We start from the raw sequence: 144,179 nt of genomic DNA on the forward strand, positions 1-144,179 counted from the left end.
CTTGATGTTAGCTTTCAATCACTTGCAAATGCAAAAGGTTTTGAAGACTGAGTATAACATTTTGTTTGGAGGTAAATATGTACTTGTTTTTGGAGATGTATTACAACTCCTGTGAATGGTCAAACAGTTTTAAAAATGCTGCAATCCAAGGATAGTCAAAATAATATATAAAGTATTGGAAATTAGAAGGTTTTGAATTGCTTTGAATTCCAAAATCTTACCATTGATATGAGACAATCTGCAGACTTAGTGTATGCAGAAATGTTTAATGAGATTTGTATTGTTCTTAAGGAGAATGTGAAAGCAGTCTTAAAGTGAAGACTGATTTCTCACATGTTTCATGCAGATTGTAGTCCATCTGATGTTATGTTGACTCTGAAGGAAATAAATATTTCTTGTGTTGGTTTGATATGTATACGTGCAGAATGTAACAAGTTTAACTCCACAATGCTACTGTCAGAGAAGCAGAATATTGTAGAGATAAAACGGTGTGATGTTTTAGATGGTCATGTTATGCCTTTCGAGTTTGTTAAGAGAGCAAAAGTGTGATTAGTTCAACTAGAGAATTCAGTTTCTAAAACAGCAGTTTTAAAACTGTGCATAAATGCATAAGTAATGTTAAACAGGAACTTGAATGTAGGAATTGGTCTAGTCAATGGAGCAATGTGAAGAGTGATTGCATTACACACTTTACCTCACAGTTCAAATATTTAACATGTTGAAGTAAAGTTTGGTCATGTAGAAGGAAGTCATTTGATTTGTCGTGCCACTGCATGTTTCATGTTTTTAAGGATACTTTTGTTAAAATGAGTGCAGTTTCTGTTGTGCTCTGCTTATGAAATAACTATTAATAAATCACAAGGGTTGACTTTAGAAGCAGCACTTATTAACTTTGGTCATACAGTGTTTAAAGAAGGAATGTAACGCTAGGGTGTTAAGTCTCCTCTGCTTTTCTCCCCCTTACTGAGCTAACGGTAAACTCTACAGCAGGGTTGCTGTTGTTATATATTAAATTTTGTTCCTTTTATGGTCCTGTTCTCGGGCCACAGCGTGTGACTGGGCACCTTGTTAATTTATTTAATTTAATTGTTTTTACATTCAAATTGTTTTTTGCTTCATTTCTTTTTTCATTTTCATTTAATTTATTTCCATGTAGCTGTGCCTGCGACAAGAGGTTCAAGTTCCAAAACGCTACCCTTTTAGTTGCACAATTTTGTTGGGGACAATTATTGACACAAAAGGAGTGGTGGTACAATTTTTCTAAACATATATAAAAAGCGGTAATGGTCAGTCAAATCAAATTACAATTTATTTTATTCACACAAAAATAAAAAAGACCACTTGGTCATATACTAATATCAAATAATTAACTTTAAAAAAGTATACACAACATGAATCCTACTCTTTCTTGGGCAATTTCACTTTAACTGTTCGGAATCACTTTTCGCAAAACAAAGGTGGTGTTAGTACCCTATGAGTGACTTTTTACACTTTTACTCTCACATAAGAAGCCCTCAAAGCAAACAGTGTTGACACATAAATATGTTTCTAGCCTTGCTATAATACTTTCAGCCTTTGTGCGATTACTCAAAGGTAAGGCAATAGTTCAAGGCTGTCTTCAGGACACAATGGGCCTCATTACATCCCTGGCGTTAAGGGGTTAACGGCGCCGTAAAATGCTGCGGGGCCGTTAAACCCTTAACGCCAGATTCACACTTTAACACCTGCTAAGGGACCTTGGTGCTAATTACGGCACCGTAATTTACGGTGCCGTAATTAGCGCATTCCCCATTCCCATTGAGCTCTATGGGCCAAAAATGGGAATGGGGAAGGGGCCATGGTGAATGGGGATTTACTGCCCTGCCAATCTTGGAATGGGGCGGTAAATCCGCCATCCACCGTGGCGTAATCCGGCATGGACCATGGTGCTAATAGCACCATGGTCCAACGCCAGGGTTGTAATGAGGCCCAATGGGCCTCATTCCGAGTACGGCGCTAACCAATGGCGCTATTAACGCCTTGGTTGACGCCGTACCTGGACCGGCAGCGCCTTGGTGAATGGCGGAATTACCGCCCCATTCCAAGGTTGGCGGGGCGGTAATTCCCCATTCACCAAGGCTCTTCCCCATTCCCAAATGAGCCCCCATAGGGCTCAATGGGAATGGGGAAGATGCAAATAACGGTGACCGTTCATTACGGTCACCGTTATTGGCTTGGAGGCCCCTTTGTGCCCTCCACTTTAACACCTGCTCAAAGCAGGCGTTAAGGGCGAGGGCGCAAAGGGAACTCGGAGTATGGCGGTAAGGGATCACCGCCACCGGTCTCGTTACCGGTGGCCGCTATCCCTTACCGCCATACTCGGAATGAGGCCCAATGTCTTTTGGTAGAAAAAATGATTTGGGGATTTTTAGATTTTGATGCTGAACACACATAGCTTTATTTGCGTGTTCTTTGGAAACATCAGAGGGCTATTTTTCTCATTCTTGGATGTTCCTAGCTAAACTTACATGCGTTACCACAGAACATCAAGCCTGTCTCTTTGAGGCAAGATTCATACAGGAAAAGCCTTGATATTGTTCCTTTTGCATGCGCACTAACTCGTGGGTGTATATCCTCAGCGTTTTATTGGCTTGCGTTTTCACGTAAAAGACGTTGTTGATACACAAGAACACAAGCGTGAATCAGGGATGCGACCGCTTCACATTCATTCCAAGTGCTGACTCTTCAGGTCACGTGGAAGTTTAGCTAGGAACATTCACAAATGAAAAAATAGCCCTCTGATGTTTCCAAAGAATACACAAATAAAGATGTGTGTGTTCAGGATCAAAATCTAAGAATCCCCAAATAATTTTTTCTACCAAAAGATATTGGGGATCATTACAATCCTGCCGGTAGGGGGTTAATGGGGCCAGTAGAGCTGCCAGCCCCGTTAACCCCCTACCGCCTCATTACGAGGTCCGCTCGCGGGACCTGCTAAGGACGCCTGGTAAACCAGTCGTCCTTAGCGGGTCCCGCGAGCGGTCCAGAATGCTAACAATGGTCCCGTAATTAACAGGCCTGTTGTTAGCCTGCTCCCCATTCCCACTGAGCCATACGGGTGTTTGAATGGGAATGGGGATGCACAGGGTCTGGGTTCCCAGAATGGGGAAATACTGTGCCCTCCAAGGTCGGAATGGCCCGGTATTTCCCCATTCAGGGAACCTGGATCCGGTACCCGAAATGGGGGTAGCCATGCCACAAATAACGACATGGCTACCTCCAATGTTGTAATGACCCCCATTGTGTCCCAAAGACAGCCTTGAACCATCGCCTTACCTTTGAGTAATTTTACGAAGGCCGAAAGTCTCATAGCAAGGCTATAAACATATGTATCTATCAACACTGTTTGTTTTGAGGGCTTCTTATGTGAAAGTAAAAGTATAAAAAGTCACTTGGATACAAACATCACCTTTGTTTTGCAAAAAGTGATTCTGAACAGTAAAATGAAATTGCTCAAGAAAGAGTAGGATTCATGTTGTATAAACTTTTTTAAATTAATTTTTTGTATTACTATATGATCAAGTGGTCATTTTTATGTTTGTATGAATAAAATAAATTGTAATTTGATTTGACTGACCATTACTGTTTTTATATATGTTTAGAAAAATGGTACCATCACTCCTTTTGTGTCAATAATTGTCCCCAACAAAATTGTGCAACTAAAAGGGTAGCTTTCTTCATCCAAACAAGCCCCCATAAAAAAGAGGACTTATTGTGCTCCTTGAGCGTATATGGCCTCTATTCTCTGCAGAGCTCTTCCTGGTCGCTGGCTGAGTATTTGCTTTCTTCTGCCGCACTCACCCGTTGCAGCCTTTATTCCCTGCCAGCCACTTGGACTGCAGGGGATTGGCCATTGTCTGACTCTTAGTTGTCAATGGTGGACTGCTATTTACCCAGCAGGTACAGTGTTGAGTCGCCTCTACTGTTCTCCACCTTACTGAGCTAACGCTACGCTCTACTGCAGTTCTGCTGTTTTTTTTTTGATTGATTGATATTTTATTTCTATCGCGCTCGTACACAAGTGTTTCAGAGCGTGACAAGGCAAGGGAGGGGAACAGTGGAGACCAAAACTGCGATCTTACTAGGCCCAGTGACATTGAGAACGTGCAGATGCATGGGAGAGGGGGGAGGGGAAAAGTGCATGGAAGGGGGGAGAAGTGGAAAGTGCGAAGAGGAGGAGAAACAGATAAATGACAATAAATAAATAATAAAGGCAACAAACAGTGGTAATGCAGCCAGCAATTTGCAAGTGCTAGGTTTAAGGCAGCAGACAGGGTAGGTCTGATAAGTGCAGGAAGAAAAAAGGGGGGCTGTATGGGTACAGATACAGACCCCAGTTCAAGGGGTGGGCCGGAGGCAGTGTGGGAGGGTGGCGAGGGTGAGCAGGTACCTGGACCCGAAGGACAGAGGGTGGCCAGGTGCACAGTGCCAAGAGAGAACAGATCAGCAGGGGAGAGGAGGAGCGAAGGCAGAAGAAAAGAAGAAGGTCTTGAGGTGCTTCCGGAACCGGAGATGGTTCTCCTCAAGTTTTAGAGTGGCAGGGAGACTGTTCCAGAGGGAGGCCCAGCTGAAGACAGAGATCTACCTCCAGCTTGTTTCTTTGAAAAACGACAGACCCTGAGGGAGTTGGAGGTAGAGGAGCGAAAAGCTCGAGAGGGGAGTTATTTTTGGAGGGATAGCTGAAGGTAATTTGGACCCAATCCCCAGAAAGCCTTGTGGACAACGCAGAGGGTTTTGAATTTAATCGTTGCATCCACTGGGAGCCAGTGGTGAGATTTCATAGCTGGAGGGATACGATCCCAGGGCTTGAGGCCAAGGACAATTCTAGCAGTCCTGTTCTGGATGAGTTGCAGAGGGCGGAGAGTAGAGGCAGGTAGATTTAGAAAGAGGCTGTTACAATAGTCCAAGCTAGAGCAAACCAGAGCTTGGGATACCATGAGCTTCTGGGGGAAGGAGAGAAAAGGCAGAATACCTCTGAGGAGGTGCAGTCAGAAATTTGACTTTTTAGAGACCTCAAAGATGTGGGCGGAAAAAGGAAAGGGTGGAGTCAAAGATGACCCCAAGGTTCTTAGCCTCGCAGGTGGGGGTAGGAGGAGGGCCAAGGGAGGCCGGCCAGAGAGTGAGAGGAAAGGATGGTGAAGGTGTGCCGATGAGGAGGATCTCCGTCTTGCTGGCATTCAGACAAAGATCATTGGTGGCACACCAATCTTGAATGACAGTTAGGCAATCAGAAATGAGAGAGGGAGAGGAGGTGGCAGAGGGCAGCCTGAAAATGAGTTAAGTGTCATCAGCGTAGCACTGGAAATTTGAGCAGAAAGTGCCAATGCAGTGGGCGAGAGTTGCCAGGTATTGGTTGAAAAGCCAGGGCGAGAGGTTAGATCCCTGGGGAACACCACAGGTATAGAGGAAGATAGATGAAAGGAAGGACCCAAGTTGGACCTTGGAGGGTCGATCTGAAAGGAAAGAGGTCAGCCAGGCCAGAGCCTGATCAGTGATACCCAGGTTTTCATGGAGACGGTTGAGCAGGATGGTATGGTTGACCTAGTCGAAGGCAGAAGAGAGAACGAGAAGGATGAGGACAGATGGAATGTTAGAGTCAAGGTTGGGGAGCAGATCTTCATGGATGTTCAGGAGAGCATTTTCCATGCTTCTGGCAGCTCTGAAGCCAGACTGGTGGTCATGGAGACAGCCAACAGAATTGGAATGAAGGTTAAGCTGAGAGATGGCCAACTTTTCCAGGAGTTTGCCAAGAAAGGGTGTAATGGAAATTGGGCGATAGTCAGCTGGACAAGAAGGATCAGCTGTGGGTTTCTTGAGAAGAAGATGCACAAAGGAGTGCTTCAGAGGGGAGGGGAAGGATCCAGAGGAAAAGGAGTGGTTGAAAAAATCAGCAAGGGCCGCAGCGAGTATGTCAATGTGGTCCTTGATGGATTTAGAGGAACAGGGATGAACCTGTTTTGAAGAGGCTTTCATAGATCAGACTTGTCTAGCGACCTCGTCAGAGGTGAAAAGAGGAAAGGATGAGAAGGATGGTGCGAGGGTGGCTAAAGGAGGGTCAGCAAGCACAGATGGAGAGGGAAGAGGAGCGGTGTGGGTGGAGAGGGTGGACAGGATGTCCTGGGTTTTTAAAATGAAGTGAGAGGCAAGGGCATTCCAAAGAGCTTGGGAAGCAACAGGAGGGGTAGAGACTGCAGCAGGGTTGGCCAGCTCCTTGCAGATTTTAAAGAGTTCGGACGAGTTGTTAGATGCCGCAGAGAGACGAGCTTGAATGTGGACTCTCTTCTTGGTGAGGACAGAGAGTCGGTATTGCCTTTAATAATAATACTAATTTATATGGCGCTACAAACCATCAGGTATCTGAGCGCTGCTTATTATTACCCACGGTGTGTGGTGCTCATTTATCGACCTCGGAAGGATGAAAGGCTGAGTTTGGCCCTGCCGGGATTCGAACCTGCGTTAGCAGGCTCTGCACGATGCCAAAGCGAGCGCTCTACTCGCTGTGCCACTTGACCGACCTTTGTAGCAGGCGACAGGCCAGTTTGTCAGAGGATGAACAGGAAGTCATCCATTTCCTCTCAGCTGCCCTACACTTATGTTTAAGTGTAGCTAGGTCAGAGTCATTCCAGGAATTGCACTTGGCTTTGGACTTCAAACAGATCCTCATGACAGGGGAAAGGGCATCAAGCGTATCAGAAATTGAAGAGTAGAGCTGAGACAGGGCTGTGTCAGGATGTGAGACAGCCAAAGGTGGAGGGGGAGAGATAGTGGTGGCAAAAGCCTCAACTGACACACGCTTCATGGGCCGGATGTCCGAGAAGGTAGGTGTCAGTATTGGGGTAGGCTTGGCTTGGGGGGAAGAGAGGGAGAGATGAGATGAGAGGAGGGAGTGATCGCTCCAGGAGAGAGGAGTGGTCAGAGGGATGGAGAGGGGGAGGTCAGAGGAGATCAAGACATCGAGTGTGTGCCCTACAGAGTGAGTCGGGCCAGAGGGGAGGATGGACAGGGAGAGGGAGTTGCAGAGGTCACGGAAGAGTACAGAGGAGGAGCAAGGAGAGTCTAAATGTATATTTAGGTCACTGAGGAGAAGGAGTTGAGTGGTAGAGGCCAGGCGGGAGGAGGAGAGGTCAGCCCACTCAGAGAGAAATGAGGTGATTTGACCAGGAGGCTGGTAGATGGTAACCACAGTAAGAGAATGGGTAGGTGAGAGAGAAAGCCTACAGACAAGGCATTCAAAAGAGGAGTAGGTCTGAGTGGGAATGATAGAGGCAGGAATCCACTCAGGAAAGATCAGGGCTGCGCCCCACCGGACCGGGAGGATCTGGGTGCTGAGAGGATCTTGTAGCCATCAGGAAGGAGAGTGTCAAAGCTTGTGACAGAGCTGGCCGTGAACCATGTCTCAGTAAGACCAAGGACATCAAGGTCTAGTTCTTCAAGAAGGTGGCAGACGTCAGGGGGGTGTTTGACGGCAGAGCGAGAGTTGAGAGTGGCAATATGAAGAAGGATGCTAGCCTTAAAGGCCTTCCGGGGAGGGGTACAGATCAGAGGTACGCCCTGCAGAGGAGACAGAGCCCTAGGAGGTGCAGAGGAGGAGGAGGAGAGAGAGGGCAAGATAGCCAAGGGGGGAGAGGAGGGGACAGCAGGAGATGAGAGGAAATTGATGAGGCGAGGAAAGCGCCTATAAAAGAGGAGGAGATTGGCCTGAGGGCCTTGGACCATGACAGTGCCATTTAGGTAAACATTTATGATGACTTTAGAGGAGTCGAAGGAAGCTATGAGAACTTCCCAGCGAGTACAACCATTAATGGGAGAGGAGGAGATAAGGCAGGGCACAGAGACCATATGAGGAGTCCATAGATCTGGTGAAGGCTCGACAAAGAGGATGTCGGTAAGGGTCTGTCTGGCGGAAGCATTGGAGTAGGTGTCGGTGACATGAAAACCAGGGTTAGAGGCCAAGATATCCTTTTTGAACTTCTTCCTAGCAGACTTAGTGAGAAGGGAAGGATAGTCAATGGAGAAGCAGTTGGAGAAGATAGGAGAAACAGAAAGTGCCATTGGGGTGGAAGTGAGGAGATGATTGAGATACTGGGGGGGCTAAGGCAGGTGGGTGTGGGACAAAAGAGAGTGGTGAGGTCACTGGACTGGCAAGTTACAGAGAAGAAACAGTATACAAGCACAATACAGAGAATTTTGCAATGGACAGCAAGTTTTGACTTTTTAGCACAAAGTAAAAACAGCAAGATTTGACTTTTTAGCACAATGCAAAAACAGCAAGATTTGACTTTTTCAATCTTGGAATAGGATGTTAGCAAAGGAGTTTAGGAATCACTGCGCAGCAGGATGACAACATGGGAGTAACAAGCAGAAAGAACAGTGATAGTCAAAGGCGGTAGGAGTGAGTCCATAAGGAGGGAACTAACCCATAGTTCTCGAGGTGGCAAAGTCAAGGCAGTCCAGATTGCTTAGAGGAGTGAGGTGGCAGCATCATTGTGGTTAAGGGGCAGGGAGGACCCCAATTAGCATTCTGGAAGCGGACAGGGAGCAGACAGGGGCCTTGGAAGTGGACCTTTGCTGAGAGGGCTGGTTGAAGCCTGCCGGTCCCTGATTGGATGGAAGAAAACACTCAGCAACCAATGGGAGTGCAGCACAGGGAGAGGTGGTTCAGCACAGCCTGCCTACACAACAAAGAAAACCACGGTCGCCATCTTGGAAGGGCCAAAAACAGTCAAACAATCAGCAATAGTAGGAAAAAACGTGTGCTTTCAAAATAGCAAGGCAGCTCCAGGTATTAAAAAGCTCAAAAAATGACTGCACGATGAAAATGCCAAATAAAACAGTCCTTTCCAACAATATTATGCAAATTTCGTCTTTTTTTCTTTTTCTTCTTTTTTTTCAATTTTGATTTTTCAGGTTCAAAGGTTCAAAAATTCCCCTGGAGGTGCAGTAATGCACAGAAAGTGCACCTACCTAATGGAATGGTCAGCAGCCAGGCACAAACCCCATATGTGCAGGAGAACAACAGATGGCCAGGAGGGTGGAAACAGGACCTCACTCTCAGTGAGAAGCAGATTTCTTTCTTTCTTTCCTTTTACAGTCCTGTTCTCGGGCCGCGGCATGTGACTGCACGCCTTATCAATTTCTTTAATTTAATTCTTTTTACATTCTGATTTAATTTGCTTCATCGCTTGTTTATTTTAATTATTTTTTTCCCATGGTAGCTGCATCTGCGGTGAGAGGTTGCCTGTCCTATGCTTGCTCTGTGGCTCTTCCTGGTCACTGCATATGTCTTTGCTTTCTTCTCCTGCACTCACCCATTGCAATCTTTCTTCCATGCCAGTTGCTCGGACTGTAGGGAATTGGCCTCTGCGATACCATGTTTCGCTTTAGACCAGTGTTTCCCAAGCACACAGGGCACAGATGCTGCCGGCTCATGCTATGCATGCCAAAGTCGTGCCTAAGTCAAAACTGTCTGTGCCCATCCATGACAAGGTTGGCATGGGAAGCTTTGTTCCTTGGGCATGCGTTGTCACAGTACATTCTATTCCCAGAACCAGTTACTTTTGCTTGCCACCCCAGACACAAAACTTCTGATGGGCCTGATGTGCTCAGGTAAGGTTAACTCTCATGGGGCCACTCCTCCTGCCCCTTTTAAGGGCCTGATTTTTAATTCCAGGTCTCTCACATCACACGCAACCCATCGCCATGATCTTCTCTGTGATACTTTGCCTGATTTTGCAGGTGTCAAAGAAACATGGCTGGGGGAAAGCTGCAGTCCTAGGTTGGTCCTGCTGCTCTCACCTAATTATAACATTCTGCAGGTTAACCATCCTCCCCAGAAGATTGGAGGTGGCATTGCTGTTATTTGTAGCTCCATCTTTGTAGGCTTGTTATTGCCAATCAGTCATAAGATTAGTATGAAGCCATGTTAGTCTGCTTCTCCCTTCACTCTAGTGTCTCATTTCATCTACTAATAGTCTATCGTCCTCCGGGTAATGAAACTCTGTTTGCTGCTGCCTTTTTAGATTCTGTGGCCTACATTCAACTTGCGCAATGGCCACCTTATTGTCTTAGGGGATTTTAACCTTAAGGTTAACAATGCTGGCATTGCCAGAGTCTTGAATGTTCTTTCCTCCATGAAAGAAATCACTTTTATCCAACAAGTATCTGCCCCCATGCACAGGTTGGGTAACACGTTACATCTTATCTTCTCTCTGGAGGCCACAGCTTCCGTGTACCCTGGTTTTCCTGTGGCTTGATCCGAACACATTGTTGCTCCTTTTCTTTGTATTTGTATTTGTATTTTATTTATTTGTATAGCGCACCAGGCCCGAAGGCAACCGGGCGCATATCTTATGGCAGGTACATACATGAATGGCAGGGTATAATTACAGTCAATCAATCAATCAATCAATCAATCAATCAATCATTAAGAGAAAACTTTGAGAGTAAAAGGCAGTAACGTAGAGGGCAGTGTCAGATGGCATGAGAAGGCAGTGGGTCTTAGTGGGAACTTAGACCCTGAAGGTGATTCCCCGCCTGCCTGCCTGCCACTCTTGGGAGGGGGTGGCATTCTGCTCAGCCATAGACTATTGCGTCTCAAATCCTAGTCCCCATAAAAAAATGTAAACCATCTACACAGCATCTGCAACCATAATTCACAGAGGATTTGCAGGCACTGCACTTACAGTGCAGACAGCTAGAGCGCAAGTGGAGACTCTCCCATGCTCCCCCCGCTAGGCTTGCAATTACCTTGGCTACTCTGCTGTATCATCGTTCTGTTGTTAATGCCAAGCAGTTGTTGTTTGTCTCATTGATTGGTACCTCCATTAAACAGCCTAAAGGGCTATTTAAGGTTGTCTGCACCCTCTCTTTCCCTTGCTGCTAATCCTGTTCCTCCCTCTCAGGATCTTTGTGACTGCTTATCTTCTTTTTTGTTGATAACATTAACACAATTATGTTCAACATCAGTACTGACCGATCATCAGTATCTGCTCCCCACTTGGCTCCTACAGTTTCCACGGCTGCCCCTATGATCTCTATGGCTGTAGCTAACTGGTCTGCCTTTTTTTCCATTTTCTTCTGTTGTAGTTGCTGATGCCATCTCTAGACTGATGTCTTCTTCACCCCAAGATCTAATCCCACTCACTATTATCAAAAGTATGCCCCCCCCCCCGATCATATTCAACTGCTGGCTAATGCAGTGAATATCCCTTTTATCAACTGGGGTGATTCTGATTCCGCTTAAGCAGGCAACTTGAATCCCACTCCTAAAAAAGCCTTCCCTTGATCATCTGGTACCTGCAAATTTTCAGCCTATTTCTCATCTACTTTTTGCTATGAAACTTTTGGAATCACTGGTCTGCCCGCTGCTCACTCCTTTTCTTGAAGATATTCTTGTATTTCACCTCTTCTTAATCTGTTTTTTTTCCCAGGGTGGTGAACCAAGAGTGTTCTGGTCTCCGTTATGGATGATTTAGCTCGGGTTCATGAAGAGGACGGTGCCAGGGCTCTTTTGCTGCTTGATTTATCCACCACCTTCGATACCATCGACCATGAAGTCCTGCTGGAACATCTGGCAGAGGCTGGCCTCTTGGGCACCGTCCTGGCTTGGATCACATCTTTCTTACTGACCGCTGTAAAGCTCTTTACCAGCCTCCTGTTCTTTCTTCGGTAGTCTCCCTCACTTGTGATGTTCCTGAAGGGTCTTCATTATCCCCAGTCCTTTTTAATGTTTATGTTCAACCGCTGACCAAGCTCATCCTATCCCAAGGCTTCCTCTGCTTTTTCTATGCAGATGACATGCAGATCCTGGTTCACCTGGATCTGTCCATGCCTGAGGCAGCAGCCAGGTTTCATGCATGTCTTGTCACTGTGAGAGATTGGATGCAATACAGCTGGCTTAAGTTGCACGCAGACAAGACCGAGGTGTTGGTAGTAGCCCCCCCTTCTGCTTCTTCATTCTGGACCACTGATTTCAGGGTTTCGTCTCCAGTTTCCTTCCCTACACCTGTCACGATGGTTAAAGACCTGGGGGTGATAATATCCTCATCGCTTTCCATGGAGCCCCAGGTCTGTGCCACTTTCAATTTAAACTGCTCTGTTGGGTTCTTCCCTTTTTTCCTGTTCACCTTCATGTCCCGGTGGTTTCTGCGCTTGTGTCTTTCTCTATTGATTATTGTTACTCACTTTCCTGGCTCAGCCTGCTTACCTACTCCACCTTCTTCAAGTTCTCCAAATGAATCCTGCCCGGCTGGTCACGTCCACCCCCCGGTGCTGCCACAGCCCTCCCATTTTGATGTAAATCAACTGGCTTCCTGTGGTAAAACGCATCCATTTCAAATCTTTGTGCCTGGTTCACTGTACCTTCTATTGTCTGGGAGCTTAGTATCTTCAGGCAACATTTTGACCTAATGTACACAGACGTGCTTTGTCCTCTGCCGATGCTTGCCTTTTGCCTATCCGGATGGGGAAATACAGTCGCATTGGTGGCCATTCCATCTCTGTGGTGGCAGCTAGATTGTGGAATGCTGTAACCTGCTCGATTAGATCGACATTCAATCATCTGGCCTTTCGTAAGGCTTTGGAAACCTTCCTCTTCTTGCTGGTTTTTCTGTTTCATCCTCCTAGTAGAAGCCAAGATGCCCTCGGGCGAATGATGCGCTCTATAAGTGCTATACAAATCATATCAAATCAATGTCAAATGTAGCTTTGTCACGTGTGAAAAATATAGCTTTATTTTTAATAAACTTTGGTGCGAGAAAAGTGACAGCTGACATTTCTTGCATTCAAGACTATAATAGGTTGTGTGTCAGCTATTTTCCTTACCTGCACCTTATACCTGTCCCTGCAAAGCACTTATTCAGGAAATATAAGGAATCAGTGAACAGTGAAAGTACATTCACATTAATCAGTCCTTGTGAGATTAAAAAACAACGGAATCTAACTGAGTTGGAGAGTTGTTCAACGTAACATACTCTCATTGCAGATTTAGTAATGAAGCAGGTGTTGACTGCTATTGTAATGCAACTTTGTGTATGTTGTTTCAAATGACCCCATTGATGCAAGAAACAGCTTCAGCAGCAGAGAATCAGCTGTGTGTGGAACTATAATTTCTTAACAAATCTGTAGATGAAAAACCACAGGGTATTAATTTGGCAATGTTAATCCGAAATATAATAGCTATTGCAAGTAGAAATAAATACATTTCTCAAAATACACATCATGATAGTGAAGAATTTGTAATGGGTGACTTTGATTTATTAGTGCAGGAAACTGTTAGTGTAGATAGGAATGTAGGAATTAGTTATGAGTGTAAACATATGTGTCCACAATGTAGGAAAGATTAGTCTATCCAAGATTTTTGTGAAAGATTTGTATACGTGCGTATCCATGATCAGAAAAGTGTAAATGTTTCTGATCTTGTAACTAAAGCATTCCATGACATGTGTTGCAGTGAGTGTGGTTGTAATTTACAATCAACACTGCAAAATCTACTTTTTAATAATTATGGATTGATTATGTTTCAAAGATACAGTGTAGATGGTAAGAAAAGTAATACGTCAATAACATTTTTTAAAATTGGTCAAGTTTCTATTAGCAAGAAAACATTAAAGACGTGTGCAATTATTTTTCATGAGGGGGCATCCATTGAATGTGGACATTTCACGACATGGGTGCGTAAAGAAGTAGATTGGCTTGTTTGTAATGACTCTATAGTCGCACACCAAGCTAGATTATCAAAGGGTTTAAAGAATGCTTTGTTAATGTTGTTAGAACAAAAGTTTTACAATATATGTTGTAGATTGTGAATCTAAACACGCAAAATAAAAGTTTGAAATGGGAGAACAGGCAAATACGTGTTTTAGGTAAAGTGGATGATGGATTTTTGACTAGGATGTATTTTAAAAAACAGTATGCATTACATGTAAAGGTAATATGTTGAAGATTTCTGCAATCTTCTAATTCTGTTTTTTTATTGTAAAACAATGCATTTTATAAGTGTTCCCTATGAGTAGTAGGTTACATAAATGGTTCCATGTACATTGTTTTAAGTGTGAGGGAGTGTAGAAGGTCATGACTGTTTACACATTAAACAAGTAATAAGTTGGTTATAGATACAAAAATATTTAGTACAATGTAAAATAAATGATACGTAACTTACTAATAAGATTTTTAGGGAAGAATTTAGATATACTGGGCCCGATTCATGGAACAATCTGCTCTGAAAATAGGGAAGTTGTGCTTGACATTGCACGCAAGACCCCATTCATCAATTCATGGAACACAATGCGCGTGACTTACCCGGGACTTGCGAGAAATCCGCACCGGTCGACCACGTCACTGCGACCCAACGAATGCCTTGCACGACACTCCAAGAGAAGGGATGGCCGGGCCTGTGCAGCACCTAAAAAGGGGTCAGAACACATGAATGAGGTAGAACAAGCAAAAACGTCAGCATTAATAGGGACATTCCACCGTCAAACTATCACTCTGCCAATACACAAGCAAAACAAATTTAAAAAGCACACAAGCTCAACAGACGCACGGATACAACCACTGTGAATGCACCATTTTTTGCAGCAATCATCCATGGACACCACAGGAGGAGGAGGATGGCCAGGGCCTGGGTTGTCCACCAAAGGACCAGCCTTTTTGGGATGTCTGATAACCAGGTCTATGACAGGTATAGGTCCCCCATATCATTCTAGACTTGGTCACGGAGTGGGAAGATGACCTCACATCACCCACCATCTGCTGCCAAGCACTAAGACCCTTGCAAAAGATGCTCACTGCTCTGCATTTATTGGCCACTGGAGCATTCCAGTGGACCACCGCCATAGTAGGTGCCATCTCCTAGGCCACACAGTCTCGCTGCTTACACCAGGTGTTGGCAATCATAACTGCATACCCTTCTGTCTGCCGGCATATCTATATGCCCAGAACACCGGCAGAAAGGCAAGCACAGGTCCAGGATTTTTATGGAGTGACGCACTTCCCAAAGTGCTAGGTGCCATTGATTGCATCCATGTTGCTCTATGTCCACCTAGGGAATCATTACCGAAGTGTATGCACACTATCCTGGTAGCACACATGATAGTTACATTTTCAGGATGTCCCCGCTACACTGGGCCCTAGAAGATGGGAAGCATGGCAACACATGGCTCATTGGTGAGTATGAATGCCCATGCACATGCATGCATGTTGCACACCAACCAATAAACACTGTCAACAAATGACGATGACAACCATTCTCACCTCTACAGGGGACAGTGCCTACCCTCTGAGCACATACATGATGACACTCATACACAACCCCAACACACCTGTCAAGGTAAGTTACAGCACTGCCCATATTGCAACTCGGGGCAGAGTGGAGCACACATTTGGAGTGCTCAAGTCACGTTTCCGTTCCCTTGACCACTCTGGTGGTGTGTTGCTATATGCACCAACAGTAGTCTGCAGGATCATGGTGGCAGCATGTGTCCTACAACTCGGCGTGGTGTCCCGGTAGACATGGTGATGGCACACCATCCACTCCCACAGGCACACTGCTTGTGTATGGCTGGTCAAAGGGCACATTAAGAGGCTGCACATACTCAGCTTGCGCAATCTTCTTTCACCTAAAATCATCCCCCTGAGGAGTGCACACAATTGTTACGCTCACCTGACTCCCACAGAGGCGCTGGCCAGGATCGTGCTGCTGTGACCTCTTCTAAGGTGTTGCGCGGGGCTCAGAAGATGGACTGGACCGGACTCCCAACTCCTGCTTGTCCGGCTTGCAAAAGTATCCTTCTGTAGGCGAGAATAAGGGATTAACTGTCTGCGGGGAATGCTACCAGCCTCCCCCTTTCCCCTCTCACCCTCCTCGAAACCCTTCTGTGCTTCCCGTGGCGTCTCACCTTAGGGTCTTGAAGGGCGAGCTCTCCTTCCTGCTTCTGATGCAGGGGCGCGTTGGTATCCAGTTACTTCACTGGATTCTTGGTTTTATGAGAACCAAACTTGCTTGGCCTCCAGGTAAGTTCCTTGAAAGGTTCCCCTTTTGTCCTTGCATCAATATGCTAATGTCAATGTCTTTTTCCCCATAGGGGCCGGGGTACGGAATGCCGGGGAAAAGGCACCACCCGAGATGCGAGGTGCAATCCCTGTAGAAATCAGGTAAGTCTTGATGAGCATTTTTGGGTAATGTCTTTTCATTCGCTCATTGACGCTAATGTCTTTTTCCCCATAGGGGCCGGGGTCCGGAAACACCTGGATGCGGCGCGGACCCGAAATGAAAAGGGAATGACCCAACAGGTAAGTTTTAACATGGAGGTTTAGGTTTCCTCATTCCCTTCTCTCTCTCACCTTTGCTCTTGTCTTTTTCTCCCTAGGCGTGGAAGCGTGGCTGCGAATCCGGGTGATCGCTGCTGAACATGGAGGCGCCCTGTGAAGGTGAGTGGAATGCGGCGCTGCGGCGATCGATGCGGTGTGCTTTTAAATTAAGTGTCTTCCTTTGCAGGATCGTCGGCGAGCTGACTCCGGAATGCGGATCTTGCAGGTAAAGTCTTTTCCTTCTCCTATTCTCTCTTTCTCTTCCTTTGTAGGTGATCAGGATGCTGGCAGGCGTGGCAGAAGTCCGAATGCAGGAGCAAACACGGTGAGCGTCCAGCTGCTAGATGCAGAACAACGCGAAGCATGTGCTGCTCTTCGGGTGTGGTTTAAATAGCCTGTAAAGTAGTTCCAGGTATGTATCCTTCCACTCAGATATGTATTCTTCCTCAGACCACACCCGAGTGATAAAGTAGTCCAAAAGATAAAGTAGTCCCATTCAGTCCTCAAGAGGGCCTGGATGTAGCAGCACGGTCTGATTCAGGTAAGTGCACATTAAAACACTTACACACATGTCTTGCTTTATGAGCCTGGCGCCTAAGGCGCCAGGACTGGGGTCCAGAATGAGCCTGGCGCCAAAGGCGCCAGGACTGCGTCCAAAAGGCCCCAACTTGGGCCTGCTGAGACGTCCTTGGGGAAAATGATGTCTGCCTCTGGGGTTGCTGGGCTGGGCCTGGCTCCTTGGAGGTAGGCATCATGACAGTACCCCCCCACAAGGCCCCTCCCAAGGTTGGTTCCTCCGGGGGTTTTGGCTTGTTCGGGAATCTACGGTGGAACCTTCATATTAATTGAGGTGCATGAATATGGTTACTAGGCTCCCACGATCTCTCATGAGGTCCATAACCCTTCCAGTCAACAAGATAGAAGAGTTTTGACTTTAACATTTTGGAGTCTAAAATGTCTTTCACTTCGAATTCTAATTCCCCATCAATTTGAATAGGATCTGGAGGCTTGGACAGTCGGGTTCCTGGTTGTACCGGTTTCAAAAGTGATGCGTGAAAAACGGGATGAATACGCATGTTGGAAGGCAAATCCAGTTTAAAGGCCACTGGGTTGATTATGGCTTTGATGGGGTAAGGCCCAATGAATCTGGGATTGAAATTCCGTGGGCCCTTGATAGATAAATGTCTAGTTGCTAGCCAAACCTGGTCTCCTACTTGGTAAGGAGGTGTTTTACTTCGGTGCAAATCAGCGTTTTCTTTGTACTTTTTCTTGGCTTGCTGTAAATGAATTGTAGCTTCTTTGAAGGCTCGGGTTATTGTGGAATGCAGATGATTTACTGCGGGCATTTCCAGGGTCAGAGGTGGATCTAGGTCAGAGGTTCGAGGATGGTGACCATACAAAGTATAAAAAGGAGTTTGACCGGTTCCGGAATGCATAGAATTGTTGTATGCATATTCTGCGATCCAAAGAATGTCTTTCCAATTGTACTCGGATTGGTGCAACATGCACCGAAGATATTGCTCGAGAGTCTGATTTGTCCTCTCGGTTTGTCCGTCGGTCTGGGGGTGGTGGCTGGTGGATAATCGCACATCTATTTGTGCTAGTTGGCAACACTTCCTCCAAAAATGGGAAATGAATTGACTTCCACGATCTGAGACTAGTACGGAAGGGAAACCATGTATTCGAACTATATTCTCCAGGAATTCCTTGGCCAGGATGGAAGCTGAAGGCAATCCTTTTAGAGGGATAAAGTGGGCCATTTTGGAGAACAGATCCACGATTACTAGGATAGTGTTGTAACCACCACACGGAGGCAGGTCCGTAATGAAGTCCATAGTCAAGGTGTGCCAAGGTGCCGGTGGAATCTCCAAGGGTTGAAGTAGGCCGGTTGGCCTGTTCCTTTGACCTTTATTTTGGGCGCAAACTCCGCAAGACATCACAAAAGACTTAATGTCTTTTCTCCAAGAAGGCCACCAGAATTGGCGTTTGATCTTTTCTTCCGTTTTAGCGATACCAGGGTGTCCTTCCATTAACGATTCATGATAATGAGCAATAACTAGTTCTTGCAATTCCTTACTTGGCAGAAATAACCGCTCTTGGAAATACGGTAAGTTATCCTTAACGGTGAAGTGGGGACCCTTTTGAGTCCATTCCAGTAAGGCTGAAGGGTCAAAAAGTAGTTTGACTCGAGTTTCAACGTCCTCGATGGTTTGCAATGAAGTCAAACCTAAGATTCTTTGTTCAGGTATTATCGGCACAGGTTCTAAACACAAATTGGGTTCTTCCATGCCAATCCGGGATAAGGCGTCCGCTTTGCCATTCTTGCAGCCAGGGCGGTAGGTAATTATAAAATCAAATTCTGCAAAGAATAAAGCCCATCGGAGTTGTCGTGAAGATTGGGCTTTGGCCGTCTTTAAATACTGCAAATTTCTGTGATCCGTAATTACAGTGATGGTGTGTCTTGCACCGAGGAGGTAATGACGCCAAGCCTTAAAAGCAGATTTAATGGCCAGTAACTCTTTGTTGGTAATTGCGTAATTAATTTCAGGAGCTGAGAATTTCCTGGACCAAAAGGTTACAGGGTGTAGCTGGTTAGTTTTCGGATCCCTTTGCGACAGGACCGCTCCCATGGCTAAACTGGATGCGTCAGTTTCAACAATATACGGGAGATCAGGACGCGGGTGCTTCAACACAGTTGCGGAAGTGAATTTGGTCTTTAGGTCTTGAAAGGCTTGTTCGGCCTCTGGAGTCCATTCAAAATGTTTATTCTTACGTAAAAGAACAGTAATGGGTTGGACTATTCGTGAAAACTCCGGGATGAATCTTCGATAGAAGTTGGCAAAGCCAAGCATACTCTGAACCCCTTTCACTGAACCGGGAGATGGCCATTTGAGGATGGCGTCCACCTTTCGTGAATCCATTCGAATTCCTTTAGGAGTCAGAACAAATCCGAGGAATTCAACCTCAGTGGTATCAAAGACACACTTTTCCAGCTTGGCAAATAGTTTGTGCTGGTGCAATTTCTCTAGAACTGCTCAAACATGTTTTCGATGATCTGACTCAGAAGATGAGTACACCAGGATGTCCATCCTGACTCACAAGTGTCACTTCTGTGGTGGAATGCGTTACCGGCCCAGAGGCTATTTCGGTACCGTCAACCGTAGTAATGACATCCTGGTTTATTTTTGGATGCAGAGGAAGGTTCATCCTGGAGGCCAATTCGCGGTCCACGTAGTTTCCGATAGCTCCGCTGTCGACGTATGCTTTGATGGCATGCAACCGTTGGGGCTTTTTTGGATCCATGAGCACCATTGGCAAGACAAAATGCGAGGTCAGAGAGTTCGTTTTCAAGCTCGGCAAGCGGACCTCTACGCTTGTCGAGCCAGGTCGTTTCCCGAAACAGGTTCCATTAAGTTGTTGTCAGAGGCACCAACCACCTTCCTAGGTGGTTTTACCGGACAATCACGAAGAAAGTGACCGGAAGCCCTGCAATAGAGGCATAGTTGCTTTTGTCGCCTTCTCTCGCGTTCCTTCTGAGTTAACGGCCCCTTAACTCCCCCTATTTGCATAGGTTCCGAAGCTTCGGTATTCCTGGGGTTTACGAGGGTTCTGATCGGTACTCGGGTTTCAAACTTGGACCGATCTGCTTTCCTATTCTGAAGTCTGTGATCCAGTTGTACCACAAAGTCAATGGCCCTCATTACGACCCAGGCGGTAAGGGGTTTACGGCAGCGTAAACAGCGCCGACCCTTACCGCCTGAGTACGAGGTCCCTTAGCGCCATGGAGCTTTTAACAAAAATCCATGGCGCTAAGGGACCATGGAGTTAATTACGCCACCGTAATTTACGGTGGCGTAATTAACGCCTTCCCCACTCCCATTATGCCCTATGGGGCAAAAATGGGAATGGGGAAGGGTAAAATGGGAAATGGGGATTTACCGCCCCGCCGACCTCGGAATGGGGCGGTAAGTCCGCCTACCACCATGGCGGAATTGCAACCTTAGCGGCATGGACCATGGTGCTAATAGCACCATGGTCCTCCGCCAAGGTCGTAATGAGGGCCAATATATTCTGCGCAGCCCTGGGGTGGATTCACTACTTGGGCCAGAATGTCTTTTAGCTCTCCGCGCAGACCCCGGTGAAATAAAGTGATCCTTTTATTTTCAGGCCATCCGGTTTCCACCACCAGTCTGTTAAAGGAGGCTATATAAGACAAAAGATCTTGACTACCTTGTCGTAGAGATAGCAGTTCGTTGTCAAGGGCCTGTCCCTGCGAGTGTCGAGCGAACAACCTTTCCATGCTGGCCTGAAAGCCCTGAAAATCCTGGAGAATTGGATCGTTCTGGTTCACCAAGGGAACAGACCAATCGGCAGCACAGCCACTTAGGTATGATAACACGAAGGCCACTTTGGTCCTATCATCAGGGAAGGCTCCTGGTCTGCATATAAAATGTAAGCGACATTGGTTCATAAAAATGGCATATTTCTTTGGGTCCCTCGCAAAACGTTCAGGCGGTGCTAAAGGCATGGATCCCGGCAGATTGATCTGAACAGGGTTACTCGAACCCAACGAAGTGGAAATTCCCCCGGGACTAGGTAAAGGAATTTGTCCAGCCTGACTCTGTAGCAATCGTTTGGCCAGGTCATCAGTTTGTTCCTTGGAGAGAATGAGTTCTCTTTTGAGGGCATTAGTCTCTTGGCGAGCTGAGTGTACCTCTGCCATTAATTCCCCCAACAGCTGGGCCAGCTGGTCTGTCTCAGAAGTCTCCATAGCGCCTGGGTGGGAAATTGTGGGTAGGCTTCGCGTTCTGTTAAGCTCACCTGACTCCCACGGAGGCGCTGGCCAGGATCGTGCTGTTGTGTAAAGTGTTGCGCGGGGCTCAGAAGATGGACTGGACCGGACTCCCAACTCCTGCTTGTCCGGCTTGCAAAAGTATCCTTCTGTAGGCGAGAATAAGGGATTAACTATCTGCGGGGAATGCTACCAGCCTCCCCCTTTCCCCTCTCACCCTCCTCGAAACCCTTCTGTGCTTCCCGTGGCGTCTCACCTTAGGGTCTTGAAGGGCGAGCTCTCCTTCCTGCTTCTGATGCAGGGGCGCGTTGGTATCCAGTTACTTCACTGGATTCTTGGTTTTATGAGAACCAAACTTGCTTGGCCTCCAGGTAAGTTCCTTGAAAGGTTCCCCTTTTGTCCTTGCATCAATATGCTAATGTCAATGTCTTTTTCCCCATAGGGGCCGGGGTACGGAATGCCGGGGAAAAGGCACCGACCCGAGATGCGAGGTGCAATCCCTGTAGAAATCAGGTAAGTCTTGATGAGCGTTTTTGGGTAATGTCTTTTCATTCGCTCATTGACGCTAATGTCTTTTTCCCCATAGGGGCCGGGGTCCGGAAACGCCTGGATGCGGCGCGGACCCGAATTGAAAAGGGAATGACCCAACAGGTAAGTCTTAACATGGAGGTTTAGGTTTCCTCATTCCCTTCTCTCTCTCACCTTTGCTCTTGTCTTTTTCTCCCTAGGCGTGGAAGCGTGGCTGCGAATCCGGGTGATCGCTGCTGAACATGGAGGCGCCCTGTGAAGGTGAGTGGAATGCGGCGCTGCGGCGGTCGATGCGATGTGCTTTTAAATTAAGTGTCTTCCTTTGCAGGATCGTCGGCGAGCTGACTCCGGAATGCGGATCTTGCAGGTAAAGTCTTTTCCTTCTCCTATTCTCTCTTTCTCTTCCTTTGTAGGTGATCAGGATGCTGGCAGGCGTGGCAGAAGTCCGAATGCAGGAGCAAACACGGTGAGCGTCCAGCTGCTAGATGCAGAACAACGCGAAGCATGTGCTGTTCTTCGGGTGTGGTTTAAATAGCCTGTAAAGTAGTTCCAGGTATGTATCCTTCCACTCAGATATGTATTCTTCCTCAGACCACACCCGAGTGATAAAGTAGTCCAAAAGATAAAGTAGTCCCATTCAGTCCTCAAGAGGGCCTGGATGTAGCAGCACGGTCTGCTTCAGGTAAGTGCACATTAAAACACTTACACACATGTCTTGCTTTATGAGCCTGGCGCCTATGGCGCCAGGACTGGGGTCCAGAATGAGCCTGGCGCCAAAGGCGCCAGGACTGCGTCCAAAAGGCCCCAACTTGGGCCTGCTGAGACGTCCTTGGGGAAAATGATGTCTGCCTCTGGGGTTGCTGGGCTGGGCCTGGCTCCTTGGAGGTAGGCATCATGACAACAATCCTGCCAAATACCAGGTGCCATTCAATGATGACAATGGGCCAATCCACTGTGCTCACAAAACCACCCTGAGAAAGTGCTATTGGATGTGCAAATTTGTGTGCATCCCTTAGAACTAAAAAGACATTTCATTTTTTGTTTCACAAAGAAACACATTGAAGAGGGAGAACACCACTACCACCATGCAGACCATGTAATGAAATCACCCCTCTGATACCCAAAACATCCCATATGACTAACTAACATATCTGTCAAATGTGTAAGCACCGATAAATCCTGAAACATGTATGAGCTACAAGCCATACATTGCCTAAAAAATTCACATGGACACACAATACAAACACAATGGCATATTGCTGCACACATGCCCTAGAATGTGCATGCTGCACACAAACATGCCACTATTATGGGGTGTAGAAAAGCAGTGCAGTATCATTCCACTTGTGACACAGTCTAGCAACATGGCCACACTAAACCCCATCCCAAAACTAAACATTAACAAGAGCTAATAGACAATTGTGACAAAGAGGATGACACTCCAGAATGGCCACATCCAGCCATGCATCAACTAATATAGCCATTCTATAACGATCAAGATAAATGCACATCTTACCTGTCACCTTGGCATGCAGTCAACAGTCAAACTTCATCCCATGAAATAGCCATAATTCCCTGATGGAAGGATCTGCAGACAATTTACAAAATTTAACACAGTGCAGCTAACACATCCATGCACCCAAAAACTCAAGACCCAAGGGCCTCCCTCAGTGACAAACAACACATGCAAACAACAACACACAAGACAACCATAAACATGTGCACCAGCACGCATGGAGCAACTGCATGCAAATCAAACACACAAAACACACACACCGTCAAACAGTGACAACCCCAACACTGCCTGTCCCCCTGAATGACATGCAGCAAATGTGCATGTCACATATTCCCATTCACAAGACAATGGCACATACACAACACTTGCATCAGTCAACATGCTGCATGAAAATGAGAAGACATCACATATGCAGATAATTGAGCCCCCCAAAAAGCAGGGACACCCTTGGAAGACTATTAATTGCATGACAAGGCATGCCATCACCTGCGTAGTATTGGGATAGTGCACTGAACACAGTCATGGGATGCTAAGCACAAGAATGCAAGTACACAGATACTCACCTCTTGCACTGCAGGTAGGATTATGTTTGATGCAGCAATTCATAGAGGCCGATGTCAGACTGGATGGCTTGCCTCCGAGGCAGCTGCCATGGACGACATAAGCAGACAAGACAAAGCTATTTGATACTGCACGCAAGGATACATGCATGATAAACAGAGGATGCAAAGTAAAACTGCAAGGTCAATGCAGACTTCATTTTGACAACATACAATGGGTCCAATTCTCCATTCATTTGGATGCATCAGTACCATGCACCCAGCTGCGGTCAACTTGAAGTTGCAAACACCATGGTGCAGAATGCCTGGGATATGCATGTGAAAACATCAACATCGCACATGATAATGTGCTGGTTAACAACATAGCATCCGAAAAATGTGCATCAATTGTTCAATGGTTGTCGCTCGTAACTGGGGCTGCACACCATAATTGGGGAACCCTAAGCAAGAGAGGCCAAAATGTGCTGTAGAACCATTACCCCAACAACATTGCAAGGGATCTGAGGTCAAAGATGAAGCAAACAAACAAATTTCAACAAAGGACAAGATACAGGATAGTTCATGTTCAGTGGTAACAGACCACGCGAAATTCCGCAAGTAAAGAAAAACAAAACCGGCCAATCTAGCAGGCAGGCAAAACAGAATGCTTTCACCTCATAAAAAAGGAATGTTACAACCTTAATATAAGGCAACATGCTATGATTTGTCTTGTCCTTTGATAAAAAGTGTGCTGAAATATCTGCTCGAAAGAAGGTATATTGTTATTGAATAACGTGTCCAAAACGTGGGGAAGGAAGACCCAGGCTAACACATCCTGACATATTATTTGAAAACACTTCTTTCTTTTCGTGAGAATTATCCAAATACCTTTTTGTATTAGTTATAAAGTTTGGAAATAGGTTTCTTAGTATAGGCCCTTTTTTATTTTGACACAACAGCACTAGGACTGCCTTATTTTTCATTTGATAGTCGATGCTTGCTCCCATCTTAGATTTAGGTTTAGAATAGGTGTTTTTCCAACCTGCCTACATAATTCATTGTTCAATAAACCTTGATCACTTGTGTCTGTCTTCCTTGTGCCACCATAAGTTTCTCATAATGTCCGTGTGTGTGAGTGTGGAGGTTGATGGTTGTTCCCTTCACAAGTCATGTTCATGTGAATGTTGGTGATGCCATGCCGGATTTTGTGCAGTACACTGCTGTTTCTGTTCTGTGTTTCTTTTCCACAGTTGCATCTAATGAAGAGGGCAGAAGCAGTGTTGTGAAGCATGGCTGCAGGGATGCTTCCACCAGGAAGAGGAGCAGGCCCCAACCATGCCCCTATGACACCTCACCTTCGGGGAATGATGTGGCTGTGGCAGCACCTGTGACATTGGGCATGGCTGCTGTGGTTGAGTCCAAGAAGGTGAAGTTGGGAGGGGACTCCTCAGCAGTGGTGGGGGCAGGTGATGCCACACGTGGGCAATCCATGGTGGAAAATGCCCCAGAGTCATCCAGGTTGATGGAGGGGGAGGTGGAGTAGGTGACCGTTGCAGCCCAGCCCATGGGGTGATGTGGGGGTGTTGAGGTGGGGGTGCCTACTGCAGTCCTGTCCCAAGGGCATGAGGCTGTGCAGACCACTGTGGAGGTGCTTGTGCAAAATAGAGTCCCTGGCAAATTGGAAGCAGCTGTGTGTGCCTGCCAGGATGCCTCCACAAAGACCCACCACCCAGTGTCGTCTGATATGTCCACCCAGACCGACACCCCTTTACCATCTGATGTGGCCATCTGGGATTATGTGGCACCCCTGCTAGCCAGGTTGATGAGGTGGAAAGATGTCATTCGTGATCATGGGCAGGCTACTCATATTCTGCTTGCCCATCATCACTGTGAGCTATACCGCCTTGTCGGCTCGCTTCAGCATACCTGTTCCATGGTGTCCTGTATGGGATTTTCACTGCTGTGACCACCTCCTCATCTTCCTCCTCTGTGCACCAGTCATCCTCCAGGGTACCTGCTGGACCAGATACCAGAAGGCCCCCCGTCCACCAGCCCCACCCACAATGCCCCGTCTGGTGGAGATCACATCCTTGCCCGAGTTGGGAGTCCAAGGCACATCAGCTGAGGTGGTCACCGTGCCTACCCAGGCTCCAACAGGGTCACCGGCAATGGAGGGACAGCAGGGACCCATGACCAGTGCAGGTGCCATATGCCCCTGGGTATCGTCATCAGCTCGGAGGGCATACCCACATAGCAGACACCAGGCACTGTGGCAGCAGGTGGCAATGAGGAAGAGGTTATTTGTTGCAGGGCAGACCACCGAAAGGAGGCAGGTTTGAAGTGTGAGGCAGGAGGCACACGTGAACCTGAGGCACAGGATGTCTTCCATGTTACGAGGATATGAAGAGCAGATTGGAGCAGAGAGGCAGCAGGCTCAGGAAGCAAGGGCAGTGATGGCCAGTGCTGATATTGAGCTCCGTCAGGCAAGAAGGCAGGCTGCCAATCTTGAGGCCACTTGCAGGGATGCCCAAGTGATAGAGACACAAATGCTCTAGAACCTGCGAGCCCTCCAAGCAACAACAGAGGGGTTTGCCTGAGGGGTGATGATGTGGCGCTGGACTCAGCCCTGGTGGAAAGGCTCAGTGAGATTGGAGAGGAGGACAAACCCGCTGCCTTTGTACATAGGTATTTATGTGTAGGTTTCCATTTTTATTTATTATTTTCCCCAGACTTTGCAGATTTTCCTTCCAAGTTGTATTGTATATAATTCTTTAGGCATTGGACATTAGTTTTATTTCATATTTCCCCAGGACTATTTTGAGCTTGATTCCCTGTTTATTTTTGTACATATTAAGATCCAATACATTGTTATGTTTGTTAAATTCCACGCTTCATGCAGTTCATTTGTGTGTCGCCTCTTTGATAGTATTTTCCATAAGTGCATCTCTCCATTCCAAGTTTTTTGTCTTGCGGTGTGCATGCTTTTGTGTTGTTCCTGGGATGGCCTGACATGTGGGGGTGGGTCCATCAGACGACTGGGTCTGCACTGTATGTATTCATTTGCCTGTACAGCATCACTGTGTGTTTGGCATTTGGGCAGTTGGGGTGGCGTGAGGTGGGCTTGTTGTGGAAGAGTTCCATGGCTTCTCTCATGTGTCGCTCAACCTCTAAAACTGGAGTGCAGTAGTGGGCCATGTTTGCTCTTCCTGAGTTGCAGCACAATTCTCCAGTCTCTGTTACTTATGCTCTCTCTGATTGCCCTAACATCACCCATGCATGTCCCTGTGATGTGATTGTTCCCTAACAGGTATTTTGCCACCCATTCCACCCAGGTCACTGATGCTCAGGTTGTGACACACCTGGTCATTGTTGGTGGATCTAGTAGGTTTGCTTCTGTCGTGGGCACACATTCAGTTACTGTGCTTGCTTTGATGGCTTGGCAGTGTGCCATGGACAACATACGCATGGATTTGCATTCACTTGTCACATGTGTATGGGGGTCTAATTAAGGCCTGGAAGGGTGTGTGAGCAGATGCTCCACTCATGGATGGACCTCTGGTGCTTCCCGTTGGTCGTATTTTCAGTGTATATGTTGGTGTTGCACTTCATTGTGCTGTCAGACCACGGAAGTTCAAGGTAGCTGCAGACAGACATGCATTGCACTGTTATTGTGGGAGACTGTCAGTGGGCTGCCTGGGGGCGTCAAAGGTGAGGGGACTGGGAAGTGGTGTCCAGTCTGGATGGGGATACCTGGGGGTGTCACAGGTGAGGGGGGCTGGTGGGTGGTGTGCAGTCTGGAGGGGATGCCTGGGATGGATTCACAGGTGAAGGGGGCTGGTGAGTGGTGTCCAGTCTAGAGGGGGCTCCCTGGGGGACGGTCACAGGTGAGGGAGGCAGAGGGTGTTGTTCAGTCTGGAGGAGGCTGCCTGGGGGGTGTCAAAGGTGAGGGGGCTGGTGGGTGGTGTCCAGTCTAGAGGGGGCTGCCTGGGGGTGTCACAGGTGAGGGGGCCTGAGGGTGGTGTTCAGTTTGGAGGGGGATTCCTGGCGGGTGTCCCAGGGGAGGGGGGCTAGTGTCTAGTCTGGAGGGGGCTGCTGGGGGAAACAGATGACAGGGCTGGTGGGTGGTGCCCAGTCTGGAGGGGGCTGCCTGGGGTGGTAACAGGTGAGGAGGGCTGGCTGATGGTGTCCTGTCTGGAGAGGTTACCTGTGGGGGTTACAGGTGAGGGAGACTGTGGGAGTCCAGTCTGGAGGTGGATGCCTGGGGGGGTCACAGGTGAGGAGGACTGGTGGGTTGTGTCCATCTGGAGTGGGGCTGGTGGCTGTTGTCCCATCTGGAGGGGGCTGCCTAGTGGGCTGTCACAGTTGAGGGGTGCTGGGGGGTGATATCCAGTCTGAAGGGGGCTGTCTGGTGGGGTGTCATAGGTGAGGGGGGCTTGTGGGTGGTGTCCAGTCTGGAGGTGGGCTGGTGGGTGTTGTCCAGTCTGGAGGAGGCTGTCTTGTGGGGTGTCAAAGGTGAGGGGGCTAGTGGGTTATGTCCAGTCTGTAGGGGGATGCCTGGGGGGGTGTCACAGGTGAGGGGGCTGGGGTTTGTGTCCAGTCTGGAGGGGGATGTCTGGGGGATGTACCAGATGAGTGGGGCTGGTGGGTGGCGTCCAGTCTAGAGGGGGGCTGGTAGGGGGTTGTCCAGTCTGCAGGGGGCTGCCTGGGTGGGTGCCACAGGTGAGGGGAGCCAGGGGGTGGTGTCCATTCTGGAAGGGGCTACCTGGGGGAGCTGGGAGGAGGTGAGGGGGGCTGGTAGGAGGCGTCCAGTATGGACAGGGGCTGGTGGGTGTTGTCCATTGTGGATGAGGCTTCCTGTGGGGGTGTCACAGATGAGTGGGGGCTGGTGGGTGGTGTCCAGTCAGGAGCGGGCTGTCTGGGGGAGTGTCATAGGTGAGGTGGGCTGGTGGGTGGTGTCCAGTCTGGAGGGGGGGATGGTGTGTGTTGTCATTCTGGAGGAGGATGCCTATGGGGTTACAGGTGAGGGGGCTTGAGGGTGGTGTCTGGGCTAGAGTGGTTGATGTGCAGTAAGAGGGTATGCTGTCAGAATAGGTGCAGAGGGAGTATTTGGGACTCACTGTTTGGTAAGGAGTGAAGCCTCCACTTACGAAGGGGGCCCATCTTATCGCTCGGTGCATCCTGGGTTTGCAAGGTGAGGCACACAATTTCACTGGGGTGTGGCCTTGGCTTGCGAGATGAGGCACACGATTCTGATGGGGTGCAGCCTGGTCTTGAGAGGGAGGGCACATGTTTTCACTGTGGTGCAGCCTGGGCTTGTGAGGGAGGACCTGCGTTCTTGCTGGGGTGTGGCCTGGGCTTGAGAGGTGAGGTACATGATTTTTCTGGTGTGGAGCCTTGCAAGGGAGGTCACACATTTTCGCTGGGGTGCGGCCTGGGCTTGAAAGGTGAGGTGCGCAATTTCACTAGGGTGCAGCCTGGGCTTGCGAGGTGAGACGTGCAATTTCGCTGGAGTGCAGCCTGTGTTTGTGAGTTCAGGCACACCTTCTCACACGGGTGATGGATGGTGGGCCAGGGGTGGCACGGAGGCTTGTACTGTGTTTGTCCTTTTGCTTGCTTTTTGGTGTGCTTGGGGGCATGCTGTGGGTGTCCTAACACAGCTTGTTTATACTTGCACGATTGCTAGCAATGTGCCTTCAAATCCATGAATATGCGTGGTGCACAGACTTTGCACCATTTCTACACCTCATTCCATGAATGGGTCCACTGTGTTTACTTATTAGGTGCATAGGTGGTGACAATAAACATGCACATGTTTTTTTAAAGTATTCTAATTGAAGTAAAACATGATAACACCTTACTCAAAAAGTTAGTTTCTTAAATGTTTAAATTTGTTATGTGGATTTATTTTCATTTTGTATGATAGGTTTAAGACAATTGTCATTAGCTTCTTAGGTGTGTTTGTGGGCAGAAAAAGGAAGCACACCAAATTATAAAAGAAGTTTTGAAATGGCAATGTAGATGTCATTGTCAAAATGTATAATTAATGTTGCTATAATAAAAAAAAAAGTATTCCACACTGTGCACAACTATCAGTGCCAATAGAAGTTTAAATAACAATTCGTAGCATTAACAAATGTTAAATATGATGTGTACTTTATGGAATGTTATTATGAACTGTTAATGCGTTTAGGTAGCCAAACAAAGGACGCACACAGATTTTATAAGAAGTATGGAAATTAAATTTGTTAGGTTATTATTGTAGTTTTTGCTAACTTTTTGCTATCTTTACACACACATGTTTTTATTGTCTACCTATTATTTGAAATAGTGGTATGACTATACTTTAAAAGGATGAATACTCAAAATAATGTTACACTGTTGGGATGTCTTCATGTATTTATTTGTTAGGTTATATGTCTTCATTTTCCTGGTGAAGGTTTCATAAAGTAATCTGTAAATGTGTCATCATGTAGTATTACATAACGCTTGTACAGTTTTGTAACATATGTGCATTGTAGTGAAATGGCTATATCAGTGTAGAAGCTGATGCAAAAAAAGTTTGTAGTTACATAAATGTTAGTATAGTTGAGGTGATAGTATTGTCTATTCTTTCCAATACTGCACTGTAGCAGCTCTTACTTTTTGAAAGTGTTATTTTGTGATTTGTTGATACAATGTATATTTTATAAAATGTTTCACATTTTTATTTTATGTTATTATATAGATAAACTTGTACAAAGTGAGATAGTGTATAGCTTGTATATGTATATATAATTATTGTTGACTATTTAAAATAACCAAATAGAGTTTTTTTTTTCTCTCCAAGAAGTTTATTGTCCTCTATAGCATGATACATGAATACAACCTGTTATTGGATGTCTACTAGGAATACAATCAGTATTCACTAAGTACCATTATGAGAACAAAAACATAAATAATGTTGTTTTTCTTTTGTTATGAAATACATTTCATTTTGTTTTAGAGTTGGTAATATGGAAGAAAGAAGAGAACACGTAAAAAGGAATTTGGTCGTAATGAGGCCCACAGAGTTGCATATTTTTTAAATAATATTATTTGTAGCGACTGCTATAGTTTCAGCCAATGAGTTGCAGGATTCTGCTTGAGCAGCTAAGGCAAGCAATGACTGGAGTACTTGTGTTCGCGGCTAAACAGCTCCTCTGTTGACAGTGTAACTTCGGTTAAAAACAAACCATTGGGGGATTTTGAGTACTCAAACTACATAAAATAAATTACAATAGTTATTGTAATATATTTGTGCAGTCTGTGTTCAATTTTATCTATTTTTGTAACCATTACAATCTTGGGGGAAGGAAAGAGCGGGGCGGAACAGGGGAGGGAAACAGATGAAATATGTAACACAGGGAATTAAAATGAAAAGAAACATACTTCTTTTGGTATTTTCTTTCTTTAAAATGTTTTCAGAATAAAGAGGGGAAACAATTGGAACTTAAAAAAGAAAAAACGTTAAGGGCACCAGTTTATCTGATGTACACATATTAATTTCTTCCAATCCTCAATGTGGCACTTCCCATGGCTACCAATGGGAAGCATCGTTCACAGAAGACTCTCATCACAGAGAGGCCGGGAGTCAGTAAAAGTGTACAGTGTGCAGCTGACACCACTTCTGAATTTGAGTCTTCATTTGCTGTTGGTGATGTTGTTGCACTGGCAGATGGGGGTGGTGCAGGTGGTGCTGATTTCTGTCTACGTAAGAAATGGGACCCATGCATTTTTATTTTGTGTGTTGGTGTGATTTCCGATAGTCATCATCAGCATCATTCCATTCGATTTGCACTAGAAGATTGATCATGATAGATGTTCCTAGGCTTTCAGACGGAACATTCGAAAGGCCACGTCGCACAGTTTTGTGTGCACAATATGCAAAGCATCTCCTCCACTTCTTTTCTAGAACATTGTTCTTTTACTTTGAAGTAGCGCCAACTGTCTGCAGTGGTCTTCATTCCAGTTGGTTTCTTCCTAGGTAGCAGTGAATTGGGGACCAAAATGACATCAGTGCTGCTTCTTTCGTGGTTGGACATTGGAATGTCCAACTGGAGAGGAATATGTAAAACATTAAAAATGACAACACAAAAAAGACATTGCCCCAAAAAATGAAAACGTTTTTTAAAAAAAGAACAAAAAAAGGAAAACAAAAAATATAGAAACTGAACAAATCACAAGTCAAAGGAAAATATGATTAGGTGAAAAGTGGGTAAAAAGGATAAAGAATTTAAGTGGTAATGTGCCAAATGTTCTTGTAGTTACTCATATAACCTTGCACTAGCAAGCACAGATAGCAATGGTAAATGTAAACTTATTTTTTGTGCGTGTGGTGTTTATTTGCAGCTACAGACTGCCACGCGGGCTGATTGGATAGTGTCATAAACGCAGATGTTGTCATACCGCGTGTGAGCGTAGCCGCATTACTAAATCTCAATGTGTTATTGGATGGTCCATAGAAGCAGATAACAGTGGTGCATAGGTGCGAAGCCACAGCGCTTGATATGATTATCTGGAGAATGAGGCACAGGGATGCGTAGCCGTGTCAATGTAATTCAAAATCCCACTGGATGATTTCCCACATGCAGAAGTCATGAAATGGCATGGGCATAATTGCGTCAATGCATCCTTGTGTGCCTTTGGCTCGATCGCGGCTAGAAAGATAAAAGCCCACCATGCGATTGGCCAGTGAGAACAGGCACAAAGCCATGTAGCTGTGTCAACAGAACTTCTGATCCGATTGGGCCTTCATAGTCACGGGTAAACCACCTCTGCCATTGCTGTATTTAGCCGCACATGCATCTTTGGTAGACACGACTGTTAAAGCATTTTTAAACAAAAATAAAATATGTACATATATATGTGGGCACTAGTCTTGTAAATATTTAATTTAAGCTATGTTGAATGTAGTCTCTGTACACAGTTACTGTACCATTTTAACAACTTTCTATTCATCAACAGTACATATAAATGTAAACTCTTTTAAAAGTTAAATACATATGGAAACAAAGCTTTTCAAGAACAGGGTTATTTGGGGGGAATATGGTTGCACACTATTATTTTATTTAACTTTCTACACATGATACATTGCTTTGATTAGCCCAATTGTCTGTATTATTAATGCCAATTATGTATGGAATGACAAAACCCTTGACATTCAGAGAAAAAACCTTAGTTCGAGGGATGTTAAGGTGAGCAATACATTGCAACAAAACCCCTGAAATTCAGCTAAAGCCACCATAACTTCACACCCTCTGTTGCACAGCCTATGACCACACTGATGACATCACAGATCACATCACTGATGACATCATTAATTACATTACAACAGAAACTGGAGTTAAGCATGGCCTTCAGCCAATATATTTTAGCACATGAATGGGTACTAGTGATGGCCTTTAGTTATGGACAGTGGTCACAACCTTCACTCATGTGTACTGAATATTTTAAAACACTAACAGGTTACCAACCATAGATTTTGCCCATTACCAGTGGATACAGCTTCCAACCATGTCCACTGTATAATACATACTTTGGTCAGGGACTAGCCATGAACCAAAGCACAATACTGACCAGTGGCCACAATCTTTGGCTATGCCCACTATATATTCAAACATTTAAATGGGACACTAGCCATGGCCGTTAGCCATGGCCACTGACTACAGCTGTCAACGTTGCCCACTGCATATTTTAAAACATTAATGGGCTACTAGGCATGGCTTTGACCATCCACATTGGTATTTTGTAACACTAACCTTCCCCTTGCTATGGCCTTTGGTGCTGGCCAGTGACCCCATCCTTTGTCATGGCCAAGACCATAGCCTAAATTGCTATTAAAGTAATCAAAATTGTCATGAGCTATCTTATAAATGATGTTATGTCTAATTCCATTATTGATATAATCAGTCATATTCAATGCAATTAGTGTTGTCACCCATGATGGTATCAAAACATCTTTGTGGTCATAGGCTGCGTAACAGGGGGCACGAAGTTAACGTGGCTTTAGCTGAATTTCAGGGGTTTTATTGTGTTAAGTTCTCACCTTAACGTCCCTGCAACTAAAGTTTTTTCCTTGAATATCTATATATGTATTATATATTATATATTATATATATAATGATTGTTACTCATAAGTAATCACATTCAAATATACGACGCCTGTCACCCAAAGCACACTGTAATGCACGGATATAGTCATGATATTTTCTTGTGTGTGTTTTTTCTACCTTTACAAGAAATAGTAACACCAACCAGTCTCATTATTTACTGTACAATGCTGTTCATCTCTAATATTCGTTATTGTATCACATATTTTTGTAGATTTGTGTTACAATTGAATAATGTATTGAACAATTGCAAGTTTAAGAAGCATTCTGATTGTATGCCAACGATGGGATAATATAATACCCCCGCCGTGTACATAATGAAATAGGATCATTAGAGCACCTGGGAATAAAAAGCTGCATAAGTATAAAAAATTCATATTTAGATGTGTTTTTATGATGGAGCGATAAACACGTTTCGGCATCGGTAACGTCTGAACTATACACACGTCTACTGGGATGAAGCTGGCAGACTCGGGTTGTTCCTATATTCAGCCATCTCTAGTGCCTCAAAATGCATTTACATGTTTACCCACAATGAATAGAAGTTATTTGTGAAAATATACAGGTGCTCATCTATGATTCCAGGTGTGTGCAGCTTACTTAGTGGGCTTCTTGGAGTTGGCAGCTTCCAGTTTCCAGGGCTGGAAAATCTATTTCCACCATTAATAGCATGTTTGCATTATATCTTTTCCAAATACTAACAGTCATGACAATATGTGCTTGTCCTATCTTCACCTCGACATCTCAAAGAGGCAGTTAATTGTGATAGGCCAAACTGCCTGCAAAAGTGTGTTACATTTCCTTATATAAAGGGCTCTAAGTTATGGAAACATGGAAACATATAATTTCATTCCGCCTATTGTGGTTTGTTTATTTCATTAATGCTCTTAACGCTCAATTCTGATATTTATTACAGAAACATTTCGATGGTGCAAGTGCAGTTTTCTAAGTAGTTTTTTATTTTATTTTTTATTGTTGCGTGTTTAGTTTTGTTTTCTAAGTATTACCACCAAAAAAAGAAATATGTTCTTTCAATTGATTTTTGCATCAGTGCAATTTTCTCCCTAGTCCCAGAACTAGTGTGACATTTTCCCTGGTTGAAATGATGCACTGAAAGCGCATGTTTAATGATAATTGCAGTTGTGCAAAGCGTCTGTAGTATGGCCGTAGATGTTCCTCATTAGGAAATGTTTGCCCTGGTGCTAATACCATGAATAATTTCAGTTGCACTTTTGCAAAGTATCCTTAAAGGGTTCCATGGACTTTAGCCCTATTCTGGGTCTCCCTGGAGAAGATGCTTCCTTCTTTTGGTCTGAACTCTTAATTAATTTGCAAATAAATTGTTTTGGATTAATTTCATAATTTTTTTTCCACTAGGGCAGGGTTTTCAGCCCATCTAATAGTGACATCTATTGACGTGTTAACGATAAATACACAGAATCTGCATTAGAATACAAGGAACATACACTTAATTTAACCTTAAGTTGCACACCTCCAGTTCTGCTAATCACAGGGCTCAAAGGGCCTCATCACGACCTTAGAGGTATACCTGCCAGGATACTGCCAATGCAAATAGCGTTACCACAAATTGGTCTAGCTCTATTAGTGCAGGATGCCAAGTTGTAGTAAGGCTGTTACTCCCCATAGCACTCTATGGGGCAGTATTAGCGCCATTACGCCTGCAAAAATAGTGCTGCGGTAATAGCGCCGCGTATGCGTGGAAAGTGGAGAGTTTTACCTCCAGCAGGAAGCTGGAGGTAAACCTCCAACTTTCCACCCAAACTCAGGATTGGGTGGAGAGCTGCAATGCAGCACTAATGGCATTACCACTGCATTCTTACCGCTCCGCCCAAGCCATGAAGAGGCCCCTGTCTCTAGGCTGCCTCCAATATGTTAGACTTCCTCCATTCTGCGAAACGACCTCCAATCTATGGTAATCGCTGTTAACATCTTTTATGTGCCATCAGGCTCAATATACCTGGGATTGCATTATCATTCTAGTGTTGTGCACTTTTAAATGGGGTGAAGAGTTACATGGAGGCATACAATTGAAATACAATGGGCTGCTGAACCCGTAAATATTTACTGGCGCATGACTTGCCAGTAACACCAGGGTATTACAACCCTGGCAGTCTGGAAAGTCAGGCGCGGGTAAATACTCATTCCCCATTCCCATAGAGTCTTATAAAACTCTGTTAGAATGAGGAACACGAAAGCAGCAGCACCGTTATTAACAGTGGCGGTGCTTCCGTGACAGACTGCCTACCATGGCCGCTGTATCCGGCAGGTCAGATCTGCCAGGCACGGCGGCTCCAGCAGGCAGAACTGTAGTATTCCGATCGGGAAACGGTACCGGTAAGCTTACTGGCACCTTTGTTTCCGGACTGGCATGCTTGTAATGAGGCCCAATGTGTTTACCCCACCATTTGACATTCTTTCCCATTCAGGATCAGTGACGAGGTGGAGCAGGGGAATACGATATCTGTCTTCGTCAGTGCATTTCGTTTTATGCCTGCATGGCATTTTCATGCATGCTAACAAATAAAGGGATTCCTGGGGAATATGCATCAGTTTTGCAGATGATCAAAACATGTGGATTGCATAGGGATACGTTAGTAAATGCTGCCTTCAAAGCCTAATTTGCAGCTGGCGTTTACTTGTCCAGAAGATGGAGCCAAAAATGAAAGCGTACATGCAAGTTTGCCTCCCTTTAACTCTTTTCTTTTCTCCGCTAGAAATTGCTTGTTGCGGACGACATAGCACATATGTGGCAATATTGGGGGTGCCCGACATGCAATTTACATTTTATATGAATTGAGGCTTCATATCTTTGGGTCTGCGGCACTATCACCGATTTCTTCCGACAGCAAACATATTTTCAGGCCAATGTTCTACCCATGTAGAGTTCTGGCAGAGCGTGATTACATACCATGTTCACCACTTTACTTTTTCTGGGGTATTTGACTCACACAACATCTCTAATCACATTAACATGCTTCATTTGCATAGAACTCGCATGGTCATGGTCCTGTAGTTACCACTAAAATGGAGACCTGAAAGCTGCATATGAAAATCAGCACATTTCTGGGCAAGTGAGCGGAATCAAGTTTACCCAGTGTGATAGTGTCCACCTGCTATAATTCCCCCTACAGGATGGCACTCAGGAATGCATTTGTTTCTTTTTGACCTATGACGTGTCAGATGTGCCTTTGTAGTCTGTTTTCTTTGGCTATAGTCACGTGACTGTCGTCCAGGAAAATAATTGTCTGTTCAAGCACATTTTGCCACAACTAACAAGAGATATCAAATTAAAACTTGCCCATTATTTTATTTGACAATAATGAGCTTGACTTCGAGAGATAATGGAGGCGGCCCTTTTCAATAGTTATAAAAACGAGGACTCACTTCTCGTTTTGCAGATTACACCTTTGAATATCTGCATGAACAAAAGATGCTCATATGCCACATGATGCACATGATTTAGCTCTGCCACTGCCATCGCACAAACTCCAAGTTGTGTAATGCTACTATGATAATGGCGCCATTTGCTGCACACAATGCCTTTGTTTCTACATGAGCAGCTTAGTATACTGGATAGAACTTCATAATACAATGCTATTTACATCAATGCATTGCTTAATGCACTAAGTAGCTCATGATATTTATTCCAATGATCCTTGACACTTTTTTGTCAACATTATAATAAGTACCCCTTGTACAGACATTTCATCAGTAATGTCATCAATGATATTTGATGTCCTGGGTGTTAGTTTTAGCAGTGCACGGTGGTGGCACAAGTTATGGTTGCTTAGCTTACCATAACTGGCAAATTTCAGGGGTTTTTCGGTTTTACTTGGAACCATAATGTCCCTTTAACAAAGTTTTTTCACTGAATTTCATAGTTTTTTAGTAGCATAGATTTTTAGTAGCGTAACTTAACCATAACGTCCCCTTAACACATTTATTTCATTGAATTTCATAGGTTTTTATTAGTGCAACTTAATCATAATGTCTACGAACATCTGACTTCATTGCAGACCTTCCAGAGAGTGCCACATGACCATATGCTGGCGCGCATGAGGATGACATGTCTGAGAACCTGCACGCACCTCACAATAAGATCTGTGCTTCACGGACGGTTTGGAACTGCATTTTCTACTGATCTAGGAACTTTCAACTTCAAAATTTCCCCTGCACAGCTCCAACACCTATTCCTACTCATCCATTAACAATCTAGTACACAGTACATATGTTTAGCAAAACTGCTATTTATCTTAAAATGGCATTAGCTAAGGCCATCCCTCCTCCCCAAGGGACACCACCAGTGCTGTAATCAAGGAGCATGAGAAACACTGCCCCTACCTTAGAAATAACACATGCGCAACATTTTCCCCTGTTCACCTGCCCCTCCATATTAGTGTTTGGTGCCTCTTCCCACATTTCCCTCCCCAACGTTCGTTCTAAGCTCTCCATCCAAAAACAAAATAAATGTTCCTTTACAAACCACCTTTCACAGTTAAAAAATAGAAGTAAAAAAAAACGCATAGACTCCATCTACTTTATATTTCTCAGTAAAGTACATAGACTGAATCAAATTTTCCAACATTTCCATTTGCATTTTGTGTTATACTAATGTCAATATTGGGGCGTTCCTCCTCAGTCGAGGGACTGGAACGGTGGATACCGACTCAGCAGCTCAAGTTATCAGCCCAAGCGAAGCGAGGGTGGATAATGAGGTCTCTGGACCATTATCCCCCCATTCCAGCCCCTGAAATGGGAATGAAGGCCATTAGCAGCCTAGGTTCCCAAAGCGGGAACCCGTGGTACTAAAAAAGAGGATTTTTCATCCAACACTGGGACGCCACAGTTTAGGAAGGAAAATCCTTTTCCAAGATGGCCACCATGGAACGGGAAGGCGGGGGTTCCATAAAGGGCCCCTCTTCGCTTTCCATGGAAGCCTGCAGAAGGCAAAAAGAAAACCGTATGACCATATTACCACAAGCACATTTTTCTTCCCTTTCAAATCTATCCTAATTTCGGATAACTTTATTACAAAGCCAGTCCCGGGTGGACATGGCCACTTTAATCCTATGTTTTGTCCCTTCTGGTCATGGCCAATAGCCCAGACATTCTGGCCACTGCTCATGGCCACAGGATACCCCTCAGTCACTAAAGCTATACTGCTATTTTTTTAACTACATTATGACACTTGTCAAATAAGAAAACACTGCCACATTTGCAAAACCATGCTTGTAGATCCTTGCCAATGCGCCTTACGCACGTTTCATAGCCAAATGACACAGCACATCACAATTGAGAATATTAAACCGTACTTTAAAAGAAAACAACACTGTACAATTTGTAAAGTACTTTTATTTCACAATTAACGCTCTATCCGAACATCCGACTATTGCCATATTAAATCAAATTGCAAATTTGTTTCTTCACTCGCGATCCAAAATGTTTATCGTGAGGCACGCATTGTGCTTTTTGCGTACACAAGGTGTGTGTTTTTGGTAAAAGAAGCGCTTGGGTCGCACAGTGATTTCCAGTGCTTCTGCATCAACTTGGGGCTAGACACACATAAAGGATGTTATGTTGCTCCTATTTGCTAGTACAGTGTAAGGGCATATTTAAGGGCATATGGGCCCTTGGCAATCGTCCCAAATCAGAGTCACTGTGATCCAGTTGTTCACAACTATGTTCAGTTGCCAGTTGAAAAACCCATCAGTTGGCATCTGGACTCTATGACAATCGCAGAAATACAGAATGTATCTGTTTTGAAAACACAACAGAAATGTGTCTCACTGCCCGATCTTTATAACAATTTATCTATTGACTTATTAATTTGGCAAAGAGTTTAAACTAACAATTAGCACAGACATTAAACAATCTCAACAGAGAGAAAACAATGTGGAAAGTGGTACATAATGTGAGATGGTCATACATGACATTTTAATGAAATATTAGCATTGAACCTGGGGGAACCGAGTGGTGGTCTACATGCACCTCAATGCTGGACTCCCCAAAAGCATGTTAAAAAGACCACTACACACAACGGTTGTACTTGTGTTTCATTGCAATAAGCCACACAGAACAAACAAATAGAATGTAACCCGGAAATAATGTTCAGATAATAATAAGTTAATGCTTGTTTCGGTATACAATCACCGAAAATCAAACTTATATTATATTCACCATTTCCATTCTCTGTGTTCACACCAACGATTCATCGTAAACTGAATTTGCATGTTCCTTACCCACTTTGGAATGCATAACCCTATCATATCTTCATTATTACAAACCTCCTTTCATTCAATTCCTTTCTGAATGGTCCCTTTCTCTCAAGGTCAAAAAACAATTTAACCTTATACTGTGTGGGCTTCCTTAGCTCGCAAGCAAAAATTCAAAGCTGGTGACCTTCACTCACAATCAAAAGATATTCTTACTTTGCAACAACTTGCCTCACCGCATCCATGAGAACTGTTTTTCTGATCCACGTCCATCAGGCACTGCAGGTGGCTGCCTGAGGTGCCAGGCTCTAGGGGGCGCCAGTCTGACTCCATTATTATTTTAATTACATTTTAACACAGACACATTTGCCCTTTATTTGCCGCACTCTGGGTGTAGCACCAGCACATCAATTTATAAATATCAACCGTTTTAATTAAGAGTGTAAAATAACCTGAAATTGCTTCTATTTAATATTAATAAATATAGGGCAACCAATATAAACAATATAGAGGAACGGGCATTCGGAAAGAGTATTACTCTGTAATACCACACGGTAAGGTTGGGGTTGCAGACTGCAGAAGCATCAATCTATGTTTACAAGTCCACAATTCCATGATTATACATCTCCATCCCTTGAATGCCAAAATGCAATCTTTTTCACCTGTACTTTAGGCACTTATTGTGGAACACGTCTAAATGTACCGTGTGACTTTCGCGGTAAAAAAATACCTGTCTTTTGCTTCTTGTTGCCATATCCCATCCCATCCTCATCACCCCTCACCTCCCCAGAGATTATTTGATAAGTTTGACAAGTGCAATGTTGTGTTTTTTAATATTTTTTTAGTGCGATGTCCGCGGACACCAAACACGGATTCAAGATGGCAGATGCATGGAAACAATCTGACGCACTTCACGGTCTTCACCATCCAATCAGCAAACACGCCACATGTCTGTGGACATGACGCGAGCCAATTAGCCAATTAGTGTCCTGTCCGTGGAGGGAATATGGAAGTGTGTCCGCGGAGAGGACTAGATATCACTAATTTTTTTAGACCTATTTTTTGGTAATTTTAAAAGAAACTATTGGACGGATTTTCACCAAATTTATAAAAGCACGCTTGCGGGAACAAGCTGCTGCTCCTGCTGCAAATTTGGTGAAAATCCGTCCAGCGGTTTGGGCTGTAGACGTGTGCAAAGTTTTTTCCCCATTCAGTCTATGGGAAAAAAAACATTTTGGGATCCCCCCTATAACTTTGCCCCCCCCGGACCAAACCTCAACAAACTTTGCATAAAAATTCAGAGTGGGGCATATACTTATATACTTATTTTGGTGAGGATTCGTCCAAAGAGAGCGAAGTTATAAGCCGCCCAAAAAGTGCTCTTTCTGTGGTATTAGCAATTTAACCATAACTACACAGCCACTGTGGCTGTGTAATATGTGTGTTTGTGTGTGTATATATATATATATATATATATATATATATATATATATATATATATATATATATATATATACATATATATATATATATATATATATATATATATATATATATATATATATATATATATATGTATATATATATATATATATATATATATATATATATATATATATATATATATATATATATATATATATATAGTCAACAAAAATAACTTCTTAAATATAGGTTGAGGTGAATGGAGTTACACCACGACCACAGAGCCATATTTTAATGAGGAAGCATACAAACAAAACCAAACAAAAACACAATTGCCATCCATAGCAGTGGACGAGTTTATGAAAAAAACACTGCTTACAAAAATATCCCCAAAAAATTCAGAATTACCTCTCCATTCGACTGAACCAGAAACGTCCAGTATACAAATGGCTGTGCACGTCAATGTGTAACATTCCCAACACATCTTTCAGCCAGTTCCTCAATCAGTATGTGAAAGGTAAAGCCAAAATCAAAATGAAAGTGCTGCAAAATATGGATACCCCTCCCAGTGCGCAAATACACAGAACTACAAGGACATTCATAAGCCTGCATTTCAGGACCTATTTGCAAAAGCACCTTCTATGATATCAAAATGATATCAACACATCATTCAACTGTAAGAAATCTAGTCTATAAAGTGTACTATGCTAAAAGTCCTGCTTTAGAACTACCCAATTTGTATAACACTCTTCTACATGGTACACCCAAAGATCTACAAGAAGAAATCGACTGTATCCAGAGAAAATATTTTGCAAGTGAAAGCCACTTACAAAAGGCAATAGCTTTAGAACAGACTAGCAACAATTCTGCAAATGGCAACCTTCTACTACACACATACAAAAAAGAAATACTAAAATTTAAAAGGACATCCGCTGAAGTACCAAACCATTTGTGTGTGTGTTGCCGCAGAAATTTTTACAAAAGTAACACAAAAACTATAGACGTAACATACAAAATAGAAGACAATGAAGATTCCAAATGGTTTGAATTAGCTCTCTACCTTTTAGCAGAAAACAAATACGAAATAAGTGACCCCTTAATACTTTGCAGTTACTGCACTACAAAACTTGACAACAACCAAACTCCTTCACGTGCTATCACTAATACCTTGGAATGATTCCCACTACCAAAACCCCTGCAACAACTGAATTTATATGAAAGCATCATAATTCAAACAGTGCACCCCTTTCAAGCAATAATACGCCTTCAACCAAAAACAGCAAAATTACCTCCTTCTGAATTGGTGAAAGGCATTCATGGCAAAGTAGTTTATTTACCATTAGATCCGACAGAAAATGTGCACACTCTAGGAGTGCAACGTCCAATAGAGCAATCTTTAATTGTCTTAGTAAATGGTATACCAACAAAAGAACAAAAAATTTGGCAACAACTCGTGGACTTACAAAAAGTTAGACAAGTCTTGCAATATCTAAACGACAATAATGAATACTAAAAAGAAATACATATTGAAGAAAACTTAAGGGAAACATAATAATTAAAGAGTCACCAGAAACTGGTCAATTTGAACTTCTGGATCCTGCTGCAGTATCCAATATTTTAGACCGTTATACAATTCATCCATTGCACTCTAATGACAGCATAGATGATGCACTAGAAAGGTACCAAATGCGACAAACCAAAGGATCACCAATGAGCATATGGGAAAAAAGTATAGAAGCACGTGCTTTTCCTCTACTATTTCCTACTGGCAAAGGAGGAAGGTACAATGATAGACCCACTCAGACAACAGCATCAGAATACAGCTCATTAAGAATATATTCTGAAGATCCCAGATTTAGACAAAATGTGGAATACATATTCCACCTACTCTTTGAAAGTAAACTAGCAACTCTATGTTACGAAGTTGCACACATATTGAAATCGGGAATCCATTTTCCAAATATGTCAGCTATGCAATTAATACAAAAAGTGCAAAAAAAAGATGAGGCCTTACAATCAAGCATTACAAATCTGTTTGCAAACATGTGTGGTACGAAAGAATATTGGTTCCGACATCACAGAGATGTACGTTGTATGATCAGAAACCTTGGACCACCCACTTGGTTTGTTACATTAAGTTGTGCAGAATATCCATGGAGGATATACATTATTTATTATGCATATCAAACAAAAACAAAACAAACAAAGATATACTAACACCTGGAGAACTTTGCTCTCTAGATCCTGTTAATATTTCAAGATATTTCCACCATCGTTTCATTGCTATGCTACTCTTTATTTGTAATAAAACTGTTCCTCCCCTCGGAGAAGTGAAAGACTTCTTTTGGAGAAAAGAATACCAAGCCAGAGGAGCACCACATATCCACATGCTTTTATGGATTAAAGATGCTCCTAAATTTGGTCAGGACAGTGATGCCACTGTTTTGCAGTTCATCCAAAAACATGTCACTTGTGAAATCCCTTCACAAACGAGACATAGTGACCTTCATGCACAAATTGTACAATTTCAAAGACACAAATCTGGCAAATATCGTTGTCGCAAATACAAATATTAAGGGAAATACTACACCAAATGCCGCTTTGGTTTTCCTAGACCTGGTACAGAAACAGGTGAAGTGAACAACTTCATGTCTTCAGTTAGACATAGTGTTAAAGTTAAATCACCTAAGAACACGTATCACATAAAAAGAACAGAAGAATCAAAATATATCAATGATTACAATGCAATCATTGCCCTCTTATGGAATGCAAACATAGATGTGCAGTACATTGCAGACACTTCCACTGCAGTTGCACGATATGTTACAGCCTACTTACCAAAAGCAGAAAGAAGAGAGCTTCAAGACCACTGGAATGACCTATCATCAGACAAAACACTATCTCAGCAATTGTACAGCTTAGGCATAAAAATGCTCGTTCATAGAGAATGGGGATCCTATGAAGCTGCAGATCGTTTAACCAGTACTGCTTTGTATGGAAAATCTGAAAATATAGTATAGCTAAGTCTTGGTCCTTCTAAATCTAGAAAAAGAGTTCTCAAATTATATGAGGACATAGAAACAATGGCCAAAAATGATCCCAACAGCCAAGATTTTTTGAAAAACAATTTACTAGACACATAACACCCGAACAGGAGTACCACTTTGTCTATACCACATAGCCCAAAACTTTGCATACAAAAATAATATATAACCTGATGAAAACAAAGGTAGATATAGAGTGACATATTGTGAAGGCAGCTTAGTGAAACTTACCAAACTAAGCTTAATTAATCATATCAAATTGTCATTAAAAACTCCTCAACAGAAAGAACTAAATTACATGTCCCTGCTACAACTTTTTAAACCATGGAGAAAAGAAGAAGGATACTAGATAACTATGGCTGCTATGAAGACGCTTTCAAAGCAGATGAAAGCCCTATCACTGATGTGAACTTTATGCAGTACAAAACTATGTTGTACAATGAACAGCAACACGAAGAAGAACTCAAGGCCCAACTAGATAAGGACAGTTCTGACAGTAGTCAACCTTCTGTAACAGGAAGTCAAGAACCACTGGGACAGCCACTAATAGCAAATGAGGCAGAATTAGCTATGACAGAAGTAGAAAAAAACATATGTCACTATGAAGTAGATACAGAAGACCTAACTGTACTACAATCAAAACTTAACAAAGACCAGCGCACCATTTTTGAAGAAGTAACAAAAGAAATTGCACATGGTGGAAAATAAAGAATGTACCTGCCAAAATAACAAACCTATACTGCTATACGTCAGTGGTGAAGCTGGTTCAGGCAAAACATTCTTAATCAAAAGCTTCAGCAAGTTCCTTCAACAATTGACAAACAACAAACTGTCAGCTGTTGTAACTGCCCCCACAGGTTTAGCTGCCTACAACATAGGCGGTGTCACTTTACACCGATTACTACTCCTTCCAGTAGAACACCAAAACAAATTAGACTATTACAAACTTTCTACAGAAGCTGCAATGGAACTACGCAGAGTATTAAAACAAATGAAAATGCTATTAATAGATGAAGTGAGCATGGTCTCAAACCTAATGTTGGCTTTGATTCACCTCAGATTGCAAGACGTACTTAAAACAAACTACGAAAAACTCTTTGGAGGAAAACACATTATTGTTTTCGGAGATCTTCTTCAATTGACACCAGTGAAAGGTGAACCTATTTTTAAAACCTTAGGACACAAACTCTGCCATAAAAGTGTTGGCAGCATAGGAAATGTCAACCTTTGGCAACATTTCCAATACAGAGAATTAACATAAAACATGTGCCAATCTGCAGACCTCACCTACGCCAACATTTTAAAAAGTATTAGAGTTGGTGTACTATCTCAAAAAGCACAAGCAATATTAAAAACCCAGCACATCCACGCACGTTATGGCGATAACTCATGTGCTACTGATGTTATGGAACAATTGTATGACCTTAATGCCAACTCTTGCAAGCTGTTCCAAATTCAGTGAAACAATGTTGAAAAAAGAAATGCAACAAATAATTGAAATTTGCTCCACAGACAAACTGGACGTACATGGTATGACACTACCCATGTGTCAACAAGCCACTACAAGTATAAATACCTTAGAAAATTCTATCTCCAACACAGCTGGGTAGGAGAAAATATTAAAATTATCCTTAAACTGTAGAGTAAGGCTTAAACGTAACCTTGACATGGAGCAATGCCTAGTTAATGGAGCACTGGGTAAAGTTGTTGGCTTTCAAACATACCCACGTGACAAAACATTCAGTTTGTCAATATTCTCTTCGACAAACTTTCAGAAGTAAAAAGAATAGGGCGCTCAAAAGCTCGATTCCTTCTCTTCAAAGACATGTATGTACGCAGAGAACAATTTTCTCTAACTTTTGCATATGCAGTCACCATTCATAAATCCCAAGGTCTTACCCTAGACAAAGCATTGATAGATATTGGTAGCACAGTTTTTAAAGAAGGCATGAGCTACGTAGCACTATCACACTTACGTACACTTGACAGTCTATTTCTAATCAACTTTGATGCAAGTAAAGTATAGCTGATATTCCTTGGATTTTAGAATACAATAGACTATGTTCACTATACACCCCCCACATAAATTTATATCATGTTCCACAAAAAGGAAAACGTTGTAAAAGAAAACTAATTCAAACTGAAATGCAATAGGATCTGACTGCAAATCCTCCAAAGAGAGTAAAAGAAGCTCATACTTCATCAATTACCACAAACAAAGAAGAACCTATTAGTCAAATTAAGTCAGGTACTTCTTCAAATAAGCAACACACACTCCGAAAAAATGACTTGGACACCGAACTATCTGGTACTTTCAAATTTTCAAATGTAACTGGTGTACATTGCTACGCAAATGTAGCAATGAGTATTCTATTTCAATTTCCACCAATTGTTGACAACATTTACTTACACAGTACAGACCAATTGTGTTTGCAAATGTTAGTCCTTCATAGAAACGCAACAAACAAACCTGACAACACGTATAGTGTTCACAGAATAAGACAAGAATTGGGCTACTGTGCTGGAATCGTGAAATTCACTATAAATTCACACGAAGATCCACAAGAATTTCTAATGTACTTACTACAAGTACTGGAAAGCAAAAACATACCTATAAACGAATTCTTCCAGATTTCATACATGTGGAAACATACATACACTCTCTGCAACAACGTGACACAGGAACAAATCCCTAATGGTCGCTTTGTGTATGTATCCATACCTAATTGTGAATCCATTCCATTTCAGCAACTTGTTCAAAATGTAAACCATGGCAGATTAAGTACTACCTGCAATTCAGATAATCGATCCACCTTACTAATACAAACACATAGTAACTACGTAATACTAATGCTTCTACGTTACAATGCAGATGGTACCAAAAACAACTACAAGCTGACTGGATTCACACATGGTCAAATATCACTTGGTAAGAAAACCTTCACAACAATAGGTATAATCTACCACGCAGGAACCACAACCAATGCAGGTCACTACACTGCATATATTAAACAGAAATGTTGATGGTTCGAATGTAATGATAGTACCATTACTCTAAAGCAGAGATCACCAGCAAATCTTACAAATGCTTATTTAATCTTTTTAAAAACAAAATTTAATAACTAATCTGTACATCAACATTAACAAAAATTCAATTAAAAAACTATAAACAGTTAGAATACGCCAACTGGTATCTAACTGACCCAAGATTCTATAACAACCAAACAGATAAATGAATACCACTAAATTGTAACAAAAAATAGACAGTTAGAATATGCCAACAGGTATCACACTGCTTCAGAAATCTGCAACAAGCCAACAGATAGAACATTAACCAGAAACAACAAGTGAACACTGAAAGGAAACAAACAAATAGACTGTAGCATAACAAAACAGGGTTTTTTTAATCCGACACGTTTTTTTTTTTCCCACAGACCCAATGATTTGAAAAACAAAAACAGTCACTGAGCAAAATGCACAGTACACTGGTTTGTAAAACAAATATGAGGGTTAAAAAAAAGCTGAAATGTCTATTATGCAATGTAATACGTCTTTATAGAATACATACACTAACATGATATTTTCTTTTATCACAGAAATTGAAAAATAATATTTCCTCCAGGTACCAAACTCATGTAAAAAATATATCAAATCTCAACAAATCAAACAGCAAGTATAATTTCAAACATGTGATGGATATTCAAATCTATAGGTGTGAGCTATGGCTGTGATATGGTGCGGTGGTTGTGGCCAGGGCCTAGTGTCTTGGGTGTATAGCCTACAGCCTACAGCCTGCGGCCATGCACCCAAGACTGTATGTCCTGCCCACAACCAGCACAGTATATGAAACCCATGGTGGCTTATAACTTCAGTGTTTATGGCTTTGGTCTTGGGTGCATGGCCTGTGCATGGCTTTCGGCCATGCACCAAGACTCTAGGTCCTGGCCACAACCACTGCAGCATATCACACCCATTGTGGCTTATAACTTCAGTACTTATAACATTGGTCTTGGGTTCATGGCCTTCGGCCATGCACCCAAGACTCTAGGCCCTGGCCACAACCACTGCAGCATATCACACCCATGGTGGCTTATAACTCATTATCACACCCATATAATCAAACATTTTAACTGTGGCATATACTCAATGTGCACCCAAGACTCTAGTCCCTGCCCACAACCACCTAATAGACAATCGATTCTATGGGTGTGATCTATGGTATGACACCCATAGATTGAAAAAAATGTAACTGCGGCATATACTTAATTTTAAAGTCCGCTGACACAACGCGTGTCCTTAGAACAGTTTCAACTTGCCTGTGCACAGCACGGACGGGAGTACTATCCTTAGGACACCCCTCATTTTCAGTAATTACGAACATCCCGGAGAGTGCGGGCATGGCTAATACATCAGTAGCACCTGCCACCTAAACAAATACAGTATTTCACCCATCTCTTCCTCCCTAAATCTCCCCAAGCACTCTTGCACACCAACACACTCCCCAATACTGAATTTTGCCGCTGTTCGCCGCCGCGCTGTCGGTGGATCCAAGATGGCGGGCGCATCGGAACAATCTGATGCACAGCACGCCTCACTCCAGCAAATTGACGGACACGTCGCATGTCCGCGGACATGACATGAGCCCAATAGCCAATCGGCGTCCTGCCCACGGAGCGAACAGCGAAGTGTCTCCGTGGAGCAGACATAAATATCACACATTTTTTTAGACCTACTTTTTGATTGTTTTAAAGAAAACTACTGGACGGATTTTCACCAAATGTACAAAAGAACGCTTTCGGGACCAAGCCCTTGCTCCTGCCGCAAATTTGGTGAAAATCAGTCCAGCAGTTTCGGCTGTAGGCATGCGCAAAGTTTTTTATGGGAAAAAAGAAGTTTTGGGACCCTCTATAACATTTCCCCCCTGGAACAAACCTCACCAAACTTTGCAAAACAATTCAGAGTAGGCCATATACTTTTTTGCAAAGTTTGGTAAGGATTCATCCAGGGGGAGCGGAGTTATTAGCTGCCCAAAAAGTGCTCTTCATATGGGATTAGCAACTTAACCATAACTACACTACCGTGGCCCTGTCATATAAGCAACCTTTATTGTCAAAACCAAAAGATGGAAATAATAAAGATGTAACCATGAAATGGTGCCCTTTAGTGTTCCTTCTTCTGTGTCCATCAAAATTAGGTTGAAAATGTCAAAATCTAATTTTTGATAAAAATTCAAAGATTGTTGTGATTGCAGCAATGCATGGAACTGAGTCTCCAATGGTATCAGATCTCAATATTGGATATCCCTCTATTATCTGTCGACTGGTTTCACTTGTATCATATTATTGGGACACTTTCTTCAGAACGTGCTACTACCATAGCTGTGGGAACATGTCAATTTGTACAAGGGTCAAATATGGCATGATTATTTCCCAGCGTCACTCTTAGTGTGGCGTCTTTGTATCTACAGGAGAGACAAAAGAGAAAAAGAGAGAGTGGTTGTTTTTCCCTAAGCAAACATTTATATAACATTATTAAAGAAAACATCATCATTTTTCTTGATTAACATAATAGAGGCATGGGTGCAAGGTACTTCCTCACCTATTGCATGTTCTTGGGTTTATATCATAATGGCACAATTATTCGACATTCAAAGGACACTGTATTGGAGAGACATGAGGGGAGGCAAGGGGAGAAGTGATCTTAGATAAATATGACATTTGGACCTGTGTAGGGCTTAGACAATTCCACTTAACATGTTTATTATTACCTGCAGCTAGCAATCAAAGATGCACCTAGGTTCTGTGGTAGAAATAGCAGTTATTGTCACAGCAGATGCTGTTAACTAGTACTATATAATTTTTGGGAGGATACGTTCAAGCTGCCGCCCGTGATGCGGTCACCGCCTGGAGTGAAGTGACTCCATTAATGCAGCCGTCATCTTAGAGCGGTGCTGTCTGTGCCAAAACTGCAGAGTGCCTCTATTTTTATTGAAGGAAAAAAAGATGTTTGAAGGTGATATAAAGGTCAGGTGATTTGGTCATGGATGCAATTAATTGGTATTAGGTGGCGTTCAGGAGAAAAACACGGACCACCTCCCTTTGATGATGTCACCACATGGTGTCGCATAACTCCTAGTCCAGCTACATTGTTACAGTCACCATCTTAACATTGTGCCATGTGCTGCAAATCATTGTTTGGTTAATAACTAGTATAGGGAATGCAGATTGTTTTTAATACAAATGCGCAAAATCATTGGTTAGAAAGATATGCCTGTTATTTGGTAAAGAACACCTTTAAGTGGCACCATCTTTTAAGAAAAGCAAAGGTGGTGAGAGTCTTTTTAAATTCCTCTTCCAACTACCAAGCATGGAACTGATTTTGACTTCAGTTCTTGGAATTGAAGGCAAACACGTTACTTGCTCATAATGTAGCCAAATGTTTCCATTGGATGCCTTCATTCAAACGATATAGATCAGTTTTTAATCTGAAGATCCAGCTTTGCTCTCTTCTCAGAAGTATGCTGTGTGAGTGCCCCCACACCCCTCTGGTCGCCTGTGATGCTGTGTGTGTGCCCACCACCCGCTGGTCAACTGTGATGCTGTGTGTGCCCTCCACCCCCCTCCCTGGCAACCTGTGATGCTGTGCGTGCCCCCACACCCTGTCCCTTGCCACCTGTGATGCTGTGTGTGTGCCCCCACCCCTTGGTTGCCTGTGATGTGGTGTGCCCCCCAACACCCCCTGATTGCCTGTGATGCTGTGTGTATGCCCCCTCACCCCTGGTCACCTGTGATGCTGTGTGTGTGCCCACCCCCCTGGTCACCTGTGATGCTGTGTGTGTGCCCGACACCTGGTCGCATGTGATGCTGTGTGTGTGCCCCCACCCCCCTGTTCACCTGTGCTGCTGTGTGTGGGCCCCCACCCCCCGGTTGCATGTAATGCAGTGAGTATGCCCCCCACCCCCACCTGGTCACCTGTGATGCTGTGTGTGTGCCCCCACCCCCCCGGTCACCTGCGATGCTGTGTGTGTGCCCCCCCACCCCCCTAGTCGCCTGTGATGCTGTGTGTGTGGCCCCCACCCACACGGTCCCCTGTGTTGCTGGGTGCGGGCCCCCACACCCACCCTGGCCACCTATGATGCTGTGTGTGTGCCCCACCCCCCTCCCCTGGCCACCTGTGATGCTGTGTGCGTGCCCCCACACCCCCGGTTGCCTGTGATGCTGTGTGTGGGTGCCCTATCCCCCTGGTTGCCTGTGATGCTGTGTGTATGCCCCCCTGTCTCTTGTGATGCTGTGTGGGTGCCGCCCACCCCCCAATCTAATGTGCCTACCAAATTGACTCTATGCGTTCTTGTAAGTAGCCACCATGCAACATGGGGTATGGCTCATCAAATGTGCCCACCCAATTGACTCTATGCATTCTTGTAAGTAGCCGGCCTGCAACATGGGGTATGGCTCATCAAATGTGCCCACTGAATTGACTCTATGCATTCTTGTAAGTAGCCTCCCTGCAACATGGGGTATGGCTCCTCAAATGTGCCCACCAAATTTGACTCTATGCATTCTTGTAAGTGGACGCCCTGTAACATGGGGTATGGCTCATCAAATATGCCCACCAAATTCACTATATGCATCCTTGTAAGTAGCCACCCTGCAACATGGGGTTGGCTCCTCAAATTTGCCCACCGAATTGATCTTTTATGTATGTTTTGTAAGCACTTTTGTAACTATGTAAATCTTCTATACTCCATGAATAGCAACCCCTCCACCAAGTGTCTATTCTTAGGTTCCAACTCTATGTAGTCTTTCCCAGTATTATTTACAGCTGAGTGACGTACAACATCCACTATGTCTTCCTGAATTACAGAGCAGCATCCCCTTGTGTCTAATCCAATGTATAACCTTGTTCAATAGGGCTTCTTTGTGCTCTCTGTAATTCTCTCTTGGTTTTTGTACCTTTGCCATGGATACGTGGTGCCCCATCCTAATCCCTGATTTCCATTATTTAGATCTATGTCTCTTCTCCACAGGCTCCAGTCCTGCTCCCTTCTTGCCATCCCAGATCTGCTAAACATCTGTTCCGTCATCAATGGTCTACCTACATGTCTTGAGTTTAGGGCACTTTGTGGCACTAGCTTAGATGGTGGTGCATTCCTAAATACATGGTTTTCAATTACCTGGTTGTTTTTCCCTTCCAGGGTATTCTCAATTGGTTTCTGGGAGTTTAGTGTGACTTGCAGGACAACCCCGCTATGAGAATCAAAATCATTCATCTTGCCTTTTATATACTTTTTACTGGTTGACTTTGGAGATATGACACACATCCCTAATATTCTATCCTTAATCAAGGCTTTTGTCTGTGTGGATGTTTTTAATAGCTTTCATCACATCAGCTAAGGCTGCAGTGATGTGGCAGCACAAGTACAGCCCTGAGATATATTAACAGCATGATCTCTTTTAATCTCATGACTACACCCAATGCAGCGTGACCCATTACTATGGGCATTGAACGAATACAGCAATCCATCAATCAATTACCTTTCACTCACTAATTGTGGGTCATCACTAATTATAACTGGGGCTAACAACATGGCATAACACAGGAGCAGAAGAAATGGTTACAGCATCCCAACAGCAGTGCCCTTCCACTGGCGATCTGTCCCGCAAGGGCGTCCTTGTCTGGGTTTCAACCTGCTGTTCTCCGATGCTGTATTGTGTCTGCAGGGCGAGGGGCTAATGGCAGCGCACAACACAGGAGCAGACATTTTTTTTGTGGCAGCCCAACAGCAGCGCCCTTCCACCGACAGGCTTCTCCACAAGGGCCTCCTTGCCTGGGTTTTAAACGGATGTTCTCCTCTGATACTGTATCTGCGTCTGCATGGGGTGGGGCTAACGGAACGGCACAACAAAGGAGCAGAAGAAATGTTTGCGGCAGCCCAATAGCAGGACCCTTCCACTGAAGCACTTTCAAAAGAGCCTTTTAAAAAAACATAGGGAATTACAAACCAACATTAGCGTAGCTTATTACAAATGTACAAAAGCTCACCAAAGGGCAAATAATGGCCTGGCTAAGAACGAACAAATCATCATAAAACCTGCTGACAAAGGTGGCACCATAGTAGTCATGAATACATCAGACTATCTCAAGATGGACATGGATTACTCAGTAAGAGATCAAGCTACTGCCCACTGGCTGACGATCCAGCACATTTATTGAAAAGACTAATTGATCCTATTGTCAAAGAAACCTTATCTGAAGGTGTCATCAGTAGGAGAGAAGCTGAATTTCTGACCCCAAAATACCCTAGAACTCCTGCCTTTTATGTGTTTCACAAAATACACAAAAGTGCATCTACACCTCCAGGGCGTCCAACAGTGTCCGAACTAGGGTACATTTTAGAACCATCTTCACAATTTGTGGATTTCTTTCTCAAAAACGAAATACCAAAAAGACTCAACCGCAATGCTCACTTTGTTAACAACAAACTTTCAACTCCAATGTACAGTTTCTGGTAATGTATGAGATAAGGGCAGGGAACCTCTTTTTTTATTAGGGGGCTTGACTCCAGAGGGTTAAGTCAAAATTGTAGAAAAGGAAATAGAGTCAAAGCTACCCTTGTCATTAACGCTCTGGTAGTCTTCTATAGTAAGCAGTGGAGCTAGGGTAGCGTATGTCAATTAGCTCTTCCAAGGAACACGGGGGAATTGAATTGTTTTCAAACATAAAACATACAATTTATTGATTTCTTAGAAACAAATGTTTAAAACAGCGACGTATGCCATCTCAGGCACAGGAGAAAGCATTGTATACAAATCTCAAATGATTATGCATATAGGTGTGTTAGTACAACTGAAGTGACTGTAGTTTCATGTGTTGTCAAAAAATGAGGCAACACGTAAACATTGTCCACACACGCGAATCAGGTGTTTCTAGTCTGGTGAGTGGGTTGAACTGCCAGCGATTGAAGACATGGAAGACTGATGGGACTTGCACCGGACTGTCTTCAGGACTGTGAAAACGTAGAGCGCGATGGTGCTAAAAGAGTGCCGGGCACCTACAGGTAGCAAAAAGAGGGGGTGGGGGGGTGTTAATAGATAAAAGATGCAAAGTGTGTTCACAATGAGACACTGCGAAAGGAAGACATACCTAGGGTAGTTGGAGCGTCATGGCTGAGCATTGTTAGGAGGCCAGTTGTAGAATATATCTCTGGCAGATGGTTGTAGTCCTTAGGATGGACTGGTGGTCTCTGTAACAATTTAGAGGAGCCCAATGTAATTTGTGTTTGCCGGAAAGGGCTAACAAAACGCCAAGAAGTCTATTGTTTTACCTTGTATGGCTGGACTAGAAACACCTGATTCGCGTGTGTGGACAATGTTTACGTGTTGCCTCATTTTTTGACAACACATGAAACTACAGTCACTTCAGTTGTACTAACACACCTATATGCATAATCATTTGAGATTTGTATACAATGCTTTCTCCTGTGCCTGAGATGACATACGTCGCTGTTTTAAGCATTTGTTTCTGAGAAATCAATAAATTGTACTTTTTATGTTTGAAAACAATTCAATTCCCCCGTGTTCCTTGGAAGAGCTAATTAACATACGCCACCCTAGCTCCACTGCTTACTATAGAAGACTACCAGAGCGTTAATGACAAGGGTAGCTTTGACTCTATTTCCTTTTCTATAGTTTCTGGTAACGCCTGAAAATATTTACGATATAGACATAATTGACCTAGCTGCAAAGAATACGAGACACAAGCAAACAAGCTAACAACACCACTAAGTTCACGTGGATAGCCAAAACAACAGGCTTGTAAATGAGGAGACAGCATACTACATGAAATTACATTACAACAAAATCAGAAAAGAAACACGCGCCAGACATGATTGCACTATATTGAATTACCTACCCTTTTTAAATAAGAATTATTGAGCATAAGTCCTGCATAAGGACCAGGAAAGATCACACACCAATGGTGGAAGATTTTCTGAAAGAAAATCATTCAGAGATAAATTTTAAAATGGACAGTTTTCAAACAAATTAAGACTCCTCCAAGAGGAGGAGATAGCAATACATACTTCTGAGAAGAAAACAAAACTGGATCTTCATATTAAGAATGTATCTATATGGTTTGAATGAGGGTAAACAATGGGAACATTTGGATACTTTCTGAGAAAAGAACTTTGTTACCTTCAATTCCAAGAACTGATGTCAAAATCAGATCCATGAATGGTAGTTGGAAGAGGAACTTGCAAACACCTGACCCTCACTACCACTGCATTTTTTTTTATGAAGACAGATCCAATGAAAAGCGTTCTTTATTAAATAACAGGCATAGCACATTCCAACCAGTGATTTTGCAACTTTGCATTCCAAAAAAAAATGTAGTTTGATATATTTATCATAAACCAAACACTTATTTGCAACATATGGCACCATATTAAAATGGCAACTGTGACAACTTAGGTGAATAAGGACTATATGTTCTCCATATAAGCATGGTGTTCCAGCTGAAGATTTAATAATTAAATAGTGGCCCTCCACGCTTTTGGCACAGCTCCATGCTAATATGGCAACCACATTAATGGACTCATGGGATTCCATGTAGCGATGTCATCACAGGGCGTCAGCTTGAACCAATATTTCCAAACTTTATAAAATACTGGATAACGACAGCCGCATTGAAAACATCTGGTGTTTTCTAACACGTAGGCTAGGAGCATTTGTGATTGCTAACTCAAGTAACAATTTACACGTTAAGTGCAACTCAACTCGCTGTCCCCTGTCCAGTTACTAAGGTGACATTTATCTAAGTTCATTTCTCCCCTTGTCTACCCTTTTGTCTCTTCAATACAGTGGCTGTTGGATGTCAAATAATTGTTCCATTACAACATAGACCACAGAACCCGCAATATGTGGGTAAGTACCTTGTCCTATGTCTATCCTATACTATTCAAGAAAAATAATGAGTTTTTCTTTAATAATGTTATAAAAATGTTTTCTTTGAGAAATAAATAACGTTTTTTTTCCTCTTTTGCCTCCTCTGTTGACACACAGATGCCACACTTAGAGTGACACCTGGAAACAATAATGCCAAATTTCACTGTCATATAAATTGACATGCTCCCACAGCTAGTTGCACAATAATATGATACTATTGAAACCAGTTGACAGATAATAGAGAGATATCCAGTATTGTGCTGTGATACCTTTGGAGACTCAGTTCCATAAATTGTTGCAATAACAACAATGTTTTAAGTTTTTCATAAATTATATTCTGACGTTTTTAATACAATGTTCATGGACACAGAGGAAGGAAAAAAAGGACATGGTTTCCTTCCTGTTCCATGCGTTGTTTTTTAAAACTTCATAGTTACATATTTATTTTCTCAATTTTTAGATTATGACAATAAAGGTTGCTTAATATATACACATTCTATAGGGCAAGAGACAGTGACACCTGGCACTAGTGCTTTAAAGTGATTATTTCTATGATGTGTTGAAGTTTCGGTATTTGAAAGATCAAACTACCTGATTGACCTTACTATGTGTGTTAGTTAGATTTTATCCAGCATCTTTTTTTCCCCCTTTGTACTGACCATCCAGTGTAAAATTGATTTATTTAAACTTTAAACACCTAGCTCAATACCTGTGTAAGGAGTTATGGGAGCTGAAGACAGAGTTAAATGCCAGAGCGGAGTGCCTTGTGGTGTCAGTTACATTTCTCTAGTGTCCCTGAACCATAGCTGAAAATGTTTAAACAGCGAAAGTGGTTGTGCTGTCACAACTCCTCCTATATTGCGTTTTGTGTTCCATGTGGTCTCATTAACATTTTAAAAGTTCGATCAGAACTCGGCTTTTGTAAATAATTCTTAGTGCGTGGACTTGTACTAATAAACTATTTTAAGGCACATTCAGGTGCCTGTTTTAGTTTAAAAAAAACTAATGTTACTGGTGATCATGGGTTGTGACTATTTTGTGCATGGTCTCCCCATAAATTCACACAGTTGTGTTCTATTTTCAGAGCAAAAGTGCTGGAAGTAGGAAATAACATGTCTCAATGACATGAGTGGGCCTGCCAGGCCCCAGTAGGAAGTGATGATTTTATGGGCGATATTTCCCCATTTGTACACCTGGTTCACTTTAATGTTGTTGTGAAGAATCTCCAGAAATCTTTGAAAGTATTGTAGGTCTCCAACCACATGCAATTTGATCGGTTAGAGTTGTGCACAAACTGAATGGACCACTTCTGTTAAAAATATCCATTTGGGGCATAACATTCACTGTCCAAGGACTTCTGTAGAAGTTCATATGTAGTGCTTCACCAATAGGAATTCTAGCTGCGTCCATAAAGTGGCTGATTGAGTGTCTCTCAACTTATCTTTGAAAGAAATAATAGCGAATAAAATGAAATGTTCCTTTTATTTTTATTAATCAAACTGCATAATGATGGTTTATTTATTTGTCATTTCTGAATAATCCAAATGAACTATTTCAAGTCACGTTACTGTATTTTATATATTTATTTATTACTGGTTATGTATAATGCACCTGTACAGCCAAATGGTATTTCAACGTGAATCTTATCCACATACTTCAAAAGATGTGATTTTAGTCAATGTGCACAATGCTTTGGTTTTCAAATCCCGCTTCTATTTGTGGTTCTGAAGTAGATGATATCGTTCCCCTCAGTAAATTGACTTGGAGCAGAATACAATCCTTGTTTTCCTACTAATACATGTCAATTCTGGTTCACGAAGATTGGCATTGGATTCTAAATATCGAGGGGCATGGAAACAAGGAAGGGATTACTTGCTAAAAATATGCTTCAGTCACAAAAAGAGGACAGATGGTGCTTCCTCATTGCTCGCTTATGATTGTAATGCAGGCCCACGGTCACAAAGGTCGAACAAGTGAAACAAAACACGGAATCCTTCAGTTTGTGAATTCTCGCAAACGTGAAAAAGCCTAAGCAAATGGATTTGCAAAAGCAAACTGGAATTTGGGAAATAACAGTAAAGTGGTAGATGGATCCTGGAGTGCATTCCTTGTTTGTAAAGGGGTGGACCGGTCCATGTCATTGTTTTAGTTATTTCCCCTGCCACTGCCAAGAGATTGAAGAGGAGCAGAATAAAACCTGCTGTACATGGGTGTTCCCTTTACTAAGCATGCATGTCCGATGCGATTTCACAGACAGAGCTACACGATTCATGATTGGAACTAACCCAATTGCAACGCTAATAACACGCAGGCGTGTCTTTGAGAAACTAAGCGTGACATTGTGAAGACACTGTGGAGTTGAAGATGGGCAGAGTTGCTGTGTGGCTTTTCTGCGCTGATACTTCTGCTCACCATCTGTCCTCTCTTAGTGACTTAAGCTTCATTTTCTTTTTTCTGCAAGTAATCTCTTCCTTGTTTTCATGGGCTCTCCATGTTTAGAAACCAGTGTCAATCTTTGTAAGCCAGAATCGCAATTCATTAGTAGGATAAAATAGGAATTTCTCCTGCTTCAAGTCAATTAACTGTGGGGAGGAATATTGTATTCTGGCAGGAGCACGGTTTTAATCAATGCTGGCAGCACCCAACAGCATAGCAGGTTGCATCTGTTGACCAAGCTGCTGGAACTTTTGATCTCTTTCTGATAACTCATGTCAGGGCAGCTGCAGCTCTCTTTTGCTACATGTTACAGAAAAGCCATGCTTAGCATTGCATTCTCATTCATTGGCAGTCTGCGTGCTCATGCATTTGTCATTTTGCTCCGCGGTACAATGGGAACCGAGCAGGAGCGAGCGAGCACCCCCCTACTTATTATCTGGGTCATCACCTGCAGCAGCTTGACTGTTCCCGCTCTCAAATCGGCTCTTCAGTTTCAGGAGCAGGTACGGGCGCCGCACTCTGAATCAGACGCACATGTTTATTGTTGCTTGTTCCCAATGTTCATCGATCCATCCTTGTCGAGTGCCCCGGCTCAGCCTCAGAAATAGATGCTCAGGCTGGCAGGTTCATGATCCGGCCGCCATCATTGAGCGTAGGCGTTCCGAATGAAAAACAGCGGCTTGCAAATATTTTCTTGTGATGAGACATAAGGCAAATGTGTGGTAAGGAGGGTAAGTAAAAGGGATGTTGTGTTAGTAAACACGGCATAGGCACGGCCCTTACCAGGGTGATCAAAAGTGTGTGGCATTCTGTGGCCATGCATTTCTTCGATTCAGCTACACTGTCGGCAGCATGAGTCTCCAAAAATGGTATCTTTTGAACTACATCGCTCATTCTACATGCTGAAGGGCCACATTAGACGTTGTGGGTCTGATTCACAAAGCACCTTAAAAGGGCCCTGTTTTTGTTTTGTTCTGCAGCATGAGAAAGTAAGCATGTTGTATAGTGAACTATGCCAGGACAGAAATTGTTGCACATGTATAGATACATCAGACTAGAGCCAACATTGCTCAATGCATGGGGTCTACCCCCAATTACAGGACACTACAAATGTTGTGGGACATGGGTGGCGTGTCAGTTCACAGACACTAAACAAATATTCGAACACAGGCATATCAGGTGGGATCTTTGAACACACACCAATTGTTAAACTAAAAATGCCATATACATCAACAAATGCCCCTGCGGCTTATTACATGTGTGGATGACTACCCGGCTGGTAAAACAGCGCATATCAGACCATCCATCTTGCACTGCCAAAACTGAAGATTTAATGTCCTTCCGCAAACTGCTGAAAACCTGGCTCTTCCCCTAAAACCAACCCGTACCAAACTAACCCAAACAGACCAACAGCAACTCAAGGAAACTAATCCATCAAACCACCTGATGCGAGGAACTAACAGCCAATAACCCTAATATAACCTAGAAGGGCAAAACAGAATTAAACAAAAAAGAAGATCAAAGCAGTGAAAGAGTTAATAAGAGTAAATCATACGGAAACATTAAAGTGATTTAAACTCATGGAATGGCCAGAATGCATATGGAGTCAACGGAATGGATGAATTAGTTAGAATGGATGAATCAGGTAGAACAAAAAGGAATGCGCTGAGTGGTAGAATGATTGAGTGGAAGAACAGCATAAAACAGTTGAATATCCGGAAAAGATGAGCGTACAGCGGATAAGTATGTAGAACTGATGAGTATGTGGAACGGATGAGTATGTAGAGCACATGAGTATGGATAACGGATGAATATGGAAACACGGAGAGTGTGTAGATCGCTGGAACAGATGAATGTAAAGACCTGGCAAATGCGAAGAGTATCTAGATCACTGGAGCAGATGAATGTACATACCGGGCGGTTATACATAGCGAATGAGTGTATAGAACAAATACGTGTTTAGAACGGATGGGTGTATAGAGCCGATGAATGTATATGACTGATAAATATATAGAGCAGACAAGGGGTTACAGCGGACGAGTGGATAGAGCTGACGAGTGGATAGAGCGGACGATTGGATAGAACGGATGAGTAGATGGAATGGATGAATGTATAGAGTGAATGAGCATATCGAGCGGATGAGTGTTTAGAGCGAACAAATGTATAGAGCGGACCAGTAGATAGAGTAGATGAGTGGATAGAACGGAGGAGTAGATAGAGTGGATGAGTGGATGAGTAGATAGAACGGATAAGTAGATAGAGTGGATGAGTGGATGAGTGGATAGAACGGATGAGTAGATAGAGCGGATGAGTGGATAGAGCGGATAACGGGATAGAGCGGATGAGTGGACAGAACGGATGAGTGGATAGAGCGGATGACGGGATAGAGTGGATGAGTAGACAGAGCGGACAAGTCGATAAGTGTACAATGAGGATGAGAGTGCAGAACGACTGAAGATATAGAACAGATGAGTGTAGAGATGAATATATGACACAGCATATTGCTGTTGAGTGCGTAAAGGGGATGAGTGCGTAAAGGGGATGAGTGCGTAGAGGGGATGAGTGTGTAGAGGGGATGAGTGTGTAGAGGGGATGAGCACCTATAGGGGATGAGCGCGTAGAGGGGATGAGTGCGTATAGGGGATGATTGCATAGAGGGGATGAGTGCTTAGAGGGGATGAGTGCGTAGAGGGAACAAGTGCGTAGAGGGGACGAGTGCGTATATGGCGGATGAGTGCGTAGAGGGGATGAGTGCGTAGAAGGGATGAGTGCGTAGAGGGGATGAGTGTGTAGAAGGGATGAGTGCGTGGAAGGGATGAGTGCGTATATGGCAGATGAGTGCGTATATGGTGGATGAGTGGATAAAGCGGATGATTGTATAAGACCTGATGACTTTATAGGGCGGATGAATTGATTGAGTGGATAGAGTGGATGATCAAATAAGGGTACACTGAGGATGAGTGAACATAACGGATGAAGGCATAGAACAGGTGAGTATAGAGATGAAATGATGTGCTTAAAGCGGATGAGTGCGGAGAGCAGATGAGTGCGTAGAGGGGATGAGTGCGTAGAGGGGATGAGTGCCTAGAGGGGATGAGTGCCTAGAGGGGATGAGTGCCTAGAGGGGATGAGTGCATAAAACAGGTGAATGTATAGTACATGTGAAAGGCCGACTGGAGTGTGCAGAGCCCGAGGGACGTGCCGGAATGCATGAGTGTGTGGAACAGACCACAGTGTATCGAGCAGACTGGGATGCATGAGTGGATAGGAGTGCATGGAACGGACTGGAGCGCATAGAACTGCGTGATGTATATAGTATGATTGAATACAGAGAAGGCTTGAAAGACCATGCAACACACCATATCACAACACCACGCTTACTCTCTCCTTTACATCACCACTCAACTAGAACACAGAGATACTATGACACCATTCTGTATAACTGTTCTCATACCAACATCCGCCGCTCACTCCACATCATTCTAAGTAAACACTGCAGGTTACTCACCCCCCAGCTAGGCGTTCTCCTCAGGCCTAACACAGCCACCTCCGCTCTGGATAAATCCTGCTAGAACGAACACATACTCCTGATCTCTCAACCACCACACCTACCGCTAGGAAGCAGCTATTACACTGATACGGCACGAGCTGCACACATACCGGGTGCACACAAGCACCTTTTTGACTCTCCCTACTCTCTCTACTGATCTGAACTTCGGTTCCCAAGGGCCTTCAACCTACCAGCGCCTTCAGACCATACCAATGGTATATAAGGCGCTATATAAATGCAAAATAACAATAACAATAACAATCAGAAATAAAGGTGGTGATGAACCCCTTTTCAAACTACCTTAATTTTGGGCAAAATGATCATGATGTGTTCTGGTTCATTCAACAGATTATTAAGCCACACCCCCGCAGGGGCAATTTGGCTGATCAGTTGCATAGACTCGAGTAACAGTGGATATACTATCTAGATACAGTAAATCGGGGTCTCAATATTTCAGTGGAGTGGAATCATTTAATTTAATTTTCACATAATTCTTCAAAAAGACATTGGGCCTCATTACAAGGTTGCCGGTCTGGTAAAAATTATGCTGGTATCACCGTACCGGCATCCTTTACCAGACTGGAGCATTCTGAGTCACAATGCTGGTGTGACCGGCATTGACAGCGACCCGCCATGGCCAGCCACACCATTGCCGGTATCAGCGTTGACACGCGGCAGCCGTGCCAGTGACATCGGCATGCTGCAATCAAGTTCACATTAAGAGGTGCACAGACATGCACATACCGGCATGGACATGCTGGTAATAACGGATAAAATGATGCCGTAAACACTGGCATCGCGGAGCAACCATTAATAGGAATCTGGTGTGTGGAAACCTGCCACAAGTGCTCACAATCAGCACAGGTGGAGACAATGGAGTATGGCACAGCACAAAAGGAGCACTCCCACACAGAACACCCCTCCCAAAACCACAATGCTATCATTAGCACTAGCAGTACTGGAGCTAGAGGACATGCATGCACAGCTACTCCATGGGAGGCAGTGAGGCATTGTATGCCGAGAAGGCGCAGGAGGAGAAGGAGGGTGAGAATGGGTCAGCAGATACCCATTGTGCAGGAAGTTGTACCCCGCAGGCAGCCAACAATCCATTGCATAAGGGCCAGCCCATTCAATCTAACCCCAGCTCAGATCCACACCCTGTACCGGCTGGGCAGGGACACCATCACCACAATAGTGGGCCTCATACATGATGACCTGGTGAGCCTAATCAACATCCGGACAGCCACCCCCGCCCCCCTTGCTAAAGGTAGTCTGTGCTACAGTTCCTTGCCACAGGCACTTATCAGCACACAGTGGGGCAGCTGCATGGAATCTCCCAACCCTGTTTCTCCTGTGTGCTCACCGAGTGTGCTAGCTGCACTCCCGTCCCGCATACGTGACCACATTTGCTTACCACGGACTGAGGAAGAGGTAAATGCTGCCAAAATAGCATTCCATGCACTTGCCGGCATGCCAAATGTAGTAGGTGCACTCGACTGTACATGTTTGGAGCTGGTAGTCCGGCATGCCGTGGAGGTAGTGTACCACAACAGGAAGCTGTACCATTCCCTGAACGTCCAGATGGTGTGCGATGCATGCAAAGCAATCACGCATTGCTGTGCAATATTCCCTGGCTTGACACATGACGCCATGGTGCTGCACAACTCCACGTTGCCCCGCTACATGGTACGACACGCTGGACATTGTACATGGCTGTTGGGTGAGTCTAACCACAGCAGCACAAGGGGTTTTAAATGGGGGTAATGAACAGCATAGGCGATCTGTCTGCTGGGTGGGCTTTGAGGGTTGTTGAATTGGGGGCGTATATGAACAGCATAGTCAACCTAACCTGTCTGCTGGGTGGGCCATGAGGGGTGTTGAATTGGGGGGGTGTCTGAACAGCATAGGAAACCTGTCTGCTGGTTGGGCCATGAGGTGTGCTGAATTGGGGGCGTGTATGAATAGTATAGGCAACCATTCTTCTGGGTGAGTCTGACAACAGGGCCATGATGGGTGTGGGAACATAGCATAGAAATGCATGCATGAGGAGCACAAGTGCACACTGCATGCATAAATCCATCATCACTCCTGCAGAAACCTGTTAACATCAACAGGTATGCATTGAAGTGCAGAGAGACTGGGTAGGGCAAAAGAAGGCTAAATCAGATGAAGAATTAGACCAAGCAAAGGCATCATTCCCAACCTGCCCAACATGAAACCTCACACATTGGGCCTCATTACGACCCAGGCGGTAAGTTACCTACGTTTACACCATGGTGGATGGCGGATTTACCGCCCCATTCCAAGGTGAGTGGGGCGGTAAATCCCCATTTCCCATTTTACCCTTCCCCATTTTTGCACCCATAGGGCATAATGGGAGTGGGGAAGGCGCTAATTACGCCACCGTAAATTACGGTGGCGTAATTAGCACCATGGTCCCTTAGCGCCATGGATTTTAACGCCTGCAAAAAGCAGGCGTTAATATCACCATGGCGCTAAGGGACCTTGTAATCAGGCGTTAAGGGTCGGCGCCGTTTACGGCGCCGTTAACCCCTTAACGCCTGATTCATAATGAGGCCCATTGAATGGAACAAGACCACACACAGCGTACTGGGTGCCCTGAAATGTGACTTATGTAAATGTAACAGAATGTGCAATACAGCTAATGCATGCAGATGTGCAAGGCCTTCACAGTCGTGTCTACATGCAATCAACAGACACAGTGCTCACACCAGCACATGTATCAGGACCATCTCAAAATGCAAACCACATGTACCACAAATCAGAATGCCTATCATGTCACCTTAAGGGACACCTCCAAGTAGAATGGGTCAAGTATGACAATGAAAAACAAAACAATTATTGAGCACCACCAAGATATGATTGAGAGCTGTGGGACACATCCAATGTAGCTTCATTCCACCATGCTAGCACCCACCCTGCCGTTTCACAGTAACATAACCCTTCAACCATGATACATACTACCAATGGAGATCTCACCTAGTCAAATGGGGGAAGGTGTCGATGGACATGTTCATGGAGACCTGTATATGTTGAATGCATACTACTTTATTACATGAAGCAAATTAGGCAAATGTGTGTGTTGACACTGTAAATGCAAAGTCCATTTCCATTGGTAACACAATATTTAAAAATAATACCATTGTGGTCTATTGTACTTGAATTGTGAGAGTGCTGGTTCACTTTGAATGGGCCATGTGACAGCAACTGCACCCATCCGCCACCCACCCGTAGATCAGCCCTAAATTCACTCAGTGGGTTCATAGAGAATTTCACATGCCATGTACAGTTATGATTCCCCGTACTTAGTTGCATGTTATGATGAAAACTGTACAACCAGTGATAACATGGAATGACCTAATGAATTACAAGTACCCTTTCTCTTGCTCCCAGGCAGGTGATGCCGGGTGTCCCCTGATGGGCTGGCTCATGACCCCCATCAGGAAACCACACAACAGGCACAAAAAGGCCTACAACCGTGCACATGCACACACTCGTGTCACCATCGAGCAGACATTTGGCCTGTTGAAGGCCCAGTTCCGCTGCCTCAGAAGGTCGGGGGAGCCTTCTTTTACTGGCCAGAGAAGGTAGGAAATATCATACTAGTATGTGCCAAGCTACACAACATGTGCATCCGCCGCAACCTCCCCCTGCCCCCTGACATGGACATAATGCCACCTGAGGATGATAAGGATGAGGATGAAGGAGATGCTGGAATTCCTCACTGCCACACTAGCATTGATGGACGTATGACACATCAAGAATTAATTCAACACTACTTTTGATGGACTGGAGAATACACAGCACTGGGCATGGGTCCCACTGGGCACTGGGCACTGTTCATGATTAAATTGACACACACCCAAGAAGCAATATCCAATAATGTTTGTTTTCGACACCAGGTGAATTGAACGAGGATATACTATGCACAAATTAGGACTTTTATACCTAACACTTAACCACGTTAAATTGACCCTACACCCCCTCCCCCACTAATCCCACACCCAAAACCGCAATACCCCAACACCCCCTCCCCCACCACCCCAGCAACCAATATCCCAACACCCCCTCCACCACTACCTCCACTACCCCTTCCCAACTACTCCCTCCCCACATGCAGTAATCACTTGGCCTATTTACAGGCCCTTTTTTGCATATGTGGGTGAGCCTCTGGTGGGCGATTTAGTCTCTGTGACTGATGCAGTGGGCTACTCTGGAAGGAACTCGTCGGTGTTGTGCTAGAGGATTGGGTGAGTGGGGTGATGATGTGCCGTTGTTCAGCTATAATGTACACCAACATGTTAATGGACTCAGAAATAGTAGACATCACTCCATTCCCCTCCTGCACATGCTTCGCCAGGTGGTACACACCCTACGTGGCTCTGCTGAGCATCCGTCCATTATGTCACGCATGGAGTCCTGGATAGTCTGCCATGTCAGTTGTGCCTCTGTGAGGTACTGGGTGATCAAGGCTTGCATTGCCTGCTGCTGCTCTTCCGTTCTAGTGAGGCGACCCTCTATGTCTCTTATGTGTCTGAGTCCAGATAGTGGCAAAGGAGGTTGGCTTCGAGGGCCTGGGGGAGTGAACACAGCTTCCTCCTCATGTCCAACATCTCTATGTGTGTCTGGCCCACTGGCATCCACAGTGCTGTGTGCTCCAGTGAAATCTGTTGGTGTTGCATATATGTTTGCCTGCCTGGGTGGTAGAGATTCTGGCTCCTACTGCAGGCTGTGCACTGGGGATTCTGGCTCCTCATGCAGGCTGCACACTGGGATTCTGCCTCCTCCTGCAGTCTGTGCACTGGATATTCTGCGTCCTACTGGGGATTCTGCCTCCTCCTGCAGGCTGTGCACTGGGGATTGTGCCTCCTACTGCAGGCTGTGCACTGGGGATTCAGGCTCTTCCAGCTGATGTTCCTGATTGCCCGCAGATGTTGTAGACTGGCAGGGGGCATTGCTGACAGATGTAGACTGGTGTAGACTGGTGGGTGGCCTTGCTGGCAGATGTTGTAGACTGGCAGGGGTCCTTGCTGACAGTTGTTGTGGACTACAGGGGGTCCTAGCTGGCAGGTGTTGCGGACTGCCGGGGGTCCTTGCTGGCAGATGTTGTGGACTGCAGGGGGTCCTTGTTGGCAGGTGTTTTGGACTGCCGGGGGTCCTTGCTGGTAGGTGTTGTGGACTGCCCGGGGTCATTGCTGGCAGGTGTTGTGGACTATCGGGGGTCCTTGCTGGCAGGTGTTGTGGACTGCTGGGGGCCCTTGCTGCCGCTGTTGTGCACTACCGAGGGTCCTTGCTGCCAGGTGTTGTGGACTGCTGGGGGTCCTTGCTACCGCTGTTGTGCACTACCGAGGGTCCTTGCTGCGAGGTGTTGTGGACTGCTGGGGAGCCTTGCTGTCAGGTGTTTGTGTGTGCTGGGGCTGCTGGTGGTGGTGGGGTTGTGCGGAAGATGTTTGGCACGCTCAGGTCTTGCCGTGGAGGTGGCTGGCTCCTACTGCAGGCTGTGCACTGGGGATTCAGGCTCTTCCGGCTGATGTTCCTGCTTGCCCGCAGATGTTGTAGACTGGCAGGGGACCTTGCTGACAGATGTTGTAGACTGGTGTAGACTGGTGGGTGGCCTTGCTGGAAGATGTTGTAGACTGGCAGGGGTCCTTGCTGACAGTTGTTGTGGACTGCCGAGGGTCCTTGCTGGCAGGTGTTGTGGACTGCCGGGAGTCTTTGCTGGCAGGTGTTGTGGAATGCAGGGGGTCTTTGTTGGCAGGTGTTTGGACTGCCGGGGGTCCTTGCTGGTAGGTGTTGTGGACTGCCGGGGGTCATTGCTGGTAGGTGTTGTGGACTATCGGGGGTCCTTGCTGACAGGTGTTGTGGACTGCTGGGGGTCCTTGCTGCCGCGGTTGTGCACTACCGAGGGTCCTTGCTGGCAGGTGCTGTGGACTGCTGGGGGTCCTTGCTGCCGCTCTTGTGCACTACTGAGGGTCCTTGCTGCTAGGTGTTGTGGACTGCTGGGGAGCCTTGCTGTCAGGTGTTTGTGGGTGCTGGGGCTGCTGGGCAGCATGAGTTTCATGGTGGTGGTGGAGCTGTGCGGAAGATGTTGTGGCATGCTCAGGTCTTGCCGTGGAGGTGGCTGGCTCCTGGCTAGAGGTGGTTATTTTGCGGCAGCGGTGATGTGCAGCAGTGGACCAGAGTGTGGTGGCATGTTCACCCTCACTGTAACATGATATGCCTGTGGAGGAATGTGAGGCAATGGGTGTGAATCCATCTGCCATACATTGATGCTAGTACATTCAGAGTCATGTGCAGTGTCAAGGACATGGTGCAGGGCCTGGCATGGTGCACACATGAATGTGTGGGGGACGCAGTGTGGGAGCATCCTGTGGTGCAGCCATGGAGTGCCCAGCGTCTGTTGGCTGGGGTACTGGTGTCTAGTGGCTTGGGTGTTGTGGCCATGCCACAGGGACTGTGTGCCATGTGGAGTTTGATTGTCTAACTGATGTGTTCCCATTGTGTACGTTGGTGCATTGATGTTGACTTTGCAGGTAGGGACATGGTGGATGTGACAGGTGTGCAACCGGTGCCGGTGATGTGTGCATCTTGACATGAGGTGGTATTGGCCATGTGGTGGCACGGTGGTGATGGCAGCAGTTGGACAGTGCTCTGTGTCTCTGTGCATGCAGATGGTACTTGTGTGGGTAAAACAGGGGACATGTGGTGTGTGTCAGTGGGGTTTGTTGCTTGTCTTCCTGGCAGGTACATTGTACTTGTGTCTAAGGAGGCTTTCAGTGGGTGGAAATGCAGCAGGGATCTGGTACCACTTACTTGACATTTGGACTTCACCATTGGAATTGGGGATACAAGGTGTGTTCTGTGACTTTGGGATTACGGTAAGGGACACTCACCGTCATCATCCAATGTTGCTGCTCCCATCTCTGCATCTCCTACTCCCTCTATGCTCTCCATGTGGAGTACAGTGCTGCAAGTCTCCTCCCACGCCTGCAGTTTGATGGGGGATGGTGCACCACCTCCTGTGGCCAGCCCCTAGCTGCGCACTGAAACGAGGAGGTTACGGACATGGAGACATAGATCGTCCCACCTCTTTGGGCAATCTTGGATGGTCCGGGGTGTTGTCCTCACTGCCGAGACTTTGCGGGCCACTTCCTCCCAAATAGCCTTTTTTTCTAAGTTGTGCTGGCCGCCGCAGATCAGCGCAGAACACCACATCAGCATGCTCCACAAGTGTGTCTGCCAACATGTTGAGCTCCTGCTCGCTGAAACGGGGTTTGCAGCGACCGACGGTGCCTTCTCTATCTGACATGTTCTTCTTTGTCGGTATCTACTTTGTTTTCCAGTTAGACTCCTGTAGAATGAGGATTGCAATGGATTGCGTTTTAAAGATGGCCGCTGGTGCATTTCCCGTTCCGGCACAATGACGTTGCTTCCGCTGCCGGTAATATCAGTAACGGTAATTACGGCATGGTAGGTGCCAGAGTTGGTGTCTGCGGCATCATCTATGTCGGTATCAGGGCTTTTGGGGCTGTTACAGGCATGCCTATTCCACTTCGCCCCGGTCACTCAATAACTAGTGCTTGACTCTATCTCTTAGATAAAAGCCTCTAATTATAAAGGGGATAACGTCCCAGCTAAACTAGTCAAAGCATGGGCATCCACCCTCACCCGTACTATCACCAACTTTGTCAATTCCTCTTTCAACACCAACACAGTCCCAGCCAGCATCAAAGAAACCTGGGTCACCCCACTTCTAAAAAAAACAACACTGGACACCACAGTACATAACAATTATTGGCCAATAATAACGGTCCCATTTCTACTTAAACTCATAGATAAAATAGCATACACACAAATCCAAGCACACCTCGAACAGAACCAGCTCCTTGGAACTAGAAAATCTGGCTTTAGGCCAAATCATAGCATGGAAACAGCCCTCCTGGATCTCAAAATCCAGATGTACAGTATCATAGATTATGGGAAACTCTGCATACTTTTGCTGTTAGACCTGTCTGCAGCCTTTGACCTGGTGGCCCATGACAAACTATGAACCTCACTAGACAATGATTTCAACTTCTCTAATGATGCCACTATGTGGGTGAAATGTTTTCTTGACAAACACATCTCTAGAGTTGCCATATGTAAAGAAGTTGCTGATCCCATCCCAGTCCCCATCAGAGTACCCCAAGGTTCATGCCTCTAACACTCTATAATGCCTACACAAATCTCCTCTTCTCGGCATTAGACAATATGGGCGTCATCTGCACCAACTTTGCAGATGACACCCAGATCCTCATACCTATCTCAGGGAACTATGACCAGGGCACTTTGACCATTAATAAAATATACCCCATCATCCAAAACTGGATTGCGCTGAATAGTCTCTGCCTCGACGATGAGAAGACAGAAGATCTCATCGTGGGATCCCCATCTAAAAAACCTGCCCTCCATTCAAACTACTCCTCTATTAATATCGACGGTACTATAATCCCAGTACTTAAGCAAGTTAAAACATTAGGCGTATACCTTGATGCAAACCTCACTAAATCGACAATTTCTGACTCCTACCAATTGCCTCACCCTGGCCAGTGCTCTGGTATTATCCAAGGTTGATTACTGCAATGTGTTATTGCTAGGGATCTCCAATACCAAACTCAGTAAATTGCAACACATGCAAAACAAAGTCTTAAGGGCAACATTATGGTTAAAAAAGTTTGATCGTATCTCTAAGATCAGGAAGGATGCCCATTGGTTACCCATCAAAGCCAGAATTATCTTTAAAACTCTTTGCATCATGAACACATTTCTGGCCAAAAAAGCCCCAATGTACCTCAGCAACGCCTTACAGAAAAAAAGAATCCACCAGACCACTGAGATCCAATGACAATCAACTCTTAGTGTCACCGTGCTACAAAAATACCAGAGCGGGGGGCAGTAGCTTCCATGTCCTGACCCCCAAACAATGGAACTCCCTGCCCATCAACATCAAAAAAGAGACTTCCTTCCCCAGCTTTAAAAAACGGCAAACCAATATTAGTATAACAGCTTTATAACCAATATTAGTATAACGCCCACCTGTTGAATTTGTAAATAATGTCCACAAGTGTATTGTATGATCTTCTGTTTGTAAATAACTACTGTACGCTGTACAAATTTATGATCAATGCCAATGCTGTCTGTAACTAGGCCGTGATACCCCAGAATCTGGGCATGTAACAAATGGAAATAAATAAATAAATAAATAAATAAATAAATACATAAATAAATTAATAAATAAATAAAAATAAATGCTGGTTCTACCGTTTCCAGCAAGCCGGAATGCACATGCACGCTGACTCAGTATCTACCGTTGATTTCGGCTGCAGTGCTACACAGAAACAGTAGTACCGGCATGCAGGTACATTTCTTATTTTACCGGAAAGTTTGTAATGAGGCCCATTGCCAGATCACCAAGATGAGACAACTAGGTACACTCATAGTGCGGTTTCAGTGTGTCATATATTTACACTCAAGCACTTCCACCCCACACTCTTTCTTCATTAAAAAAAAAAACATGCAAAATCAAAATGAGACATTTTAACTTAGACAAATGAGAACCTCTTCTGCACCTGGGAAACATTAATCATAGCCAAAATATTATTTTCCTGCGTTCAATGTTTCCAGACACAAGATATCTGAATATTAGTACCATACCTTAGACCTCCTGTCCCCATAGAGGCAGGGCTGATCCAAAATGTCTCTGAGTTGGAATAAGGTGGCAGAAGCAATACGCTCTGAACACAGATGTGAGTGCCCTGGGCCCTGCAACAAGCATAATCTCGATGAATTGTTCGTTGAAGGTGAGAGAGACCACAATACGTTCAAAAGACAGAGATGAATATAGTTAGCAGCAGACATGGTCTGCATTAACAGAAACAAGATCATGGCCCTCATTAAAACACCGGCGCTAAACCATGGCGCTATTAGCACCATGGTTGGTGCCGGTGTTGTAACGGGTCCGCCATGGTTCATTCCAAGGTTGGCGGGCGGTAATTCCCCATTGAACCATGGCCCTTCCCATTCCCATTTTCGCCCCATAGGGCTCTATGGGAATGGAGAAGGCACTAAGTACGGTACCGCAAATTGCGGTACCGTACTTAGCACCAAGGTCCCTTTGTGGGCCCCTACTTTAACAGCTGGTGTAGACAAGCCGTTAAGGTCGGGTCCCGCAAAGGGACCTCATAGTAAGGCGCTAAGTGTTTAACGGCGCCGCAGCCTTTTTCTTCCCCCTGTACCTTGTACTAACAGAAGAAAACAAACTAAAAAACAGTGTGTCGAGTAAAATACTTTCTGATGAGAAGCTTTGAAAATGTGTGTGGTAAATACAAGGTATGCACTGGCGTGATTGAATTCATATTTATCTTAAATTGTTCAATATGATTAATTCATGCATAGAGTTAGAGTACAGACAGAACTCCTAATATGGTACAATGATTTTTTTATTGTAGACACACTGAATATCAAAGTTTAGTGAGAGTGGCACATAATTCAGAGGCCATTCCTGTCCTGACGAAGGCTTGAGCAGCATTTAGCCTGAGTGTATGGCTAATTAGATCCGGCTGAATCATGTGTCGACATAGTGTCAAAGATATGGACCAAATTTGTATACTTAGTTTGAGGAATCTATGAATTGTGTATCAAGTATTTTAGTATGTTGTTCTGGTTATCAAACTATATAAGGTATTATAACCAGGAGGTTGTGTGTGGTAAAAGGAATAAATGTGTATGATGTGAGGATATGCATGTATTCAGAATGATTAATTATGGTGTCAGAAACTATTGAATCCATTTGTAGGAATGTATAAACTGTATATTTTTGATAAAAAAAAATAAAAGAATAATAAGTTACGAGATATGAAGACATGAATTCAGACATGTCTAGTTCTGTCAGGTACAATTGGTCTTGATCAACATTACTTTTAAGTTTTTGATGAGAGCCTGGAACATAAAGACCACATAAGGCACCCCTGTTTATTAAAAAATATTATGGTATTACTTATGAAATATGCAACACAACAGAATATTGCTGCACAAATATAAGGTAGACATACCATATCCTTTTACTTCTACATAGCTTTTAAAAAAGTGCTGATCTTTTAAGTTATACATGACAAACTGTTATCAGTAATCTACAGGCTCTTTTTCCTACCACTTCCTCTTTATGGTGTAGACTCAATGGGTAGACCACTAGAGAACCTGAGGGAGAACAGTGTCTCTATTACATCAAGAACCCAGACGTGTTACATCTTACCACATGCTACCACTGTGTGCTTGGATTCTTCTCAGAGAAGAGTATCCTTTTTTGTTGTGAACAAAAAAATAATTCTTCATAGAGGTTTAACCCAAAATCCTGGCAAAGTTAATAATGTTATAGAAAAACAATTGCATATGAAGTTTTTATTTCACATGCCAGAACAAAGAATCATGACATACTGTGTATTGGCCAGAGTGTCATCGGGTGGACACGTTGAGAGGCTGTGATTAGGATACAAGTCTCCTTGTTTCCAGTCTATATGTGTACAACAATGCCCATTCTAATAATACTAATACACTTTTTCATAAAGTGACTTACACCTGAATCCTCACATTTGTATTTTATTTGATAGTTGTATGTACAATTTGTATAGACGAAGAGGTGCCTGGACAGTATGCTCAAAAAAGTGTACAAGAAGAATCTAACCGGCATGAAATAGAATATATAATAGCACATTTCAGATTCATAACATATATGGTTGGTGAGTAGAACGTTGAAAAGACAAAACAAAGTGAGGTGACATACATTTAAAATATTACTAGGTTTCTATGAGCTGGTGTACATGTGGGAATGTGACATTTATGTGGAAGAGAAGGACCTTTGGGTTGGTACTAATTGTTTAGTTAAAAAAAGCTCTGTGTCTGCCACTGACCTGTCAGTGCCGGTTGTTTGTGGCTTCAAAGGAACCCTTCAAAGACATCTCAGAACCTCTCAGCTATTTGAGGCTGTCTCGTTTTCTGTAGAATGCTACACTCACTGTAGCATAACCAAGAGGTTATGGATCCTCAATCTCCAAATCTAGGAGGATGCACAGCCTTTCAGTGCAATGCTACTAGCTTCTGAGTAGCATACAGCAGGATGTGTCTCAGGATTTGGTGATGTTGATCTTGTACATAGTTGTTGACCCCATTTGCCAAACAAAAAAATTACTGGGTCTGGTTAGGCCATCCATCCCTCCAATCGTTGAAGCACTCAGGCCTTCTTGCAGCTAAGATACTGTATTCGGAGACATGACCATAAAATATGCCCAACATACCTATATGACCGCATTGCCACCAGCAATTTGGTGTACCAGCCTTGGTGTAAAGCGCTCTATAAATAAATCAATCAATCAATCAATTTGGAGAGACAGTCCCATTGCTGGTTGCTTGGCTGCAGTATAATAGAGGCTCTGGATAATTCTAAACTGCACATTTCTGTTTTTCAGGTTATGTGAGACAAGATATGATAGCTGAAAGAAGTATGCAATGTCATTAAGTTCAATTGCCTTGTTTAGGACTTTGGACCTGTGGGTGGCCAGTATGGCATTAGGTAAGGTGTTGTCCGGCAGCAGGAGTCTGTAAAATATTTAAAGCTTGGGTGGCGTCCACCTTCTTGATGGAGTGTTGGCTTGAATGGACATATATCCCTTTTTTGTGACTCGTCTGTTAATACCTTGTCTAAATCTCACATTATTGCCATGTGTGGTAGCCATTTATTTATTTTATTTGCCATTTTTATAACTCGCTAACTCACCAATATGCCTCAGCATGCACAAGAAAACAGACAGGAACAAAACAACAGGTACGTTGTGGAAGGCCGGTGATGATCGGGACCAGTAAAAAAAACTAGTCAGGATTAAGATTAAACAAAAGCATTTTAACACTCTTCTTGAAGTCTGGCAGGGAATTCACCTGCCTAAGGTGGAGCAGGAATTGGTTCCAGGAGGCAAGGGTTTGGACATCAAACATAGTATCTCCAAAGCTTGTGAACTTGAATCTTGGCTGTACCAGTGTCAGAGGACCATAAGAGCGAAGACAGCAAGAAAGGGAGGTAAGACGATCTGCCAGATACTTCGGGGCCTCACCTTTGCGGCACTTGCAAGTTAAAGATAGCATCTTGCGTTTGACGCAGTGTTTAATGGGAAGACAGTGAAGCTCTCTTCTGGACCAAGTAACATGGTTTCTCCTTTAACAGCCAAGTACAGCTCTAGCTGTGCCGTTCTGTGCAACTCGGAGTGCTTGAAGAATTGTTTTTGAAGTGCAAGCCAACAAACAATTGCAATAATAAAGGGACAGGTCAATTAGGGCTGTGGCCAGTAAAGATACATTTTTTAAGGAGATATAGGGATGGATATAATTAAATAATTTAGTGGCATATCCACAAGAGGCTCTAACATGGGCAACATGAGATTTCATGGAGAGCTCCACATCGAGGGGGATGGCCAGTGTCTTTACACTCCTTGCTACTTTAATTTTGTTTCCTGCTATAAGAAAGCTTTCATAGTCTGGGCCTAGTTTTTTAATCTTGTTTCCTGTAGCTATAATGAAGAGTTCTGTTTTATCAACATTCAGGGCCAAGGATTTGGCAATCATCCACTCTTGAATGGACTTGTAGATAAAATTGACAACATTAGATTCCTTGGTGTCATTTTTAATGTTTTTATTATTTATTACATTTTTATAAAGCACCAACTTTGCCCACCGGCCTCAGAGAGCTATAGTGTAACAAACAGTGATAAATAAAACATAAAGACAGACAAGATAAAAACAGAGTTTGACAAATCACTCCAGAAACTAGACCAAACTGCTCAATCTCAGCCATGAGTGCCTTTAAGGAGTTCTCAGTGTATTTATTTATTGCACATTTGTATGGCGCCTATACATCAAAGCACGTCCAGATCCCACAATACAAGGTGTGGTGCAGGGGAGACAAAAAGCAGTAATGGTCCTGCTAGGCCTTGTGACATTCGGATCATGCAAGTGCAATAACAGGAAGTGCAGTAAGAGGGGAATCGGGAGAAGTGCAAAAGGTTGGCGGGCACGGGCTGGCACGTGTTAAGGGAGGTCAAGGAGGGTAAGTGCTCAGACAGGGGGACAGGGGTGAACTAGTGTGAGGGAGGGGAGGTGGACCAGACTCAGTATGCAATTTGGGGAAGGGTGTCCAAGGGCAAGTGCTCATAAGGAGTATGGGGACACTGGTCAAAGGAGTGTCTGTCCCAATAAGGCTCATAAGGGATACAGGGAACCAAACATAGAGGTAGGTGGAACTGACAGGGGAGGGGAACGGGGATGGATGGGATAAAAGGAAGGTCTTGAGAAGCTTCAAGAATTTAAGGAGATCTGGCTCAAGATGGAGAGGGGCAGGAAAGTCTGTTGCAGAAGAAGGCTCCTGCCGAAGAAAGAATTATACACCCCACTCTTCTTAGAGAAGTGTCTGACCTGCAGATAATTAGTGCTAGAAAACCGGAGATTTCTAGCAGGGAGGTATTTGGGGATAGAGTGTTGGATGTAGCGCAGTCCCAGGCCCCAGAAAGCCCTGTGGGTGATACAGAGGCTCTTACATTTGATCCTTGCAGCCACAGGAAGCTACAGGGAGCCAGTGGAGAGATTGTAGCACTGGAGAGATGTGGTCCCTTGGCTTGAGGCCAAGGATAAGTCTCACAGTTGTATTCTGGATTAGTTGAAGAGGATGGAGGGAGGAAAGAGGCAGATTGAAGAAGAGGCTGTTGCATTCGTCAAGCCTGGGCAGAACTAGAGCTCGGGAGACATTGAGTTTCTGGGGGAACGTGAAGACAGGGAGAATGCCTCTGAGGAGTTGAAGATGAAAGTGAGATTTCTTGAAAGGTTCAATGATGTGATTTGAGAAGGAGAGATTGGAGTCAAAGATGACACCCTCACCGGTGTGTTTCCCTCACAAGAGGGTGAAGGAGGCAAGGAGGGTAGCCAGAGAGTATGGGGGAGGCAGGGGGAAGGAGTCCCAAGGAGAAGGATCCCAGGCTTACTGACATTAAGGCAGATATTGTTAGAAGCACACCATGCCTGAATAGCAGTCAGACAGTCAGGAATGAGAGAGGAAGGAGAGGAGGAAGAAGAGGGAAACTTAAATGAGTGTGGAGTGTCATCAGCATAGCATTAAAAGTGAAGAGAGAAGGTGTAGATCAGGTGGACGAGAGAGGCAAGGTCAATGTTGAAGAGCCACGGTATGAGAGTAGAGCCTTGAGGGATGACACAGGTGGAGAGTGAGGTAGAGGAGAGGAGGGAGGTCTAACAATCCAGTACCCACCCGGTGATGCCTAGGGTTTCACAAAGCCGATTTATGAGGGTGGAATGATGTACTGTGTCGAAGGCGGGGATAGATCGAGGAGGATGAGAATAAAGGGAAAGTTGCAGTCAAGGTTAGAGAGCTTGTCATCACAGGTGTTCAGTGCTCTGAAGCCAGGCTGGTGGTTGTGAAGACAGTCAACAGATTCAGTGTGATGGATTAGTTGGGAGATGACCAGCTACTCCAAGAGTTTGCCCAAGAAAGTGGTAGTGGATATAGGGCACTAGTTAGCCAGGCAGGAATGGTTTACAATGTTTTGAAAACTGAGCATTGCATCATGAGCATACAGAGATATTTTGTAGGGCCAACCCTTGATCTCTATCCATTGTATGTCATTTTTCCCAGGATTATAGAGGCAAAAGGCTCCATTGATAGAACACATATCAGGGTAGACAGGGGGTAAACGTGTGTCATTCTTCTAGAAATCAAAATGTTTGATGCCATTCCCTCAAGGACCCTAATTACTCTTGCGGGACAATGGTAGTTTGCCAAAATAATTTTACTGAATTTAAGGCCAAACTGATAGTGATTTAAACTGTCTTAATGTAGTTCCAATTTATCATATCAAATGTTTTGTGCACATATAGCAATATATCCCCCAATTCCGTATTGTTAATGGTGGCTCACAAAGCTTCAGCACTGCCCATATGTTTTTGTGGGTGTTTCTATTAGTTATGAATCCAATTTGATCTTGATCCATTATTAGCCTCAATATGCCCATAAACTTTTGGGCTAACATTTTTGAGTAGATGTTGGCTTCATTATTCATGATTGTGATGGGCCTATAAGTGTTGCAGTGTGCATGGTCTTTGAAGAAAAAGTGGCAGAAAAGGCCAGCAGGATACAGCACATAGAACGGTAACTTATGTGGCTGTGATAGGGCTGCGGCTGAGAGCTTGAGTAGGAGCCTGCCAAATTCCCACTGGAAATTGGAATTAGAGAAAGAAAGGGTTTGCTCTCAAACTGCGCACACACATAAATGAGTGGTTTTAATCAGAATTGGTGCAGCCTGACACGTGTTTCGAGCTTCCCGCTCTTCTACTGAGGCTGCTTGTGCAAAATTATAAAACATTGATGTACAACGAAAACATTTGTTAAGCATGATTCAATAGCAAAACAAACCAGTCCCCAGACCCAGGGCAAGGAGGCAGTTAGGGTTTGCCAAACCAACACATTGAGTATATGGTTTAAAGTAACAGACAGTTGCAACGAATGCACATATCAAATCAACCCAATTCAAAGAAAGAAAATGAAAACACAAAAAGTGCGTAATTCGGTGGAAAAAACATAACACATTATAAAACAATGAAAAGAGGGAGGAGAGAGAAAAAAGACAAAAGAACAACAAAATTATTCAGTGAGAGAAGATGCTCATGGTAATCAGCCAGAAATACATGTATAAGGCCACTGACTGTTAAAATTGTACCTTAATCTTGGCTAGTGTGTATTTTGAATACTAGAGAAAAATGCAAAATTAAAAAATGTTTTATCAAGTGGCAACTTAATGAATCGAATACGATAAAAAGAGGGGTTGCAAATATGTTGCGTCATAGAAAATTGTTTTAATATTATATATATAGTTTTATCCCACTTACCAAAGGTAGAAGTTGAGTAATCTGACAAAGTTAGGCGTGGGCTCCCTATAAAGCAAAAGACGGGATGGCTATTTATGTAGGAATCTGACTGACTAGATTTCCACCTAGCAGTCATTTAAAAATAAAGAAAAAAAAAAAAAGAAGGAAATGACATACCATTATTTTGCAGTTGCACGAATGAATTTTCAGTAAATTATTATCTTGCTGCAGCACGGGCAGGAAACGAAGAATGCAGGTGCGGCAAGAGCCAAAGAAAACAAAGCAACAAGAGGTCAATTAGCTAATTGAGTGGTTTATCTCTGTGGACATCTGAAGCAGCAAGAATTCTTGCTGGAAGGGTCCGTGTACAAATTGTCAACGTTGACTCACCAGTACTTTCACTGCTATGTGGGGAACTGGAGCCAAACGGGAACCCTCTGTGTGCCGAGTATAACTCGGAGATGTGAGGGAAGCAAGAGTGAAAACGCCCGTGCACAGGCGAGTCACCACAGAGTTAATGGGAAAACAAGAGCGCCATGATGGACTAGTGTAGATATCATGTAAAGGAAATCATTAAGGCTACTCCATATAGACAAGGATATGTTTGAGGTGTGCGTACGCCGGAAATAAATTGCGCATGGTAAATGCACAAATAGAATTGGAATTAAAAAAATAAATAAAAAATAAATAAATAAATAAATAAATAAAAAAATTTAAAAATTGCATGGTCTTTCTCTAAGTTGGCTATGAGGACTGGTACCAATTATTTCATTCATGCAGTTATACACCCTGTGTCCAATAATGAATTAAACAACTTAGTCATTTGGGGAATCAGAATGTGAATAAGGCAGTGAACCCATCCTGGCCCAGAGCCATATACTGCAAGGATTGTATTGCCCATTGCACCTCTGGCATCATCAGGGAGTCTTCTATTCGCATGGGTATTCGGTGCTGCATAGTTTTAGTCAGATAATCTGTTTATTGAGTTATGTCAATGGGAGATCTTGGCATAACTTCTTGGAAGTACTCATGTATTAGGTCTATCTTCGTGTTCATCATAATGCAAAATCCCATCTTTCTGTTTTATTGCTTGGATATTATTTCGGGAGTGTATGTTCTTGAGTTTGTAAACTAATAAACTAATAATCGGTCTGCTTTATTGCCACGGCCATAGTGATATTGTTTTGTTTTAGCCAAGACCTGTACTGACTTGTCTGCCAAATGTATCTCCAATTGCACTCTGGCTCCTTTTAATTTCAGACACACTTTACGGAATTATGTGGCTTTGTGTTCCCTGTCTAGTTCCCTTATTGATTCTTTTAATTGGGACTGATATCATTTGTTTGTTTCAGTAAAGGCATCAGTTCAGGCCATAATCTCGTCCCTAATTACCCCCTTCATTGCATACCAAATCATAGCCAGGGAGCAATCCGATGCCCTGTATTATAATGTCAGGATTGCTGCGATCCTGGCGAACACTAAGGCATTAGCCATGAAATCCTATGAGTGCAACTCTTGAGTTATCTGCCACACAGTGATCTACAACGCAACCTCCTTTCCTTAATCCAAGAACTTTATTTCCCCACCTGCCTTGAGAAAGAACCTTTGTTTTCAAAACACGTGTCAGCTGACCACTTCTTAGACTATGTGTCTACTTTATGTTTAATAATAAAACATACCTTAACACACTGCATCCAGCGTATAAATCATGTAGTCACAAGATCCTATGAAAATCACTTTCTGCACGGTAACCAGGAAACCCTAGTATTTTCATTACCAAAGGTGCTGGATTCACCTTTTCACAACTGTGACCTTGCACAAAACAATATGAGGTGACCAGAACAACAACAAAAACCGAGCTCAGCACAGCAGTGTTCTATTCTAGAGCCCACATTTCTCCTATCTGCATTATAATGTGTCAGTGCCTCTGAGATCTCCTAACAAACTACATTCCTTAAAATTGGATCATATCATTTCCATAAACTCTTCAGTGGTTTAGGCATGTTGTGCACGCTTACTCGTGCTATCTCCAAAGCATGATCAGGGAGTACGCTTGTGGTAATATAAACTTCTTCGAGGCATGGGAATGGTGAAACAGATATTAGTATTAATGAGACCTTTATGAACATGAGAATATACAGTATAATCATGAGCCTCCCTAGTAGATAGTTTCCAAACATCAACCACACGCATTTCTCTTAATTTTCTGGCATGTTCCACTGATTTCTTGTAGTCAATTCTGGAGCAGGGAAGTGTTTTATCAGTATCCGGATCAGGCACTAGGTTGAAATCCCTGCCAATCATTATATGACCTTCACTGAAGAAGACAATCTGAGAGGTAAGTGATTTTAACAATTTGCCTTGCCCATTGTTGGGCCCAAAAAGAGAAATACAAGTGTATAATTGCCCAAACATTAACCGCTTTATGAGCATACACCTGCCTGAGGATCCCTCTTAACTGAAACCTCTGTGATCGGGACTTCCCAGCATCATTGATTTGCAACTTCACAGGGATGTAATTTGGGGCTCATCAGGGGTTGCATATGTGACCCCAGTGGTCGAAGCTGCTACCCCTGCAGTCTCACTTGCTATCCCTGTATTATTTTCTTTAAATGTGAGTTTTGAAAGCGGCAGTTCCATTTCGGGGACGCATTCTGCATGGTGCTGTTCGCTGGCATCGGGGCGATGCTCAGGTTGATGGCGGCTCCTTTATTTTCTCGTTTTCGTAGATGCCACAGCGTGGTTTGTTGATTTCTGCAATGGTGGCATTATCAAGTTTTACAGTGGCGGAAATGCCAGTCAATTCTTGAAACTTCTTAAGTGCCTCGACGAAAGCAGGGGCCTGTCTGGTTCCAGCCAGGAGCTACTGTCCGTACCTTGAAATTGGGGCACCCTCCTGCATCAGGACAGATCTGTCATACCTTGGCAATGTCGCAGTGTTCTAAGGCGAGGCCTCCTTCCATTTCACATGCTTTGTTCACCCATACTTCTTAAGAATTGCTGAATTAAAACAAATCAAGGGTCAAAACAGGCAGGGTTTGGTAAACAGGTTATACCAATCGAAATAGATTAGTATCTATCAGAGACTTGAGTGCAGCTGAAATATCATTTGACTGATCCCTAATTCACGTGTCTGTTTGTTGTAGCCTCCACACCTGCCAGGGTTTAGTAGGTGTTTCAAACATTTACTGTAGACAGTTTTTTTCATTTTATGCACGTTGGAGGAAAATGAATAATGGTTATTTTCCAGACCAATGAATGTAAACCCTAGGGTTTTGTTTGTAAGCATTCACACTTTACTAAAACATGTGCAATTTTAGATAAATCTCTTTATTTCGCTATGCCACAAATTGTAAATGTGTATTGTTCTTTTTATTTTATTTACTATCGAGTATTGCTCCCACTTGTATGTTTTCCATTCATGCAAAACAGGGGTGCCAATGGTGGCACTGAGAATTGATTACCCCTCACTACTACGATCTTTAGGAGGAGACTTAAGTTTCTATGGTCACAAACACAAAAGTATAACAATCGACATTTTAACAGGAAGTCAACAGGTAAGAAAAGCCAAACACTGCAGCATACATGAGTTCAAATTTGTAATCATTTATATATAAAAAATGTATATTAAAAAGACAATTTAATTAATCTAAAAGATAGACAGAGGCACATGAAGAAACTGTATGATCCTTGTGTCAGAGAACAGGAAAAAGGCTACAGCAGAAACAGAAAAAGAAAAGGGGAAAAAGGATGGGTAAATTAATGCACCCTATAGTCCTATGTTTTAGTTGTACAAAAGCCTAACTTTAGACATTTGTTGAGATATGGGGTGTCGACATGTTTCGGCCAAATGATGGATTGGACATTCTCTCAGGTGTCCATACAGAGGTAGGTATTGTGGCCATCATCAGGACAGGAAATTTCTTCAGAGTGGGCCTTATAGGTCATTGGGTAATGACATCACAGATCTGAAAAGATGTTCGTACCTATAATTAGCAAATGAGGCAGACACAAGTAACTAAAGACAGAATCACAGGTACATTATTGTAAAAAGATCAACATGTAGGTTTTCTCGGCCTCATATTTTATTTTAATGTATTTTTTTAAAACAAAGGCATTATGGAAAAAACAGCACTGTTGATAGATAGTCCATTATTTTCTAGAACAGATTTAAAAACAAACAAATGACATAACAAAGTGTGACACATAGGAAAATTCAAGCTCTTACTTATTATCACTGGATCGAGTGTGGTGAACTGGGAGCCGTTAAATGGCTTACACAGGTTGCATCTGAAGGCACATTGGCAACAATTCTGTGGCAAGGTACACCTAATTTTATCCAGACGGGCAACGTGGTCACTCTAAAGGTAAGTATAAAGTGATCAGAATAAAGAGATCATTTAATTGATCAAGCAAATTATTGTAGTTTATTTAAAATCAACATGTTTATATTCATCACCCTACATCTCAAAGGAGCTACACCTGCATTTGGATATATGAGGTAGGCTACTGGAATGTATTGTGTTGTAACTGGACAAGGTTCAAAAAGCCCTAGAACAGCACTTCCTTCACTTCATTTAATTTAATAGCAGGTATATTCATTACCCTACATCTCAAAAAAGCTTGACCTGCATTGCACAACGTAAGGTAAGCTACTAAAATGTGTGGAATTATAAAGAAACAAAGTTCAAAGAAACTTTGGAGAAGCACTTACTTAACCCAGGCATCACTTGTAATTCTAAGCTGATAATAGGTTGTTGAAAAGTACTATGGTTGTCTGGTATAAGTGCAGATCATGGCATGGCAACAATCGTGGTGCAAGGATCACTCTCTGCATTTAAATAGAGGACACATTAAGTAAAAATGTTACTTCAATTTTATAACAGCAAAGCAAATTACTACAGGGTACGATAGACGTCCCAATGTTAATACCTTGTTAGACTGAATGCGCGAGGGAAAACAAATATCCCTTTAAGAAGCTCTCCGATCTTAGTGCAAGGAGGTGTGTGAATCCCGCTATCCCGTGTGATTCACGGCGGAGTTGCTCGAATTAATGCAAGAAGATGCCTAGAGCCGCTAACCCTGCATGGAAAGGCAGAGATCATCTTTTCGAGGTGCTTAACTTTGTCGACTCTACAACGTGCAAAAGGAAACACACACAGGTCGTAAAGCGCATGTTGCCGGAAGCAGGTTTTACTAATTACATAAGGTAACTGCAAACATGCGGCGAAATACAGAAATGGATTTTCTTATTTTCGCAGGCATGATAAAAAAGGAACACTTGGCTTACCTCAACGGCATAGACTTCAGAGTACATCAGCTCACCCTCCCGGCTCGACTCCGTCTGCAGGAGAGATCACGGGGAGTGAGTGTATATATGCACTGCGATGTTGAAAACGTCCAAAGATCACGTGATTACAGCAATCAGCGTTGTTCTTAAAGGAGCGGTATCTCGTTTTTACACCGAGCCCGACACAGCAGTGATGTGGGCATAAATTGGATCGATGATAATTAGTGTGCAAATAGGTCCCGTCAAGGTGGTGAATAACCCACACGACATGTTTGGAATCATATTATTTGTGATTTTGCATGCAGGGCCAGACTCGAGCCCAGATTAACAAAGGAGATAATCTCGGGTGAGCAGTAGGTTTCAAATTGAATCAGTGTCTTAAATCCTGACCCCGGAAACATGATAGGGGGAGAAATACTACCTCACCTTAATGTGAATGACACAAAAGTAAGTCTGAAGTGTCCACATGAGAAGACCTCACAATGTTTAATACATGGAGAGTCTAAATGGAACCGAGAAAAAGCCAAAAGGAAAAAAGTCAGCAAACAAGGCTATTCCACTCAACAGAAGAGTTTAAACCATGACTTACTGTATTGAGGTTGTAAATCCACCTTTGTTCTGCCATACTAAGAGATAAATCTCTGTTGCCCCGTCTAGTGGAAGGTGATATTTTTTGGATAACAAACCAGTGAAGATCTGTATATTTATGTTTGGCAGTGTTGTAATGGGCCACCATAGGATTTTTCTCGGTTTTGTTTCTCAAACAAGAACGGTGCTCACATATTCTTTGTCGTATGGAACTGCTGGTTTTACCTATGTATGACAAATTAAATGGGCATTTGAAACCATAGATTAACCAGTCAGATGCACAATTGCAGAAGAAGCGGAGATTCCATGTTTTCCCATTGAGATCTACTGTTTTGCAGTTGGTGGTCAAAGAGCAGACTGAACAATGACCACATTTGTAGTGGCCAAGAACGGGTGGAAGATTCCAAAGTGTAGTTTGTGCCAGAGGACTGGGTGTTTTAGGGTATGTGTGAACCAAAATATCTCTGACATTTTTCTGACGTCTGAAAGCAAATCTGGGTTGGGCAGGACGAAAATCGTCGGTGGCTAAAATGTGCCACTGTTTTTTAATGGTTCTTCGTAGGGAGTTGCTAATAGGGCTAAAAGTACTAATGCATGTGATCCTTTCCTCAGTAATTTTAGGCTCTGGATGAAGAAATCTGGTCCTATTTGCATGTTTTGCTCTTTTGTAGGCCCTATTAATACATTTCTTGGGATAACCCCGGGTTATCAAACGTTGTTTCAGGTCTTAACCTTCTTGGGTAAAGTCGCCGAGCTCTGAACTGTTTCTTCTCAACCTCAAAAATGGACCAACCGGTAGGTTTTCTCGTAGACTGAGGGGATGAAAGCTGTTATATCTGAGCAGTGTGTTTTTATCCGTTGATTTACGAAAAAGTTTAGTTTTCAAGGACCCCTCTTCTGTGTTGTAGATAGAAAGATCGAGAAAAGGGACTGTTTGTAGGTCGTAAGTCATAGTGAATTTAATGTATTGGTTGTGATTGTTGAGCCACTCTAAAAAAGAGTGGAGAAGGGTAAGGCCTCATTGCCAGACTAAGAAGACATCATCTATATAGAAAAGCCATTTAGAGATGTTGTTTTTGAAAGATTTGTGGGGTCATAGATGGAGGTAGATTCAAAATGGTCCATGAACAAGTTTGCCGGGTCCGGGGCAAAAGTAGCCCTCATACTTGTGCCATGTATTTGTTTGTAATAGGTCCCATCGAATAGAAAGACATTTTCAGTGAGGGCAATCTTGATACATTCCTTAATAAATGAGGTCGGTACTTTAGGGAGGGTATCAGTGCATTTGTTCAGATACGTCTCCATGATTAACTGGCATTCTCCCTGTGGGATGCTTGTATAAAGTGAAGTAACATCTAAGGTTACCAAAAGATCTTGAGTTTCTAAATGAAGGGAGTCTACCAGGTTTATCATACTTGTGGTGTCTTTAACGTATGAATTCATGGTTGTGACAAAAGGCCTCAGGAACCAATCGGCATAAATCGATAGGGGCTCCAGGATTGAACTAATGGCCGAAACAATCGGTCGGCCTGGAGGATGGGTCGCGTTTTTGTGAACCTTCGGGAGAAGGTAAAATGCAGGAGTGGTGGGTGATGTTTTGATCAAGAAATGATGTTCATCTTGATCAATCCATTCCTGTTGTAGAGCGTGGTCCATGAGACTTTTAGTTTCCTCTTGGATGGAGTCAGTGGGATCGCGATTCAGTTTTTGGTAAAACTGAGGATTGTCTAGTTGGAGTAAAGCCACAGTTTTATATAGTATGGTGTCCCAGAGGACAATCCCTCTGCCTTTATTGGCTGGTTTTATTAGGTTTTATTTTCAAAGGCTAGGATCGCTGGACTGACCATGGAGTTGGAAGGAGTAAAATTGGAAGGGATTTTTAGCCCTGTGATACTGGGTTCTTTTGTTGAAGTTTGCCCGTCTTTGAAAAAATATTTGAGGCGACTTAAACAAAAGAATTTGTGTAATTCTACCTGAGTCTCAAAATCTTTGCCTTTAATAGTAGGGACGAAACTAAATCCATTTTTCAGAACTTTTGTTTCAGAGTCAGTGAGATGGTGGTTAGACAGATTGAAAATTGGAATCACCAATTTTGCGGAGGGCCCCTCCAGTTGCGGGTTTGCATCGTGGTGGCCCTTGTTGCCACTGACGTGTTTTTCTCGCTCGTCCCTGAAAAAAAGGAGGTTGATTATTGGTATTCGGTCCATTGGCAGACGAGGCACTGTCAGAGTCGCTACTAGCCGTTGTATTCAACGTGTTTGAAATTTTTATCTAAGGTAAACTTTTTAAACATGTTTATTTCCTCATCTATTTTGGTAAGTTTCTCTTTGATGTCTTTAATAAGATTGTCGCCTTTCATCTTATTTTCAAGAGTTTCAATTTCCAGTTTTTGTTTAGTGGCTTCTTCCACCGATGTATCGATTATCAAAATAAGGTAATCAAAGGAACATTTGTTCCCAACTGCGCTGAATTGTCCTTTGAATTTTGGGTTATCTATAAATACCCTCAGGATATTTTTGACTTGCAAACCTTCCGGTATTATGCCTGCTTTTAAGTATGCCAGCATCATCTAGTCGTGAGATTCCGTACAAATCAATTTCTTCTTTTTTTGTAACAGTAAATCAAGGTCATTGCTGTTTCGCAACTGGAGTTGCATTAGTTGGATCTGCTCCAACTATTGATGGTAAATTCATAAGTCTCTGATAGTATTCATCACAGAATGTCAAAATGTAGACACTATCCATCTTAACCAGATGGCCTGCAAAATGAGGCCTACCAGCCAAGGGATTTACTAGGCAAATGAGGCCAAATCCCGAAATGTTTTGTTTTCGGGGGAACAAGTCTCGAAAAGGGATCAGTAAATATTTGCAAAACAGGGGTGCCAATGGTGGCACTGAGAATTGATTACCCCTCACTACTACGATCTTTAGGAGGAGATTGAAGTTTCTATGGTCACACACACAAAAGTCTAACAATCGACATTTTAACAGGAAGTCAACAGGTAACAAAAGCCAAACATTGCGGCATACATGAGTTCAAATTTGTAATCATTTATATATATATAAAATGTATATTAAAAAGACAATTTAATACATCTAAAAGATAGACAGAGGCACATGAAGAAACTGTGTGATCCTTGTGTCAGAGAACAGAAAAAAGGCTACAGCAGAAAAAGAAAAAGAAAAGGAGAAAAAGGATGGGTAAATTAATGCACCCTATAGTCCTATGTGATAGTTGTACAAAAACCTAACTTTAGACATTTGTTGAGATATGGGGTGTCGACATGTTTCAGCCAAATGATAGATTGGACATTCTCGCAGGTGTCCATACAGAGGTAGGTATTGTGGCCATCATCAGGACAGGAAATATCTTCAGAGTGAGCCTTATTTGGATATATGAGGTAGGCTACTGGAATGTATTGTGTTGTAACTGGACAAGGTTCAAAAAGCCCTAGAACAGCACTTCCTTCACTTCATTTAATTTAATAGCAGGTATATTCATTACCCTACATCTCAAAAAAGCTAGACCTGCATTGCACAACGTAAGGTAAGCTACTAAAATGTGTGGAATTATAAAGAAACAAAGTTCAAAGAAACTTTGGAGAAGCACTTACTTAACCCAGGCATCACTTGTAATTCTAAGCTGATAATAGGTTGTTGAAAAGTACTATGGTTGTCTGGTATAAGTGCAGATCATGGCATGGCAACAATCGTGGTGCAAGGATCAGTCTCTGCATTTAAATAGAGGACACATTAAGTAAAAATGTTACTTCAATTGTATAACAGCAAAGCAAATTACTACAGGGTACGATAGACGTCCCAATGTTAATACCTTGTTAGACTGAATGCGCGAGGGAAAACAAATATCCCTTTAAGAAGCTCTCCGATCTTAGTGCAAGGAGGTGTGTGAATCCCGCTATCCCGTGTGATTCATGGCGGAGTTGCTCGAATTAATGCAAGAAGATGCCTAGAGCCGCTAACCCTGCATGGAAAGGCAGAGATCATCTTTTCGAGGTGCTTATCTTTGTCGACTCTACAACGTGCAAAAGGAAACACACACAGGTCGTAAAGCGCATGTTGCCGGAAGCAGGTTTTACTAATTACATAAGGTAACTGCAAACATGCGGCGAAATACAGAAATGGATTTTCTTATTTTCGCAGGCATGATAAAAAAGGAACACTTGGCTTACCTCAACGGCATAGACTTCAGAGTACATCAGCTCACCCTCCCGGCTCGACTCCGTCTGCAGGAGAGATCACGGGGAGTGAGTGTATATATGCACTGCGATGTTGAAAACATCCAAAGATCACGTGATTACAGCAATCGGCGTTGTTCTTAAAGGAGCGGTATCTCGTTTTTACACCGAGCCCGGCACAGCAGTGATGTGGGCATAAATTGGATCGATGATAATTAGTGTGCAAATAGGTCCCGCAAGGTGGTGAATAACCCACACGACATGTTTGGAATCATATTATTTGTGATTTTGCATGCAGGGCCAGACTCGAGCCCAGATTAACAAAGGAGATAATCTCGGGTGAGCAGTAGGTTTCAAATTGTATCAGTGTCTTAAATCCTGACCCCGGAAACATGATAGGGGGAGAAATACTACCTCACCTTAATGTGAATGACACAAAAGTAAGTCTGAAGTGTCCACATGAGAAGACCTCACAATGTTTAATACATGGAGAGTCTAAATGGAACCGAGAAAAAGCCAAAAGGAAAAAAGTCAGCAAACAAGGTTATTCCACTCAACAGAAGAGTTTAAACCATGACTTACTGTATTGAGGTTGTAAATCCACCTTTGTTCTGCCATACTAAGAGATAAATCTCTGTTGCCCCGTCTAGTGGAAGGTGATATTTTTTGGATAACAAACCAGTGAAGATCTGTATATTTATGTTTGGCAGTGTTGTAATGGGCCACCATAGGATTTTTCTCGGTTTTGTTTCTCAAACAAGAACGGTGCTCTCATATTCTTTGTCGTATGGCACTGCTGGTTTTACCTATGTATGACAAATTAAATGGGCATTTGAAACCATAGATTAACCAGTCAGATGCACAATTGCAGAAGAAGCGGAGATTCCATGTTTTCCCATTGAGATCTACTGTTTTGCAGTTGGTGGTCAAAGAGCAGACTGAACAATGACCACATTTGTAGTGGCCAAGAACGGGTGGAAGATTCCAAAGTGTAGTTTGTGCCAGAGGACTGGGTGTTTTGGGTATGTGTGAACCAAAATATCTCTGACATTTTTCTGACGTCTGAAAGCAAATCTGGGTTGGGCAGGACGAAAATCGTCGGTGGCTAAAATGTGCCACTGTTTTTTAATGGTTCTTCGTAGGGAGTTGCTAATAGGGCTAAAAGTACTAACGCATGTGATCCTTTCCTCAGTAATTTTAGGCTCTGGATGAAGAAATCTGGTCCTATTTGCATGTTTTGCTCTTTTGTAGGCCCTATTAATACATTTCTTGGGATAACCCCGGGTTATCAAACGTTGTTTCAGGTCTTAACCTTCTTGGGTAAAGTCGCCGAGCTCTGAACTGTTTCTTCTCAACCTCAAAAATGGACCAACCGGTAGGTTTTCTCGTAGACTGAGGGCACGAAAGCTGTTATATCTGAGCAGTGTGTTTTTATCCGTTGATTTCCGAAAAAGTTTAGTTTTCAAGGACCCCTCTTCTGTTTTGTAGATAGAAAGATCGAGAAAAGGGATTGTTTGTAGGTCGTAAGTCATAGTGAATTTAATGTATTGGTTGTGATTGTTGAGCCACTCTAAAAAAGAGTGGAGAAGGGTAAGGCCTCATTGCCAGACTAAGAAGACATCATCTATATAGAAAAGCCATTTCGAGATGTTGTTTTTGAAAGATTTGTGGGGTCATAGATGGAGGTAGATTCAAAATGGTCCATGAACAAGTTTGCCGGGTCCGGGGCAAAAGTAGCCCTCATACTTGTGCCATGTATTTGTTTGTAATAGGTCCCATCGAATAGAAAGACATTTTCAGTGAGGGCAATCTTGATACATTCCATAATAAATGAGGTCGGTACTTTAGGGAGGGTATCAGTGCATTTGTTCAGATATGTCTCCATGATTAACTGGCATGCTCCCTGTGGGATGCTTGTATAAAGTGAAGTAACATCTAAGGTTACCAAAAGATCTTGAGTTTCTAAATGAAGGGAGTCTACCAGGTTTATCATACTTGTGGTGTCTTTAACGTATGAATTCATGGTTGTAACAAAAGGCCTCAGGAACCAATCAGCATAAATCGATAGGGGCTCCAGGATTGAACTAATGGCCGAAACAATCGGTCGGCCTGGAGGATGGGTCGCGTTTTTGTGAACCTTCGGGAGAAGGTAAAATGCAGGAGTGGTGGGTGATGTTTTGATCAAGAAATGATGTTCATCTTGATCAATCCATTTCTGTTGTAGAGCGTGGTCCATGAGACTTTTAGTTTCCTCTTGGATGGAGTCAGTGGGATTGCGATTCAGTTTTTGGTAAAACTGAGGATTGTCTAGTTGGAGTAAAGCCGCAGTTTTATATAGTATGGTGTCCCAGAGGACAATCCCTCTGCCTTTATTGGCTGGTTTTATTAGGTTTTATTTTCAAAGGCTAGGATCGCTGGACTGACCATGGAGTTGGAAGGAGTAAAATTGGAAGGGATTTTTAGCCCTGTGATACTGGGTTCTTTTGTTGAAGTTTGCCCGTCTTTGAAAAAATATTTGAGGCGACTTAAACAAAAGAATTTGTGTAATTCTACCTGAGTCTCAAAATCTTTGCCTTTAATAGTAGGGACGAAACTAAATCCATTTTTCAGAACTTTTGTTTCAGAGTCAGTGAGATGGTGGTTAGACAGATTGAAAATTGGAATCACCAATTTTGCGGAGGGCCCCTCCAGTTGCGGGTTTGCATCGGGGTGGCCCTTGTTGCCACTGACGTGTTTTTCTCGCTCGTCCCTGAAAAAAAGGAGGTTGATTATTGGTATTCGGTCCATTGGCAGACGAGGCACTGTCAGAGTCGCTACTAGCCGTTGTATTCAACGTGTTTGAAATGCTCACATATTTGTTTCTCTGACGGCCATAGTTTTTATTTCTGCTTTGTGATTGCTTGTTTTGATCATCATAGAATGAAGCCACAAGGAAGAGATAGGTGGTTGTTTCCTTGTAATTTTCGGTATCTTTTTTGTACTTCCACATTTTTTTATCTAAGGTAAACTTTTTAAACATGTTTATTTCCTCATCTATTTTGGTAAGTTTCTCTTTGATGTCTTTAATAAGATTGTCACCTTTCATCTTATTTTCAAGAGTTTCAATTTCCAGTTTTTGTTTAGTGGCTTCTTCCACCGATGTATCGATTATCAAAATAAGGTAATCAAAGGAACATTTGTTCCCAACTGCGCTGAATTGTCCTTTGAATTTTGGGTTATCTATAAATACCCTCAGGATATTTTTGACTTGCAAACCTTCCGGTATTATGCCTGCTTTTAAGTATGCCAGCATCATCTAGTCGTGAGATTCCGTACAAATCAATTTCTTCTTTTTTTGTAACAGTAAATCAAGGTCATTGCTGTTTCGCAACTGGAGTTGCATTAGTTGGATCTGCTCCAACTATTGATGGTAAATTCATAAGTCTCTGATAGTATTCATCACAGAATGTCAAAATGTAGACACTATCCATCTTAACCGGATGGCCTGCAAAATGAGGCCTACCAGCCAAGGGATTTACTAGGCAAATGAGGCCAAATCCCGAAATGTTTTGTTTTCGGGGGAACAAGTCTCGAAAAGGGATCAGTAAATATATGCAAAACAGGGGTGCCAATGGTGGCACTGAGAATTGATTACCCCTCAGTACTACGATCTTTAGGAGGAGATTGAAGTTTCTATGGTCACACACACAAAAGTCTAACAATCGACATTTTAACAGGAAGTCAACAGGTAACAAAAGCCAAACATTGCGGCATACATGAGTTCAAATTTGTAATCATTTATATATATATAAAATGTATATTAAAAAGACAATTTAATACATCTAAAAGATAGACAGAGGCACATGAAGAAACTGTATGATCCTTGTGTCAGAGAACAGAAAAAAGGCTACAGCAGAAAAAGAAAAAGAAAAGGAGAAAAAGGATGGGTAAATTAATGCACCCTATAGTCCTATGTGATAGTTGTACAAAAGCCTAACTTTAGACATTTGTTGAGATATGGAGTGTCGACATGTTTCAGCCAAATGATAGATTGGACATTCTCGCAGGTGTCCATACAGAGGTAGGTATTGTGGCCATCATCAGGACAGGAAATATCTTCAGAGTGAGCCTTATAGGTCATTGGGTAATGACATCACAGATCTGAAAAGATGTTCGTACATATAATTACCAAATGAGGCTGACACAAGTAACTAAAGACAGAATCACAGGTACATTAGTATAAAAAGATCAACATTTAGGTTTTCTCGGCCTCATATTCTATTTTAATGTTTTTTTTAAAAAACAAAGGCTGTATGGAAAAAACAGCACTTTTGACAGATAGTCCATTATTTTCTAGAACAGATTTAAAAACAAGCAAATGACATAACAGAGAGTGACACATAGGAACATTCTAGCTCTTACTTATTATCACTGGATCGAGTGTGGTGAACTGGGAGCCGTTAAATGGCTTACTGAAATAGACATCCTCTGGGATATCCATCTCCCACCATGCTGTGAATTTCGGATTAATGTGGGGCTTGGAAATCTGTTTACATTCACAGACATTTGGTAATAAGGGCCTATACACATCAATATTAAGGCTTCATATGGTGATCCATTCGTGTATGAAATGTATAGCATAATACAATATCATAAACATATTTTTCTTAGTGTCCTGAAAAAAAATGCTATGTGATGCCACTTCCTGTTTTGTCAAGAAGTGAAAGGTTGTGTGCCATCACTTCCTGTGATGTCACTTGGGGCCAGGGTCAAATTCTATCACTTCCTGGGATGTCATCAGAGGTCAAGGGGTGTGTGATGTCACTTCCGCTACCCAAGGCATTTTGGTGAAATGACATCCCTGCAAATCCCCTCTTTTTTTCTCCACCAAAGCCAAAGTATGTTCTTTTGTTTATGTACCAGTCGGTATTCATATATTACAAATACATGTGTCTCTTGTAGACATATAATACTGGTGGTCAGATCTAGTAACCTCTGCAATACTGATTTCCACTTCTTTGGTGAGTTCAAGTCCTGAACATTCCAGCCAATCATACAGAGTTCTTGCACCCTCACATCATTCACAGTATTGTGCATGATCCCAAGCATACTTAAGCCAGCTTTCCACCTGTTCCCAAATTACCATTAATATCATGACTCCATATTTAAACTTATGTGCCATAACTGTCGAGAAGTGAAGAGTAAACACAAAATGTACATGCAATTTCCCCCCTCTTGTCACCCCCACACAAATCCCCCCCCAAACAACCCAACATATTGAGTAAGGATGAGGAATCCACTCAAGGGACTCCCAAATGCGGACTCAGGGAAACAAAGCACAGATTTTGAGGATTCAATAGAAGGATCCACACCCAATTATTAATTTTATGCATTTGCCGGTTCATCATCTAGATACAGCCTCAAACATTGCAGTTACCAATGGAGTGAGAAGATCTGCACTCATTTGGGTTTACCCGATCCATCCCTACGGCCCAGCCCCCTGTTTTTCCTGGATTTCCCAGAATGGGATCAGGATGATAAGGCCCCTTAGGGGAAAGCCCTGGACCCCTCCCCTTCCTCCATGACATTCTCCTCTCTTGAAGCTGAGTTCAGTAAGTGCTTCCTCTCCAAAATTGATCGTATCACCCAGTTAGTTACTTTCGAAGTAAAAAGTAAGGTAGAACGGAAGCCCCAGCTACAGGTGATCTTCTTTTCCCAAAGCCATTCAGGCATATGTCGTAAAGCTCTCCTTTTGGACAACATGGCCATAACAATATTCTGACATAGAGAGATGGAGGCCTCTCTGAGTTGTATCCTAGACAAAACTCGAGCCACTTTCATCATGCACTCCTTTATTGTAAAGAAGTGCACTCTAGCTAGCACATATGCAGGGCCTCTTTGCTGTGATTGCATTCTAGGCCTTGTTCGGTGACCCCTGTCCCGCTCCTTGTCTGCTTCATCCGCCAGACCAAGCAGGTGATGAAAAAGATCACGCAGAAAGTCCCCAGGATCTTTTTCAGAGACAGAAGATGGGATTTCATCGAGACGAACATTGTTGCATCGGGAACAACTTTCCAAGTCCTCCAGTTTCTCTCCAAGACCGTCTCAGAGAGCAATTTTATGAGCCCTTTCCCTAACTTCATATGCTTGTTCACAAACGGTGGTCTCCCTCTCTGCCACATTCCCCTCTGCTTCCCCCAACCATTAATCCAGGGTAGTCATCTTTTGTGAAAGTTCAGCACTGCCCTTCTGAATCTCCCGGTTGATCTCAGAGAGAAAATAGTGTAGCTCTGATTTCGTAGCCGCTTTAGATGAGGTCTGACTGTTCGAGGGGAATCAACAGCATCAATCAGGGTTTTCATTTGGCGACTGTTATTAGGTTTTTCCATGTTGTTCAGAAGTGTATCTGCTTGTTTGGGTCCTTGTTGCGTTTTTGCCATATTTAAAGTTAGATGTTCAGCATAGATCATGTGTGCACCTATGATCAGGTGGGAATTAACTAGGAAGGAAATTTGGCTCCACCAGCTACCTCCTTTGATATGTAGTCTTATTGACTAGTGTGAACATACGGAGGATAGCTCAAGGGCAATGTGTTTGTCTTGAAAGAAAGCACAACGCATCGCAACAAAGGTTTGAATCCTGCACTCGTGATTAGAAACTTCTATCCAGTATTAAGCATATTATAAAAGAACAATTATAAATTGGCCACAATAATCAGCTTAAGAAAGTGAAACTACAATCTGTGAATCTGCTTGTTCACAATTGTTCTTCAAGAATGCAATGCGGGCAAAATGGGATGCTAGCAGGTTCCTGCTGCTCGTCCACTTCATAGGAATTCTGCAGCAGAATCTGTCCTTTATCCTTTCAAATTGTTTTATTGATTCATTGTCTGATTGATTGATGTAATTCACGGAGTGATGAATTCAATGAATAATATACAATGCCTTATATTGTATGCTATAAAGTCAATGGGGGTCATTACGAGGTTGGAGGTAATGGAAAAGCGATGCCGGTAAAGGATTACCAGCATCGCATTCTGCTCTGTGCTATTCTGACCTAAGAACCCAGTATTAGCGGCATCGTAAATAACGGTGCCGCTAATAGCGGCAAGTGCGTGGGCACGCGGCCCATCATACCGTCAATACCTTCATGCCGCAAATCGGTGGACATCACAAGTCAGGCGGACATGCATATACCGGCATCATGAAGGCGCTAATTGGGGATGCCGGCATGCCGGTAATACCGGCATCGAAAACCAACCGTTAAATGCTATGTGCAATGTTCCCAGCTGCCACAGGTGCACACAGGTGGATGCAATGGAGCCTGAGCCAGCACAAAAGGAGCACACCCAAACACCACACCCCTTCCCAGACCAAAATGATTCCACTAGTAGTAGCAATAGTGAGCTGGAGGACATGCTTGCATTGGAACACCAGCTACAACAACAACAACAACAGCAGGCACCACAGAGGAGACGCAGGAGGGGAAGGAGGGTGAGACAGGCCCAGCATGCCCCACCAGTGCAGCCAGTGGTACCACACAGGCAGCCCCCAATTCCTCGTATCAGATCCAGTCCATTCAACCTAACCACTGAGCAGATCCACACCCTGTACCGTTTGCGACCGGGACACCATCACCACCATCGTGGACATGATACACAACAACATTGTCAGCCTCATCGAAAATACGCACTGCCATCCCCCCTCTACTCAAGGTAGTGTTGGTGCTCCACTTCCTTGCCACAGGCACATACCAGCACACAGAGGGGCACATGCATGGCATATCACAACCCTTATTTTCTCGCATCCGTAACCAAGTTCTGGGTGCCCTCCTCAAGCACACAAGGGACTACATATCTCTACCACGGACTCCCCAGGAGATTCTTGATACAAAAGTTGGCTTCCATGCACTGGCAGGCATGCCAAATTGTATAGGTGCCTTCGACTACACCCACATGCAGTTGGTGGTCCCGCATGCCATGGAGGTGGTGTACCGCAACCGCAAGCAATATCACTCCATCAATGTGCAGATGGTATGTGACACCAGCAAGATCATCACACATTGTTGTGCCTGATATCCCTGATCAACTCATGACTCTATGGTCCTGCGGGACTCCATGCTACCACTCTACATGGAGCGACATGCTGGACAATGTGCCTGGCTGCTTGGTAAGTTGCATGACAGGCATATGGCACGGAATTGGGGAGAGAGATGCACACACCACCATGGTGTCAATGTTGATGTGACAGCACAATATGCACATCACTAAACACTGTGCCCCAAATCAACCCAAACAGAACATGACATCTAAATCCCATAGGAATGAAGTAAGGTCGACACCTATCACAACATGACAAACAGTAAACCCCCCACATCCCACTACACGTGCACCACTCATCAGTGGACCTCACCCTCCATAACACCATGCAGCACCATGCAGTGAATATGCACTATGTTACTGTCTCCAACAAATCACCACACAGGACAAGCATCCAGGGAGTGCATTGGACAAAACTACCAAGGGAATCCACTGTCTGTCACAGGGCTGCCACAACCCAGGAATGTAGCATGTCACCATGGGAAAAATCAGCACTGAAGGCCTAACATTGCAGAGCCTACTGCCAACGCTCCTAGTCAGCAATTCCTACAGAACACAACACATCACAAATTAGACAGGAACACAGCTGTATGCGTACACGATGCATGTGCAACAAGACGGCAGTGCACACTGTGTATCATTTGGAAGCTGCAACCCACACCATTAGTCCATGGCACAGGACACATTGAGGGCCTGAAAATGGCTTGCATACAACCAGGGACATGTGCATGTGACCATCAATAATCTGCAGGCATGTGTGACTAGTACAGCTGTCCATCTTGATTCGACTGACATATACCTGTTTTTGCCTCCGATGCAGGTGACAGTGGCTATCCCTTGAAGCCGTGGCTCCTCACACCTGTCCAAAACCCACAGAACAGGCACGAGGAGGACTACAATCGTTCCCACACCCATACCCGTGTGGTTATTGAGCAGACCTTTGGCCTGTTGAAGGCACGGTTCCGCTGCCTTAGCCTGTCGGGTGGGGCACTCCTCTACAGGCATGAGAAGGTGGCCAAGGTCATCATGGAATGTGTAATGCTGCACAATATGTGTATACTTTGGAACGTGCTCCTGCGCCCTGACATTGAACTGCTACCACCTTGTGATGATGAAGGGGATGAAGAAGATGTGGCTGCACATCATCGCGGTGCCGATGCACAGGAGGGACGTGATGTGCGTCAGTTAGTGATAGCACAATATTTCTGACACACATGGCTGCAGAGGGTGACAAGATAGTTTGACAGAGGGCACTGGGTGTGGGAGTACATGTACACTATACACTGTATATGAATAAATGAGACATTCGCAATGATGAATGTCCACTCAAGATGTTTTTTTTCACACAACGGGTGTATTGAAATTTACAATGAAGATGAAAGTGCACTAACCCCAACGCCCCCTCAAACCCCTCCCCATCCCCCCACAACACCCCAACACACCCTCACCTCCCTAACCCCCCCACAACTCCCCAACACACCCTCACCCCCATCCCCTCCCCCCACAACTCCCCAACACACCCTCACCCCTTCCCCCTCCCCCCACAACTCCCCCACACATGTCCATACAAGTATTTATTGCCTTCACCAGGCTGGCCAGTCTAATTCCTGCCACTCCCTGCACCTGGTGGCGGCATGTCCAGGCGGCACAGGGTGCACGCCGGCCTGCGTAGTGGGCTAATCTGTGTTGAGCTCGAGGCATTTGGGGTGCCGGACGCTCAGCCTCCATTGCATCAGCGATGCGCCTGAGGACCTGCCCCAGGGCTGATACCTACTTGCACAGTCTAGTTGTGCTCTCGGCAATGATCTTGCCCAGAGAGGCGGTGTTTTCGCGCCACTCCTGCCTTGCTTGGGCATTGTCATCTACGAATTGTCGCACCAGTGCAGTCAGCTCCTCCTGCCGCTGCACCCCCTCCAGTATACCTGTGGAGGTGGAGGTTGCTTGGGTGTCATGCACATTAACTATTGGCTCCCCTATGGGACTCATGGTCCCTTGGTTGTACTCCCCCACAGACTGCTCTGGGGTGGTGGCATGGTCGGAGTCTAGCGATGTCAGCTGGGGGGAAGGTGCCGGACTTGGTGTGCAAGGCAGGTCGGAGGAGTCGTCCTCCACGGCACCCACACCTCTTCCTGCACCTCGCCCTCATCCAGGGGTGCTGTGGCTGCCGCCTCCCTGACTGAACTGGACTCTGCAGAGCGTGCAGCTTCATCTGTGTCCTCTGCCTGTGTGACTGGTGTAGTGTGTTCTGTGTCGACTGACCTTGGCGGCACCAGTGCCGTGGCATCCAGAGGTGGTTTCCTCTGCGGTGCATGTGTTGGGCTTTTGAGGTTGAAGGCCTGCCCCCATTCTGGGCCCTCTTCCGGGTGTGGTTGGCAGTGGGGGTGAGTCCCGGGCCTCGCTGTCATGGTCTGAGCCTGTGGGGGTCGAAGAGAGGGAAAACATGAGTGATGGTTTGAGAAGCATGCATACATATGTATTATTGCTCATGTACACTATAGAGGGTAATAGGCAGTTGAGTTTGGATGATCACGTTGCCTGCTATATGGGTGGGTGCAGAGATTTGTCACGGCCGCTCATGTTGTGGCAGATGTATGCTATGTGACATGCATATTTGTTGTGGCCTGCATGCAGTGTGACTTATGCCATTAACATCTTAGTGTGGTTTGTGTAAAGTATGGCATTCCCTTGCTGCAGGCATCTGCATGTGTCTGTGCAGCGTACGACAACTATGCTGGGAATGTGTGTGTATTGGGCCATGGCTTGCCTCTTTGGACAGACATATTGGTGGACTATCATCAGACTCTGCATTACAGTGTTTTCTTAGGACACTCACCTCCTTCCGCCGATAAGGTGGCCCCATACTCCATGTCTCCCACGCCTTCAATGGCCTCCATGCCAATCAGACTTGCACATATGTCCTCCCACCGGGACAACTTTGTGGGAGAACTTGCACCTCCACCAGGTGCCATGGCCCGGCTCCTGTTTGTCGAGAGGATGTTGCGGACTCGCAGGCGCAAGTCATCCCACCTCTTCCTGCAGTCCTTGGTTGTGCAGGGGGTGTTGCCAACCGCGCTTACTTTTTCCGCCGCTAGTGCCCAGATCTCCTTTTTTTCTGATGACATCCTCCCTCTTGAGGCTCTGGGTGAACACGACATCAGCATTCTCTGCCAGGGTCTCTGCGAGCATGGTGAGCTCAGCTTCATTAAAGCACTCCTTATGCTGGCGTGAGGCACCCTTTTTCACAGCCTTGGGCATTGTAGTGTTGTAGTGGATGGAATTTGGCACACAGTAATGTACTACAGGTCCTGGCTGCTGAGAATGTAAATGGATGGTGTTTTTCAAGATGGCCGCCGTGCTCTTTCCCGTTCCTATGCGATGATGCTACTTTCGGTTCCTCTTATTTACGGTGACCGTTATTAGCGGTCACCGCTGATAGCGGAGACCGCTAATGCCGTCTTGAATCATGCCAGTAGTGCAATCTTCGCTTTACATGGTGCCAGTAAGGGCCTTGTTAGGGACTTTCACAGCATGCCGGTAATGTCGTTACCGGCATGGCGCAAAGCTCGTGCCCGCAAAGTCGTAATAGCCCTCTATTAGCAGGCTATTACCTACACAGACACGGTATTTGCTCCATGCCAGTAAGGACAGTTACTTACCTCCACCCTCGTAATGACCCCCAATGTCTGTGTAAAGTTTTAGTCTTTTTCAACGCATGTTTTGTTTCTCATGGATACTTTTTCAAGAGTAATAGAGCAATTTCCAATGGTTGCATCCGTTATAATTGCTCATATCACTAAAAAATTATACTTAATGAAACATAGTTGAAAATAATGCAGCTTCAAATGCACTGGGAAATGCACTTAACGTGGCAAGAAAGCACAACTTTCTGACCCTATTAAAATGTAAACAATATGGTACCATCCAAGAAAAATCAATTGTTGTATTCGTCTTGCATTTGATTTAAACAATGTAATGTATATGAACCCTCTGGTAAGAAACACACACACACGCACACACACATACTCACATAAACCCTCCACACTGGATTCCCCTTTCTTTTCCCTTAATGTGATTTGAACTTCATTTTAAAAACTGGCATCAAACTCAAACTCTGCCCACCTTTTCTCACCTCCACAATGGATACTCATTTCCTGTCGTGGCATACATGGGGGTAATCTCCCCATTCAACCCTGCACTGGATGCTTGAATCAATGTATATAAAGTGTTGCCATTGTAACACAACAAAGGATGCCTGAAACCCATTCATCACTTACCTCCTGTATTTGATTATCAGTGTTGAAAAGAAGGAACGTTCTTTTCAAAATTAATTGATCATTCTGAATTGCAAATGTGGAACAGTCTTTCTGGGATAGTATTATCACTAAGTAGTGTCCAAATGGAGACAATGTAATTATCACAGCATGATACCTTGTTGGAATAATCCGACTCTCCTCTCATTTTTGGTGATGGTAAAAACACAACTTGATTTATTAGTTTGCTTGCAAGAAAAACAGAACAGAATTCCCCCATCAACTCATTGCCTCCTGACTAACCTAAACTGCCACCATATCCGAATCGCATATAGATGGATGAACACCTGACCATCACATGTTTGAAAACGTTTAGGCTAGGCTTTCCGGCACACGATTCCCACCCAAAGCTTTATATAAAGGTGTAATTCATGAAAGGGTTACTCCCTTTTCAATTTTAACTGTGAAGAATTACATATGAGAATAACACTTTCCATTCAACATGGCCACCACCACAAGATTTCTGATCTTGCCTCCTCAGGAAAGGGAAAAAGAACATTCGCTCCATTACAGCTTCTGGTCGTGGTGCATAACCCATTGTCCAGTTCAGCCTATAACGGTGCCATTCATTGACCTTAGTCCAACAGCCTAGTCCATGTCCCAGAGTTGGTGAAAAGGCTGAGTTAGCAGTTCTGTAACACATGCACAGACCAGATCATTTAGGATGCTACATGTCCACTGCAAAGAGGGGGACAGGTGTTTGCCTCACTAATGTCCGCTAAAGAATAGGTCAGGGACTGATATTATAGAGGAAAGAGAGAAAAATGCGAAGAAAGATAATACTGAAATAATCAAACTCAGCCCCTTCATACTGCACACCCCATAACAGAATTTTTCTTGCAATGTGTAATTCCCTGCAGTTGTGTACAACCATATCGCCATAGGGTTATTTCCAAGTCCCAACAGTTACATTTACAATTGTGGTGACCCACCATTTTGCTCATCTGCTGCATCAAACATTTTCTTGATTAGGTTCTCCCATCCGATATTTATAGCCTGTTTTTAACTCCTCACCACACAGAGGAGACAAGGTCTTTGGGGAGAGGAGGGAACATAATGGGAGCAAGTAACTCTCACATACCTCCTTTGTGAACGATCTGTTTAATAGTAGAGTTCCCTATTACAGCCCCTCCACACCTAACAGTCATCCTGACATAGCACATCAAATACAACATTTACTCTGGTGTTTCTGTGTCCTCTCATCCCTACCGACTCTTTACGTTTCCACCCCGATGGTCCCTGATGCTCCCGCTCACATTCACTGTAGCCGGGAAGCAGACCGCCTTTACTCTGCTTCCACGCTTGGTACTTCTCTGCACATGCTGGCGTCTTGAACGGATGCAGTTTACGTCCTTTCTATTTTTCAGCTGTTTGGCAACTCCAGCAGCCAGCCTTCTGCCTCACGGTTTCCCGGTCTTGCACCCAACACACGACTTGCTCGTTCTGGGTCCTGCAGTTCCTCTGGGATTGTTGCCAGCGTTCAGACCTCTTGGTCTCGTTCCACCAAGCAGCTCTCTCATCTCTACTGGCTTGGTTTTCCTCCCTTTCTACACCTGAGCCCTATTAAGGGGCCTCATGTGTGTGTTGTTGACTTGTATTGCCTGACCATAATAAACCAAATTACTGGAACATGCCTGACCTTACGTAGTGGATGACTGCATACCCCTCTTCTTCGTCCCAGTACTAGAGTGGTGTTTAATATAGGAAGTGTGCAACACTCTCAGTCCCCTTTTCTTTGTCTCAGTACTATGTAGGTGTGAATAGGGAAGTATAGGTTGGGATTGGATATAACCCATCAGGGCTGAGGTAGGGTATGGTAGGTGAGTATTTGGAAAGGGGGGATACCATGCCTTGACCTCACGCACTCTCTCCCCAATCCTCAAGGACCCTCCACCCAGATGATCCTCCCTCGCTTGTCCGCCCCAAAGGTCGGGATCCAAAAGCAATGGCCCTTCCCTGGCCACCTTAGCAGAAGATCCATTTGGAGTGGTTGTGAGAGTAACTTCAGTTTTCTCACAGTACTCATGAACATTAATCTGCCTAATTTGTGAGTATAAACTTTGTTTTGTGCAGAGCTATGCAAATCATCGCTGTATTAATGACATCAGTCCAAGAATTACCAACACTTTATGAATAGTAAAAGTAATAATCTCTTACATATTTCTCTGGGTTTCATGGCTAATGTCTGAAAAAATCTCTGTTTTGCCAACTTTAGGGACACCCATAGGTAACTGTTTTGGGAGCACAAAGCTGCCCTTGTTTCTAGCAGAGTAACGGGTACCCCCGTTTATCCTGCTACTGAAAGAAATCCTGGATAAATACCTTGACAATTCCTGTAATTGGTGGCTGGTCAAGAGGTCCCTTATGTTTTTCATCTAGTTAGATTCTTCAATGTTGCAACCTTGTTGACCAGATGATATATAGTAGTTATGCCAGACTACTGTAATGCAGTGATGAGACTTTAGCTTCAACTTCAAACTTTGAGAACAGAGAGCCAAAACTTTCCACCACAGTCTCTCTTTCGCTGCTATGAGGGGAATTGTATTCCAGTTGCAACACCACTGATATAAGTTTAGCAACTAGGGAACACATTTCATTGTAAATCTTTTCAAGAGACCACATTATCGTGCTGTCCATTTCTGTGAGACCACTATATATGATATATATGATATGGCATGCATAACCCGCCTGTACGCAAGTGTTTCTGGGTGTGACAAGACCGGGGGGAAACAGAGGGAGGACAAAACAACGATCTTACTAAGCCTTGTGTCAATCAGAACATGCAAATGTGGGGAAGTGGAAGGGGAGAAGTGCCAATGGGGGGGGGAGTCCAGGTAGTCAAAAGGTACAGCCATCAGGTATCTCAGTGCAGGCAAATAAGAAAGTACAGCCGACGGGTGGCTAATAAGTGCAAAGAGAAGGGACCGTAGGGCTGCAGGTACAGACCACAAGTGCTGGGGGGCCAGGAGGCAGTGCAAGTTGCAACTGGACATGCAGGGACCTGGGGCCTAGTTCAGAGTGTGGCCAGGTGACCAGTGCTTGGAGCAGACACATTATCAACAGAGGAGAGGAAGAGAGAAAGCGGAAGCAAAGAGGAAGGTCTTCATTTGCTTCTTGAACCAGATGTGGTTCTGCTCAAATTTGAGAGAGGCAAGGAGGCTGTTCCAGAGGGAGGCCCCAGCTGAAGATAGAGATCTGCCCCCAACTCTCTGCATGCAAAAGTGACTGACCCTCAGAGATTTGGAGATGGATGAGCAGAGAGCTAGATGGAGGTAGTGCATTGCCAGGCACAGGTAAGCCTTGTGGATGATGCAAGGGTCTTGAACTTGATCCTTGCCACCACTGGGAGCCAATGAAGAGATTGCAGAGTTGGAAAGATATGATCCTTGGGGTTGTGGCCAAGGACAAGTCTTGCAGTCCTGTTCTGGATAAGTTGTAGAGGATGGAAAGTAGAGGCAGGACGATTTGGAAAGAGGCTGTTGCAAAAGTCCAGCCTAGAGAGGATCAGGGCTCTGGAGACAGTGAGCTTCTGTAGGAAAGTGAGGAAAGGAAGAACAACCCTGAGGAGGTGCAGCTGATAGTTTGACTTCTTAGAGAAGTCAGATATGTGAGAAGAGAAGGAGAGGGTGGAGTTGAAAATGACCCCAGGGTTCTTAGGCTCACAGATAGGAGCAAGAAGCGGTCCCAGCGTGGGCGGCCAGAGATAGAGAGAAAATGAGGGAGCTGGTGTTCCGATGAAGAGGATCTGCATCTTTCTGGCATTAAGGCAGAGATCATTGGTGGCACACCACTCCTGAATTGCAGACAGACAGTCTGGAATGGGAGAAGGAGAGAAGGAGTAGAGGCGGCCGAGGGGAGCCTGAAGCAGAGCTGGGTGTCATCCGCATAACACTGAAAGTTGGAGGAGAGAGCAGCGGTCCTCTGGGCAAGAGGTGCCAGGTATTGGTTGAACAGCCAGGGAGAAAGGTTAGACCCCTGGGGAACACCAAATGTAGAGAGAGAGATAGAAGAGGGTTCTAGGTCAAAATTTCGAATGCAAAGGATCGAATGACCAAAGGGTCGAATCAAAAGGACTGAAAACCAAAGGGCCGAATTATTATTATTATTTTTTTTGGTGGGGTTGCCCCCAATCCCCCTTTTTTGGGGTAAAAGGTAGTGCTTAAGGGAGAGAGGAAGATTCCAGTGGCAATTGAGTGATGGCAGAAAATGGCCAAGGCTGGAGCAAGGTTGTTGATGTGGTCCTGAATGGTTCTGGATGAGCAGGGAATCTGTTTTGACGAGCCTTTCATAGATCTGACTTGTCTAGAAATGTTGTCAGGGGTGAACAAGGGAAAGGAATAGAAGGGAGGAGGAGAGGTGGCAACAGACAGGCCAGGAGTGGAGGAGAAGGAGGAAGAGAGGGTGGACAGGATGTCCTGAGTTTTAGTGATGAAATGAGTATCCACGGCTGCACAGAGGACCTGGTAGGGAATAGGAGGGGTAGAGACTGCAGCAGCATTGGCCAGCAGATTTTGAAAGTTCGGCTGAGATGCCACAGACACACAGGCTTGGATGTGTGCTCTCTTGTTGGCTAGGACAGGGAGTCTGTATTGCCTTTGGAGCAGAAGGCAGGCCATTTTGTCATAGGGTTCACCTGTTGCCTTCTATTTCCTCTCTGCCACCCCATAAATGCGTTTGAGGGTGACAAGGTCGGAGTCGTACCAAGAGTCGTACCAAGAGTCACTTGGATTTGGGCTTCAAGAGAATCCTCATGATAGGGGCAAGTACACCTAGAGTGTCAGAGATAGAAAGATGAAGGTAAGATAGGGCTGTGTCAGGATGTGAGTCATCCAAAGGGGTATAAGGCATAAGGACGAGAGAAAGGAGCGGTGAAAGCCTCAACTAACACACGCTTTTTGGGTTGGATGACCGAGAAGGTAGGTGGCCGTGCTGGAGTTGGCTTGGCTTGAGGGGTAGAGAGTGAGAGATGGGAGTAAAGGAGAACGTGATCACTCCAGGAGAGAGGAGTGGTGAGAGGGTTGGAGAGTGGGAGGCCTGAGGAGATCAGAACATCCAGAGTGTGCCCTGCAGATTGAGGCCAGAGGGAAGAATGGGGACAAAGAGAGAGTCACAGAGGTTGCGAAAGAGTCATGCAGAAGGGCAGGAAGCATACAAGTAGATGTTACGGTCTCTGAGGAGTAGAAGTTGAGAGGTAGGAGCAAGGAGGGCGGATGAGAGGTATGCACACTCAAAGAGGAAGGAGGCTACCTGACTGGGTGGCTGGTAGATATTGGCTACAGTGAGAGAAGAGCCAGGAGAGAGAGAGAGCCTGCAGACCAAGCATTCAAAGTTGGAGTAGTGCTGCATAGGAATGAGAGAAGCAGGGATCCCCTCTGAGAAGCTCAAGGCTACACCCCGCACTGGGATGGATGGTTCTGGGCATGGAGAGGATCTTGTAGCCTTCAGGAAAGAGAGTGTCAAAACTCATGACATAGCTTGGTGTGAACATCCAGATAGATTAGTTTAGTTTAGTTTAGTTTATTCATTTGTATTGCGCACCAGACCCGAGGGTATGAGGGCACATGAGCAGCAAGGTGATTCAAAGCTTGGTTACAGGATGCTTATACTTTACATTACATAATTATACTTTACATTACATAATTACAGTGTACATAGAGCACATAGAGCACTTCCAGGAGAGGTCAGATGTCAGAGGAATGTTTGACAGCTGAGCGTTAGTTGAGAGTAGCAATGTGGAGCAGGTTGCATCCTTTGAAGGACTTCTGTGGAGGGGTACAGGTCAGAGGTACGCCCTGCAGAAGAGTTGTAAGTGCCCGAGGATGGGCAGAGGAGGAAGGAGGAGAGGGAAAGGTAGCCAAGGAGGAGGAGGTGGGTGCCAGAGGGAGGCCAGAGAGATGGCAGAGGAAGGAGGCAGCAGGGTGGCCAGAGAAGCATCAGTGGCAGCCACAGAGGTGGCAGAGGATGGAGGAGGGAGAGGAGCCAAAGAGGGGAAAGAAGGGACAGCAGGAGAAGAAAGGAAGTGGATAAGGCACAGGGAAGCATCTATCAAAAAGGAGGATGTTGCCCTAAGGGCCTTGGACCAAGACGGTGCAGTTTAGGTAAACATTAATGATGGTCTTGGAGGAGTGGAAGGGGGCCAGGAGGGTGCTACCATTAATGGGTGAAGAGGAAAAAGAAGAGACAACAGAGACCATATGGGGGGTCCATAGGCTGTTGATAAGAGTCTGTCTGGAGGAGGCAGTGGTGTAGGTATCAGCGATAGGGAGGCCTGGGTTAGAGACCAGGATGTCCCTTTTGAACTTCTTCCTGACAGACCTAGTGAGAAGGATAGGATAGTGTTGATAGAAAAGCAGTTAGAGAAGATAGGTGAGATAGAGAGCACCTTATATTGTGCAGAGGGAAGACTGGGGGGGAGGGAGAGTGGAGAGTGGAGGGGGAAGCTAGGGAGCAAGCAGGCGGGGGAAAAACAAGTGCGGGAGGAACACAGAGGACAGAAAACCTGCAGAAAATCAGATGCAATAAATGTTAAAAGTCAATTGACAACAGAACCTAAGAGTAAGAATAGACACTTCACAGAAGCAGGCAGTGCAATGTAAGCAAACAACCATTTAGAAACAAAGCAAGAGAACCAAACGATCACTAAGGCAACCTAGAAGTAAGGAAGAACAAAACAGGGATGCAGGCAGTACAATGTAAGCAAACAACCATGGATAACAAAAACACCAAAATGCAGAATTATCGACCAGGGAACCTAGAAGAGAATAGTGCTCACAGCAGGAATGCAAGCAATGCAATATAGCCAACACACCTCTGGAGAACAAAACCTCAGAAATGGTACACAATAGGTCAGGGGACAGGGGCTAGGAGAGGGTAAGGGGGCTAGGAAGGGGAAGGAGCTAGTAAAGATGGAGGGAGAGGGCCAACAGGGAATGCTGGGTGCGTGCAGCCGAGTGGAGAGAGAGCAGCCTAGAGTTGCGAGGTCTGAGGGAATGCATGCAGCCTAAGATGTGAGTGAGTGCACGCAATCAAGGATTGCTAGGAAATGCACCCAGCCTATGATGCGAAGGAGCACACACAGCCTATGATGCAAGTGAGCGCATGCAATCTAGGATTGCGAGGGAATGCATGCAGCCAAGGATAGTGTACTTGGCCTAAGAGTGAAGCCTGGGATGCGAGGTAGCATACATGCCCTAAGATGCAAGGGAGCATGCTCAGCCGAGGATGCAAGGAAGCGTGCAGACCAAGATGGGAGGAAGGGCACATGACCTATGATCTGATGGGAGTGCTAGTAAGCAAGGGGCAGAGGGCAGAAGGTCAGGTCACAGAGGAAACGTGTGCAAGAGTGAGAAGGGGCACCAGGTCAGAGGGGTTTGAAGGAAAGTAGCAAGCAAACTCTCCCTGCACCCTCTTACCTGACGACCGAAGACAGGAGGGTGAGATCGTACTCACTCATTGTCTACTTTGCAACCAAATCATCGCCAAACACCTGCATTGCTCAACACTGTGGCCTTGTCCTCCTAGGGCTTTGCCTCAGAGGGTCCGTACCTCGGTTCTTATAGGAATGGATGCATGGATGTAGCAAAGCCTGCTACCTATAGTCAAGCAGCGTCTCCTGCGCACCTGCATCACTCAAAACCGTGGCCTTGTCCTGCAAAGGCTTGCATCTGGTGGGATGCATCTCTTTCCTTTTAGTGTGAACTATTTCAGTTTATGTACAGTACAGTGATGTAGTATTCTGGGAAGACATATGGCCCTGTGCACTGTGGGGGGTTGTAGGGGGATATGATGAGGCTGTAAGCTGAGGGAGTAAAAAACAACATTACTTCTTGGGCATGCCCCGTTAAGGTACAGTAAAATAATAGTTTGTGTTTCATCCACTCTAGGCTGTCACTTATGATGCATGACAAGAACAACAAGGAAGTGAAACAATGGATTGAGATAGGCAATTCATTTTTAGACATTCTGCTTAACATTTAAACATCTCTCACTGTAAAACAGTTAAACAGGATATTCTTTTTAGAAGAGAGAGTCCTGTTTATGAAATCACAATGTAAATATCCTGTAAAAATACATGTCTGTGGTGGGAATGTCACCTTAAATCCTGGACCAAGACCCATAGTCATGATGGCATAATTGACACAGCCTTCTTCAAGGAGAAGATTGACTGCAGTTTGCACTCAGTACCAAATGTTAGAACATTTTATGCCCAACAATTTATAATATTGGCTTGCCTGGAACTCTAAATCATAAACCCTGCAATTCCTACCTTTTCTTTGAATTAGCAAAATGTGCATCCTGTGAGGTGTTCCCCATTGCAGGAGGGAGGGATTGACACTCGCAAACATTTGCGAACCCGAAGCTAGACTCTCCCCCCCATCCCCAGCCTCTCACGTCCTATCTCTCCACCTACTCCCACCATCTGGATGCCAGGGAAAGCTGTAAGCCGTGGGAAAACATCCACAATCCTCAGAAAGAAACCTTAGGGGCTCCGCTCCACGAAACCATGGGCGGACATGGCAGAAGTCTCATCAAGTGGGGACCAGGGCATTAGAAAGGGGGCTAGCTCAGTGGAGGAGCAGGACTCCCACAAAGGCCCACTGGACACATTTTTCAAAAGCAGCATGACAGGGGGCAGAGACACCCATGCTAGATTCTATGGTGCCCGAGCCTGAGCGGAAATTAGTTATCATCCCCTAGACCTCGACTATGAGTCGCTCCTGCAGTTATGCTATGTCCTCCAGGACCAGACTGCCCCTTCTTCTGGGGGCAGGGACAAAGGAAGGTCTACCCCTGGAAACCTATCGGGTACATGGGCTACTGGTGAGGCGAAAGGAGGCCAGGCGTCAGCTCAGCTGCCTATTGCTCAAATGGGGGAGCAGGTCTCAAAATCGGTGGCACATGCAATTGCAACGCAGGCGGTATCGCCGGAAGCCCTGGGGGACAACTTCACAACTGCCCGAGCGGTGGATACGAGACTCTCCTTAAGTCCTAATGTCCAGTTTGATTCCACACCCCCAACAAGCGTTCCCTGCAAGACAACTTTACTACCCATGATACATCAAGTGCAGGCCAAAATAATGGAATCGTAAACTTTGCAGTCAACATTCTATTAAAGCTCTTCGGCTCTATCCATGAAGACCTTAAATTGCAGGGGGTAGCTATTTCAGTGCTACATAAGCACCTGACCACCCTCAAAAAATCAATAGTGACTGCTACGTCTGAGCCACAAGATGCCTCCATTCATATCATACCAGATACGGCAGATGGGCTTAAGGCTATGGTATCGGCCCCCTGATGAAGGAGTCGGGAAAAGCAGCCACTGAAAGAGCTCCTCTCTCAAGGTGGCAGGCAAGGTTGGCTATGCGGCAGCAACCACAGGCTATCCCTGATTTGCCCCCTCTAGGGGATAAGCCTTCACCTACTGCCCAATCTTTGAAATCTACGCTATGCCCGAGTGGCACAAATATCTCAAAGAAACAACGAAAACGGGCTGCACGGCGAAAAAGGCACTCAGCACAGACAGTGGGTACTCTTACCAGCTGGTTATTAGAGGAGGTACCTCAGAACCCCCGCCCACTGACAACGGAGCCTAAAAGCCCCACTCGGGTATGACGGAGCAGCCACCAACCCCATACTGCCTCAAGAACATCTTTTGCCAGCCCCCTTGCCCACACCTGGCAACACTATATCAGTGGTACCTCCCGAATAGCTCCTGCCCAGGGATCTAAAGGAACTCGCCAGCTGAACCAAGGCTCTCTTTTGACCTTACTCAACAAGATCCTGTCATTAGGATTCTGAACTCTGGCGACTTTGATTTTGTTGAACCACTCCGCTTCCCTGGGTCCACAGCTACTAAACTCCACTGCTGCCTGCCTGAGACCATCTCACTTATCAGGCAGCATAAAGCTGCACTTGATCACCTGGGCTATGCTCTGGATACACCAGCTACTAGGGAGGTGACCGCGGTGGGTTGTGTTAAATGCACTTACTCTCAAGATAACGCAGTACCAACTCAACCTCAGACAAAGGTCACGCCCTCGTGCAGCGACTCTCAGGGGCGGGAGAGGCTGAAATCAATGATTGCTCTCAAAACAGCTTCAGAGTGAAATTGGTCACTGACCAGCTGGAATACCAGAGGTTTTAGTCACTTGTTAAATGAGGATGGGCCTGTGGAATTGTTACGTAAACACGACATTATTATTTTACAAGAAACATGGTGCACTTTTGACGTTGAGTTCGATGGGTATACGATTTACCAGGTTAAGGCAATTAATGGCGAGCAGGTGTCCTCCCCAGGTGGTTGGGTAGCTGTCGGAACACCTTGCTAGTCTGTGTGTATGACCCCCCTGTGAATCTATCATGGAGGTAATTTGTGACCAAATAGACACCATACTCACTACCTGGTTGGTCACCTCAGACAGTAGCTCTGTCATTCTAGGTCGGGACTGGAATGCGAGGGTGGAGGACCCAAGGGGTTGTGGGGGCTTTGATAATGTTTTTGATTACTATAGCATGCGATCTACTAAATCCAACAACAAAAGGAAGTTATGGCTGCACTTATTGAAGGAATGGACTGTACGGTCCTGAATGGGTGCTCCTCTGGAGACTACCCTGGGCAGTCGACCTGGGCTGTAGGGACGAAAAGTTCTATTTTTGACTATATGGCAATCTCTGTTGGACTATGTGCTACAGCTGAAAATCACATTGAACGCCTATAGTGACCCTGACCCCATTATACTCATTATGTGATGTGTGGGTGGGGGGGGGGGTTAAAAGGGCCTCTGTAGTGATGTGATTGCAAATCTACCAGCAAACAGGATGCACTGGTCTGAAAATAACATCAAGAGGGTTAACACACTTGCCTTCCATCTACATGGTAAGATAGGCAGGGAACTCTGGGGCAAAAACCCTGAGGCTATTGAAAATTGGATAGAACAACTATCCCTAGCCTTCTATAAGGGCAACCATGCACTAAGATAAGGTGGGCAGGTGAGGGTAGAAATCCCTTTGATATGAACATTAGGGACCATAAGCGTCAACTGAGGTGGGAAATTTGTCTCTGTAGAACAGAAGCCCACCCCTCTGCACCCACATATGGCATCATCGCCCACATAAAGTATCTAAAACGGCAGTATCACACTTGGCTCTATCACTACCGTAAATCTCAGCAGAGAGGGCAGTGGCAAAACTTTATTTGGATCCTGTGTAGCAGAGACACATGGAAAATCTGGCAAATTCTCTCCCATGCAGGGAGGACTGTTACCCAGAAAATCTTGAACCCATTCCCGGCCCAACAGTGGGTTGACCATGTGAAGTCTAAGTACTATAAACCCATCACCCGTGCACCCTGGGTGATGGAACATCGTGAAGCCTGGCCGCTCCCTATGAGCTACAAAATTGTAAAACAGGCCATTATGGACACTAAGACTTCAAATGCCCCTGGCCCGAATGGCCTAGCCAACTCAGTCCTGAAAAAAGATCCAAATAACTGGGCTCAGGTCCTCCTGACCCTCTACTCCCGGGTGTGTAGTTCTTGCACTATCCCCTCATGATGGCAAACGTTAGTGTTTATCCCAGTCCACAAAAAGGGAGACTGGAGGAATGTGAACAACTACTGCCTTTTGTCCATGCTCGATATGACAAGCAAGATCTTTACAAAACTAGTGCTTAGAGAGCTGGAGAATCGGGTGGTAGCTAATAGGGTTCTGAGCATTGTTCAGACTGGATTCAGACCAGGCTCCAGCACAACACATAACATCAGAGTCTTGGACTCATTGATCAACTCCACTCTCAGTAATAAAGAGGCTACCCTATATATAGTCTTTGTAGACTTTAGCAGTGCATTTGATCAGGTGGTGCGAGAGACACTTTGGTCCAAGCACAGTGACCTAAATTGCCCTTACTGGATAATGTATATCTTGAGGGCACTGCACAGTGAAAACAGTGCAAGTGTTAGACTCAATAATGAGGGAGAAGTGACAGAATCCATTAGCATTAATGAGGGGGGTCAAACAGGGATGTGTGGCGGCTCCCATGTTATACAACCTCTATATTGCTGAGCTTCTCCCACGTATGGCTGCAAAATCCAACTGCCCCCCCAAACTTGAAAATTCACCTATCTACGCAGATGATATGTCTGGCGTGAAGAGCATGCTTGAGGATCTCTCGCAGTATTCATCGCAGTTGGGATTAAACATCAATTTAAGGAAGACCAAGATAGTACAAATCTCCAGAAAGCGGCCTAGTCACTCCAAAATTGAAACTAGTATGGGTGAGATTGAATTCACTGAATCTTACCCCTACCTGCGATTGGAATTTGATGTCTTACCTAACTATGGCCTCATAATTGTACAAAAAAAGAACCGCAGGGTATAGTATGGCTGGCATTGTAAAATTGCATCAACAATGCTTCCTACCTGCCATACTGTACGGCCTGGAAGCATTAGCCATGCAGGATCTGAGCTGGTTCAACATCCTAGAAGGTCATTACTGGGAAACAGAATTAGGACTCGGGCCCTCTTGCCCCATGCAATATCTGAGGTAAAACTGGGCCTAACCTCGCTGAGGGGAATGGCACTGCGTGTTCAGGGTACCTTTTACTTGAAATCATGTACCTCGCCAGTATGTAAACTCCTTGCTCTGGCAGGTAGCAACTATGACCTAGAAAAGGTCACGCGTGGTGGCATTTTTAAACACCTTAATGAATCCCTTTTCCTGGAGATAGGTTGGATATATGGCACACAGAGAACTAGACCATACACCCACCTGAAAAAGTTTTTTGAACACAAGCTAAATCGCTGGGATTGGTGTGAAAACTACACCCACTTAGAAAAGCTGAGGGTATGAGTCAGTATCCCACGTAGTACACAGATACAGCAGGATACAATCTTACCTGATCTTATGCCCGGCCCCGGACATAAGGGACTTTGTCCTAAGGCTATGCATTAACCAATTGCAGGTCCTTGATGTCACAGGCCCCCACCTGGGTATAGCCCTCAAGGACAGGAATTGACGTATCTGTGGGAGAGCAGATTGCCTGGACACCACCAGACATGTGCTAACTGCATGTCCCAAATTGGGACCGTTGTACAAGTGCATGCTGGGAAAGCTGGTGCATAGCCTGGACACTATCACTGGAGACTCTTTTTGGGACTATTGTCTCAATACAGATACCATCTCAGCCCAGTGTGTACTGTTCAGAGTTAAGACACATGTGAGGTGTCTCCTGTTGAATTAATCCCTCAAGAGACCTTACATGGCACTCCTACTTGTGTTGTCTAAGCTCCCTCGAAGTGGGCCAAAGCATTACAGGTCGGGACTTAGGCCTCGTACCTCGCTCTGTCAGAGAACCAGTTAGCCTGAGTACAGGCCTATGGAACGGTCTTGGATAGCCTGGACCCTGTGGATCAGTGGTGGGGGGTTCACCCTTCAATATTAGCATTAATTGTGTACTCACTGTATACTTAGTTCCAGTCAGTCCCATTACCTGATTCAATTCTTAATTCTTAACTTTTAATCTGTGTTTTATTTTTACCTTATTTAATTTATTGTATGTTTCTATGCTTATTATCTTTTGGAATGTTTAATGGTTGTTACGTGGTTATGTTTATGTAAAGTTCAAATTTGGACTAAATCACAATAAATTATTATTATTATTATTATTATCTAATAATATTGATGAACAAGAATCAAAAACAATCATCAGCTGTGGGATTCATGGATAGCAAGTCTTTATTGGGTCAAGACTCTTAAATCTCTGGACTGGAATCCAATTGAAATGGTATTAGGATAGCTCAAGGGATTAATGCACGTGTGTTAGAAAACAACAACATGTACAATAAAAATCACAGCTGACAATGGTGAAATACTCTTTGGCATTTCTTTTCAGGAAGAACCAGTACATTTACCAAAAAAAAAATAGTCATGAGTAAAAGCAGCATATGCTGAATTGTGTGTTCTCAGAAATCGACATTAGTGGAGAGTTTCTGACAGACCTCTACTGGGCAGCAGCTGAATGTGGAGATCTCAGGAAAACATTCTAATCTCTGGTCTAACAACACAATAAGATGTGCCTGAATAGATAATAATGGGAATGGTGCACCAGAGTGTGTTGGGAAAGGGATGTGCAGCCCCTGCCAAATCACAATGATACACCAAGTGCGGAAATGATGGACAGTGTCTCAAACAGCTGTATCGGCCTTGTATCGGAGATTCATTTTGGTCAAAGTAGTGTTAAGATGTTTTGGCGAGATGGCTTTTTGGCAATAAAAATGAGCAATGTTTATAAATCTCTCCCTGCAATAATAGTAACAATGAGCGATGTTTGAGAGGACACAATTCGTGAAACTTTTTCACGATGATTTTCTAATGATTGTGTGCATAGAGAGAAAGGTTAGGATTATCTAAATTCAGAGTAAGAGTGATATTTAAAGAGAGTCATTTTCCCGAGGAGGAGAGTAGGGTTGAGTTCAGGGCTCCCACTGTAAAGAGAGATTTGCAGGAATGGATTGCACTGTAACAAAACCATGGCAAGGCATTTACAATAGATGATCAGTAGGGCTGATGCAGGAACACATATCTATGAACATTAAAAGAAATAATATTATTTTCTGTTCCCTTTCACCACATTTTCCAGAGGTAAATGAAGTCTTGGATTAATAGACTTGGAACTAGTAGGTAGCTAATGTTGCTGCAATATTGGTTCCCAATTTATGATCTGGTAATGCATGAATCATTCACTGTGTTCTGCAGCCAGCAAATCCAAGAGGCATCTCACGTATTGCACTGATTCCTAATCATTTGACTGTCAAATACAAATGGTTGCTAGAACATTTATAATCATTCTAACAATGAAAACATCAAAATCTGAAATGCAACTAGCTCAATCGCATATGTAATAAGGTTATCATAGTCACAGAAATGTTCACAGAAATCAGTGTTTTGCGGAGACACCATGATTTGGGACATGACGGTGGTTGCAACAGAATACAATATAGCACTTGTACTGTGGAAGCATCCAACATTACATCTGCATGTTGAACCTCACAAGACTCACAGGAAGTGCAGAAAGCACACATAGTTTGCTTTAGTTTGTGTATGAAGTCCGGATAAAGATTAGGATGCATCTGCACCAAGAGTCGCCAAGGGGTGTGCATTTAAGGGCAGGCCTCATTATTTGCTCCAGGGTAATGCCTGATTATCTAATCCACCTTATCTACCTCTGCTGGTGTTAATGTATGCTATTGTTTTAGCAAATATTGCCACTTGTATGCGGATGCTGCTTTAATCTTGGATACTGGAATGTGAGTAAATTTCATAAACTGTTCCTTCCTGTAGCTAGACTATTGTTCAATATTTAACACAAACTTCATATATACCTTTAATATATGAGCCTAAACACATTTCACCTTAGTTTCTGAAGCACACATTGGAAAAAGAAAATACTCCCATTGTTACAGTAGTCCGATGCATAGATACACTGACTGTGTAGGACAAAAAATAGCTTTAGAACAGCCGCAATTTCTTATTACATTTGCATATATTCAATGCTTTGTTTCTATTTACGCTATATATATTTAACTAAAAACGTTAATATATGGGTAAGCAATATTGGTTCCAACGAAAAGCCCTACTTATTGCTGCGAGAAGTTAAAGCCCTCTTTCATCTATCAACTGTGATTTATAATCGGTTTGCAATAAGTACATGAATATTAACCCCTGCTGACAATGGCTATTTAAATAAAAAAGGCAGCTTGTCACACTATTGTTGTCTTGCAAAAATTGTTGACACACTAGAAGAAATACCTTACCATCCTGATCTACTCTACAACCAGGTTGTCACTCCACTGTCAAAAGCTCTTCAGTTACCATACATACCTTGTAAACTGGGCATGATACCCGTAGCCAATCTATTTTCATTGCTCTATCAGGTATGATCTGTGCAAAGTAACCCAAGTATTATGTTATCATATCCATACCTACCTGTTTCCCCGGATGATATAACTTGAGGTTGTGATGTTTGATTCAGAAGATAACATAGCGAACATAAACATGCCCTACACCCATGGCTGTGTAAAACATGTTTAGGAAAAATGTTGGTCCCTTTAAATGAATATAATCTACATTATATTTTTTAATAGCTTTATTTGGTTCAACAATAAAGAAAAACCTTTTGCCTTAAAGTCGACTAAAAAAACCCATAAAACAGTGAATACGTACCATGAGTTTGTAACAGAGAGGAAGAGAAAGAAGGAAAAAAAGGAGGGAGAAAGAAAAAGAAATGAAAAGAAAAAAAACCTGAAAATCAATGACCCAGGTAAGGAAAGAGAACAAGGCTAATTCTTGAATCTACATTAAGAGGTAAGGTAAAAGGAGTGTTCCCCCGCTTCCCTTGGGTGTCTCACGAGAGACAGCTTTTGAAATCCTCAAACCCACCTATGACCACATTTAAAATGATCATAGGAGAGCTGCATCTTCATGTACCAATCTTTACATCATGTAGGCCGTTGCCTGTAGCAAACCTTGTTTTCCCAAATACATACATCAATATAACTTTATTTCGGCAGTATGCCATAAAAGTGCACATAACAGATCATTCATCATACCCTTTCGCAATACAGGAATGCAATAAACACACAGTATACATTGTGATTTGCTAAAGTGCAAATGATTCAAAATGCCAAACAAAGAAACTGTTTACGAGATTCCTATGATATGTATATAACAATACAGGTCGATAAAAGGATGACAGTATATGTAGTGAGAAAAAATGTTATAGCAGCTGGCGTATCCCGTGAAAGATTTAAAACCTTAAAAGAAAAATATTAACATGTAGGCGGCTCATCACCTTACTTGATAATCTAAGAAGATAATCGTATTCCTAGGCTTTAATCGCCAGGCTCCTTAACCGCCACAATTGTCTAAGGTATGAACAGATAACATAAAGCTGGGCGTTATTGTGAGAACCCTAACCCAATTAAAACACAAAAGGGTTCTTGCTCTAATGTGCTCATACAGGGGCACAGAAGAGAAAGTGGGCCAGATCTTCCTTATCGCATTTGCATGGTATACATCTCGGTTCGATGAAGTTACTAGATCTAGAGGCCAAGACGTTCCCCAACTGTGAACAAGTAAAGCATGCTTTAGTAATTGGATTTCTAGCAACTCATTGACTGCTCCACAGGAGATAGTCCTGGACTTTGATTTGAGCAATTATCGTGTGTCTTCTATTGAACTACACATTTAGCTTGGTGGATACTCTGTTATCGAAAACGTGGTATTTCAGCTACTCTACCAAGTCGTTCTGTACTGCATGTGCTATATGCTTTGCGCTATTAAAGTATGCATCAGCATTTATTTTGTGTAAGCATTGTTTAACATGTTTAAAACGTGATATGTCCTCTGCCCCTGTTTTATGCACCACACTAATAATAAAAGATTGGGTTAGGGTAGCTAGGGCATTTGCACATATGAGCAACGAGAGGAGCCAAAATAAGCTCATCGTGTAGGTTGTAACCCCACCTCCATGTGTACAGCAAAGTCTGCTGTTGATTTGGATAGTCCCAGAATTCTTTTCAAGAAACACTGTTCTAATATTTGTATTTTTTGTGCATGTGCAAAGTCCCAGAGTGCAGCACTATATTTTACAATTGCTTTTTTCTGCTAGGTAAATCTTGGAATTTATATTAATCGGTTGGAGTGTGCACTTTTTTCAAAGAAGACTTTCCCTTCTATTAATTGCTTCATGCAAATCCCTTCCTTCACCCAGTGAGAGTTTGGGGATAAGGAGCGTGAAATCCCCTTCCTGAGTACTTGCCATCCTGGCATGCATTAGCACTTAATCAGCCCCTGCCCCACCTTGCAATTCTCCCTCTTCCCCCTCCCCCACTTCCTGTCATTGCACTTGCACATCCCAATGTCACAAGGACTAGTAGGACTGTTGACTTATTTCTCCCTTGTATCCCCCTCCCCACCCCCTGACTTGGGGCGCCTGGAAACACGTTTAGAGGCACCACACACATGCTCAGTAAGTAAAATAAATAAAAGCAGATGCACAAATAATCAAACTCATTTACTCTGGGAATGGGGCTGCCATGGCTAGTCATAGATGGTATTTTCAGCTGCCTCCTACCTCTTGTGCACACAAATACTGCTGTTTTCATGATTTTTAATGCGTTCATATACTCAGTGTAGTTATCTATCGGTATCTGTCATGACTGTGGTGTCTACATGCTAGAGATAAGTCCTCTATTTTACATCGAATCTTGGATTATGTTGGGGCAGTACAATTAATTGTAAATCCGTTACTGCCATATAGAGTGGTAGTTCAAAGTCCTACACGGCTGAACTCGTAATGAGACTATAATGCACAGTCTCTTGGGAAAAATATGGCAATAACAGAGAACCCAGGTTAACCAGATGAATGCTTCAAGAGCAATTGTCCCACTGAACATAATAATAGCATGAGGCATGATAAATCAACTCCCATACAGTAATCCCAAACAGGTACGTGTCTCACAGCTAACAACTACATGGTGTCATACGAATTGTAATGGTGTAGCGTGACTTGGAAACATCTAATTGGGGACATTGCTAAATGCACTTTGGTGGAGCCTTGCTGGCCAGGAAGATGGTCTTAATGTTGTTCCATTCGTCTCAAGCTACCATATTTTTATGACACAAGCCATCTAGAGTTTAGATTCTGTTTTGTAGTTTAGGAAGGTTTGTCATCACTTCAAGAAATATGATTTCCGATATAATTCCGAAGTGAATAATACCATAATGATATTACAGTCTGAACTATACCATATATTAAAAAGAAAAGCTAGTCTAAAGAAAATGAATAGTAATATATGTATCAACAGGGTCTTCTACCTCTAAATGTTTAAAAGATTCACAGAGGGGATGGTAGAGGCGCTCAAATATGATGACAATGGCATGAATGCTCAAATGCTAACTGACATAACAATGGATGCATAGGACAAGACATTTATTCCAAATCTGTATGGTGTAGGACTAAGAGCAGTGAATGGAAGCAGCTCCAGACTGAATTTGCCTGGGAAGTCTGCCACAGTCAACCAGCAGTGATTGTTAATGTAAGTGTGGTTTGGTCGGGGAGTGCAGCCATTACTGTGCTCCAGTAAAGCCCCAACAATCTTATCACCTACCAGAACATAGATCATTTCTGTCAATGTTTGTTTGTTTGTTTACTTGGTAATGTGCACTGAACCCTTAAGTAGCTGAGTGCAACAGGACAAGTAAACTTAAAGCTTAGTTACAAAACCCATCAGGTACATATACATTCATACAAGAAGTATAAAATTACTGCCACTTCCATGTTACAGTAGAGTGGTGGAAGCTGGGCATCACATATTACATAATATTGCAGTCGACTAGTGCAGTGGGTAGCAAATACAGTGAATGTGGTAGAGCGTGGAAATCTGTCATATCTTGCATTTAGCTCATCTGTGTATGTGAGCCATATCTCGCATTTAGCCCATCTGTATTAGTGAGCCATATCTCACATTTAGCCCATTTGTGCTAGTGGGCCATATCTCACACGGATGGATAGCGAGGCACAGAGAACCCATCACCCCTGGAGGAAACCGTGGGGGTGGTAATTGCTGCATACCAGAACGCACAAAAGGGGAAGGAATATGGGCCGCATTTTGTCAGTACAGTGGGGGTAGGAAAGGTACTGCCTCTAACTAACCCTAGTAAAAGCTCACTCTACACCATACACCTTCTCAACTCTGAACTGAACACACCCATACCTCTTCAGCGCAACAAACCACACACACTTCACAACACCACCACAACAACGAAACAAGCCACACCTCTTTTTCCCGCTAAGTCCTACTAATTTACCAGCCTCCCTGCTTGCTTTACAGATCTGCCAGTGCACTGGGAAACCACACAGGTGGCAACAGGGCACGTTAATAGAACCTTTAACATAACATTACATAACTACCCCAGAAACACCAGGTCATATTTCCATTAATAATATCCAAGAGTATACACATTTGCTTTCAGCCTCATATTTAAGATTATGGAATGATAGTTGCAAAGTATGTAGGATAACATGAGAAAAGTGACCATGACCTTCTAATAATCATTTCTAAAAATAAAGAAGTCTGCTCTATGTTTTAAAGCATGAGATTACCACTATGACCAGTAACAGAAGAGACACTAAGCAGTCCTTTGCTGATGTCGTTTATCTGGGGATCTCAGTTATGGTATTTCACTCTTAAGCTCTTAAAACCCTGCCCCAGACCCCTTGTTGTGCTGCAAAACTCCCTGTTTAAATGTGACCAACATTTCCCATTAGCACATGGATTTCGTTATTGTCCTCCACTCAGCCAATCAGCATGTTTAAAGTGCAGTCAATAACTACTGGTATTGATGGCATTCTGAACATTCTGGCTTCAGTAGCAGACAGGGAACCAACAATGCAACTTTTGCAAGATTTTGTTCCAACAAGATAATTCTTCTCTGTGCAGACTTCCTATCCCGTGACATGCAATTTAGCACATGAAAGAGAAAGATAAAGCATTGGGAAATTATTTATCTTTCTTATAGAGAAAACATTTACTTGTAGATGACACCAAATGCATGCTCATGTTAAAGCTGTTCCGGTTCAACCAAGTTGCAATAAAAATGTTTAACTTATAAAACCAGCCATGCTATCTAAATATTCCAAAATAAAACCACATTTAATATACAAACTCAGTTTGTCTGTTTACTTTACTCACTCTTAAAGCACATTTTTTTTTACTTCAATATGAAAACTCCAAAACATGTACTATTACTACCACGGTGTGATAATAGTATTATAAACCTCAAGATGGGTCATTATCGCTTGGGATAGTGACACTTCCCTGAATTATAGTCCTCAGCTTCGCCTCATAACTTGGTGGTGGGTCATAATCCCGTAATAACGACCTCCCCTCAGTCGATAAGATTATATTCTTCCAACATACTGATATAGTTGCTTCTTCCAATGTATTACTTTTCTCCCCCTCTGTCTGCTTGTATCTGAGAAGCAACTGCCCTGATTCAAACACATTTCACCTACTGTATCTCCTTCTGCCTAGGTATCCCAGCATGCAGCTTTGAGACATTTTACTCTACACAGCATGCTTTTCATGTAGACTACGATGCACTTCAACATATCTCCATTTCTTGTTCCAAACGTCACAAGCTACCCATTAATAAATGGTCCCACACCAAATGTTCTGCATTGTTTTTCTTTCTTTGTCTCATTTGTGTACATGCTTTGCTTCCTCAAAATTCATCATTTATTGCCCACTGAGATCACTCCACTTTTTTGGCCAGTCCCTCTTACCAACTCACTGACAATGTTTCACCAAGAAAGAAAGGTATGTCTTTTTCTAACTTGGCCCTTATTCCCAGAATTTCCCATGAACCAACACTATCCCCCATGTCTTTTGATGAATGTGTATTGTGGCTCTTTGCGACTAGCTACAGTTTCAAGTCTGTCTTCTATTCTGGATTTCATTTTTTTTATCAAGTTTGCCAGGTGGTCTGAAACTCTTACATCTGTTTGGTAAGTAGTTACTTTTTTCTTTAACTATTGTCAAGAATTGAATTTCAGTTCAACCCTGCCTCCTGGTTCTACTCGCCCTCTCAGACGCCTTCAACACAGTAGATGACCAAGCGCTTATGGACACCCTACATAAGCACATAGAGTTCAGCAACCTTTTCCTACTCTGGTTCAAGACCTACTTCGCCAACCACCAGCAGGTTGTTCAGATGGACTCTACTAGATTGCCAATGCTACCTGTTACCTGTGGAGTTCTTTAGGGTTCCATCCTCTCCCCAGCGATCTTCATTATGTACATGGAGCCACTGGGGGCTCACCTAGTCACACTCAAAATACACATCCAACAATACATTGATGAAATACAGCTAACCTCAGGATCGACTCCATCAAGGACGTACATAGGAACACAACCTGCCTCTCACTGATCTCGTCTTGGATGTCCAAATCACTTACTTCAAACTCAACCCCTCCAAGACCAAATTCCTACTCCTCACCAACAACACTGAACATCCAGACATACAGAACTGACTATCAACTATGAACTCTGAGGGCTTCAGACCCAAGCTCACCTCATGCGTGAAGACTCTTAAGAAGAAATCAAGACATTGCAAATAAATTGCAGGTCACAAAAAGGATAATAAGATTCTATGGGTCTCCCAATGTGTCAGGGGTTTTGTTGCACAATATATATTACATGGCCACGGTAGTGGCCATGTAGTTATGGTTAAGTTGCTGTTTCCATAGGAAGAGCACTTTTTGGGTGGCTTATAACTTTGCTCTCCCTGGACGGATCCTCACCAAACATTGCAAAAAAAGTAGTTGGGTCACTCTGAATTCTTTTGCAAAGTTTGGTGAGGATTCGTCCAGGGGGGGAAAAGTTATAGGGGGCTACAGCCTGAACCGCTGGACGGATTTACACCAAATTTGCGGCAGGAGCGGCAGCCTGGTCCCAAAAGCATGCTTTTGTAAATTTGGTGTAAATCTGTCCAGTAGTTTTTTTAAAAATGACCAAAATGTAAGGCAAAAAAATTAGTGATATCTGTGCTCGCTTTGCGGACGGACTTCCCTGTTCGCTCCGAGGACAGCACCCCGATTGGCCCATGGCCTTGCGTCATGTCTGCGGACATGCAACGTGTTCGCTGATTGGACGGCGAGGGGCGTGGAGTGCGTCAGATTTTCTGTGGCGCCTGCCATCTTGTATTCGCAGTCGACCGCGTACAGCGCAGTGAAACGTGGATAAAAAATTGTATTTAGTGCCGTGTGTTGGTGTGTAAGAGTGTTTGGGGAGGGTGGGGGAGTATGAGATAGGTTCAATGCTTTGTTTTTTTATGTGCTAGACGTTTATTTTGCGTTCGATTTGTCCACGGAGTACACGGCTGTTCTGACATTTTGTAAATAAACTAAATGGTGGGGTGTTTAGAGGACGGAGTATGTGTCATTTTTGTTCGCAAGGAAGGTAAAAATGAGCTATGAACACTCGCGGTGTACTTAATTGTTCGTAAATACACAAACTGGGGGTGTCCTCAGGACGCTGTCCATATTGTAATCTGTCTAGTTGAATGTGTTCTAAGAACACTCGCAGTGTTCCGAAATGGTTGCAATTACACAAAATGGGGGTGTTCTGAGAACGTTGTTTGTATTGTTCGTTGTCAGGGTGAAAGTGTTTTAAGAGCACTCCTTTTGTCCGCTAATAGTACAATTTCCTAGGGGCTTCAACCGACTTTTTGTCCACTAAAGAAACGATAAATCCGGCTGGTGTGCGCCGACATTATGTGATAATCCGATGACTGGCGCTATTGACCTGGCTGACTTGCTTTTGCGACACTAAATCATATCTCCCGCCCCTAAGCCTGATATTATCAAAGCATTCATATTCCCCGCCTCTCTACGTGACGTTACAGGGTGCGTAATCAAACGCGCTCAGTCGTCTCCAGTAGTACGCGACTTTACACAGAACCCGGAAGACAACACACATTATGTCACAACACAGCGCGCCACAATTCGGAATATGAAACTGTGATTTAAAAGCAAACAGCAAGATTGTAAATGTTGTAAAGTACATTTATTTGACATCAAATGTTTAGAGAATATTCAGCAATTTGCATTTGTCTTTGTTGTCGATCCGCAAAAGTTCATGTTGAGACACGCGATGTTCCTTTGCGGTACAGAGAGCGTTAGATCAGCTTACAACTCAGTGCGCCACAATTCGGAATATGAAACTGTGGTTTAAAAGTAAACAGCAGGATTGTACATTTGGTAAAGTACATTTATTTCACATGAAATGTTTAGTGAATATTCAGCGATTTGCTACTGTCTCTGCTGTCGATCAGCAAAAGTTTATTTGGAGCCACGCGTTGTTCCTTTGCGGTAGATAGGCTGTTGGTTTATGATAAAAGCAGTAAATGGTCGCTCTGATAATCGGAAGGTTGCTCCAACAACGAGCCATTAGACCATCCTATTGGTTGGTATGTTGTTTGTAGCCGCAAGTACTGCGTAAGGGCATATTGGTCCTTGGCGATTGTCCCATAAAATGGTGAGGGTCATGAAGTTGCATATTTGGACCTGCACCTGGCAGTTGAAGACCCCATACGCTGGAGTCTGTAAATCGTGACATAGGCAAAATGGAGCCACATACCTGTTTTAAAAAACATAAATTAGTATCACCAGCCGATCTTCATTAAAAATCATCATTTTATTTATTAGGGCGTGAAAATATTTGCTATCGAAGATAGTGCAACAGAGTATGTTAATAATAAAATAATAATATTTTCCCATTCATATAGCGCTAAGAACCGTGAGGTATCTAAGCGGTGCTTATTATTAACCACAATGTGTGCTGCTCATTTATCGACCACGGAAGGATGAAAGGCTGAGTTTGGCCTTGCCGGGATTCAAACTTGCGTTAGCAAGCTGTGCACGGATGTCAAGCGAGCGCTGTACTCACTGTGCCACTTGACAGGCTACAGTGAAGTGGCACAGCGAGTAGAGCGCTTGACCGCCTATAGACCGGTTAAATTATTTCTATTAACCCACCCTGTGTCGTCTGCCTTTTTCAGAGCCCTCTAAACGACAGGGGATCAATTCGGCGGTGATAGTGCACGGTAGAAAACATTATGCCACTTTCAACGAACAAGTTCAACTTGAGCGGTCTTTAATGCTACGCTATTGTAATTATATTTGGTATAAAATAATCTAAAGGGTTACTTACAGTACAATTGCAATTTCCATTGTCTACGAGTGGTGCAGTCCCAAAATACGACTCCGCGTGTGCCAACGATCTTTCGCATAGTGTTATAATATATAAAAGTGGTTTTGTTTCAGAAATTTCATCTTTATCTTCTCCTGCGTTTTAGCAACACTCCTTCAAGAGAAGTCTTTCATCACAATCTCTGTCTGTCAAGGTCAAAACACAATACAACCTTATAGTCCGCTTCGTGAGCCTCTCCGGGGCCCGAGAAAAAAATGGAAGCAGCTGACCTTCACTGGGAACGAGCATAAATTCTTACTTTGGAACATTCTGTGTAAAGCCATCTGTAGAAGTTGGTTTTTGCACGCCATGTTTGTATATTGTTTGCGTGATATTAAAAAAAGTTTGTTTAAAGGATGTTATGGTTCTAAGTACAGCCAAAAGACCCCTGAAAATCGCAAGTTATGGTAAGCTTTGAAAAATAACTGGCGCCACCACCTTGCACTGCTAAGACTAACATGCAGGACATTAAAGATGACATCGCAAATGTCATTGATGAAATCACTGATGATATAAATAGCATTGTATTATGGGATTCTGTCTAGTATACTGAGCTACTAATGGAGAAACATAGCATTGTGTGCAGAGTACAAGATGAAAGTATAATATGTGTAATGTTAATATGTTGAATAATGAAATAATAATTGTCCTGAAATGTTCGAAAATTCACAAAATGGGGTTGTTCTGAGGACGTTATTCGTATTGTGTGATTGCTTAGCTGTATGCAATGAGGGAATGGCACAGAGAGTAAAGTGGACGCCGTCCGCGGACACCGCGGCTGTTCGTGGACAGGGCGTGCTACATCCGGGTTTTTCCAGGAAATCCAACATGGAAAGAAGACTGTACGGATCAGCCAATCAGATGTCGAGGTTGTGGATTTGTGTTGAAAGAGACTGTGTGTGGTGAAGATGGCAGAAGTGGAGAAAGTCAGGGTGCTGGTGCTCGGAGATATGTTTGTGCATGGTTTACAGCAGTATGCTGAATGCGGGCATGTTGCAAAGAACTTTGATGTGAAAGGAGTGGAGGTGGTGTGGAGCAGTGTGCCTGATTGCAATGTACAGGGAATTGTACAAGTTTGTGAGGATATGGCCACGATGAACAGTCCGCATGTGGTAGTTTTGCACTATGGTGCTTTCCATTTGGGCAACGTCAGTGCCCCTACTTTGTTGGCTGATTTGGAACGCTTGGTTCAAGCAGTAATGAAGATCCTTCCAAATGCAAAAGTATTTTTTTCTGGATTACTACCTAGGGCAATATGGGACAATAGTTCAGTTTTTTGTCCTCAGCAAAATATTGCTAGGTGTGTCATCAACCGAGGCATGTGTGCCTTCATGCTTAGAGCTGGTATGTTCTTCTGTAACAATGAGAATATTGATGCCAGTAATGCTGTTAATTTTAAAGAAGATGGCATTTCTTTATCTTTTACGGGAAAAATGCCTTTCTATTTTGGAATGTAAGGGTTGCTTTGGAGAAGGTTATGTGAAGATTTTAGGAGTAAAGTAAGAAAAAAAAACAAGAAAAAAAATACAAAATCACAGGTGTCTGTCAAGCATCTGTAAAAAAAAAAAACGGCTCTTTTCAGAGCTAACTTCAAAGGGGAAATGGGGCACACTATTTAAATTTACTTTCACCACGCTCAGATTTTCGATGTGTCCTCGGACATGACGGTAGTCCGCGGACATGAAAATCACTTCGAGGGGTTATGTTCTATGTTACATGTATATAAAGTCAGGGATATTATGGTTAAGTTGTGCACTAAAAACCTATGAAATTCAGTGAAAAAACTTTGTTAAAGGGACGTTATGGTTAAGTTGCGCTACTAAAAACCTATGAAATTCAGTGAAAAAACTTTGTTAAAGGGACGTTATGGCTCAAAGTAAAACCGAAAAACCCCTGAAATTCAGCAGTTATGGTAACATAAGCAACCATAACTCGCCCCACCGTGCACTGCTAACACTAACACCCAGGACATCAAAGATGACATCACAAATGTCATTGATGACATCACTGATGACTTCACATGGCTGGCTCTCCCTTTTTATCCTTTACTGACATATTGAAGCCACATTCAGTAACAGTCAGGAAGTAAAAATTGAAAAGGTACTATATTTGTAGAATTAGGGTCCAGTCACATCATATGAAACATATACATAGCGGAAGATACAGGCTTGAAAGAGAGCAATCCTTTCTGTGCATGAAGATAATCATTATGGTTATCAGCAATTTCTCATAGTTTTATTTTTATTACTCTACCTTCCCTCTATATGCTCATATTTTTATACATTATACTCACTCTCCATAGAGTGAATGGGAAAAAAAATGTGCTTGCGCCTACAGCCCAAACCGCTGGACGCATTTCCACCAAATTTGGACCAGGAGCAGCGGCTTGATCCCAAAAGCGTGCTTTTGCAAATTTGGTGAAAATTCGTCCAGTAGTTTTTTTTAAAATGACCAAAAAGTAGGTAAAAAAAAATTAGTGATATTTGTGTTGGATTTGCGGACACACTTCCCTGTTCGCTCTGCGGAAAGTGTCCTGATTGGCCAATCGTCTTGCGTGATGTTCGCGGACATGCAAAGTGTTCGCTGATTGGACGGCATGGAGCGTGAAGCACGTCAGATTTTTCGGTAGCGCCCGCCATCTTGGATTCGCGGACGTCCCCGGACAGCGCGGTGAAACTTTGTTCAAAATGTGCATTTTGTAGAGTGTGTTGGTGTGTAGGAGTGTTTGGGGAGGGTGGGAGTGTATGAGATAGGATGAAAGTTGTGTTTTTTATGTGTTAGACATTCTTTTTGTGTTCGATTTGTTTGCGGCCATCACGGGTGTTCTGAAATGTTCTAAATAACCTGACTAGGGGGTGTTCTAAGGAGTCAATATGTGTCCGTTTTGTTCGCAAGCAAAGTGAAACTGTTCTAAGAACACTTGCAGTGTCCGGGGAGTGTTCGTAGGGGGTGTCCTGAGGACGATGTCCGTATTGTTCTCTGTCAAGTTGAATGTGTTCTAAGAACACGCGCGGTGTCCTGAAATGTTCACAAATAAAAAAATGGGGGTGTTCTGAAGACGCTTCTAAGAACACTCGCGGTGTTCGGTGAGTGTTCGTAGGGGGTGTCCTGAGGACGCTGTCCGTATTGTTCTCTGTCAAGTTGAATGTGTCCTAAGAACACTCGCGGTGTTCTGAAATGTTCGCAAATAAACAAAATGGGGGTGTTCTGAAGATGCTTCTAAGAACACTCGCGGTGTCCGGGGAGTGTTCGTAGGGGGTGTCCTGAGGACGCTGTCCGTATTGTTCTCTGTCAAGTTGAATGTGTCCTAAGAACACTCACGGTGTCCTGAAATGTTCGCAAATAAACAAAAAGGGGGTGTTCTGAAGACGCTTCTAAGAACACTCGCGGTGTCCGGGGAGTGTTCGTAGGGGGTGTCCTGAGGACGCTGTCCGTATTGTTCTTTGTCAAGTTGAATGTGTCCTAAGAACACTCGTGGTGTCCTGAAATGTTCGCAAATAAACAAGATGGTGGTGTTCTGAAGACGCTTCTAAGAACACTCCCGGTGTCCGGGGAGTGTTCGTAGGGGGTGTCCTGAGGACGCTGTCCGTATTGTTCTTTGTCAAGTTGAATGTGTCCTAAGAACACTCGCGGTGTCCTGAAATGTTCGCAAATAAACAAGATGGTGGTGTTCTGAAGACGCTTCTAAGAACACTCCCGGTGTACTGGAATGTTCGTAGGGGGTGTCCTTAGGACGCTGTCTGTATTGTTCGTTGTTAAGTTGAAAGTGTTCTAAGAACTATCGCGTTGTTCTGAAATGTTCGTAGGGGGTGTCCTGAAAGCGGTGTCCGTATTGTTCGCTGGCAAGTTCAAAGTGTTCTAAGAACACTCACATTGTTCGCGGACATTAAAAATTTCCCATAGATCATAGTTGAAATGTTTGACTCTATGGATGTGATATGCTGCGGTGGTTGTTGCCAGGGCATAGAGTCTTGGGTGCATGGCCATGCACCCAAGACTCTATGCCCTGGCAACAACCACCGCAGCATATCACATTCATATTTGCTTATTACTTTGGGTGAAAAACAAATGTATAAGGAAGAACGGTATTAGATACTATGGATGTGATATGCTGCTATGGTTGTCCTTATTATTGTATACTTACGGTTTGGTCTAGTAATGGGAGTCCATGTTTTTCTTCTTCATTTCTGTGAAAAAAGAAAATAGCATGTTAGTATTAGTATTTTGTAATGACTTATTACATTGTATAAGCAATATACTTTTATTTTTTTTCGACCCTCATATTTAGTAGAGTACAAATCAGAGTACTGTGCAATTTGCTCAGTTTCTGTATTTGTTGCTAAAATCATTGGGTCTGTGGGAGAAAAAAAAATCCATGTTGGATTAAAAAAAAAAAACTTTTCCTGTTATGCTACAGTTTATTTGTTTGTTTGTTTTCAGTGTTCACTTTTTGTTTCTGGCTAATGCTTTATACTTTGATTTGTTGTATTTTTTTTGGAGCAGTAACAGATTCTTCATTTGTTTTGATATTATACAATTTTGGAGCAGTTAGATACCAATTGGCGTATTCTAACTGTCTATTTTTTTAATATATTTTAGTGGTTTTGATTTATCTATTTGGATAATGTTAAATTTTGGGACAGGTAGACACCAATTGGCGTATTCTAACTGTGTATTTTTTGGCCTAATTTAGTGGTATTCATTTATCTGATTAGTTGTTGTAGAATCTTTGAGCTGTTAGATAGCTTTTGGAGTATTCTAACAGTTTATATTATTTTAACACAAATTTATAATTTTGGGACAGTTAGATACCAATTGGCGTATTCTAACTGTGTATTTTTTGGTCTAATTTAGTGGTATTCATTTATCTGATTAGTTGTTGTAGAATCTTTGAGCAGTTAGATAGCTTTTGGAGTATTTATATTTTTAACACAAATTTACTTAAAGGTTTAAATACAGTTTATTTATCAAATTTTGGTTTTAAGAACATCAAATAAGCGTTTGTAAGATTTGCTGGTAATCTCTGCTTTAGAGTAATGGTACTATCATTACATTCAAACCATCCACATTTCTTTTTTATATATGCCGTGTAGTGCCCTGAATTGGTTGTGGCTCCTGCGTGGTAGATTATACCTATTGTTGTGAAGGTTTTCTTACCAAGTGATATTTGACCATGTGTGAATCCAGTCAGCTTGCAGTTGTTTTTGGTAGCATCTGCATTGTAACGTAGAAGCATTAGTATTACGTATTTACTATGTGTTTGTATTACTAACGTGGAGCGATTATCTGAATTGCAGGTAGAGCATAATCTACCATGGTTTGCATTTTGTACAAGTTGCTGAAATGGAATGGATTCACAATTTGGTATTGATATATATATATATATGAAGCGTTCATTGGGGATTTCTTCTTGTGTCACATTGTTGCAGAGAGTGCATGTATGTTTCCACATGTATGAAATCTGAAAGATTTCATATATAGGTATGTTTTTGTTTTCCAGTACTTGTAGTAAGTACATTAGAAATTCTTGTGGATCTTCCTGTGAGTTTATAGTGAATTTCACCATTCCAGAACAGTAGTCCAATTGTCATCTTATTCCAAAAACACTACATGTGTTGTCAGGATTGTTTGCTGCATTTCTGTGAAGTACTTAAATTTGCAAACACAAAGGGTCTGTACTGTGTAAGTAAATGTTGTCAACAATTGGTGGTAATTGAAATAGAATATTCATTGCTACATTTGCATAGCAATTTACACCAACTATATTTGAGAATTTAAATGGTCCAGGTAGTTCTGTATCTAACTGCTTTTTTTGGAGTTTGTCTTCCTTCTTTAAAGAAGTACCTGGTTTACTTTCTCTAATTGATTCTTTTTTGTTTGTGGTACTTGATGAAGTATTAGTTTCTTTTACTCTCTTTGGAGGATTTGCAGTGACGTCCTGTTGCATTTCTGTTTGATTTAGTTTTCTTTTACAACGTTTTAGTTTTTGTGGAACGGAATATGTGTTTAGATGGGGAGTGTATAGTGAGCGAAGTCTATTATATTCTAAAATGCAAGAAATATCAGCGTTTACTTTACTTGCATCAAAGTTGATTAGAAATAGACCGTCAAGTGTACGTAAGCGTGATAGTGCTACGTAGCTCATGCCTTCTTTAAAGACTGTGTTACCAATATCTATCATTGCTTTGTCTAGGGTAAGACCTTGTAATTTATGAATCATGACTGCGTATGCAAGAGTTAGAGAAAATTGTTCTCTGCGTACATACATATCTTTGAAGAGAAGGAATCTAGCTGTTGAGCCTCCTATCCGTTTTACTTCTGAAAGTTTGTCAAAGAGTATATTGACAAACTGAATTTTGTTGTCACGTGGGTATGTTTGAAAGCCAACAACTGTACCCAGTGCTCCATTAACTAGTCCTTGGTCCACGTCAAAGTTACGTTGAAGCATTACTCTGCAATTTAAGGATAATTTAAAAAAAATTTCTAAGCCTGCTGTGTTTGAGATTGATTTTTCTAAACTATTTAGTCTTGTTGTGGCTTGGTCACACATGGGTAGTGTCATTCCATGTACATCTAGTTTGTCTGTGGCGCTAATTTCCATTATTGGTTGCATTTCTTTACTTAGCATGATTTCATTGAATTTGAGACAGCTTGCGGAGTTGGCATTAAGGCCATACAATTGACATTTTTGTGGGCTAATTGTTCCATGACATCTGTAGCACATGCATTATTGCCATAAAGTGCATTAATGTGCTGAATGTTGCTTCTGCTTCTTTAGAAAGTATACCAACTCTCAAACTTTTTAAAATGTTGGCATAAGTTAGATCTGCAGATTGGCGCATGTTTTCTGTTAATTCTCTGTATTGGAAATGTTGCCAAAGGTTGACATTTCCAATGCTGCCAACAGTTTTACGGCAGAGTTTGTGCCCTAATGTTTTAAAAATAGGTTCACCTTTTACTGGTGTTAATTGAAGCAGATCTCCAAAAACAATAATGTGTTTTCCTGCAAAGAGCTCTTCATAGTCTGTTTTGAGTACTTCTTGTAATCTGAGGTGAATCAAAGCTAACATCAGGTTGGAGACCATGCTCACTTCATCTATTAGTAGCATTTTCATTTGTTTCAATACTCTGCGTAATTCCATTACAGCTTCTGCAGAAAGTTTGTAATAGTCTAATTTGTTCTGGTGTTCTACTGGTAATAGTAGTAATCGGTGTAATGTAACACCACCTATGTTGTAGGCAGCTAAACCTGTGGGGGCAGTGACAACAGCTGACAGTTTGTTGTTTGTCAATTGTTGAAGGAACTTACTAATGATTTTGATTAGGAATGTTTTGCCAGAACCAGCTTCACCACTAACGTACAGTAGTATAGGTTTATAATTATGGCACGAACATTCTTTATTTTCATGTTTTACACCATGTGCAATTTGTTTTGTTACTTCTTGAAAAATGTTACTTTGCTCATTGTTTAGTTTTGATTGTAGTATAGTTAAGTCTTCCTTATCTTCATACTGACACATGGTGTTTTCTACTTATATCATAGCTAATTCTGCCTCATTTGTTATTAGTGTTTCTCCCAGTGGTTCTTGGCTTCCTGTTACAGAAGGTTGACTACTGTCAGGAGTATCCTTATCTAGTTGGGCTTGGAGTTCTTCTTCATGTTGCTGTTCATTGTGCAACATTGTTTTGTACTGTGTAAAGTTTACATCAGTTATAGAGCTTTCATCTGCTTTGAAAGCATCCTCATATGAGTCATAGTTATCTAGTAATTGTCCTTCTTTTCTCCATGGTTTGAAGAGTTGTAGCAGGGACATGTAATATACTTCTTTATGTTGAGGAGTCTTCAATGACAATTTGATATGATTAATTAAATTTGGTTTAGTGAGTTTAACTAAGTTACCTTCACAGTTTGTCAGTCTATATTTACCTTTTTTTTCATCAGGTTTCATATTATTTTTGTATGTGTAGTTTTGGGCTATTTGGTATAGACACATGTTTTCCAAAGTATTACTTCTGTTTGGGTAGTATGTGTCCAATAAATTGTTTTTTAAAATGTCTTGGCTGTTTGGATCATGTTTGGCTATTGTTTCTATATCTTCATATGATTTTAGAACTCTTTTTCTAGATTTAGCTGGACCAAGACTTAGCCATACTATATTTTCAGATTTACCATACAATGAAGTACCAGTTAAACGATCAGCTCCTTCATAAGATCCACATTCTCTATGGGTGAGCATTTTTATACCCAAGCTGTATAATTTCTGAGATACTGTTTTATCTGATGACAGGTCATTCCAGAGGTTTTGGAGCTCTGTCTTTTCTGCTTTAGTTACGTATGCTGTGGCATATCGTGCAACTGCAGTAGAATTGTCTGCAATGTACTGCACATCTATGTTTGCATTCCATAAGTGGGCAATGATTGCATTATAATCATTGATATATTTTTCTTCTTCTTTTCTTTTTATGTAATATGTATTTTTAGGTGACTTACCTTTAACACTATGTCTAACTGAAGACATGAGGTTGTTTACTTGACCTGTATTTGTAACTGGTCCAGGGAAACCAAATCGGCATTTGGTGTAGTATTTGCCTTTGTTTTTGTATTTGCGACGACAATATTTTCCACATTTGTGTCTTTGAAATTGTAAAATTTGTGCATGAAGATCACTATTTGTGGCTTCTGATGGAATTTCACAAGTGACATATTTTTCAATAAACTGTAAAACAGTGGCATCACTGTCTTGACCAAATTTAGGAGCATCTTTAATCCATAAAAGCATGTGGATATGTGGTGCTCCTCTGGCTTGGTATTCTTTTCTCCAAAAGAAGTGTTGCACTTCTCCAAGGGGAGGAACAGTTTTATTACAAATAAAATGTAGCATAGTAATGAAGCGATGGTGAAAATATTTTGAAACATTAACAGGATCCAAAGAACAAAGTTCTCCAGGTGTTAGAATATCTATGTTTGTTTTGTTTTTATTTGATATGCGTAGGAAATCATGTAAATCTTCCCATGCATATTCTGCACAACTTAATGTAACAAACCAAGTGGGTGGGCCAAGGTTTCTGATCATACAACGTACATCTCCATGACGTTGAAACCAGTACTCTTTAGTACCACGCATATTTGCTAATAGATTTGTAATATTTGATTGTAAATCCTCATCTTTTTGTTGCACTTTCTCTAATAATTGTGTAGCTGTCATATTTTGAAAGTGTGATCCTGATTTTAATATGTGTGCAACTCCGTAACATAAAGTTGCTAGTTCACTTTCAAAGAGTAGGTGGAATATGTATTCCACATTTTGTCTAAATCTGGGATCTTCAGAATACATCCGTAATGAGCGGTATTCTGAAGCTGATATTTGAATAGGTCTATCATCATACCTTCCTCCTTTGCCAGTAGGAAAGAGTAGAGAAAAAGCACGTGCTTCTATACTTTTTTCCCATATACTGATTGGCGATCCTTTTGTTTGACGCTTTTGGTAAGTTTCCAGTACATCTTGTACGGTGTCATTACAGTGCAAAGGATGAATTGTATAATGGTCTAAAGTATTTGATATTGTAGCAGGATCTAGTAGCTCAAATTGGCCAGCTTCTTGTGTTTCTTGAATTATTTCAGTTGTATCTTTCAAGTTTTCTTCAATATTAATTTCTTTGTAATATTCATTATTCTCTTTAAGATATTGGAAGGCTTGTCTAGCTTTATAAAAATCTACCAGCTGTTGCCATATTTTTTTGTCTTTTGTAGGTACTCCATTTACTAATATAATTAAAGATTGCTGCATTGGACGTTGCACTCCTAGAGTATGCACATTTTCTTTTAGATTTAATGGTAAATAAACTACTTTTCCACGAATGCCTTTTACCAATTGAGAGGGAGGTAATTTTGCTGTTTTTGGTTGAAGGCGTATTATTGCTTGAAATGGGTGTACTGTTTGAATCATGATGCTCTCATATAAATTAAGTTGTAGAGGTTTTGGTACTGGGTATAATTCCAAATTATTTGTGATAGAACGTCAAGGAGTTTGGTTGTTGTCAAGTTTTGTAGTGCAATAACTGCAAAGTATTAAGGGCTCAGTTATTTCATATTTGTTTTCTGCTACAAGGTAGAGAGCTAATTCAAACCATTTAGAATCTTCATTGTCTTCTATTTTGTATGATAGGTCCACAGTTTTTGTGTTACTTTTATAAAAAATTCTACGGCAACATACACATACATGGTTTGGTACTTCAGCTGATGTACTTTTAAATTTTAGCATTTCTTTTTTTGTATGTGTTTAGCAAAAGGTTGCCTTGTGTAGAATTGTTGCTTAATTGGTTTAAAGCTATTTCATTCTGTAAATGGCTTTCACTTCCAAAATATTTTTTCTGGATATAGTGAATTTCTTCAAGTAGGTCTTTTGCTGTACCATGTAGAAGGATGTTATTTAACTTTGCTAGTGCTAAAGCAGGACTTTTAGCATAGTACAGTCTATAGACTAGATTTCTTATAGTTGAATGATGTGTTGATATCCTTTTGATATCATGGAAAGTGGTTTTACAAGTAGGTCCTGTGATGCAGGCCAATGAATGTCCTTGTAGTCCTGTGTACTTGCGCACTCTACAGGTATCTATATTTTGCAGTAATTTAATTTTGATTTTGACTTTGCTTTTTACATATTTATTGAGGAATTGGTGTAAAGATTTGAAACATTGTTTTGGAATGTTACACATTGACGTGCATGGCCATTTGTACACTAGACATTCTGATTCAGTTGAATGGAGGGGTAATTCTAAGTTTTCAGGGCATATTTTTGTAAGGAGTACTTCTTGTTCCATTGTGGTATTATTCACTTTTTCATAACCTCGACCACTGCTATTTATGGCAATTGTATTTGTTTGCTTTTGTTTGTATGCTTCTTCATTAAAATATGGTTCTGTGCTCGTAGTGTGATTCCATTCACCTCCGCAGATACTTAAGAAGTTCTTTCTGTTGACATTTCGCTTATTGAGAAGTCTTTTTTGTAATTTAGGTATTAGTTTTTTTAGTGGTTTCATTTTTTCATAACAGTAAAATAAATAAATTTCTTTTGAGAAGAATTGCACTGTCCATCAATGTCCATCAATGCTTCTAAGATTAATTTCCTACGATAGGTTTTAAGCTTTGAACCTGATTTCTCTCCTGTTTTTATAAGATTTTGAAGGACTTTGTGACGGTATATTTTGGCTAAAATACTTTTCTTGGTATGCTTACTTTGCACTATATTAACATTTGAAGAAGTAGTTTTATCTGTACTGATAGCTGATTTTCTGTTAATTGTTTTTTGGTTTGTTTTACATTTTGATAGAGGAAGCGAAGTTGTTGTACTTGAAACTTCTTGTGTTTCACTAAATGATTGTATTAGCTGTTTTGTTTCAACTTTTTTTTTACAAATTCTGCTACAGATGGATGCTTATGTTGGACACCTTTATTTTCATTTGCTCTAATTTTGCGTTGCTTTCTACGGAGTTGTCTTTTGGTAGGTATTCTTTAGGGTTTGTTGAAAAAAATAAAGAAGATATGGGTTGGGGTGTTCTGGAATGTATGTGTGCTGTGTGCATGAGTGTTTGAGTAAGATGATAAAGATGTATGTAATGGTGTGTGATTGTGCATTGGGAACTAAAACTAGTAGGGATAGGTATTCTTGAATTTATGTGTTACTAAACTGGGGTTCAGATGAAAAAAAAAGTAAGCTAGTGGTGTGGAAAAGTACAAATAGTAAATCTAATGTATACAATTAAAACAGTTGTTTGTTCTATAATATGAAAATTGTAGTGGTTCAGTTGGCAAATTTGTGTGTCCAAAAATAGAAATTTGTGGGCCGTTCTGGCCGTAAATCGCTTTTTAAGACATGGACATTTTTGGACAAAATCGTACAAAATCTCTATTTAAGAAACCAAAATAGCTTGTATTAATGTTATAGTATATTTCTTTACTAATATAAATATTATGGTGATATTTTACTTACTTTTTTTTTAAATTAACAGGTAACTTCTTAGTTTTTCTTTCTTCTTCAAATTCGGCTGCTTCTTTTCAGGAAACTGGTCTTCACTGCAATTGTAAAAGCTTCAAATTAGTAACTTTGTTTGTATATAGCACTGTTTTTAATTTAGATATTGATTTTTTTAATTGAAATTCTCAGTGCCTTCTGTAAAACCATTAAACTAATTTATTTACATAAGATACTTTGCATCAGTTCAGTACATATGATATGTTCTTAATGAACAAATTGTATTGAATGACTAACTGTAGCAAAAAAAATATCTTTACTATGGGCCTCATTACACGGTAGGCGGTAGGGACATACCGTTACCGGTAAGGGATTACCGATATCGGTAAATCCCCTCCCCAATCACGACCCGGACATACCGCTATTAGCGGCACCGCAAAGTACGGTGGCACTATTAGCGGCAAGTCCGTGAGCGCGCGGCCCCTCAGACCGGAAATAGCGGCATAGCGCTAATATCACGGCATCACGAGCCATGCGTACATGGCAATACCGGCATGTACTAGACCCAAAGAACCCTTACCGGCAAGGCGCTAATACCGGCATCGCGAACCACACGTTAAAAGAGCACAGCAGAGTTCCAACCTGCCACAGGTGGACAAAATCAGCACAGGTGGAGGCAATGGAGACTGGCAGCACAAAAGAGCACACCACACCCCTCCCCACACCCATTCCCACACCAAGATGGATGCAATACTAGCAGCATTACATGGGCTAGAGGACATGATTGCTGTGCAGCAGCTACAACAACAGGCAGCACAGAGGAGACGCAGGAGGAGGAGGAGGAGGGCAAGACAGGCGCAGCAAGCACCACCAGTGCACCTAGTGATACCACAGAGGCAGCCACCAATTCCCAGGATCAGAGCCAGTCCATTCAACCTAACCCCTGAGCAGATACACACCCTGTACCGTCTGGACTGGGATACCATCACCACCATAGTAGACATGATATACAACGACATTGTGAGTCTCATTGACATCCGTACTGCCATCCCCCCTCTACTGAAGGTAGTAACAGTGCTCCACTTCTTGGCCACAGGCACCTACCAGCATACGGTAGGTCAGATGCATGGCATATCACAACCAGTATTCTCACGCACACTGAACCAGGTGCTCGATGCCCTCCTGCAGCACACAAGTCAACACATATACATGCCACGGACTGCCCAGGAGATCTCCAACACCAAAGTAGGCTTCCATACACTGGCAGGCATCCCAAGTTGCATTGGGGCCATCGACTGTACCCATGTAGAACTGGTGGTCCCACATGCCAATGAGGTAGTGTACCGTAACAGAAAGCAATACCACTCCATCAACGTCCAAATGGTATGTGACTCCAATAAGATCATCACACATTGCTGTGCCCGATATCCCGGTTCAACCCATGATGCAATGGTCCTGCGGAACTCGACAATACCACGATACATGGAGCGACATGCTGGACAACGTTCGTGGCTACTTGGTGAGTAGCAGGCTGACCACATGTCAGTGTGATGTGGATTGTGAGTGGGGGGGGGAGATGCATACTCCAACTGGCCGTGAATGCGGGGGGGGGAGATGCATACTCCAACTGGGCGTGAATGGGGGGGGGGGAGATGCATACTCCAACTGGGCGTGAATGGGGGGGGGGGGAGATGCATACTCCAACTGTGCGTGAACTTGTGTCATGAGAAGAATGGACATACATATTTGCATCACTGTACAGTGAGGCAGCCCACAATGGACCAGAGACAAAACCACATGCCGGAAGTGAGTGCCACGGCAAACATATCAATCCATTACGCCAAACAGGCCATTCCAAACAACATGCACACCGCACAACACACCATTCCCCCATTACACAAATCAGCAACATGCATATCAAAATCACAACTGAAATGTACGCTGAACTACATCAGAAATGGTCCGCGCACATGAGTGCATACAAATGGATCCCCTGTAGCCATTGTGGTGAGGCACACCCGTACCCCACCACAGAATTGCCATCAAACAGCATGGGGACATCAACTAAGGAATGGCAGTGTACTAGCAGTGTGGCACTAACGTTGCCAGGGCCAGGAAACACAAATCACTTAAACTCTGGCGGGACATGGCAATCCCTGCTGTATGCATGCATGGTGCATGTCCACTTGCAAGGACCACCTCACCTTCCCACATTGCAGTTACCCTGATTGCCATGCGTGCTTGGATCAGTGGATGTCGTTGAATATGCAATGTTTGTTTGTGTGACATGTGCACGCTCCACATTATGTAGACACTTACACATACCCATTGTTGCACCCATGCAGGTGATGCAGGTTATCCCCTGAAGAGGTGGCTCCTTACCCCTGTGCGGAACCCACAGAACAGGCACGAAGAGGACTACAATCATGCACACACCCGTACCCGCGTGGTGATCGAGCAGACATTCGGCCTATTGAAGGAACGCTTCCGGTGCCTCAGCAGGTCGGGCGGGGCACTCCTGTACGGGCATGAGAAGGTGGCCAAGATCACCATGGCATGTGTCATGCTTCACAATATGTGTATCAGACGGAATGTGCCAATGCCCCCTGACATAGAACTGCGACCACCGTCTGAGGATGATGACGGGGATGAGGATGGAGGAGAGGGGGCTGCAGGTCATGTAGGTGGCGATGCCCATGAGGGACGTGCTGTGCGGCAGCACCTGATAGACCATTGTTTCTGATGCACATGGATTAGGAGGGTGCAATTGGTGTTCAGCTCAGGGCACGGGGTGTATGGAGGACATAATCACAGTGCACCCTTCAACAATAAAACACACATACACAATTATCAATGTCGAGTCATGTGATTATCCATGCCATTACGTCTGTATTGAGCATTATGACATTCAAACGTGCATGTACCCTCCACCCAAAACACCCTCACCCCCCTCCCCCCACAACTCCCCCAAACACCCTCACCCCCCTCCCCCCACAACTCCCCCAAACACCCTCACCCCCCTCCCCCCACAACTCCCCCAAACACCCTCACCCCCCTCCCCCCACAACTCCCCCAAACACCCTCACCCCCCTCCCCCCACAACTCCCCCAAACACCCTCACCCCCCTCCCCCCACAACTCCCCCAAACACCCTCACCCCCCTCCCCCCACAACTCCCCCAAACACCCTCACCCCCCTTCCCCCACAACTCCACCGAACATGGTGTGCACATCAGTGCTGCATTAGTTCCCAAGTGTCAACAGGGACAGGCTGGCCCTACTTCCCTCCTCCACTACCACCATTGGGGGGTTGTGAGTCTGACCGCCGCAAGGACCGGCTGGACCTGCGCAGGATGGATGTCTGGTCGGAGCTAGTAGACGAGGGCGTGGCTGGTTGATCTGCTCCCTGTGAGTGACGCATGCTCTCCATCGCCTCAGCAATGCGCGTTAGGACCTGCCTCACAGCGGCCATCTCCTCACATAGGCGCGTCGTGTTGCTGTCCATGGCAGCTTTCATGTCCCTTGACAACCCCCGGATCTCCTCCCTGGTCGAGGCAGCCTCGCTCACTTGCCAGGCAACCAGGGCATTGAGCTCCTCCTGGCGCTGGCGTATCAGGCTCATGGTGTCGTCTGCGGCCCTGCCCCTGTTACTCCTCGGCGCAGCTTGCTGCATGTGGCCGACATCAGGTGAGCTCGCCACGGGACTGAATGACCCATCCATTGCATCTCCGGCATGCACCTCATGGATGTTGCCATTGGATGTGTTGCATGGGCTGTGGAGTGGGGACAGCTGGGGGCTGGGTGTACGCTGCCCTTCCGGTGTCGGACATGGGTCGTCCACATCACTCATAGGTGCCGTGGCTGCTGCTTCCCCAACGGAGCTATTGGCTGCGGACGGCGTGCCTTCTGGCACTGGCTCCTGAGTGGTGGGGGTGGGTGGTGGGGGTGCTGCCACAGTGTCGGATGGCATTTCGACCCTTGGTGTGGTCGTTGCGTGGGTGGCTTTTGTACGCTGGGCCACTCCAGATATCCCAGTGCCCCTCGATGTACTGGGCCTGGTGCCTGCATCCTTTCCCTTGGCCTGCTTTTTGGGTGGTGGGGCCTGCGTTGCAGCGTCCAGCTCCTCACTGTCAGATTGTGACCCTGTGGGGGAGCAAGACAGGGATAACATCAGTGATGGGTCAACGTGCATCATGCATATGTTGTTGTTGCTGCAGTTCTTTGGATTTGGACATCTACTTTGGGCCTGCAGGTTGTTGGCCAGATGGGTGGGTCATCCGGACATGTGTCAGGGTGACACGTGTGTGAGGTGCTGCATGCATGTGGTTGTGTGGGGATGGTACTGTACTTCATAAAAGGCAAAACACCCTATTACAAAAAATGTTCCCACACGGTCAGGGAGTGACCTAAATATATTGATATATAAAAGGGATCATTATACTATATCCCATTTTGCTGATCTAAGTACATATATGGAAGTGTGTGCCCCACATTCATAAAACCTGCGGTCTTGAAAAAATAGACTCAGTGTTAGTTATTTCTAAAAAATACTTTCAATTTTTAATCATTATTTCATCATTAGTTCAAAAATATATAAAAACACTTATAAAAGTGTTTGGTATGAGTAAAACCCAACCTCACACAGCATGGTACTAAACAACAATACAAATATACAAATTCACATACATACAACCACATAGAACAATAAAAAACTTTTACAAAACAGCAGTGGATGAATTTAACAATTTTCCAAATACTGAGTATAATAACTCAGATACTAATAGCTCCCGACATGTTTCAGTTCTTGGTTTGCTCAAATGCATGAACTTTCTTCAGGGGAATAAAGATTTCTGAATTTCCACCATGCAATCCAAGGAAAGGGTTCTGGGTTCTCACAAATTTCCTAAATCAGGAAAACAAACAGAAGAGGGCAAGTCACCACCCATATGTACTAGTCACCTACAATAGGAAACAAATTCCATAACTCAGTGTTATTTGTGTAATACATCACAAACCACTGATAAAGTTAGGACATGATTATATTTTATCAGTCCGCCAAAACAAAACTACATACCTCTTGACTTGGTACCAGTAGTGCCAGTGTAGCCCCACCACAAATTAGCCATAAACTCCAAAATCGAGTCCTTGTTTATTTGATAGCTCCTGGTAGCTAAGGGCTCACTTTCCAAGCTGCAAACCAAACAGTACAAACTATTCGTCACAACACACAGTAACACACAGCAGAGAAGACATTAACCCTGTTAATAAAAACACACACCCCTGTGTGTCTTAAAGCATCACCATCACCACACTGTGATGCCTAGTATACATATTACCACCAATATTAAGCTTGGTCATCAGCAAAAAAGGTGGATAATAGCGTCACCGTAGTCCCAGAAATGCCGTGCAAAGGTTGTCCCCTATGTCAAATTGTACATAATACCCTCTCTTAATTGTGTATTGGGTCCATCTTAAACCCATTCCTTTACA

This window comes from Ambystoma mexicanum, chromosome 7q (assembly GCF_040938575.1).
Source record: "Ambystoma mexicanum isolate Mex_15411 chromosome 7q, UKY_AmexF1_1, whole genome shotgun sequence".
Taxonomy (NCBI): Eukaryota; Metazoa; Chordata; class Amphibia; order Caudata; family Ambystomatidae; genus Ambystoma; species Ambystoma mexicanum.